General features: G+C 41.2%; 1 protein-coding gene across 1 annotated transcript; it reads left to right on the top strand.

Annotated features, from left to right (window-relative positions):
- Positions 1-25,669: 25,669 nt before the first annotated feature.
- Positions 25,670-91,776, top strand: LOC126271911 (neuferricin). Its single transcript, XM_049974301.1, has 4 exons — positions 25,670-26,226; positions 66,945-67,085; positions 67,167-67,353; positions 91,313-91,776. The coding sequence occupies exons 1-4, from the start codon at positions 25,878-25,880 to the stop codon at positions 91,488-91,490; spliced, it is 855 nt and encodes a 284-aa protein (XP_049830258.1). The 5' UTR covers positions 25,670-25,877; the 3' UTR covers positions 91,491-91,776.
- Positions 91,777-144,179: the final 52,403 nt, after the last annotated feature.

Below are 144,179 nucleotides of genomic sequence, written 5' to 3'. Positions count from 1 at the left end.
GCTGAGCAGGCTGCCTCTCACTGGACTGAAATCTCATATGAGTGCAGTGCCTGTCGCTAAAGTTGGTAGATGAGGGTGTACTAGACAAGACCTGCACCTGAATAAGAGAGGGAAAGATTGTTTGACTGAGCTTCTTGGAGAAAATGTATTTGGGGAGGAAGGGGGGACATAGTTGAATAAAGCAATATCTCTGTGGCTACTGGTGTCAGTGAGCTACCTTTTTTAGATTTGAATCAGGATTCGAGCATTCTATAATAAAGAGGTTAAAATAATAGCATAGAATTACAAAATACCTAAGAATGCACAGAAAAATAAAGTTACCTTATTTCATCAGAATATTAGGCGGCTGAGCAATAAAGGAAAAGAGCTTCGTGTTTGTTTGGAAAAAGTAGAGAGCTCTGAAAAGATGACATGCTGTGCGTATATAAGCACGACATAACTACAGGACTAGAAAAGATAAATATAAGAAATTACGCTCTAGCATGTTACTAATGTAGAACTAATGTAGGATAGAGATAAGTTGTTACCTTTATTAAGACAGAATACATTTAGATCTTGTAGTATCAGCACATAAAGTGTCTGCTTGTGAATTAATATTGAAAAAAACCTTACTTTTAAGTTTAACTGCATATAGATCCCCAATCGGAAATTTTGAACTGTTCATGAGGCATATGGAGTCATTATAATGGTATGCCAGACAACAGCAACCAGTCAATAATCTCTGGTGGTTTCAAAGTGGTTTCTCTGAAAGTTACCCACGGGAAAAATGATCTGGAACCATTATTTGGCTCCTATGATTTGATCTCAGTAATTACCTTTCCAATATGGGTGGACAAAGACTATAGGACTATAACTGATTATACGATATCGCAGTGTCTGCATTATTCTGAAATATGGTGCAGTGTTCCTTTAGACACGCATGCATGTCCACAGGAACTGACACTGCTGTGACTATATCAATTCTAAAATACTCTCCTGGAAATTGAAATAAGAACACATTGAATTCATTGTCCCAGGAAGGGGAAACTTTATTCACACATTCCTGGGGTCAGATACATCACATGATCACACTGACAGAACCACAGGCACATAGACACAGGTAACAGAGCATGCACAATGTCGGCACTAGTACAGTGTATATCCACCTTTCGCAGCAATGCAGGCTGCTATTCTCCCATGGAGACCATCGTAGAGATGCTGAATGTAGTCCTGTGGAACGGCTTGCCATGCCATTTCCACAGGGCGCCTCAGTTTGACCAGCGTTCGTGCCGGACGTGCAGACCGCGTGAGACGACGCTTCATCCAGTCCCAAACATGCTCAATGGGGGACAGATCCGGAGATCTTGCTGGCCAGGGTAGTTGACTTACACCTTCTAGAGCACATTGGGTGGCACGGGATACATGCGGACGTGCATTGTCCTGTTGGAACAGCAAGTTCCCTTGCCGGTCTAGGAATGGTAGAACGATGGGTTCGATGACGGTTTGGATGTACCGTGCACTATTCAGTGTCCCCTAGACGATCACCAGAGGCGTACGGCCAGTGTAGGAGATCGCTCCCCACACCATGATGCCGGGTGTTGGCCCTGTGTGCCTCGGTCTTATGCAGTCCTGATTGTGGCGCTCACCTGCACGGCGCCAAACACGCATACGACCATCATTGGCACCGAGGCAGAAGCGACTCTCATCGCTGAAGACGACACGTCTCCATTCGTCCCTCCATTCACGCCTGTCGCGACACCACTGGAGGCGGGCTGCACGATGTTGGGGCGTGAGCGGAAGACGGCCTAACGGTGTGCGGGACCGTAGCCCAGCTTCATGGAGACGGTTGCGAATGGTCCTCGCCGATACCCCAGGAGCAACAGTGTCCCTAATTTGCTGGGAAGTGGCGGTGCGGTCCCCTACGGCACTGCGTAGGATCCTACGGTCTCGGCGTGCATCCGCGCGTCGCTGCGGTCCGGTCCCTGGTCGACGGGCACGTGCACTTTCCGCCGACCACTGGCGACAACATCGATGTACTGTGGAGACCTCACGCCCCACGTGTTGAGCAATTCGGCGGTACGTCCACCCGGCCTCCCGCATGCCCACTATACGCCCTCGCTCAAAGTCCGTCAACTGCACATACGGTTCACGTCCACGCTATCGCGGCATGCTACCAGTGTTAAAGACAGCGATGGAGCTCCGTATGCCACGGCAAGCTGGCTAACACTGACGGCGGCGGTGCACAAATGCTGCGCAGCTAGCGCCATTCGACGGCCAACACCGCGGTTCTGGTGTGTCCGCTGTGCCGTGCGTGTGATCATTGCTTGTACAGCCCTCTCGCAGTGTCCGGAGCAATTATGGTGGGTCTGACACACCGGTGTCAATGTGTTCTTTTTTTCATTTCCAGGAGTGTACATTCGCAGTTGCGAAATGGATAACTATCAGCTGCATAATGGAATGACGACAATGAAAATTTGTGCTGAACCGGCACACAAACCAGGATTTCCAGCTTTTTTTGCAAGCAGTTGCCTTAACATTCGGCTATCTGAGCATAACTCATGGCCAGACGGAAACTTCCATATGTCGTCAAACTACGTGTCTACAACCTGTACTTGTTGTTGTAGTGGTCTTCAGTCCCAAGACTGGTTTGATGCAGCTCTCCATGCTAATCTATCCTGTGCAAGCTTCTTCATCTCCCAGTACCTACTGCAACCTACATCCTTCTGAATCTGCTTAGTGTATTCATCTCTTGGTCTCCCACTACGATTTTTACCCTCCACGCTGCCCTCCAATACTGAATTAGTGATCCCTTGATGCCTCAGAACATGTCCTACCAACTGATCACTTCTTCTAGTCAAGTTATGCGATCTACCCATCTAATCTTCAGCATTCTTCTGTAGCACCACATTTCGAAAGCTTCTATTCTCTTCTTGTCTACACTATTTATCGTCCATGTTTCACTTCCATACATGGCTACACTCTTTCAGAAACGACTTCCTGACACTTAAATCTATACTCGACGTTAACAAATTTCTCTTCTTCAGAAACACTTTCCTTCCCATTGCCAGTCTACATTTTATATCCTCTCTACTTTGACCATCATCAGTTATTTTGCTCCCCAAATAGCAAAACTCCTTTACTACTTTAAGTGTCTCATTTCCTAATCTAATTCCCTCAGCATCACACGACTTAATTCGACTACATTCTATTATTCGCGTTATGCTTTTATTGGTGTTAATCTTATATCCTCCTTTCAAGACACTGTCCATTCCGTTCAACTGCTCTTCCAAGTCCTTTGCTGTCTCTGACAGAATTACGATGTCATCGGCGAACCTCAACATTTTGATTTCTTCTCCATGGATTTTAATACCTACTCCAAATTTTTCTTTTGTTTCCTTCACTGCTTGCTCAATATACAGATTGAATAACATCGGTGAGAGGCTACAACCCTGTCTTACTCTCTTCCCAACCACTGCTTCCCTTTCATGTCCCTCGACTCTTATAACTGCCATCTGGTTTCTGTACAAACTGTAAATAGCCTTTGGCTCCCTGTATTTTAACCCTGCCCCCTTTAGAATTTGAAAGACAGTATTCCAGTCAACATTGTCAAAGGCTATCTCTAAGTCTACAAATGCTAGAAACATACGTTCACCTGTCCTTGCCTCACGTCTTCCAGTGTTTCCACGGAATCCAAACTGATCTTCCCCGAGGTCGGCTTCTACTAGTTTTTCCATTCGTCTGTAAAGAATTCGTGTTAGTATTTTGCAGCTGTGGCTTATTAAACTGATTGTTCGGTAATTTTCACATCTGTCAACACCCGAATTCTTTGGGATTGGAATTATTATATTCTTCTTGAAGTCTGAGGGTATTTCGCCTATTTCATACATCTTGCTCACCAGATGGTAGAGTTTTGTCAGGACTGGCTCTCCCAAGGCTGTCAGTAGATCCAATGGAATGTTGTCTGCCCCGGGGGCCTTGTTTCGACTCAGGTCTTTCAGTGCTCTGTCAAACTCTTCCCGCAGTATCGTATCACCCATTTCATCTTCGTCTACATCTTCTTCCATTTCCATAATATTGTCCTCAAGTACATCGCCCTTGTATAGACCCTCTATATACTCCTACCACCTTTCTGCTTTCCCTTCTTTGCCTAGAACTGGGTTTCCATCTGAGCTCTCGATGTTCATACAAGTGCTTCTCTTATCTCCAAAGGTCTCTTTAATTTTCCTGTAGGCAGTCTCTATCTTACCCCTAGTGAGATAAGACTCTACATCCTTGCATTTGTCCTCTAGCCATCCCTGCTTAGCCATTTTGCACTTCCTGTCAATCTCATTTTTGAGACGTTTGTATTCCTTTTTGCCTGCTTCATTTACTGCATTTTTATATTTTCTCCTTTCATCAATTAAATTCAATATTTCTTCTGTTACCCAAGGATTTCTACTAGCCCTCGTCTTTTTACCTACTTGATCCTCTGCTGCCTTCACTACTTCATCCCTCAGAGCTACCCATTCTTCTTCCACCGTATTTCTTTCCCCCCATTCCTGTCAGTTGCTCCCTTATGTGCTCCCTCTGAAACTTTGTACAACGTCTGGTTCTTTTAGTTTATCCAGGTCCCATCTCCTTAAATTCCCACCTTTTTGCAGTTTCTTTAGTTTTAATCTACAGGTCATAACCAAAAGATTGTGGTCAGAGTCCACATCTCCCGCTGGAAATGTCTTACGATTTAAAACCTGGTTCCTAAATCTCTGTCTTACCATTATTTAATCTATCTGAAACCTGTCAGTATCTCCAGGCTTCTTCCATGTATACAGCCTTCTTTTATGATTCTTGAGCCAAGTGTTAGCTATTATTAAGTTGTGCTCTGTGCAAAAGTCTACCAGGCGGCTTCCTCTTTCATTTCTTTGCCCCAGTCCATATTCACCTACTGCGTTTCCTTCTCTCCCTTTTCCTACTACCGAATTCCAGTCACCCATGACTATTAAATTTTTGTCTCCCTTCACTACCTGAATAATTTCTTTTATCTCATTATACATTTGTTCAATTTCTGCGTCGTCTGCAGAGTTAGTTGGCATATAAACTTGTACTACCGTAGTAGGCATCAGCTTCATGTCTATCTTGGCCACAATAATGCATTCACTATGCTGTTTGTAGTAGCTTACCCACACTCCTATTTTCCTCCTATTATTAAACCTACTCTCGCATTACCCCCATTTGATTTTGTATTTATACCCCTGTATTCACCTGACCAGAAGTCTTGTTCCTCCTGCCACCGAACTTCACTAATTCCCACTATTTCTAACTGTAACCTATCCATTTCCCTTTTTAAATTTTCTAACCTACCTGCCTGACTAAGGGATCTGACATTCCACGCTCCGATCTGTAGAATGGCAGTTTTCTTTCTCCTGATAACGACGTCCTCTTGAGTACTCCCTGCCCGGAGATCCGAATGGAGGACTATTTTACCTCCGGAATATTTTACCCAAGAGGACGCCATCATCATTTAATCATACAGTAAAGCTGCATGCCCTCGGGAAAAATTACGGCTGTAGTTTCCCCTTGTTTTCAGCCGTTCGCAGTACCACAACAGCAAGGCCGTTTTGGTTATCGTTACAAGGCCATATCAGTCAATCATCCAGACTGTTGCCCCTGCAACTACTGAAAAGGCTGCTGCTCCTCTTCAGGAACCACATGTTTGTCTGGCCTCTCAACAGATACCCCTCCATTGTGGTTGTACCTACGGTATGGCTATCTGTATCACTGAGGCATGCAAGCCTCCCCATCAACGGCAAGGTCCATGGTTTATGTACTTACACATCCATTACGTATGTTCTCATACAGGGAAGACATTTTACTTTAAAGTCGCTTGCCCAGTGTCAGCAGATACATATGGTATTACAGTGTCTGCAGTATTCGAAGCTATGAAGCTGCTGCACCTCGAATAAGTACAGACATGGGTTTGAGGAATTCTTATAAATCTCGTGCAGATATAGCCGGAAGGCAGTAGGTAAGGGACCGATTGGTACACTGCATGGCAGGTGCAGGCGAAGTTGATATTTTGCAAACGAGTATGCGAAGCAGGTTTATGACACTGGTCACAGGCTAGAAGGCATAGCCTGGTGGGGACTGTATACAAATGTGAAGAAATCAGGGCAGCACACGGCACTGACGTGCTGTGAAGAACCCATACATTGCAATTATAACAGCGCCTAGTGGCCAGTGTGTAAGAGCCGAAGCAGCCTGAGGAAAGCTGGTGTTGTAATTATCGAAGAGCACTCAACTCGTCCCTTCCAGAGGAAATTTGTCAGAGGTGTAGATAAAGGACATGTAAATTAGCGAGCCTGGAGGCTCACATGGGCAGTTGTGTCGCAATTTGTTTCATGTCTATAACAGGAGAAAATGACGATTGTTTAAGTTGCAGTACAACCATTACGACCTTTTGGTGATGGATATCTGAGAGCAACCAGCCCATTGTAGCTACCGCCAACATCTGTGATGGCATGTCACATCGGCATGGAGAGTGAGGAGGCTGCTAGCCTCTGCACTCTGAGTGGCAACGTCCAGCAGACTCCAAGCTGCCATCCACAAGGTTAGGGGTGCACCTTATGGGTTGAGAGCTGTCTGGAGGCACTAAATGAGTTGCCCTGGGTGGTTGGCCAGAGCTGCTGTGGCTTACTACAACAACGGAGGTTGGCTGTTTCCCTTCGGCGCTCTTCTTGGGGTCCACGAGTCGCACTTGAGGGAGCAGTCAGTCATGTCCCGGGCCATGGGCACAGTTAACACACGCAGTGGTCACTTAGCCGTGGCATGAGCAGGATTGCTACGTCCTCAAGCCTGGGCAACTGGCACTGATACTGCAGATACCAGCATTTGTGTTGGCGATAATGTAAGCACAGTGCATGTCACCATCGCAGAGTTCAGCAGACTGCCTATCGTGTATCTTCGATGTAACAAAAGTCAACGACACACTTGTCTGTGTTCCTCTGCACGCTATGGCGTGAGTCATCCCTCTCTCCCACACCATACTGTGAGCTCGGGGGGTTGTAACAATTTGGCGTCAAGAAGTGGTCATTTCGCTTTCCAACACAATAAAGTGCATCGGAAAGTGTCTGTTCATGTTCAGCACTACATTTTGATGAGAGTGTTGGTTTTGGAGAGTAGTGAGTGAGGCAGTGGCACTTGACATCAGCATCTACTCAGCACAATGTGGTGCGATGAGTCTAAGTTTTATTTGTATTACTTTTATGTTAGCTCTCGTCGATAGAGTTATTTGTGTGAGCTAGGGTACAAGAGTTTAGATTTACTTTTGTGAACTCACAGGGCCCGTCGACTTGTCTATGTTTAGAGGTAATGGTGTACGTGGTAATTTGGTGCCATCGAGATGTCCATTTTGCAATTTGTCTGGACACGAGTTGCAGTGTACCAGAGCTGTAGCAGCTCTTTGTTCTGTATGTAGGCGCACTTGTCATTTGTCTCGTAGTTGTGCTGAGTGTAGATGAGCGATGATTAATTTGTGTTGAATTTTTTTGTGTAGAGTTGAATGGAAATTTGCATTTCGTCTCGTTTGAAAAAAAATATGTTGCATTAGAGTGGAATTAGAGTATACAGAACGGTGAACATGTGTGCTCCACTACAGATGCAATTGCTGCTTTAACTCGGCAAGTGAAAGTGTTAACAGAGCAGTCTGAGAGCATGAAGGAGAGAAATTTCGAACTTAATCGTATGTTAGAGGCTCATGGAGAGAGTCATGATCAGTCACAATCAGAGTCTCGGAAAAGTAAATCTGTATTGAGACTGCCTTCTGTGCCATATGATCCGGCAACGGTCGCACTGATCAATCCCTTCTCGGGCAAGGCAACAGAGGACGTGACAATTTTCGTCAAGAATATTAGGTACGCTGGGGAAGCACATGGGTGGTCAGATGAAGTAACCCTGTATGTTGCTAATATGCGTTTGGCCTGGGACCGGAAAACATATGTTGTCTACCACAAGACATTGAACAAAACACTTACGTTCCAGGAGTGGGCCGCGGGATTTCGGGAGAAATTTAGTACGTTATCTATGAAGCACAACGAGTCTGTGGAAGCGTTCTTGGGTATAATTCGTAAAAGCAAACACATGTGTACAGATCCAGAAAACAGAAGCTAACAGAGTACTGAAGCAAGAGGCAGAAAATAGAGCGGTGGATGCTTTTTTTGCGTGGTATCCTTTCTGAAATGTCATGGGGGGTACAGATGGAGAACTCGGAGTACTTAGAGTCAACTCTTAGGATCGCAACACTTGAAGAGGAGGTGGATATGGTCACAAAGCAGAGTGTGGACCATCGCATGTTCGCTTCTGAGGCCAAGTGTTAGAGATGTGGTCGGAAGGGGCATGCAAGGAAGCGCTGTAAGCAACCAGAGTGCTATACATATGGTGTAGTTGGCCACTGGGCATTTTCGTCTGCAGGTAGTAAGAGCAGAAAGCACTGGAAGGGAAAGCAGCCGTTAAAAGCAAATGGGATTGCTTCAATCGTCATAAGGCAGTTCTGATCGACTGTAAGACGGCACACGTTAGTGCACAGACGGAATGTAGCTTGGTGGATGGCAAGAAACAGAGATTTCTATTGGACTCAGGTGCGAATGTGTTTGTTATCAGTCTGGACCTCTTGGGAAAGAGGAGACTGGGGCCACTACGGTATAGGTTACGTGGGAGTGGCGATAATAAAGTGTAATCATTGGTTAATTGTGATAACTATGTTCAGTGAACGCATAGAGGTGTTCCCATGCATTAGCGAAGGTTATTCAGTGATTCTCGAGCTAGTCTTTCTGTACAAACATCAGCTGGAGATTGATCTTTTGCAACACACAGTGCAACTCAGTGGTGCTTTTCTCAGCTAGGGGGAAACAGCCGCAAATGAGGCAATAGTGCAAGGTTCACCTGTCATGGAGTTAAGACCAACTAAACTGCGTAAGTTGTCAGTAAAGATCGATCAGCAGCATGAAATACCAGCAGGCATAGGATTTTCAGTTTTAGTGGCTACTCCCTGCCGCCGGTGGTTTGAGTCCTCCCTCGGACATTGGTGTGAGTGTTGTTCTTAGCATAAGTTAGTTTAAGTAATGTGTAGGTCTAGGGACCGATAACCTAAGCAGTTTGGTCCCTTAGGAATTCACACACATTTGAACATTTTTGTCAGTGGATACTGATTTGCCGTGGGAAAACATTATATGTGCTTGAATTGCTCTTAAGCCATGCAGAGTTGGATAGTTCGCATCGTTTTATTCGCAGGAATTTAATGTACGTGAGTGACATTAACAGGGAGCAGATGATTTCAGTTAGTGTGGATAACTTTGGCGGAGTGGAGGTGACTCTGTCATAGGGTGCAATAATAGACACTCTGGAACGTCCCTGGCGCGCAAACATTACCATCATGCCAAAAAAGTCAGCGGACGGGACTCGGAAATACAGATTTTACTATGACTACAGATATTTAAACCAGGACTCGGAAATACAGATTTTGCTATGACTACAGATATCTAAACGCACAAACCATTTTGGATGCTTATCCAATTTCAAATATCACGGAAACTTTGGATAATCTGTGTCAGTGTCAGTTCTTTACAACTATGGACCTCAGGACAGGATACCATCAATTGGAGGCGTCGCCTGAAGATAGCCCGAAAAGAGCGTTTACCATCGCAACGGGACTTTTTCATTTGCAAACGCTTGCCATTTGGACTTAAGAACACACCGGCAACTTAGCAGCGGTTATTAATGGGGTACTGAGATACTTAAAGCCAAAAACTTGTTTAGTCTACCTCGATGACGTAATTGTCTATTCAAAGGATCTATCAGGGCATGTGAGACGTTTGGAGGATGTCTTTAGTAGATTACGATCTGCAGGTTTGGCGTTAAGTTTGGACAAGTGCCATTTCGTGCAAACTCAAGTAAACTACCTGGGGCACGTGATCAGTGAGCGTTGTGTAGAAACTGACACTCATCTTACAAGTTCAGTTCAAAATTATCCGATACCACAAACAACTAAGCAGGTACAGTCGCCCATTTACCTCTGTAATTATTATAGACGCTACGTGAAAGAGTTTGTGAAAATAGTTGGACCCTTAAATAAGCTAATGAAGAAGGGGACGAAATTCCAATTGTCTAAGGAAAGCCAGGAAGCATTTGGAAAATGGAAAGAAATATTAGTTTCAGATCCAGTACTGTTTTTTTCGAATTTCGAGGAAGAGTTCATCCATTTGCGCGATGCTTCAAATGAGGCAGTCGCTTGTGTTTAGCGACACCTGGCAGAAAGTCAAGAACTTCTGGTAGCTTACGCTTCAAAGCAGTTGAAGAAGACAGAGCATAACTGCTCAGCAACAGAGAAAGAGATGTTGGCGGTCTTATATGGTATTACATATTTTGGTGTTATCTGTGTGGTAGGAAGTTTTAGGTCGTGACAAATCATGCTTTTGAGTATGAGGTAATCCATAAGCCAAGGAGATCACACGCAAATGCAGATTTGTTAAGTCGTGGGGTAGCAACTTTAAGTACACCAGAGAAGAGCATTGAAGAGTGGAAGCAGGCACAGTCGAGAGATAAGGAGCGCCAGGCATTAAGTCACAGCTACATTTCGATATGCAGGAGGGTTTAATGTGTAGAACAATGAGGTGTGGACCACGTGTGGTGGGTCCAGAGGGTTTTTGGAAGGATGTTTTGCAGCAAGCTCACGACCACATGTCGTCAGGTCATGGTGAGCGTAGTGCGACAGACAGACGTGTAACAGAGTAGTTTTGGTGGAGGAACAGGAAGTGTGATGTGGAGCAGAATGCTAAGAACTGTGTGCCATGTGTGCAGAGCTGACATTAGGCATCATAAAGTGCCGTTTCAAGAGTTACCAGAGGCATCCAGTCCATTTTATATGTTGGTATTGGATGTCCTCGGGCCATTTAACAAACCACCTGCAGGAAATAGATATGTTCTTACGATCACCGACCATTTTCCTCGATTTTTGGCAATGGTACCGATGTCCAGGTGTTAGTAAACAACTGAGACCATAATAATTATGCACCAAGGTACGAACTTTGTTTTGGTTTTAGTGAAACATCTCTTTCTCTGTTGTTGAGCACTTATGCTGTGCCTTGTTCAACTGCCTTGACGCGTAAGCTACTGGAAGTTCTTGACCTTCTGCCAGGTGTCGCTAAACACAGCCGACTGCCTCATTTGAAGCATCACACAAGTGGATGAACTCTTCCTCGAAATCCGAAAAACCCGGTACTGGATTTGAAACTAATATTTCTTTCCATTTTTCAAATGCTTCCTGGCTTTCATGTGACCATTGGAATTTCGTCCTCTTCTTCATTAGCTTATTTAAGGGTCCAACTATTTTCAACAACTCTTTCTCGAACCGTCTATAATAATTACAGAGGCAAATGAGCGACTGTACCCGCTTAGTTGTTTGTAGTATCGGATAATTTTGAACTGCGCTTGTAAGATGAGTGTCAGTCTGTACACAACGCCCACTGATCATGTGCCCCAAAGAGTTTACTTGAGTCAGGATAGGATCACTGTTGTGTTGCCCTTGTCTGCAGGTAATATTACTATGTCTGGATCTTCTCTTAGCTCCCTATCCCGACAGGATTATGCTGAGAAGATGCGGGGCCTACGTGGTGACAGCGCAAACCGCAAGATTGACAATGATCCTACCAAGAGGGTCGAGAGGAAGACTCTGGCGCTTCTCAAGGCGTCCGGCTGACGAGATTACCAAGAAGCTACGCCCAAGGGCTGCTGTTCCTCCTAGACTTTACGGACTGCCGAAGGTGCACAAGGAATCGATTCTGTTACGTCCCATTGTCAGCAATATTGGTGTCCCAACGTACCTTCTCGCCAAGCACCTCAAACTACTGCTTAGCCCTTACGTTGGGAGATGTACACACCATATCTGTAACTCCGTGGATTTCTGGGACGCATCAACAATCTTGTGCTTAAGGTATCTGACATGCTGGTGAGCTTCGGCATGGTATCTCTATTCACTAAAGTTCCGTTACAAGAACCCTTGGAACTCATCCAACAGAAATTTGACAAAGAGACGACCAACCTTTTTAGAAGTGTTCTGACATCAACTTACTTCTTATTTGACGCTGAATACTACGAGCAGACGGAAGGAGTAGCCATGGTGAGTCCACTCTCACCTGTTGTCGCAAATATGTACATGGAACATTTCGAGGAGGAAGCTTTTGAATCAGCACATCTAAAACCCATCAGTTTCTTTAGATATGTGGATGATGCCTTTGTTATCTGGCCACATGGAAGAGATAAACTGGCAGACATCCTCACACATCTCAACTCCAGACATGAGAATATTAAGTTCACCATGGAGATCGAAACGGATGGGATGCTCCCTTGCCTAGATGTTTTGATTAGAAGACGAGCTGATGGCACTTTGGGCCACAGCGTGTATAGGGAGAAGATGCTCACCGATTTGTACCTGCATGCGGATAGCTGTCACCACCTGGCGCAAAAGAATGGTGCACTCAAAACTCTTGTACACAGAGCTCACACCATCTCTGACAGGGATAGTCTCCAACAAGAATTGGACCATCTGAAGACCGTGTTTCAGACGAACGGTTACAAGGAAGGGCAAATCCGGAAGGCTCTATATCCCACACCTGCAGCACAGGCTGAAACTGAGGATGAACCTCAGGAGGGGGCGGCCTTGGCAATTATTCCGTTTTGTGGGGCCTTATCCGGAAAAATTGGACGCATTTCACGTAAACACCAAGCGAAAACCATTTTACATCCTCCAAGCAAAACTAAGAGCCTTATTGGTAGTGTCAAGGAGAACCTTGGTCTACGTAAATCAGGGGTTTATCAGATACCTTGCTAATGCGGTACCAAAGCGGTAGTGTATACATTGGCCAAACCATTCGTACCATTGAGGACCGATGCCGAGAACACTAGACTGCAACAGCCCAGTAAGTCGGCAATCGCTGAGCACTGCCTGACGGAACTCCGGAGCATGGATTATCACCAAACCAAAGTCCTGACACAGACTTCCAAATACTGGGACTGTGTCATCAAAGAAGCCATAGAGATCAGAGTAAGGGTGCCACAACTATATCATGACAGCGGCTACATCCTTAGCAAGGCGTGGGAACCTGCGGGCACCCGGATTAAGAAGAAAAAGGATATTTCCCAGAGTGTAACGACTTCGGGGGAGGAGGGAAGAATAACGAGAGCGGTGTTGGTAGACCCTCCTGAACGAGAAAACCTAGTACGCAGCGCCTAGACAGCGAGAGAACGGACGCTGTACCTGGACCACACATGGGGCGTGGACCACACTGACTCATAGAAAGTGCCTGAGGGAGGACCAGGAGGGGGATTGTCCTATATATACCTGGCGCCGGCCCACCGCCGGTCGGTACATCAGCGCACCTGGCGATGGCAACATGGTCGATTGCCGAAATATTGTGTCCTATGCACACTGATGCCAGGCTGTTCACCCAAGATTTATTTCGTAGTAACCAAATACTTGTAACTATGGAAATAGGAAATGGCACAATAGGATACCTGTTTCTTGTTGTAGAAAACCTGTTCATAAATTACCCGATTGGTCCAGATTTATTAAGAGAGAAGCACAGTATAATTGACTTCTCACAAGGTAAATGTTTTATGAAGAGCAGTGGCACTCAGAATGATATTAATCTGGGTGAGCAGGCACTGGACCACAATAAACACTGTTCGAGATACTACAAGATCCAGTTATTATGTGAACAACATGACGCTACTAGCAATGAACCTGTATTTGATCATGAGATGGAGGACCAACAATACCTAATTAGTGATAAAATAAATAAAACTACAGCTATAAACAAGCAACAAGAAGAAACTCTAAACCAACTGTTGTTCAGCTACATATACCTATTTACAAATAAACCATGTGTGATATATATATATAAAGTCGAAGTTAATCCTCACGAAATCTTTTGCTATAAAACATATAAGATTCGTCTGTCGAAGCAGCCTGCGGTGTGTGAAGAAGTAATGCAAATCCTTAAGTGGAATACCATAGTACCATCAATATTTCTGTACTGCAGTCCATTATTAACTTTAATCAAACCAAACGGAAATATATGCTTAGTTTTGGATGCACATGCGATCAACAAAATCATCATGCCAGTTCACACAAAACTGGCAAATCTCGAAGGACAATTGCAGAAATTTTTAGGGTTACAATACTTATCAATCATGGATTTATAAAATCCGTTTTGGCAAGTAACACTGAGCAAAGAGTCAAGGAAGTATACTGCTTTTATTTTTGGTGGCCACAGTTACAAATTTTGAGTATTACCATTTGGACTCATTGTAAGTTCAGGTGTTTTCATTACAGCTGTAGACTCAGATCTAGCACAGAATTACTGGAAAAGGTAACGTTGTACGTTGATGACATCCTTATAGCCACACAGACGTTTATGTTTTCGAAAACAGATGTAAATTCGCACAAGAAGCTGTTCCAGCAAATTTACAGAAGTCAAAGTTAGTTCAAAATGAGTATAAGTAGTTGGCACACATAATCAGTTCTGAAGACAGTAGACCAAATCCAAGTAAATTAGATGCAATTAAGAATTTTCCTTAACTACATATCAGAAAACAATTCAAATTTTTCCTGGGTTTAGTGCCATTTGTAGGCGCTTCATGCCATACACTTTCTGGCTCTTTTAAAGAAGAATCATGTTTGGATTTGAATGGAACAATGTACATGATATTTTAACAGAATAAAGGAAGCATTGGTAAACTCAAATATTTTGTCATCCTGATCTTAATGAAGATGTGTGTATTGCAAGTCATACATCACGCACAGTCTTAAATCAGTCTTTTTCAGGTAATAGAAACTGAGGACAACCAAGAGGCTAAAGTTATTGGTTTTGCTAATCGAATTCTAAATGAGTGAGAACGTACTTATTCAGCCACAGAGTTGAAAACATTGGGAATGTTGGTATTTTAAGACATCTATTATATTTTCGGAAGACGTGTGAAGGTATACACTAACCAACAAGTGTTAAGCTTTTCAGTGACATGCAAACTCATACATCCACGATCATTGTGATGGGCAATTAATTTGCAGAACTACTCATTCGAAACAGTATACATTAAAGGTAAAAATAACATAATTGTAGATGCGTTGTCTCGTCAACCTCAGGGACTATCTCATGATGTAGATGATATGGAACACATGAACGATTATCGCCTCAGGACAAACACTACCATCAATATTGTCTAGACTTATGTAGGAGTATGTCAACACTGCAGAGGGTTGACAATAGATGGAGCAAAGTAAAACCGACCACAGCAACCAATCCTGACCATCCTATTGGAAAACATTATAAACTATATCAGGGCATCTTATTTTACCGTCGACGTTCAGACAGTAATCAATAATGCATCTGTATTCCACAAGAATCACAAGTAAATCTAATCTGGCATACACGTTTTATTTGGGGACATTATGGCACAAAGAAATGTATGCAGAAACTGAACACTTACTATAACTGCATAGCTTCTGCAGCCAGAGTCAGTCGACATAAAAGTTTTGTGGGTATGGTACCATGTCATAATATACAAAACTACTGCAGAAGGGAAACACTGTTATTGCACGAACATGTGGATGAAAATTCACAAACTTATCACAACATGTACTATTTGTCAAAAGGCGATGCATGAGAGTCTAGGTTGTACAGTGGAATTGCATTCAATTATTCCCAATAAACCTAAGGCAATTGTAGTGACTAACATAAGTGGGCCATATCTTAGAAGCAGAGGCGGAGTCAAGTATGTACTCGTCCTGTATGATCTTTTCTCAAAATATGTGAAACTATATGCCACATAATGCGTGACAGCCAACAAATAATTAAACGGCTAAGTGGACACTATATACCTAGTGTTGGCAAACCTGTCGCCAACCTTTTGGACAATGCATCTCATTAGACAAGCTATAAATGGAGGAAGTTTTTGAAATATAATGACATCAAAATTATTCTTATCTCAAGATTTAGCCCTCAATCCAATCCGTGTGAAAGGGTGTTCAGGGAATTAAACCGTTTTATGAGAATGTACATTTCAGGGAATCATTTCGAGTGTGTGAACTATTTATCTCTTTTCGAGGGCGTTTACAATAATTTGCCAATATATGACTCTAATTATACACCTATAGAAATTATGTTAAATGTAAAGGAAAGTAACGAATGGTGTGATCCCCTTCTGAAGATTGCTGGACAACTGGAATACTATGACAACAGGATATGAGATGTATTAATTACCATAGCAAATAACGCCAGAATTAGAAAAGACGAATTTTACAAAACTATAAAACGAACTCAGGAATTTACAATAGGCATGCAAGAGCTTTTAGTACTCATCCAAAATCTTGTGCATTGAAGCGACGTAAACCTAAGTGGGTGCCTCTTTATGAAGGTCCATACATCATTGCTCACAATCCAAATGCTGGGTCGTACCTGTTACAAAATACTAGAAAAAAACAAAACCATCATAGAGATTTGGGTAAGCATAAACAAAGTCATTAAGCGAAAGCTCAAACCAGGAATATAAAGTACTTCACTGTGTGTGTCTACAGCTTACAAATACAGAAAATCGTTTAAGGTATTTTATTTCAAATCAGCAGATAAGATAAAAGAACAGATGGCGAGGAGGAAAACTTTATGATTTAAATGATCTTCATTTGATAAATTATTTATTTAATTTATTATGCTGCATAATAAAGATTATGGCAATGACTCCGGAATTTTCTATGCAACAGTAATGACAGAACACTGAGCATTTATGAACCTAACACAAATGGAAATCATTCGTAGAAACGAACTACTTTTCAAAACACAAAATGAAACCACATACTTTCAGAATATAATGGAAAATGCCAAAGTAAGCAGACAAATGATGTAGATGAACGAAGTCATTACTCATCATTGGAAAATGGATTAGGGTCCACAAACACATCAAGTGCTGTATCTTGTAGCGTGACTCAGAGCAGTTTTAATTTTTACTTTAACTGTAGTTTTTAACTCATAGATATGCACTTTAGCTCATGGGTTGTTGCATAGCTTGTGCTGGGCCTAATCCTTTCTGTGAGTTTTCAGTAGTAATTTCAGAATTCCTATGGTGACATAAAAGAAAGATATAACTGCTGCATGAACAAATGCACAGTAGAATGTTTAGAATGACAGCAGTATTTAAAGACACATTTGCAGGATGGGCCTGGATATTTTGCAAAAATGTATATATAAGTTCAGAATATAAATAAAGAATTACTTACAATATTAATTAGTAAAGTGGTTGTATAGATTGTAGCATGCAACTGCTGAAACATTAGAATAATTATGCAGTTCAGCTGTCTTGCTGAGAAGATGGCACCTTTTGCATTCATTAAGCTGAACAGATAGGACGTATATTTGTCATCGCTGCAGATAGTTATTTGGCACATCGCCATTATTCTATTTTATCAAGACACAATCAAATTGGCGCATTCATAGTTACACACAGCAACAGAATTAATATGAGTGTCTGTGTAATTTAATTTAATATAATATTTTGTGAATACAGTGAAATATTTAACCTTGTGTTTCAGTTATCTTACAAGATATTGTTCAAATTAAATGACGTCTTTCCATGGTTAAAAGTTCCATGTTACAAACTCTGTGAATGGTCCAGCACGAACCAACACTTTGGAATTATTCAGTCCATGAAGTCTGGTAAAGAAATATTTTCAGAAAAATCACTCACAGTCAAACTTGGAACAAATGGACCTTATGCCAAAAGCCATTGTCAAGCGCCCAATGTTTGTAATAACATACTCTGATCACATACTGTTATCAGTATCTATTATTATTTGACTGTTGGTTGATATTCACAAACGAGACTGGAAAAGCCACAATAAATCAAACTGGCGACTTCGTGACTGGACCTTTTATTGTATTTGCTACATTGTTTTTCTTTGTTGCATGGATAATGGGACCATACCTGATGAGCCATTGCCATTGAATATTTGAAAAGACCAAACAAAAAGATGAACCACTGAAATTGTTGATGAAAGCAGGAATCTACACTGTATATTTGGGTCCATGGTAAGACATCGCATTTTTACATTAGCACACTTGTACAGGCGCTTTCAGTAATTAAAGCTTGCTTCCTAGCTTTGTGAAAATTTTCTGTGACCATAGCAGCCATTTTTGCACAAGATAAAGGATTCCAAATTATTTTTATCATACAGTTTATTGCAACAATACATTCATACCATTCCATAAAAAAAGGCGAATTGTGTCATGTGCAAATTAAAATGACTAATAGCCATTAATGTTAATTATTTCATCATTTATTGCAATTCTTGCTCAGTTAAGCCAACATTGTAGCTATACGGAATTAATTTTATGAATTCATTCTCAAACGAGCTTAAAGGTTTTTCTTCCACTATAGATTACATGTAGTATGTTGGTAACACGTAAACAATTAGCAAAAATGAAATATGACAGACAACAGACACAAACCGAATCCGACTTGGACACTGAACTACTCAGTGACAATGACTCCAGAGTTAACCCCAATGGTAACGAATGCCTAGTGACGGAAATTTCGTAAATATGCCATCCACTAGTCAAATAGCTATATACAGCTCAGAGCCCAATCTTGTTTGTGACGTCATGTCAAACGATGTGGCAGGGGCAAAGTAGTTTCAGATGACAAACATTGCCAGTATGTTTGATGTTATTATCAAGCAAATGACTGAAAACAACATTCACATGACATTAATCTTACTCAGATAACTGAAAATAAAAAAGACATTGATGAACACATGACAGTTTTAAAAATGCGACATGACGAAATTAAGGCAGAATTAAGGCCGCTAAAAACTTGTGATGACACTTTGTTTGAGAGAGAGCTACGAAACAAACATACAGACACTCGCACCTGATACAGAATATGATGATTTTAAAACAATGATTAACCATAAGTTAAGTGAAACCACTGCTATTACTGGTGATGAACGCAATGAGCTTTATCAAATACTATCTCAGTATACATACGTATTTACTAAACGACCAGGTGTCATTAAGACATATGTTTATAAAATGGAAGTCAAACCTCACCAAATTTTCTATCATAAAAACTATAAAGTACCACAATCTCAACGACCTGCGGTGTGGCAAGAACTTAAACAGATATTAGAGTGGAAGATCATCGAACCATCGACATCTCCCTATTGTAGTCCGTTACTTGTCCAGAAACCTAAAGGAAATATTAGAGTGATGTTGGATGCCGTGCCATAAATGAAATTATACTACCAGTACACACTAAGCCAGAAAATTTATAGGAACAATTACAGAAATTTTTAGATGGTAAGTACTTTTCCACGATCGACTTGCCAAATTCGTTTTGGCAAGTGGCAATCGCTCCCGACTCCAGAACATATACTTTTTTCATATTGAGGGGGGTGAACATATCAATTCTGTGTTCTTCCTTTAGGATTGAGAGTCAGTTCGGGCATGTTTATTACTGCATTGGATACTGTGCTTGGTGAAGAGTTAGTTGAGACTGTTAATCATTATGACGATGATCGTTTGGTAGCCACTAAAACTTGGAACGGACATCTTGACACCCTTGAAAAAATTCTGGATAAATTTGCACAAGCTGGTGTTACGGCTAAGCTAAAGAAGTCAAAATTTGTTTGTAGTGAGATTAGATATCTTGGACACACAATTAATGTATAAGGTATAGGCCCTGATCCAGGTAAGTTGGACGTTATTAGGTTTTTTCCTAGTTCTTGTACTAAAAAACAACTGAAGTCATTTCTAGGTTTCTGTTCTTTCTTATGACGTTTTCTGTCACAGCAACTATTGAACACATCTCCTAGATTTACTGAAGAAGAATGAGATATGGATCTCCTCTGAGCAGTGGCAGCAAGATTTTGATAACATTAAGCACACATTGGTGAATTTTTTGTATGACATGTGACACGTCACTGGATTTGCAAGCCATACTTTAAGTGAATGTGAACATACTTATTCAGCCACTGAACTTGAGACTCTTTCTATTGTCTGGGGTTTCAGAAAGTTTGACTATTATTTGTATGGTAAACACACGAAAATTTATACTGATCACCAAGCTCTGGTATTTTTGTTATCGTGTAAGTTAGTTCATCCTAGATTATCACACTGGGCTACATCTCTACAGAATTACTCATTCGAATATTGTATACATTAAAGGTAAGGACAACATAACTGTTGATGCCTTGTCTCGTCTTCCACAAGGTATGAATGATGGTAACACTGAACCTGAAAATGAGAACGATTATAGAATACTCCTAATGCAGTATAAACAATATTACCAATATTACATTGATTTTTGACGAAATATGGCAGCTTTACAAAGATCTAATCCACACTGGAATAAGGCAAGAGAAGTACTAACCAACTGACGCAGCGTGCTAATGCAAGAAACAGATACTACACTAGTATTATTAAGGGAAAGCAGGAATTCAAGGCAGGATTACAAGTACTATTGCGTACTTACCACAAATCGTGTGCACTTAAGTGGAGCAATGCGAAGTGGCGTCTGCTGTACGATGGTCCTTATGTAATTGCCAACATACTGCATCCTGGTGCATACCTGTTGCAGAACCCAAAAACAAATAGAATCATTGGGCTTTATGCTCATTGAGACTTTCTAATCAGTAAACATATATCTATAAGTAATGAGTAAGTAAACTGTATATTTATAAAACACATGTGCCTCTCAGTCCCACTGTAAGGAAATTAGGCAGGATAAGAAATTTTATTTTAGCTGATCCAGTCAGTAGCAGAAGAAGAACGAAGAGATTTTGACTTCGCCGTATGTACATAAATAACATCAGCCTAAATTTTAATGCAAATGTTATGACGACATGCACGTAAGTGTGATAAAATAATTCTGAGACAACATAATTGACTAACTGTACCGTCGCTCATGGACTATTCATGGCTGGCTGATGTGTACACAAAACCAAATGACGATAAAACACTATCACCTAGGAACAGATTATATGCACTTCATACTGCATAACACTTGTTTATGTGAAGTCAATGCCATGTATACACTCTGTACAGTCATATCGCGAGAATTCTGTAGGTTTGATTTTAGTGTGTTGCTTTAGACGTTTGTCCATTAGTATATGTGTGCTTGGGATTGTTTTCTGATATACAGATGTTGTGTCTAACCTTTCCAATTTCAGGTGACACCATTAGCGAATGCAAAATTTGGTTAAAAAATCTGTAATCTTTGTAAGATTATGTAAATACTTGTCTTCCATATGAAGCCAAAATGTACACATCTATGGGTAATTATCTATATTGATGTAATGCAAAATGTAACATTTTGGTACGTAAATGTGACCATAATTTATAATATGTATCAAAATGAGTAAAACCACGAGATTAATGCGAAAGATATTGCTTTAAATACATTCTACATATATAGCAATGCCTGTAACCGCGATGAAGTATGTGTGCTAAATGGTTAAAACTGTTCTTCATGTGTCGCTATGAAAATGATTGCGAAGCAATATTTATGAAAAAACTTGTTAACAAACATTCTTTGTACATCGCCAGATAAACTGTGAGCATGATGGAACTGTGCATGTGAAGTGCAATAACATTTGTAGTGCATCGCCTAATGACATTTATGGCGATGCAACTGTGCAAAATAAGGAACTGGTAAACCACTGGAACCACGGTCGCGATGCACAAAAGCATTGAAGACATCGCCATGGGTGGAGGAAATTTGAATGGGACTTCAGGATATGTAATGTTCTCGGAATACGACGGCGACTCTCATCTGGGCAAATCGAGGATCGATGCCAGCATTTTGACGACCGCAGTCTTGCATTCATGCCTTAGTGGGACTTATACTGTGCAATGGAAATCAACTGGTTTTGAATCACGCAAAGCATGACCTAGATGTTAGTGCATATTTTTCGTAAAAAATTCGTGGAATGTCCTGCCACAGTGATGTCTTGCCCATACGCACATACGAGCTATACATAAACAGTGATCACTGTGTCACGAGTTCAACTAACTGAAATACAGGTAACTGCGCATGCGAGGCAGCCGCAATATCAACATTCACGCACCTCGTTCTAATGTTATATACCATGACCTGTATTTGAGTGTGTATGTAAATATTGTACCGAATGTGCGTTAGGGCGAATTGCTCGCCTGCAGGTGCGTCCTTTCGCATCCCAGTCCAGGGGATAATTTAAAGGCACATTTGCAGGTTGGGCGTGGATATTTTGCAAAAACGTAGATATAAGTTCAGAATGTAAATAAAGAATTACTTAAGATGTTAATTAGTGTAAGGGGTTGTATCTATTGTGGCGTGCAACGGCTAAAACATTAGAATAATTATGCAGTTCAGTTGTCTTGCCAAGAAGACAGCACCTTTTTCGTTCTTGAAGCTGTCCAGATTGGATGTATATCTGCCTTTGCTGCAGATAATTATTTGGCGCATCGCCATTTTTCTATTTTGTTGGGACACAATCTCACCTGGCATACTCATGGTTACACACATCAACAGAATTAATATAAGTGTCTATGTAATGTAATTTAGTATAATATTTTGTGAATTCAGTGACATTATTTGACCTTGTGTTTCATTTATGTTGCCAGCTATTGTTCAAATTAAATGGTGTCTTTCCATGGCTAAAAGTACCATGTTACAAATTCTGTGAATGGTCCAGTACGAACCAACACTTTGGAATTATTCAGTCTATGAAGTCTGATAAATAAATATTTTCAGAAAAATGACTCACAGTCAAACTTCCAATAAATGGACCTTATGCCAAAAGCCATTGTCAAGCGCCCAAAGTTTGTATTAACATACTCTAATCTCATACTATTATCATTATCTATTACTATTTGTCTGTTGACTGTTTTGTGTGTAAAAGTCAAATTGTATTTATTGTTGTATCTGATATATATTTCCCTAAATATTTCTGTATTAAAATGCATGATTTCCCCTTCCATTGATTTTGATGTAAGAAACCAAATATTTAACCACTTGTGACAAGTATTACGCCATTGCACACTGTATTGTGAAAAGACTGGCATACAAGGAACTACTGCACATATCATAGACTTTCGAAATATTAATGTTGTGTGATGTCAGCTGTGACGTATTCAGCTTGCACTGAGACTACAATAATTCACCAACAAGTGTGGCGTGAGAATTTAAATTTTATTATTGTATGTAAAGGTAAAAGAGAACTGGTAGATGTATGTTTTTGAAGAATATTGTAAACAAACCTTAAAAGTAAATAGTTTGACTGTAGTTTGGCACTCAGTGTCAATATTTAAGGGACTGTGTAATAGATCTTTTAAGAGAAAAGAAAAATTACATAAGGAACAAATACGCCGAATAGCGTCAAAGAATTAATTTATTTAGGTGTGATAGGCGTAGGAAAGAACTACTCAGATAGTTTTTATTTCTTAAAACAAAAGACAAAAACTTTTATTTATTATTCTTCTGTTCTGTCCCTTAGAGTCTGGAGAGGAACGTCCTAGCGTCACCTATCAGACGTTGTACAACTATTTAGTTGATAAAATAGGTCATCATAAGTATTGGTGTTTTATTTAAAATGACAGTATACCGACCTTCTGTCATTAACAATTTGCATTTGCATAGTAATATTTCGAGCAATCAGTGTGAAGATAATTGATGAAACACAATGGCCATTAACTATCATTTTATTATAGGTCTCATATCATGCCGGCCGCGGTAGCCGTGCGGTTCTGGCGCTGCAGTCCGGAACCGCGGGACTGCTATGGTCGCAGGTTCGAATCCTGCCTCGGGCATGGGTGTGTGTGATGTCCTTAGGTTAGTTAGGTTTAAGTAGTTCTAAGTTCTAGGGGACTGATGACCACAGATGTTGAGTCCCATAGTGCTCAGAGCCATTTTTTTCTCATATCATAACATGTGCCCTATCAGACCAGAAAACTGTATCTATTAAATATCAAAGTCTGTTGTTTTCTTGTCCAGTGGCAGTAGAAATATAATTTGAGAGACCGTGATTCAAACCTGTAATAAGAATATTTATGTCATTATGTAACTAAGACAAGTTTAAAACTGAATACAAGATGCAAAAATAAATGTTTAAGGGAAAGGTACTGGGGAAGATATTCTCTTTACACAAAAATTTCCATTGGATTGGCAATTAAAATTAACTTTAAATAAACCAAATATTCACAAGATGTGATGACAGGACATAACGCTGTGTTTCTTTTAATAGTTTTGTGTACAGTTAAATGCAAAAATGAAAATATGAAAAAATGGTTCACATAGTTTCTAATATTTATAAAATGCAAATTCCTTTTCCTCGAGCTCCTTGTAGAGCGTGTGAAATTCCCTTTCTGTATGATATAAAGACATTTTTCGTTCCACGCTTCTGTCTCCATTCTCTTATACAAAAGCTGCCGCTGAAAGCTGAAAATCATTTGAGCCTGGTACAAATTCCCCCCCCCCCCCCCCCCCCCAAAAAAAAAACAGTTGGGGTCAGCAATGGGATTTGAGATCATGCGGCATGAGGTGACTTGTCGTGATGGACTGTGTGAATATAACATGACGTGACAATGTTGTGATGGTTACTGTGAATTGGCGTTGACGCAAATAGGAAACTCAATAATGAAATGAAGGCTAAGAAGATTCGGAAGCAGATAATGCAGTACTGTAACATCAGTGAGCTCTGCGAAAATAGATTAACTTCCGATGTTAGGAGTAAACGACACTGTAAAACTTTCTTCCTCGGGAAACCTTGACGTGACGAGACAGTCAGTTGATGGCCTGTGTGAATGCCGCCGCAATGTATTGTGGAATGTAAAAAGTTTTCGATGGCGTTGAGCTACTGTCATGCAATCTTCTTTAAAAGAGTAAACTGCCATTTGCTTGTGTATTACTTAATTACTGCCATACCTTTTACGGCAGTCCAACATAGATATACGAGACCAATACATGACTTTAAGATGTAACAGACAAAGAATGTCTATCTTTGGCAGGTACTTCTTCAAGACATGTGTTAATTTTATTTGTCTTGGACTGCCTTAACAAATATGACATAATAATGATCTCACAACTTTTAGCATTGTACTTGATAATACCATAAAAGCCTAATTGTAGATAGTACAGAAGATGGATATGGTAATGCCTAGTCAAATCGTGATTACTCTTTTTTTCTTTTCTTTAAAAAAAATGTGGAATGTTTTGTCGTGAAGTTCCGTTTCTTCCCTTTTTAATTATTAATCGGCCTCCACCGCGGTGGTTGTAGGATGTGTATATAATTTCTCGTTGTCTCTGGAACGAGATATAAATTCCTTTTTGGATGAATGAGAATGGTATCGGTTTCCAGTGGTAGGAATAAGCATGTTCACTGCACATTACATTACATTAATACTTGATCCATAGATCATGAATACAGCATTTCGTAATGATGAGGAACTGGGTGGTTTAACGTAGGCTTTCATTACACTTTTTTTTTATCTCATTCGCGTGGACGAATGGCTGGCGTCTCACACACACACACACACACACACACACACACACACACACAAAAGGGTGGTATTTATGGTCGATATAGTCTCTCGACATTCGAAAATATCGATCGGTCGATTGTATCCCGTGTTTTGACTTTTGTTGCATATTGAGGCTTGAGGCCTGTGCGTCGTGTTTGTGTTTGTGTTAGCCGGTAACATAATTGATGTCCTGTAACACACGTATTGAGAGTTGATCAAGAAATAACCAAACCTTTGACTTTTATTACTTGTTAATAATAAGAATTGTCCAGAACACAATTTGTTTTGCGTGTGTAGTGAAAACAGTGCCTATCTTAGTGTCTGATAATGAACGCGAAAAATATGTTTCTAGTTTCCTTCTTAATCACTGCAGTAGCATTTTATTTACACGAGTACCATTTATCTACATTAGTCAGTGTTTTCAAGTTTTCGCCTTATTTGAATAGCGTCATGATAAGTGTTCATAATGTGTTACTAACTTGGTTTGGGAATGTTAGGAGTCAAGAAGATTTAGGCGTCAAAAACAACCTGAAATCTACGACGTTATTTACTCCTGAGGATCTGAAGAAATTTAATGGTGAACGTGGTTTATATTTATCAATTATGGGCAAAGTTTATGATGTAGGAAAAGAGAACAAGCATTATAAGGCCGGTGCAGACTATCACTTTTTCACAGGTAAATGTTCAGTGTGTAATTATTCCAGTCGGTGTCGAGAAGGTAAGGGCAGCAGTAAGGTCCATATTGCAGTTTCTTGTATCGATGTACAAACATGCTACAGTACTAGTCTTACCCTAAGTATTTTTGTGATTGTCAACAATGTAATATACCAACAGCTGTCTTCCATTGCCTGTTCGGATGTGATGGCAAAAAATGTAAAATGTTATTGTTATAAAATAGCAATTTTGCCAGCATTGGTTTTTGTTTAATATTATTATATCATTAGTCTTCACCCTGCAGCATAGTTCACGTATGTGTTAGACACATATCTTCAATACACCTCCTCCTACCATTAAACCACCTTCTGCCTCTGCCTCACCCTCCATCTGCCCTGCTACATTGTCCAACCACCTCTTCTCTGTATCTCCACCCTCCCTCTCCCCCAGTCTCTTCATTTCCTCCACCCCCTTGCTCTGATCGTATCTTCTCCTTGTATCCTCTGTTGATGACCTTCTCCCCCTCTCTGTTTCCACCTCTATCTCCCCATCTTCTTTTTCCACGTGCCCTCTGCCCCTCTACACCTTCCATCTCCTCATGCATTCCCCTCCCCTCTCACTCTCCGTTCATTTCAGCCTCCCTTCTGCTGTGTTCGTCCCCTCCTCTGCCTTTCTCAACCTGTTCACAGCCATGCTCATCAACACATGTAGTCCCTGGAATACAGTTCAATAAAGTAGGCCGATACTATTCCCACAATAAGTTTGTTGCAGTGACATGAAAATAATTTATTTTGGCTCTGATGTACAGGCCGCCATATAAGCTGGTTGATAAAGCAGGCTGTAATAATACAATTCAACATTCATGTCGTATTGGGCAGCTTACATGTTGAAGCCCCTTACTTGTAGGTTGCCCTGCAAAGCAAGTTGGCTGACAGACCGATGATGTTCCCACACAGCAGGCTGGTCAGGCAAGGTAGCCTTTGCCAGGGGTTTGGAAAAACATGGTTTTGCCCATATCTCAGCTGCTATTGGAACTAGGAGGTTTTAAACCCAACAGTGCTGATCCTCTGAGGCCTACAGTTTCTGTGCTAAACTTGTTTGAAACCAATCTAGGGGTTTGGGAGAAGATACTTTACATACACATGTGCACTCTGCTTTTTTAAAATTGCTCTAAGATCTTTGGACACAACTTTATAGAAAAAACAGGAACCAGCATAGGCCTAATTTTCTTAAATATTTGTGTTTGTGTGTATTAACAAAGAGAAATGAGTGTCTGTCTAAACATTTGAAACTACTTTTAATTCTCTATGTTAAAGTTGCTGTAATAGACGGCACAAAATTACTTTATTGTCTGTGTTGTATGAAAAGTCTCAGACCTTTAGCAGTTATGTGGTTAGTTATGAGGAAGTAGGAAAAATAGCAAGTTTTTACTTGATAAGATATCAGATGTGTGCCAAAACTGGCAAGTGCACAAATATTAAGTTTTGAAACTTTACAAAATGTAAAAAGGTAGCTACCTCCACCTGCACAGGTAATTCACAACTGTTGTAAGACATGCTGTACTATTCCAATCGTATAACTAGCCTATGTGCCACTATGCATAAGAACTGAAATGATAATCTGCACAAGTTTAGTAAAGTGAAAGGCAGGGTTCAGCCAATTAGTTTGAGTTGTAAGAGAAAGTTACAGGAACACAATAAAACCTTCTGCACTCTATATCGCGAATGTTGCTTAGAAAATTCTAAAAACTGGCTTTCAGGGGGAAAAAATTATATTTTTTGGCTCCTGATCCTCCAGTACTACACCCTTTTTATTAAGACCATGAAGAAAATATCTGGGGCAACGGAAGCGTTCAATTCCACCCGTCGGCGTTGACCCGTGACGTAAGACTGTTGTGGTGTGTGACATTACGATGGCACAGAATTTAGTTTGTGAGAGTGGCGTGTTTGTAGGTGTCACTTTGATGTAATCGGTGGTGCTCTCTGGTGGTTTGTTTATTTGTTGTGTGTTAGGCGATGTTTTTGGTTTACTTTGCGTGTGTGGTGTGTTTATAGGTGGCATATTGTTGTGGTTGGTGGTTCTATCTGGTGGTGTGTTTATGGGTAGCGTGTTATGTGGCGTATGGGGTTCATTTGCATGTTAGCATTTCACATGTGTGGTATCAGTAGTGACTGTGCTTTCAGCGGAATATTTTTCAGTGAGTTAACGATTTTGGTTTTGTTATGTCAACATTATGTAGTTTTTTTCTGTTTGTCGTGTGTGAATTTTGGTAAATTGCATTGTTTATGTCTTTGGACTGACAAGGTCAACAGTTTTCGGTTGTCGGTGATGGTGGAAGACAGTGCCTTGTCTCTAAAAAAATTTTGTCAACTATTCGAATATTTGGATGAAGTCGTGCAGTGTTCAGTGTGTCACGAAGAAATGAGGCTTACTAAAGTTCCGGCCTCTCAGACCAGGGACAACTGTATGTGGAGATGTTGTAAGGATAACAGGTCAAATGAAGATGTCAGTCCATGGGTGAATAGTTTGTAGTATTCTAGACCTAACTAGGTATATTGAAAGTAACGATACTGTTGTTCAGTTTTGACAACTTGTGTCACCATCGGTAATTTTTTTCTTAATGGAGGTATGGTGAAAAACTGATCTGTAGCATAGTGCAAGTTCTGGGTTAAGTTGGGAGGTGAGATAAGTAGTATTGTTGTGGGTTAGTGAAGCCAGAGTATTCTTCATCGTAACAATTAGGATTACTAATAATCCCACACACAACCTTATCATATGAGTACTGTTGGTTTACTAGTTTCTGTTTTGGTAATAGTTTCGTGCTGTTGCTGATATCATTCATGACTTATTGCATCTTTGATACTGTGAAACACATCTCTTCTACTGCAAGCTCCTTGATTTCCATATTTTGGGAGGAGGTAGTATAGACCAAAACATGAAAAAACTATCTCGTCAACATAGGCTCTAGTAGCACACTTTTAATAATGAGCACTGACTCATCTTTGCCACTATGAAACACACCAAATCTCATAGCTCATAAGGTATGCATTTTAGAGCCCACATTTACTAGCCTTTTTTTGTTTTGGTGTAAAGAATGTGTTCTGAAAGTCTGTCAAGGGAAATTAATTTTTTTTTTTTTTTTTTTACCAGTAGGCCTATGTTACAAGTTGGAACACAAGAGTTTACCTTAACATGAAAGTGGCTGAATTATAACACAAGATATTACCATTTACCAGCTGGAAGCAGATCTCTTTCACTAGTTCGGAATGTAACACTTCTTGCAGTGCAAGAGAGGGTTAGGTTGGAGGAAACAGCACACAAGAAAATTCTTCCAAACACCAGGCTAAGGGTAGCTCCAGCCAGGATGAAACATAATGCATTATGTGTCATTGTCATTTGCGTGACCCTTGTTCTTAGATGGCATTTTTGTCTTGTCCTTCAAAGGTCCCATTATTTCCAAGCTTCCTCCAATTAGTTAACTGGATTTAAACTTTGAAAATAAGCTAGTGAATCGTGGAAATTTTTCCCTGTCCATCATCTTGCTGCTGCACACAGTGGTGGGAGGGTCAAAAATGTCTACCACAATGAAGCAAATAGTACAACATGAAAATTAAGGGAAGTGTTTGAAAAGAAACCACATGTTAACTTCTGCATGACAACATTTAAAAAAGGCGCAGTATGAGTCTCAGAAATTGATGTTTTTATTAATATTGAGTGTTCAGATGGAATACATTTCACATATAATTGGCTACACGTGAATGACTAATGACTGAGGGTAAATGAAAAACACAAGTTTCGAATTTGTATTGTAGCAATCACAGTGAAAGGAACACGGAGTAATCAAAAATAAATAAAATAGTGTGGGAGTTTCTATGAGAACTAGGCACAACAGCAGTGCACTAAGCGTGAGATGCAGCTTCCAGCAACCAACATGTGCTTTTGTAAGCAGCACACAGTATCAAAGAAACTTCAGATCACATTGCAGAAGAGTTGAAGACCCACAAGAATAAAGAAAACACCGGCTTCCAGATTTAATTATATTTGGCAAACTCGAAGAAGACCTGTCAGTCTTGACCCCTGAAGCCATCAAGATGGTGGACACCCCAGTTGCAAGCTTCTACAATTTGGTGACCATGACGTCACTCATCACACACAGGTATAGACATAAATAATACAAAAAAACATTTAATTGTATAAATAACATGAAATTAATAGGGCAGTGTGGAATTACATGGTTTTGGACAGAGGCAGAATAAATATGCTGTAGTCTCAATAATGAAGAAATAGCAAAACAGTATTAACACTAAAATAAAGTACACAAAATCCTTAGTAATCAACAAAACAACAATACAGGATATTCCATTTATCGGATAACTGCACATGCAGAGTTCTGTTTGCCAACTGCCAGAGACATGCAGGCCAGTCGTATGACCCACCTGTCTCCCTGTTAATAGCATACTATGCACCTTTTTGGGCAGTGTTATTCGAACAGTGAAATAGACATCATGAGTGTAACAGTTAAGTCTGTGAATACAACAATGCTAAAACCAGATTATTCAATTTGAAAATGAGTGTTTATTTGTGATTTGTATGCGCATACAGAGCCCATATTTTGTTGTTATTGTGATCTTCAGTCCTGAGACTGGTTTGATGCAGCTCTCCATGCTACTCTATCTTGTGCAAGCTTCTTCATCTCCCAGTACCTACTGCAACCTACATCCTTCAGAATCTGCTTAGTGTAGTTATCTCTTGGTCTCCCTCTACGATTTTTACCCTCCATGCTGCCCTCCAATACTAAATTGGTGATCCCTTGATGCCTCAGAACATGTCATACCAACCAATCCCTTCTTCTGGTCCAGTTGTGCCACAAACTTCTCTTCTCCTCAATCCTGTTCAATAATTCCTCATTAGTTATGTGATCTACCCATCTAATCTTCAGCATTCTTCTGTAGCACCACATTTCGAAAGCTTCTATTCTCTTCTTGTCCAAACTATTTATCGTACATGTTTCACTTCCATACATGGCTGCACTCCATACAAATACTTTCAGAAATGACTTCCTGACACTTAAATCTATACTCGATGTTAACAAATTTCTCTTCTTCCAAAACGCTTTCCTTGCCATTGCCAGTCTACATTTTGTATCCTCTCTACATCGACCATCATCAGTTATTTTGCTCCCCAAATAGCAAAACTCCTTTACTACTTTAAGTGTCTCATTTCCTAAGATAATTCCCTCAGCAGCACCCGACTTAATTCGACTACATTCCATTATCCTCGTTTTGCTTTTATTGATGTTCATCTTATATCCTCCTTTCAAGACACTGTCCATTCCGTTCAACTGCTCTTCCAAGTCCTTTGCTGTCTCTGACAGAATTACGATGTCATCGGCGAACCTCAACATTTTGATTTCTTCTCCATGGATTTTAATACCTACTCCAAATTTTTCTTTTGTTTCCTTCACTGCTTGCTCAATATACAGATTGAATAACATTGGGGAGAGACTACAACCCTGTCTCACTCCCTTCCCAACCACTGCTTCCCTCTCATGTCCCTCGACTGTTATAACTGCCATCTGGTTTCTGTATAAATTGTAAATAGCCTTTCGCTCCCTGTATTTTACCCGTGCTACCTTCAGGGTAAAGAGAATATTCCAATCAACATTGTCAAAAGCTTTCTCTAAGTCTACAAATGCTAGAAACGTAGGTTTGCCCTTCCTTAATCTAGCTTCTAAGATAAGTCATAAGATCAGTATTGCCTCACGTGTCCCAGTTTTTCTACGGAATCCAAACTGATCTTCCCCGAGGTTGGCTTCTACTAGTTTTTCCATTCGTCTGTAAATAATTCGTGTTAGTATTTTGCAGATGTGGCTTATTATACTGATTGTTCGGTAATTTTCACATCCGTCAACAACTGCTTTCTTTGGGATTGGAATTATTATATTCTTCTTGAAGTCTGGGGGCATTTCACCTGTCTCATACATCTTGCTCACCAGATGGTAGAGTTTTGTTAGGACTGGCTCTCCCAAGGCTGTCAGTAGTTCTTATGGGATGTTGTGTACTCCGGGGGCGTCAAACTCTTCACGCAGTATTGTATCACCCATTTCATCTTCATCTATATCCTCTTCCATTTCCATAATATTGTCCTCAAGTACATCGCCCTTGTATAGACCCTCTATATACTCCTTCCACCTTTATGCTTTCCCTTCTTTGCTTAGAACTGGGTTTCCATCTGAGCTCTTGATGTTCATACAAGTGGTTCTCTTATCTCCAAAGGTCTCTCTAATTTTCCTGTAGGCAGCCTCTGTCTTACCCCTAGTGAGATAAGCCTCTACATCCTTACATTTGTCCTCTAGCCATCCCTGCTTAGCCATTTTGCACTTCCTGTCAATCTCATTTTTGAGACGTTTGTATTCCTTTTTTCCTGCTTCATTTACTGCATTTTTATATTTTCTCCTTTCATCAATTAAATTCAATATTTCTTCTGTTACCCAAGGATTTCTACTAGCCCTCGTCTTTTTACCTACTTGATCCTCTGCTGCCTTCACTACTTCATCCCTCAGAGCTACCCATTCTTCTTCCACCGTATTTCTTTCCCCCCATTCCTGTCAGTTGCTCCCTTATGCTCTCTCTGAAACTCTGTACAACGTCTGGTTCTTTTAGTTTATCCAGGTCCCATCTCCTTAAATTCCCACCTTTTTGCAGTTTCTTTAGTTTTAATCTACAGGTCATAACCAATAGATTGTGGTCAGAGTCCACATCTGCCGCTGGAAATGTCTTACGATTTAAAACCTGGTTCCTAAATCTCTGTCTTACCATTATATAATCTATCTGAAACCTGTCAGTATCTCCAGGCTTCTTCCATGTATACAGCCTTCTTTTATGATTCTTGAGCCAAGTGTTAGCTATTATTAAGTTGTGCTCTGTGCAAAATTCTACCAGGCAGCTTCCTCTTTCATTTCTTTGCCCCAGTCCATATTTACCTACTGCGTTTCCTTCTCTCCCTTTTCCTACTACCGAATTCCAGTCACCCATGACTATTAAATTTTCGTCACCTTTCACTATCTGAATCATTTCTTTTATTTGATCATACATTTCTTCAATTTCTTTGTCATCTGCAGAGCTAGTTGGCATATAAACTTGTACTAGTGTAGTAGGTGTGGGCTTCGTATCTATCTTGGCCACAATAATGCGTTCACTATGCTGTTTGTAGTAGCTTACCCGCATTACTATTTTCCTATTGATTATTAAACCTACTCCTGCATTACCCCTATTTGAATTTGTGTTTATAACCCTGTAGTCACCTGACCAAAAGTCTTGTTCCTCCTGCCACCGAACTTCACTAATTCCCACTACATCTAACTTTAACCTATCCATTTCCCTTTTTAAATTTTCTAACCTACCTGCCTGATTAAGGGATCTGACATTCCACGCGCCGATTCATAGAATGCCAGTTTTCTTTCTCCTGATAACGACATCCTCTTGAGTAGTCCCCGCCCGGAGATCCGAATGGGGGACTATTTTGCCTCCGGAATATTTTACCCAAGAGGACGCCATCATCATTTAATCATACAGTAAAGCTGCATGCCCTTGGGAAAAATTACGGCCATAGTTTCCCCTTGCTTTCAGCCGTTCGCAGTACCAGCACAGCAAGGCCGTTTTGGTTATTGTTACAAGGCCAGATCAGTCAATCAACCAGACTGTTGCCCCTGCAACTACTGAAAAGGCTGCTGCCCTTCTTCAGGAACCACACGTTTGTCTGGCCTCTCAACAGATACCCGTCCATTGTGGTTGCACCTATGTATTGTCCAGAAATTGAACAGAAGTTTCCACATGTACAAATCCTGAGTCTTGTTGCAATTCACAAACTAGTGAATAAAATTTAATGAAATGGTTTGTGTTCATGAGAAGGAGCATTGCAAATTTCTTGTACCTCTGTATAAAGAGCTGCTGAGTTACTGGACTGAGAACCTATAAAGTAAGAGCAATGCAAGAACTTAAAGCTGGTGATCCCACACACAGGGCTAGGTTTTGCTAATAGATTTTGCAACAAGTGCTTCATGATAAAATGGATCCTTTTCTAATTCTATTTTCAGATGATGTTTGGTTCTATTCACACAGGCATATTAATTCCCAAAACTGTTGATGTTGGAGTGCCGATAGACCTCTACTGTTTCAAGAGGAACCCCTTCCTGATCAGAAAATAGGAGTGTGGTGTACAGAAAAAGAAGCTCAATTTGTTTTGATAACACTGTTAAACAGTGAAAGATGTGTGCAAAACATTTTGCAATCACTTTTTAGTTAATTAATTGAACGAGAGAGACCTAACCTTTGCATTTATTCAACAGTATTTGGCAAAGACTCATGTGACCAATGTTTATTTGCATGCAATTCATGATGTGTTCTATGACAGAGTTAACCTGATGCAATTTCCATTTGAAAAAGGGTAAAGTGTATGTAACAAACTCGCAGATGTTGCAGGATCTTAAGGATAATATCTGCAAGTCAGTTATTTCAATTCCTACAAGACAATTACATCATGTCATGAATTTCCTGAATAGAGTTCAGAAATTCATGAAAAATAATGACAGGTTACAGTATCTCTTTGCTTGACATGGGTGAGTATAAAAATTTATTTACATTTATTTTAAATTTCATACTTTGGTAGTACGCAGACAGCGCAGCATTTGATTTGTGAGGCAATGGAGCACTCGCTGCCCACTATCTATGATCCAATGCATATGGTCATCAGATAAATGGAGGAAAAAATCAGGCATTTCATTCAACCTGTATAGTTCAAACAGAATCCCCAATATTGCAAAACCACACACAATTAAAAAATTCCAGTGTCTAAAATTTCCCTCTATCTATATGACATTTTTTATCCGACTTCTTTCTTTTGCGAACACCTAATGGATTTTAATCTATAGTGCTTGCATGAGTTGACCTTAGGCATGGTGCATGAATTTTTTCCTGTCTGTTGATAGCACCAATACTGGCAAGCAACAGTTGAGTGATTTAGTGTGTAATTCTCATTGGTTCTTCATCGCTATGGGAATGATGGAATGATTGGTGCAGCACTACTGCATCAAATTTTGTCAGAAACTGGCCAACAACCAGGTGGAAACCATTCGGAAGATTCAGACGGCTTTCAGTGATGATGCTATGGACACCACTCAGATTAAGGAGTGATACAGCTGATTTAAAGACAGCTTCATATTGGTGGAGAGGGAACCATGCTCTGGTCTGCCACCAACATACCAAAATGACCAGGTCATTGCCGATGAGATTGTTGTGGTGATGCAGGACAGTTGTGTAACTATCAGAGAAATTGTGGAAGAGGTGGGCATCATAACTTTTTCGACACATTCCATTGTGACCAAAGTTTAAGCTATGAAGAGAGTGTCAGCGCAATTTGTGCCGAAGCTGTTGACAGCAGAGCAAAAGAAACTTAGTATTGAAGTCTCACAGGACTTGCTGGACTCCACAAAAAGTGGCCTCGACTTTGTGAACATCATAATTACTGATGACGAACCCTGGGTATACGAACATGACCTGGAAAACAAATCTCAGTCATCACAGGGAAAGCATTCGTCGTCGCCAAGACCAAAGAAGGCCCGCCAAGTGCACAGCAATGTCAAAATGATGCTGACTGCTTTCTTTGACACCCTTGGTGTGGTACACCACGAGTACACACAATAGGGCCAAAAAGTCACCAAAGATTGGCACAGGGATGTCTTCTGTCACCTGTGTGACCCTGTGCGACACAAGAGACAACTTGTGGCCAACAGGAAATTGGCGCTTCCATTACGATAATGCTCCAGCACATTCCTCACATATGATTCAGACTTTTTTGGTGAAAAACCAGTTCCCTGTGCTTCAGCAGGCTGTTTACTCTTCTGATATAGCCCCCTGTGACTTCTGGCTGTTCTACAAGCTTAAGAGACCATTGAAAGGAATGCAATTTTAGACAAGAGAGGACATTATTGCAACAATGACAACCGAGCTAAACTGTGTTCTAAAAGAGGTTTTTTTGGCATGCTTCCAACAATGGTTGTACTGGGAGAAGTGTGTGGAGTCCAAAATAAATTACTTTGAGGGTGATTAGGTGTCCAACACTCCAGGCATTCCAGTTTTTTCCTGGCCATAGGTCAAATACTTTTGTAAAAAAAAAAAAAATGAATTCTGCAGTACCACAAAACCAAAACTTGTCCATATAACTAATATTGAAAACCTAACCTCACCAATGTAGGTAAAACAAACTCTGCAATACCTACCAATCAGTGTAGAACGTAATTACCAACAATGAGCAACACAACTAAAAAAATCATAAATTTTGTTATACAAGAAATAAAGAATTATACACATAAACAGACATACTATGCATGCTACAATAAAAGGCAATAAAAACCTACTTACCAATCAAAGTTAGTGGACACATAAATCTAGCAATCTAAATGATAGAAAAACTAGTGTGTAATCAGCACCACCTCTACACCACTCAGGGGACTCACAACGCTTTTGTGTATGTGTGTGACAAGCACAAGACCCCAAGGAATTGAAGCGCTTTCTTTCTTTCTTATGCTGGAGTCTTCCATCTCCAACTATCCTTACTACTATTTCTTTCTCTTGTGGCAGCTTCCCTAGGTATTGCCTTCTTTCATCAACATCTTCATTTATTTGCCTTACACAATTTTTCAGCAGAAGTAATTTTGGTCTCTGTTTGGGTTTGACTTACATTTGCAAAATTTTTTCTATGGTGTTGACCGACTGGAGAAGAATGTCTTACATAGTGCCTCCTTCGTACAATGTTGAGAAACCTCTATGCACAATAAATGTATGGACTCATATATGCACGCAAAAGCCAATGTGGTAGCCAATCCAACGTAGAACTCCTTGACGACATAGGGATCACACTTCAGATGCCTGAGCTGGCAGCTCCCCACACTTGCCAAGGAGTAGGTGCCCACCTTTCTGGGCTGATGTGTCTGGTGACCTTGGCTGTGGCTGGATGGTGCTCATGGGAAGAGTCCATAATTGTAGTAAGTTTTGCACATGAAACTTATCAAATTCAACCTACACAATGGCCTTCCGGATTCGGCATTCGTAACAGACAGATCTATATATTTCAACATGGGCAGCTACATTCTACTGCTTTCTGCACACTTGCTACCCCATGGGAAGAGGAACAGGCCAGGTATCTGTGAGTGAAACTAGTTACTCAATACCTGGTGTTTACTAGAATAGATAGTGATACTTCTATGGTGACTAAACCATTGTTTTTTGTGGAACACATAGAAGACAAATTTGGAGAATTTGACTAATTGGGAAAATTGTGCAAGGCTTCCTGTGCTCCACATTCTTCAGGCATGTGAATGAGTGGGTGACATACCAGTTACTACTTTACCGTATAAATCTTTGAATATGATGCAAGGAATTGAGCTAATCTTGAACATTGAAATGTATGTTTTGTGTAGCACATACAAAAAAGGCTCCCAGGATTAACATACTGGGGCAGTCATCTTAGCCTATGTGGGAAATATCCTTCCAGATAAAGTTAAATTTATGGTGTGTGTGGGTGTGACATGAAACTTTGCCCTGCCACCCACGTCATTTATGCTTTGGCTGTATGTCATCCCACTGCAAGAAGAGCCAAAGTGCAGAAACTGCGGATGATGACTCCGTGAGGGTCATCCTTGCGAACAGCCTCTTTTGTGTAAGTGTACTTAACTCTATCCTCCACATTCACCGATTTGTCCTGTATGTAAAAAAGCAAATAAAATGCTACACTGTAAATCATTGACTGTCAGTTACACAGCGAGGCAAGGAAAAATTATGAATGCCTGAATTCTCGTGACATGATGACCAATTATGCAAAAGTTACTGCTTTCACCTCACAACCTCAGTTTTTTTTTTTTCACCCCAGATCTACCACTGCCATTTACTCTCATGGTTCACATGACATCACCTTTGTGATCTGCTACTCCTGCCAGTCCAGAGAAATAGCTTCCTCCTCCAGCATCTACAGGTGACAAGGTTCCTTTTGAGGACCCCTCTACTCAGAAACCCACAGATCAGAGGTCCAACAACAGCCAGTGCCTGAAGGAGCTGCAGTCTGTGGGCCCAAGGCTAACTGCTCTTCATCTGTTTCCCTGCCTACAGTGGATAATTCCTTTCAAGAATCCCGGCCACCGGAAGTTGCAAAAGAGGAGGAGGGAGATACTCCAGGGGCTGTGGAGGACGACATCCTGTCAGTTCCATCAGATTCTGAGTCAATGTTCATTGATGTTCCACACTGCTAGCAGGCAATGGTCCTGGGACATGACCGGTCCTCCTGCCCCTTCCATGCCTAATGACAACGTCCTTGATGTGATGAGCTGATAGAACTGGAACAGATACAGCTGCCACCTGCCGGAACTGCAACAGCTAATTTCCTCTTCTTCAGTATCGCCCTCGAACTAACTCACTCCGCTGATTGTTCCCCAACACTTTGTGGTTGCCATGGATTCTGTTGGAATCATGCTGGTCCTGGGTGGGCAACTGGAGAGGTCTGTATGTTGGTTCGTGTGAATGTTCTCAGTTGAACACTACTCGTGACTGTAACATGAGGGAGATAACAAAAGACTGAGCAGTCTAATGGTAAGTAGCTACATGGTGTTAGAAAACAAGTGGCAGTGACATGGATGTATATCATGAGTGAGAAGTATAGAGAAGTCATGTATTCAATAATGTCAAATGTATGATGTCGACAATAATAAATAATAACAATAGTATATGATGATGGGAGATTCTGCATATAATCAGAAAGAAAGCCTACAAATATATTTACTGTAAAACTGCCTGCATTTTTTAATGGGACCACTTTGCCCTGTGTCTGTCATTAATGATTTCCTCATCTATGTCCATTTCACTAGATCACATAATGTAGCATTCTCAAGTTTTTCTTCTGTTGTTTGCACTAACCACAAAAATCAAACTGTTATCTAAACCTCATGTTAAAATTATCATTGGTATATTTAAACAAGGAGTAATATTTTACTCCACTTTGCAAATTATTCTTCATGATAGTGATGTGCAGAATTGTCATACTGCAGTTGATTGCTTAATAATTGTTCATCATAGAAATTCATATTTATGATATTATGCTTTATAATACATGTGTGTTCTAATCTCTTGTGTAAACTGGCACTTCTCTGTTGTTGGTTATTCATAATGCATCTGCCAACATCAGCTTTCACTGACACATTACTCGCTTATTTGAAAAACTGTTTAAGTTTATATGTGGTGTATTTTTAGTAAGTAGTACAACAAGCATGGAAAAACTTCTTGGAAGTTGTATAGAACCATTGTCAGCTGCTATGGTGTGCCAATTTATTTATGTAACTGGTTTCAATTGTAATAGATCATCTTAAGGGAACAAACATGTTTATCATCTCAGCATTTGCATATGGTTACAATTATAATGTCCAAAACACCCTGATTAAAAATGTCTTAAGCCAGTTGTATATGACTAGTGCAATCATTGTACTGAATACAGATATTTACCAGTACCAGCATTATTCATAAAAATTTTGTGTGAAGATCCTCTGAAACTTGGCAGAATTTTAACTTAATTTACACTAAAACAAAAACACAAGAGAGAATAGCTGTGCTTTTTTTAAATTTGAAAATGACATGGGCACACTAGGTATTAAAAGTAAAAAAATAGGCACACAAGTAATATTAATACACATCGATTTCTTTCGTCTATAATAATAAAACACAAGTTTTTGATCTTGCACATAAAAAAGTATACTTGTAAGTGGAGTTCAGGCAGATACAGCACTTTTGACACTTGTTCATTTTTCAAGTAAGTGGCCACAACTTGAATTCAGGAGGAGTGGTTTACAGTATAGATATTAAACACGCATACAAATAAATACAGTACTATTAGCTTTTGGAACAACAGGTTCCTATTTCAGTGCAGAAAAGAGGAAATATTTGGGGGAGTTTGGGGTGAGAGGTAGATCACTCAGAATTCAGATGGGAAAAGGACCCCACCTTCAGGTGGAGGTAGGAAGACAAATATGAAGGAAAAACACATAAAAGAGAGGAGTAAATTATTTAATAGTCGCAAATGAAATGTCAAATCCTTGGGAAGTTAACTGAAATATAGACTCTTGGTGCATTAGCATAGTGTTGAGGCATGTTGTTGTTGTTATTTTTATTTTTATTGTGATTTCCAGTCTGGAGACTGGTTTGATGGACATTTGTTTATCCTGTCCAAACCACTTCATCTCTGCATAACTATTGCAGCTGACATCATCTGGAATATACTTGCTGTTTATTTTATTTATTTAATTGTATAGCTAACCCCCCCTTCCCTCTGTCGGGCAGGCGGTTTGCTGGGTCCTGGTCTTTCAATTTGACATCACTTCGGTGACCTGTAGTCAATGAGTATGATGATTGAGGACAACACAACACCCGGTCCCTGTGCAGAGAAAATTCCGTGACCCCGCCGGAAATCGAACCCGGGTCCAGAGGATTGACGATCTGCCACACTGACCATTCAGCTACTGGGGGCGGACATACTTGCTGTAATCAAGCCTTGATCTCCCACTAGAATTTTTACCTGGCGCACATACCTCGATAACCAAACCTACTATTTCTTGATGTCTTAAGATGTCCCCTATCAGCTGATCCATTTTTTACTTTAACTGTGCCATATATTCCCCAACCCTCTGAGGTTACTGTGCGTTCTGTGAAAACTGTTATGGCCTTGAGAGAGCATGCAGAGTGGTCTATAAGTGGGTCCACATAGATGTTGTCATATGGGAAGTGATAGTAATGCAAATGGTCACTCTCCTGATTGATGATTTCAGTGCATACCAACCTTAAGGGAGAGTATCACATCATCTGTTAGTGCCTTCTGATCGACCAAGTTTCATTTCATCTCAGAGGCACCCCTACCCACTAGTTCCACCCACAATACTATTTTGTGAGTTGCTCTTACAATTTCTTGGCTTAAAACAAATCGCAATCCTTTCAATAGCAATCACTTTCTGATGACCCTGTTTTCCTTGTCACCATCCAATGGACCAGTTGTATACCTCTGCAGTCACCTTCATTGCCTCTGCATGAAATAGTATCAACAAGGTCGTCAGACATGCCTTTGCTGCAGTCACCCACACTGCCGGTACTATGCCCCCCCCCCCCCCCCCCCCCAATCCCGCGCGTCCCCCCTGCCCTTTTTATGGGCCTCTTCACCAGCAGCTGGTACCATAGTGGACCAAAGACATTGCAACTGCTATTCCAGACTGTTGAAGGCCCTGGCAGCATCTCAAGTGACATCTTTCGCAGACCACCCTCATCATTTTTAGGTGTCTCTGTGCAAAGGCTTGCTACTTAATTAAAAGTGGTAAGAAGGAATGCTGGAAGCACTGCCTTCTGCTTGAGAACATTAACTTCTTCTTCCCAGGTGTTGGCTGAGTTCCGTAGTCTGCTTTGTTACCAAAGATTGGCAACGTTTCGGGGACTGCTCCTACTGAACCATCGCTTCTTCCTGAACCCCTTGCTGCCCACTTTGCGGTAATGTTAGTGTCCTCTTCTTACCTGGCTGTCTTCCAAATGCATAAAAGGTTACTTAGAAACTTGCCCTGCTTCCCCCTCCCGCTGCACTACCATAGTCCTGTCTCTTGTAATGAACCTTCCACTGACGGGGAATTGCTTCAGGTTCTTAACATATATCATGATATTGCCCCCTGCACTAATTCAGTTTGTCATCAGATGATGTCACATATGAATGTGCCTAAGATTCCATCTACTCAGGGTCACAAATTGTATTTCCCTAAAAGCTGTTTTCCTGTCACGACAGAGAGAGAGTGTGATCCACCACAATCCTAAAAACCAGCCTAAAACCCAATGCCCATCTAGAGCTACTGACCAATTGGCCTCACAAGTGTATTCTGTAAACTGATTGAAAGAATGGAATCCAATGATTATGCAGGGTTGTCCACATATCAGTAAAGTTTCCCACGAGGGGTGATTTACATCCGACCAGGTTTACTGCTCAGTTGCACCTTTGGCTTTGAAATCATTGAGAGCAGTACATCGTCACTGTGAAGTAAGGATGGTCAGTAGCATCTTCCAGGCTTGTTCTGTACACAGTCTCTGCACTGAAGTTAGTTGGGAACTTCCCTGTCCAGTTGTGACGGTACTGAATCTTGCTCACTTACACAGTCACCATATGACATTTCCTTATCATCTGAATTATCCAATGCTTCTTTCATACAAGGGATGTGGGCCACGTAATGTTTGTCTTCTGGTGGGTTTCCCAATTGGAATGTGCCTCAAAACGCTCTACCAGAACTACTATCTGTTCCCATAGAGTGTGGTGCCTGTACATTCCCATGCACTTCTTCTATATTAGTACTCATACTACAGAAGAGGTCTGATTTATTTCAAAGGCCTAAAGTTTTAGTCTCCATGTCATTTTGGTATTTATAAAATTGTCAAGGCTTTTGTAGCCACTTGTTGAACAACTGCCTGTTGGCTTCTGTGTTGGATTCTTCAGCTGATGTTTATTTGATTTTTCTGAAGTTTCACCAGCACAAGTATCTGGTATTGTCAAAGCTTCGTCTTCCATTGATGGTAGTGGACTGAAATTGAGCTAGTAGCCAGAGATTATTGGTCATTTCCGCTATGGTTCTCCCCTTACTACCTACAACAGTAATTCGCTGCAGCATGGGAATCAGATATACGTTCACCTTGAGGCTTTCTTCTTTCTTGTTGAAGCTTTTGTCATGTTTGTGTATTTCTATAGCTTATCTGAACAAGTGGAGTGATAGCTCCTCTGTTGTTGTTGTCTTCAATCCTGAGACTGGTTTGATGCAGCTCTCCATGCTACCCTATCCTGTGCAAGCTGCTTCATCTCCCAGTACCTACTGCAACCTACATCCCTCTGAATCTGCTTAGTGTATTCATCTCTTGGTCTCCCTCTACGATTTTTACCCTCCACGTTGCCCTCCAATACTAAATTGGTGATCCCTTGATGCCTCAGAACATGTCCTACCAACTGATACCTTCTTCTGGTCAAGTTGTGCAACAAACTTCTCTTCTCCCCAATCCTATTCAATACTTCCTCATTAGTTATGTGATCTACCCATCTAATCTTCAGCATTCTTCTGTAGCACCACATTTCGAAAGCTTCTATTCTCTTCTTGTCCAAACTATTTATCGTCCATGTTTCACTTCCATTCATGGCTGTACTCCATACAAATACTTTCAGAAATGACTTCCTGACACTTAAATCTATACTCGATGTTAACAAATTTCTCTTCTTCAGAAACGCTTTCCTTGCCATTGCCAGTCTACATTTTATATCCTCTCTACTTCGACCATCATCAGTTATTTTGCTCCCCAAATAGCAAAACTCCTTTACTACTTTAAGTGTCTCATTTCCTAATCTAATTCCCTCAGCATCACACGACTTAATTCGACTACATTCCATTATTCGCGTTTTGCTTTTATTGATGTTCATCTTATATCCTCCTTTCAAGACACTGTCCATTCCGTTCAACTGCTTTTCCAAGTCCTTTGCTGTCTCTGACAGAATTACAATGTCATCGGCGAACCTCAAAGTTTTTATTTCTTCTCCATGGATTTTAATACCTACTCCAAATTTTTCTTTTGTTTCCTTTACTGCTTGCTCAATATACAGATTGATAAACATCGGGGAGAGGCTACAACCCTGTCTTACTCCCTGCCCAACCACTGCTTCCCTTTCATGTCCCTCGACTATTATAACTGCCATCTGGTTTCTGTACAAATTATAAATAGCCTTTCGCTCCCTGTATTTTACCCCTGCCACCTTTAGAATTTGAAAGAGAGTATTCCAGTCAACATTGTCGAAAGCTTTCTCTAAATCTACAAATGCTAGAAACGTAGGTTTGCCTTTCCTTAATCTTTCTTCTAAGATAAGTCGTAAGGTCAGTATTGCCTCACGTGTTCCAGTATTTCTACGGAATCCAAACTGATCTTCCCCGAGGTCGGCTTCTACTAGTTTTTCCATTCGTCTGTAAAGAATTCGTGTTAGTATTTTGCAGCTGTGGCTTATTAAACTGATAGCTCGGTAATTTTCACATCTGTCAACACCTGCTTTCTTTGGGATTGGAATTATTATATTCTTCTTGAAGTCTGAGGGTACTCCATACTGCAAAAACTTCCGTGTTGGCGAGTTTTACTTTGTGGTTGGTCTTACACAGTGCATGGTCCACCATGGTTGAATTCTCCAACTGCCCCAACCTGCAGTGCCTCTTGTGTTCAGTCATCCTGATGTTGATTGATAGCCCAGTCATTCCAGCATAGACTTTTCAGCATGTACATGGCATGTGGTATATTCCTGACATTGCAAGTGGGTTTCTTTTTGCCTTTGCTGATCTCAGACACTCTTTGATCTTCTTTTTCAGTTGTCTTTATGCTTTGTTTGTGCAGTATACGGCCAATTCTGCCCATCACTCCGGGAATGTATAGCAGAAAGGCCATACCTGACATTTCTTTTTCCGATGTGTCACTTTACCGAGTGTTTGGTTCTGTGACACTTCTTATATGTAACTGGTGGTGTACCCATGGCTCCTTAGAATGTTTTCCGGGTGTTGCATGTCTTGTCTCAGGTGTTGTGGCTCACATATTCATCTTGTTTACATTTTTATCTTATTTATCATGCATCTTTTCTGGGTCGGGTGGTGATTTGACAGTTTGTGCACGTGGCTGACAGTGTGTGTTGCTTTCCAATGCAGACAGAGTCCCGTGTTTTCACCACACCTAATGACCAGTACAACTAGAAAGAGTAGCTGTTGGTCATTTTCTACCTCCATTGAAAATTTTACATTGGCATTGAAGCTGTTCACGGGTTGTAGGAAGTCATCACACTGTTCCTCACCATGGCTCCACACAATGAAGGTATTGTTGACGTATCTGTACCACACTGTAGGTTCACAAGGTGCCAGTCCAGCACATGTGCTTCAAATGTGCCATGAAGAAGTTGGTCGCCACTGGAATAAGTGGTCTACCCATGGCAATGCCTTCCAACTGTTTGTAGAAGTAGCCATTCCACATGATATAGCTCCTGATGAGACATGCATGAAAGAGCTTGGCAGTGTCTTGCGAGACAATGGAACCAATGTACTCCAAAGAGTCATAGAGTAGCATTTTGGTAAACAAAGAAGTAACATCAAAGCTGGCCAGGATGCCACTTAGTCCAACTTATAGTTTCATCAGTTTCTCAATTAAATGTCCTTAGTTCTTTATGTATATGTCAGTCTTTCCCACAAACGGCTGGCCAAGAGTTTTGCCAGTTTGTGTCATTAAACTAGGAGAGCTAACACTTGGTCGTAATGAAATATTATACTTATGGATCTTTGGTAATTCATACAGCCAAGGTGGTAGGGTATCTTCACTGCACTGGTTCCTCTATGTGTCCGCAGAGAGAGAAGACGCCTTGATTTAACAATTCATATTCCATGTGATCTGTTGCATTAGACCTGCACTTAGTTTTCGGTATGTTGTTAGATTTGATAGGGTTTGGATCTTCTGCTCATAATCTTCGGTCTTCATTAAGATGGTCACATGGGACAGTAACTCACATCTGACTGGGAGTTTTCTCCATGAAATACTTTTCCAGTTAATTGTGTATAACCTTATTAAAATTGTTTCTAGCAGCTTTATGAAGTGGCCTATAAACTTCTGTACTACAAGCTTGTGTATTTCATGGTCCACTGTTGTGGCATAGCATTTATTAAGCTATTCAACAAAATAATGGTTAGTCTGAGGGGCTTGAGACTCAACTGTACTTTTTGCATATATAGCCTCCCTTCCCCTTTCTTTGTATTGGTTGAGCAGTACTACAACATAAGCTTGATCAAACAAGATGAATCCATTCAATTTCAGAGATTTCCATGTGATATTTTGATTTGCACAAGAAGCAGATAGAAATTCCATCTACCTTTCCATTTTCTTGAACGGATATGAGTTGTTCATCTTTTTTATTTATAAGGCTTCTCATGTTTTGATGGAAGGTAGTATATACATTTTCTTTAACATGACGATGCTGGTTTGTACCACCGGTAGCTCATGACAGATCCTCCTATCAGGCAGTGTGTATCACTCAGGGCTCACACTAGCCCTCCCATCAGGTGGCATGTACCACCAGTGGTTCACAGTCGGCTCCACCAACCATGCTACCAACAGTACATTAACATATGATGTATTACCTCTCAGCCAGGTGCAGTTAACAGCTGTGAATCCTCCAGGGGGTCTACAACTCTTTTGTGGATACGTACGTAGCGAGCACAGGACCCCAAGCTAATGTGGCCCTCCTTCCTTTCTGGGCTGCATACCTTCCTTTTCCGCATCCTTCCCTATCCCCCCTCTTTGCCCCCTCTCCCCTCACCTCTGGCTCTTTCCTTCCCTTTCTCCCCCTCTGGGAGTATGGTTTGTGCCTACGTCCGGAGACGGACGCTCGAAAATGTGACACATTCAAGACGGACGCTCGAAAATGTGACACATTCTTTGCCTTCTCTGCTTGCATGTCTTCATCCTTCCTTTGTCCTTCTCTTTTCCTTGCCTCTTCTCTTTATCCTTTTCTCCGCTGCGGCATTTGAGACCTCTCTTCTTCCCTTTCCCCTTCTTTGTTTTTCCCTTTCTCTTTCTTCCTCCCTGTGTGTGTCTGAAGGCCAACCCACGCATTTCCGTGCGTAGCTGGTGACGGGGTAATGCGTAATTCCCTGCCCCGGGTAGACAGGTAGGACACGTACGTACCCCCTGGTAACGGCCAGGCCCAGGGAGGGGGGATTACCCTAGCTGATACCTTCCGAAAGTGCTGATTGGTCCCTCCGTCCGTTTGTTGGGGGGTGTGACCTGAGGTGTGAACAATCACCTAAGGTGGGAGTGCCCTCAGAGAGGGCCCCCATAAGGGAGGAGCGCGCCATCGGAGACGCCGGTAATCATGGGGGATTCTTCCGCAATGGTTTCCTCATCTTCCACTTTGTCTGCTCACAAGCGTAAGTTCACTGAGTCTCAGCCACAGACAGTTCTTCCATCGTTGCCACAGTTCCTTGTTGTTTCTCTGTCTGACAAAGGTCATGACTTCTCCACGGTCAACCCTTTCATTATTCAGAAAGGTGTTGATGCAATTGCAGATCCTGTAAAGTCTTGTTCCAGATTACGGAATGGCACCTTGTTGTTAGAAACAGTCAGTGCCCTCCAGGCACAAAAATTGCTGCGTACTTCACTTCTCCACACCTTCCCTGTCCGGGTTGAAGCACACCGCACTTTAAATTCCTCATATGAAGTCGTTTACACACGCTCCCTCGACGGATTGTCTGACGAGGAAATTCAGCACTACCTGTCTGACCAGGGCGTAACAGTTGTTCATAGAGTTATGAAAAGGGTTGACACAAACATCGTTCCAACTCGTACTGTCTTCTTGACATTTGACAGAGTTCAACTCCCATCGAAAATAAAAGTGGGCTATGAGATAATCTCCGTCCGCCCCTACGTCCCAAACCCTACGCGTTGCTGTCGGTGCCAGCGGTTCAATCACACCAGTGAGTCCTGTTCCAATGCAGCCAAATGTGTTATGTGTGGCAAGGATGCCCATGAGGATGCTTGTCCACCTCCATCCCCTCGTTGCATCAACAGTATGGGTGACCACGCTGCTTCCTCTCGAGATTGCCGCATTTTTAAAGATGAAAAGCTCATTCAGGAAATCAGAGTGAAGGAAAAGGTGTCGACCTTTGCTGCTCAAAAATTATTCGCAAGTTGAAAACCCACTGTGCCTCAGAAAGGAAGATACAGCACTGTGCTTGCCTCTCCTCAGCCAACAACGGAGGCGGCCACACAGACTTGCGATTTCACCTTTAGTGACATGGCCGTCAAATCGGCCAGCGCAAAGATTGCCCGTTCAACCTCCCCACTTTCACCTGCTCTATCAATGGCTCATCCTTCATCGGGTTCTGCTAAATCTCGAACCCAAAAGTCAGACACCAGGACTTCCAAAAAAGAGCATCTCGTGAAGAATTTTTACGTACCCCAACTTCACAACCATCGGTTCCTTCTTCATCTAAACATCATGGTTCCAAGAAAGCTAATAAGAAACCCAGTTCCCCTCCTTCTCCGCCACGGCGTGTCTCATCTACAGCACCACCTGGCAGTAACCACCCTCGGCCGTCTTCTGTGTCGCTGAGGCGCACTGCTGGCCGCCGATCAACTGGCCAATCGCTGGTGGCAGAAGCTGCTCCTTAACAACCCATGGATCAAGATCTTTTGCCTTTGGCTGAGTGCCGTTCCACATTGTCGGTCGCTAGCTCTGAGCAGTCGTTGAGTTGACGGCAACCTTGGCCACATTCTTCCATTTTCTGTCCACCCTATGTCCATTATCCATTGGAATATCCGCGGCATTCGAGCCAATCGGGATGAATTGACTATCCTCCTCCGATCCTACTCGCCGGTCATCTTCTATCTTCAGGAAACAAAGCTGCGTCCCCACGACTGCTTTGTCTTCCCCCATTTTCAGTCAGTCCGACTTGATCTCCCCTCTGTTGAAGGCACTCCAGCACATGGAGGACTCATAATTCTTCTCCATAATACTCTTCCATCATCAGCCAATCCCCTTAAACACTTCCTCCAAGCGGTCGCTGTCCGCCTGTCCCTTTCTGGATACACCCTCTTTGTACTGTATACATTCCATCATCCACACCAATGGCACGAATTGATCTCCTTCATCTTCTCGGTCAGCTTCCACCCACCTAATTGCTGGTTGGGGACTTCAATGCCCACTACCCGCTTTGGGGATCTCCACATCCTTGTCTGCGTGGCTCACTATTGCTAGATGTCTTCCACCAAGCAGATCTTGTTTGCCTCAACACTGGGGAACCTACATTTTCGTCTGCCTCCACAACAAATTTCTCTATTTGGACCTTTTGGTCGGTACTGTTCCGCTAGCTCGGCCCTTCGAATGGTTCGCCCTTGCTGATACACACTCGAGTGACCACTTTCCATGTGTCCTTCGACTGCAGCCACAAGTGCCATATATGTGCCCGAGATGCTGGAAGTTTGCCCAAGCCGATTGGACTCTTTTTTTCTTCTCTAGCGACATTCGATGACCGTCACTTTCATAGCGTCAACGATGAGGTCACTCATATTACAGATGTTATTCTTACAGCTGCGGAATGTTCAATACCACGCACCTCCAAATTGCCCCGGCGCCCCCCATTTCTTTGGTGGAACGAGACATGCCATGACGCAATGCGTGAGAGGCGACGTGCTCTTCGCATTTTCCACCACCATCCTACTTTGGCCAACTGGATCCGCTATAAGCAGTCCCGTCCGCGATGCCGTCGCATCATCCGCGACAAGAAGGCAAGCTGGAAATTCTTTACTAGCTCATTTAACACATTCACTCCCTCCTCGGAAGTTTGGAATAGGATTTGACGGTTATCTGGTGCGCCTAGTTTCTCCCCGGTCTCTGGGCTCACTGTCGCGCATGATTCGTTAGTGGACCCCGTCGCAATTTCTAACTCATTGGGTCAACACTTAGCTGAGATTTCGAGCTCTTCAAATTACCTGCCAGCGATTATCCTGAAGAAACGTGCAGCGGAAGTGCGACCTTTTGCTTTCTCCTCTCAAAATCGCGAAAGCTATAATACTGTTTTTTCTCCATGCAGGAACTCCAACATGCACTCTCTTCTTCTCGCTCCTCCGGCCCAGGACCGGATGTTTTCCACATCCAAATGTTGCTGCATTTACCAACCTATAGTCTGCGTTACCTCCTTTGCCTTTATAATCGAATTTGGACCGACAGTACTTTTCCCAGACGATGGCGGGAAGCTATCGTCATTCCTGTTCCGAAACCTGGAATGGACAAACATCTCCCCTCTAGCTATCGCCCCATTTCTCTCATGAGTAGTGTATGTAAGGTTTTGGAGCGTATGGTTAATTGCCGTTTAGCTTGGTGGCTGGAGTCCCGCAGTCTTTTAACACCTGCCCAATGCGGTTTCCGAAAGCATCGTTCTGCAGTTGACCATCTTGTTGCTCTCTCCACTTATATCATGAACAATTTTCTCCAGAAACGCCAAACAGTAGCAATATTTTTTGATCTGGAGAGAGCATACGATACCTGTTGGAGGACAGGCATCCTCTTCACACTGTTCTCTTGGGGTTTAGAGGTCGGCTGCCTCTTTTTCTTCGCCAATTTATGGCAGAGGGCACATTTAGAGTACGGGTGAACAACACTCTCTCCCGTACTTTCTCCGAAGAAAACTGGGTACCCCAGGGCTCCGTGCTGAGTGTTGTACTGTTTGCCATTGCTATAAATCCAATTATGGACTGTCTCCCTCCCGATGTCTCCGGATCCCTCTTTGTGGACGATTTTGCGATCTATTACAGCTCTCAATGGACCAGCCTTCTTGAACGACATCTTCAAGGCTGTCTCGATCGCCTCCACTCTTGGAGCCTCGAAACAGGCTTCCGCTTTTCTCTCAGTAAGACCGTTAGTGTTAATTTTTGGCGTCCTACGGAGTTTCTTCAACCCTCCTTACATCTAGGACCTGTCAACCTTCCATTTTCAGACGTCGCTAAATTCTTGGGTATTCCCACTTTCCCTATCTTTCGGCTCGCTGTCTGAGATCCCTCAACACCCTCCATGTCCTGAATGGTATCTCCTGGAGACCGGACTGAGTGGTCCTTCTCCGCCTCTATCGCGCGTTAGTGCGCTCGAAATTGGACTATGGAAGCATAGTTTACTCTTCTGCTCGGCCGTCTATTCTTCGGCAGCTCGACTCTATCCACCACCATGGATTACGTTTAGTGTCTGGAGCTTTTTACACCAGCCCTTTGGAAAGCCTTTATGCTGAGACTGCTGAACCTCCGCTGTCCAATCGGTGGGCAGTCCTACTGAGTCGTTATGCTAGCCATCTATCTTCCATGCCTGCTAATCCCGCCCATGACATTTTTTTTGACACCTCCTTGGATGTAAGGTAAGCAGGCCGCCCTTCCTCCCTACTACCACTGTGAGTCCGCTTCCGTCAACTACTCCATTCTCTTTCCTTCCGCTTTCCTAAAACCTTCTTGACAACTTGGGGTACATCACCGCCTTGGCTCCGTCCCCAGATCTGCCTGCTCCATGACCTTTGTCAGTTTCCCAAGGATGGTACCCCTTCACTTGTTTATCATCGGGAATTTGCTGCTCTATGTGCACAAATGAAGGAAGCCACATTTATTTACACTGATGGCTCGAAAACATCGTTAGATGTAGGGAGTGCCTGTATTTTTGGCGACACCCCAAATCGATTTCGGCTTCCCGACCAGCGTTCGGTTTATACTGCGGAGCTATACGCTGTTCTCCAGGCTGTCCACTACATCCGCCGTCATCAGTGGATACAGTATGTTATCTGTTCAGATTCTCTCAGCTCTCTCCTCAGTCTCCAAGCTCTCTATCCTGTCCACCCTCTGGTCCACCGGCTTCAGGACTGCCTGCACTTGCTCCAGTTGGGGGGCATCTCGGTGGCGTTCCTCTGGATACCAGGGGACGTTGGTATCTGTGGAAATGAGGCGGCCGATATAGCGGCCAAGGCTGCAGTTTCTCTCCTTCGGCCAGCTATTCGATCGATTCCCTTCGCCAATCTGCGGACTGTTTTATGTCATCGTGTTCTTCTTTTATGGCATGCACATTAGTTGACACTTCCTCATAATAAATTGTGGAACGTGAAAGCTCTTCCCTGTGGTTGGACCTCTTCCTCCCAAACGCGTCGTCAGGAGGAGGTAATTTTAACCAGACTCCGGATAGGGCATTGTCTTTTTAGCCATCGACATCTTTTAAGTAGCGATCCTCCCCCACTCTGTCCCCACTGCTCTCAGCTGCGGACGGTAAGACACCTATTAATTGAGTGCCCCTATTTTACTCCGTTACGTGCCCGTCTACAGCTATCGCCTGATATATCATCCATTTTAGCAAATGACACGCGCTCGGTCGATCGCTTCTTGATTTTATTAGTGCCAGTAAAATGACATCAGTCATTTGAAGCTCTTTTTGGGGACAACCAACCCCTTTCTGTAGTGGATTTTTAAGCTTTCCTTCTGCTTTTAGTTTCTCCAATTTTTTGAGTTTCGTTCCCATTGCTGCTGGTTTCCATTTTCTTTTTGCCGTTTCGTTTACTAAGTCACAGACCAAGTGCTAATGACCATAGCAGTTTTGCGCAAAAAAAAAAAAAAAGGGCTGTGAACACAATTTTGTCGAACCATTCAACGAGACAGCTTTCTCAACAAATGAGATTTTGTATAATTTGTGATTAATTTAGTGTAAGATTATTTTATATGATCTCTGGTTATTTTAAAATAATGGCCTTACATCACTTTCAGAAAAAAGGTCAGTAATTAAAATAGAAGCCTAGAGCATTCAAATACAACTGCCACCCCATGGCGAGAAACAGGAAAAGTATGGGTATGTTTGCTACCCTACAGGGGAGACAATTCTCAGCAATGGCATGAACATGTTAATGTGCTTGGCTTTGTCCTAGCTGCAATATTTTATTGCATGAGTATCTGTTTGAACTGTGACTATATTTCTTCTGCAGATATGTTTTTTGAATGAATTTAGCCTAAAAAAGGCCAATTGAACTTGGAGCTAACCATTGTTCATCTCTTGTATTCCTTTCCCCTGTTGTAGTCAAATGCTGCCTAATACTTCTTCCTTTGAAACTCTCATCAACCTCTGGTCCTTTCAGTTTATGCAGTGTTCTGCAGTATTCATGGATATCATGCAATGGTTTTTAGCTTACAAGGGCTATCTACAGGCAATAACTGGCTGTCATCACCAAAAATGATAGAATGCTGGTGTATCACTTCACACAGAGCGTATGGTGCAAAAACAGATAACACTTCATCATTTAGTATGCAAAAGTTTAAATTTTTACCTTTCATAAATCGGTACTTCATAAATGATTAGAATTACGCAAGATTGCAGAGATGCTCAAAATTTCAATTACAATGATAAAACAATAAAAAATACATGTCCACTAGAACACTAGAGAATAAGTTTTCGTCGCGGCGAGACCTTCTTACGAAATTTCAGTCACCAACTTTCTCTTCCGAATGCGAAAATATTTTGTTGAGCCCAACCTACATAGGTAGGAATGATCATCAAAATAAAATAAGAGAAATCAGAGCTCGAACAGAAAGGTTTAGGTGTTCGTTTTTCCCGCTCGCTGTTCGGGAGTGGAATAGTAGAGTGATAGTATGATTGTGGTTCGATGAACCCTCTGCCAAGCACTTAAATGTGAATTGCAGAGTAGTCATGTAGATGTAGAAGTTTGAAAAATGTGAGGTGCATCCAGAAAGCGAGTTTCCACATTTTTTAAAAAAATGTAGTTACACGAAAAACTTTGTTGGCAGCATGTATGGCAATGTTTGAGCTATTTTTCGAATGTTTTGTGCATTAGGGAACCTTATCAATGCTCGAACCTCATAGGCATTGGGAGAATGAGTAAGAGACATCGTTTTGGGGCTCTATTGCTGTGGCACTGGCACTAGGCAGGACCTGTCTGACTGGCATTTGATTGTCATGTCGTAGATGTGTGTGTATGTGCAATTTTCCTGGCTGACTAAGCCTACTTTAAAGGAAACAACATTGGGAAAGTTACTTTCTGGATGCACCTCATACATTCCATATGGGAATGATGCAAAAACGAGATAGACGTTATCTCTGACAGTTGCACCGTGGTTGGTATATATAAGATAAACTGTATATTAGTGAGTATGAAAACTTGTGCTTTATTGCATGGAAGTAAGAACACATGATTAAAAAAAAACTATTTGTAATACCTTGACAATCACAATTAAATATATATGAGACAAAAAGGGTTAATTGAATGAAACAATTAGTGCAGGGAGAAAAATGGAGAAATGAGAGGCGCAGCTGAAGTTCAGCAGAGGGGAAATGTTAACAGAGTTTGATCATTTAATATTATATTTGAGCTTTGTTGCAGATATTAGTTAGTTTCCAGGGCTTCCAACAGATTTAGCTGTCTTTCTTAGTTTTGTCAAGTGGAGGAAAAGGGACTGTGGCTGGTGGTTGTGACTGTCACTCAGTGTCTGGGTTTTTCAGTGATAAATATGAAATTATCCTACCAAGTGTGGGTAGAAGACTCCATTGGCATTACTGGAAACATTCTTGATACTGCCCTCCTTTGGCAATATGTGTGCAATGAATTCTGTAATGCATGGTTTTCCTAAGGTGATAAATTTGTTACATCATATCCAATAATGAAATGATATATTGTTTGTGCACTTCGTAAATTAGCAATAATATGCTAGCCAACAAACAGTCATTTTCTCTGATTAGTATCCTACAGTTTTAGTATGTAATTTTGTGATTACTGCTTATGTGATTTTATGTGTGTGATATTGCATTATTTTAATTCAATACATTTCTACAGATCACCCTGATCAATATGTGTTTTGAATTGATTATTAACGTGAAAGGCATACTGTGAAATATGGTTGTCGTCATCCACACCTACTGTTGTTGCTGAACAAATACATTAGTTTTGTTTGAAAGTAAGTCAGCATATATCATATTTTCAAACTTAATGTTGAGTTTGAATTTATGTGACAGTTTAATTGTTATTCATACTGTTTGTAATCTGCTTTTCAGCTTCTGTTTCAAATTATGTCTGCATACTGTTACTGTTTCCTGATGGCATATCCACCTCAGTGTAAATTTTATACTCTCATGAGCAGTATGGAAAAGCACATGTTGGCTAATGAAGAATCCTGTGAACCTGAACAAGTATTCAAGAACTGAATTCTAACAAGTGCTCTATTTGTTGCCCACTAACATGTGTTTAACTTTATTGCCACCCAGCTGCCTTCTGGGAGCAATAACGAAGATACTGTTGTTTTCAGATGCTACACTCATCCCAACGACTGTTTAATATCTGTGACTGAACAATCAACACATTTTCATTAGCAGTTACGGAAATGCATGCTGGCTAAATCAGAACATTGCAAACCTGAGCTAGCCCACTAGAAGCAAAGGGTTTCTGATAACCCAACACAAGCAACAGCATAGAAATGGTCTGTGAATTGTAGCAAAATTCTAGATATTAGGTAATGAGTTTTTTTTTGTGAAAGTGGAAAACAGTGCTTTTTATAAGTTTTCAACATTTTTAATTCAGACACATTTGGAAAGTATAATGTGGAAAATAGAAAGCTTCTAGTATAAACATCTGGCTCCCAGATAATTTCATTGCTGTTACAAGCCAACTTTTCTGGAGGTTACCATATTAAAACTTAGATTTACAACACCCTTAATTTCGGTAAGGAAGTTATTCTGTAAATGTTGGGTGAGTTTAAATGCTTCAAATGGCTCTGAGCACTATGGGACTTAACTTCCGAGGTCATCAGTCCCCTAGAACTTAGAACTACTTAAACCTAACTAACCTAAGGACATCACACACATGCATGCCCGAGGCAGGATTCAAACCTGCGACTGTAGCGGTCGCTCGGTTCCAGACTGAAGCGCCTAGAATTGATGAATTTAAACATCCAGGAATGGAAGGAAGAATTGCAGTGGGAAGATATCATGAATATGAATAGTATAAACATAAAATCTTTCCATGTTCATCTTTATTTACATTTTTGGCTAAAATAGTGGTGTAGAACAGATTTATCAACTCACTTGTTAAGTTGAAAGTGGCAAAAATATGAGCCTGCAAGTGCACCTGCAGTGTTGGCCTTACTGTAAAACCCATCATTTCCAGATGATTAAAAACTAGTAGGATTTTAACATCCCTCAGCACTGGCAGAAAAAAAGAAGTCAAAGAATGTAGTCCCAAGCATAAAAACAACCATTTCACCATCACACGTATAACAGATTGTTGAGATCAGAAGGCATAAACATCAGTAAAAGCCATCAGGCCATATGGATTGTATCACAAGTCAGTAGGTTATCCGTTTACGGATCGTGAAAAGCCTATTTTCGAGGAAATAGAAAGAAACATTATTTCTAATAGGTGACTCATTATTTCAAAGCTTGGCCAGTCTTCTTTTTGGCATGTATTTCCCATTTTGGTTGATGCATTTTTGTAGGCAGTGACAGATTTTGTATGCCTACATCATACATATTTGTCAGCATGTTGTTGAGAAGCATTGGACCTCACCTTTCACCTTGTCATTGTTGTTAAAGTGCATTCCTGCCAATATTTCGTGAACCTAGCAAACACAAGGTAATCACTGGATGTCTGGTCCCGACTTCAACTTTAGGATTGATGGGTATTATTTCACCCAAACTGTTTCTAGAGAATGGCAGGTTTGATTGGTGATGGGATGAATGTTTTTGCAGAGAAGGCTTCAATAATTATTCAACATTCTTTTTCTCTGTTTCTGAATTGCCTGTTTGAGCTCTTTAGGTGTCTCAGTCAGCAGATTTTGCATTTCAAGGAGCCATGAAGTTGACTAACAATACATGCTTTCAGTCTCAAAACACAGTTTCTATGGCTTTGCCAGACTGTTTGTATGAATTTTTGAAACTTGAAGGAAGGGAAATGTTACCACTCCCATGATTAGTCTCAAATGTGGAATGGAAGGCCATAATTCCATCACTTGTAACAATCAAATTGAAGTAGTTGTCCTCATCATCTACGTAGCATCACAGTAATTCTAGATAAGAGTCTCAAATTAATTCTAGATAAGAGTATCAAAGTAATTCTAGATAAGAGTCAACACATAGCTGTTGGCGATCTGGTGTGAGCATTAGTAGAACCCATCAGCACAACACCAATATTTTAATTTTTCTTCTTAATTCCTTTGAATTCTGGTCCAAGAAACCGAAGGAACCAAAATGCAGTGATCACTAAGAGGGATCCTCTAATCTTGTTTAATGGTTCATTCAGCCTTTGTGACCTCTAACCAGAAATGGATTGTCTCCTGCTTCTTTCAACATCATTAATTTTAATGTGGCTGTCCATAAACTCCCTATACATGCCATCATTTTTCACATCAATGATCCTGAATGGCTGTCTACCCGATTCCTTGAAGTGACAGTGAATTTTGAATTTAAACACCCTTTGGAAAAAAAAAGCAAGCTGTGCACACTTGCACATGACTGTAACTGGATGTGGAAATTCTATTACAAGTGGCTGCGAAGCTGTAGTACCATCCCAGGGGACCTACCTATTGGGATTATCCTTGTATCAATTGATATCAGTCTGAGGGAACGAACAAGCACTTCTACCATGCTATCGCAAACTCTCACATCATTGGAAAGATGGAATAGAATGAGGAAATCCTCTCCTGCAATACGAATTCCCTGTGCCATTGGATCAGAACGTTATTCAGAATGCATATGGAGTACTTGAACACCTGGCATAGAAAAGACTGAAACATTTCTGATACACCTGCACTAGCGAGTTCTATCATCTGCAGAAAGTATGATCTTAGCAGGGAGAAGTAGGTCAGGTGGGGAATTTATTCTTACCAATAATGTAACTTACCACTGTCCTCCAAGTGGAATCTATCTTTTACACAGTCTGAGGTTTGTGACACATTACTTGTTCTGATATATCATGGGAAGACAAAGAGAAATTATTCTCTTCCTTTTATAGGGTGACAAACAATTTACCACTCCAAAGAGTGATGTCATTTTAGTTTCACTCCTTGAAATTGGGAAGGACAGCACATTTTCACGTAGTAATCAAATTGTTTCTGTAACTAGTTGCATAGGAAAGACCCTGATGTAGCAGTCATCTGCTGCTTTGCCTGAGTGTTAGAATGTAGGGAAGTACTTATGGTAGTTGGTTTCAGCATGAGGCTGGAAAAACTCATCTATCATTAATAACTGGAGTCTCATAAAAAGTAGGTATCTTTTTCAATCTTGATAAGGGCTGGGAAACTACTTGGAACCATAAGAATCTCACACATAATGCATAGGGCTTGAAGGTTTTTGTTTTCTTCCATTTTTATAAGATCCAGTTTCTGACAGTGTCCTAAATAATGATTAAATGATGTGTTGTTGTTGTCTTCAGTCCTGAGACTGGTTTGATGCAGCTCTCCATGCTACTCTATCCTGTGCAAGCTTCTTTACTTTATCTCCCAGTACTTACTGCAACCTACATCCTTCTGAATCTGCTTAGTGTACTCAACTCTTGGTCTTCCTCTACGATTTTTACCCTCCACGCTGCCCTCCAGTACTAAATTGGTGATCCCTTGATGCCTCAGAATATGCCCTACCAATGATGTGTTATCATTTTCAAAAAGAGAATGATGTTTCTCATTGCAGTGTTAGATGTGTGACTATTTAAGTTACTGCATTTAACAGTAGGCTCTAGCGTCTGTCATAAGTAGGCCAGTTCAGTTATCCTTATTTGTGTATAGCTTTTCTGTTTTCAGATCTTCTTCCTGCCTCTCAACTATTAGGAAAGATATGATTACTGGGAGAGGCTGGAACAAACTGGTTTCAAATGCTTGTCCTCCAAGAAGCACGCACATGTGTGTGAATATGATACCAAGTCATAATGTAAGAAGCTGTACTGGAGAAACCACCATTTCAGTGGTCCTTCTCTGAGTTTTCAGGTTTCTTGAGCAAAGTTTTTTACATTACGATCTGATATGATACACAGAAAATTTGTATGTCAGCTGTCTTCAATACTTTCTGCATTTTACACAAGGCCATCTTTAAGGGAAGAAATTTCTCAGTTGCGTCCCAAATGCCCGTTAACAACAGTGGAAAATCCTGGGTGTATCTGCTTCCATTACAGTAGATATTTCAAGTAGAGGAAAGGCATAGAGAAATACCACAAATCTGTTGCTACTAAAGAGGTGGCCTTATCGATCATTCCGCTTAGTGGATGGTTGTGTTGAAATACAGAGAAATGAACAAGCTAATACAGTAGCTGAGCATTCCTGTGAGGAAGACGATATAATACTTAATGCCATTAACACAGGCTATATCTTGTTGTTAAGTCAGGGTGTTATGTGCAAGATGAGAGGCCCGGAATGAGGAAACTAATGAAAAATGTATTATTTTTTAAAAGTTTGGCCTTTTAAATTACAGTTATTGTGTAAAATTTTAGTACAATTGCAATGAACCCACAGTCAGGTGCCTTAATAAGTTTATTGTCATCACAGAAGATGACTTTATCAGTATTACTGATTTAACAGTTATCTGTGAATCTTAGGTCTAAATTATCTTCTTATGTTACTCTGTCACACATGAGAAGTATTTACCCAAACAACAGAGAAGAAATTTTACTTATGAGCTAAGACAATGGTAGCTTGCAGTTGATTTTCTTATTGTTGCATGGAATGATGGTTATTCACGTGAAAGTCCTTCTAATCAGTTGTGTGTGTTACTTCAATGTTTCCACTTGAAATTCATTGACACTCTTGCAGCACTGAGATCTGCCTCTCTCTTGATGGTTTCTTTCTCCATTTCTTGGTTCATACCCTCTGACAACTTCCATGGCAACAAGTCAGTGAACAGTGCCAATTCATACGCCATGTCACATTCTTTATAGTGAAAACCACTATGAAACATGATGTCAGTGGATTCAGTTGTTGCTTATCTCTGCAATATGAAGAATAGATTAACACACACACACACACACACACACACACACACACACACACACACACACACACCTGATCACCAATGTGTCTGGGCACTAAGGCCCGACTGTCATGAGCAGTGATTTCGGTTGGTGTGGATAGTGGCGATACAGGTATGGAGGGTGAGGGGAAGCAGAATAGGTCTGAGGGAAAATGCTGTAGTGCTGCTTGTGGGAGTGTGCAGTGATATGGTGGGGACAGGACGGTGAGTTGCTAGGTGCATTGTTGGATGGCTGTGCTGGTTGAGGGTGGAGAGGAGAAAAACAGAGAAGGTGAAAAGAAGATCCAGGTGCAGTGGGAGGGATAGCAGGTATGTGTTAGGCTGGAGTAGAAGCATGAAAGGGCATGGAGACAACTGGGGACAGGGCCTGGTGAAAGGCCAGGGGGTTATGGGAATGAAGGCTATGTTGTAGAGAGAATTCCCACATATGTAGCTTAGCAAAGCTGGTTTTGGAGAGAAGAATCCAGATGGCATTGGCTGTGAAGCAGCCACTGAAGTCAAGCACACTGTGATGGGTGGAATGTGCTCGGCAGCTGTGTGGTTGCGCTGTCTCTTGCTCACAAATGGATAGACAGCTTGTTAGTCATCATGCTCACGTATAGTACTGCTCAATGGTTGCAGCTGAGTAGACAGACAACATCTCTGCTATCACAGTTAACCCTGACTTTGATGGGGTAGGAGATGCCTTGACACAACTGAATTAGGCAGTGAAGTGAGGGTGTAGGGCACAGGTCATGTATCTGGGTCTATTAATTGAATTGAGCCATGGGGCATGGAGTTGGGTATAGGGATGAAATAGTGATGGACATGTATATTGAATAGGTAGTGTGAGCTGCAAAATACGATTGTGGCGATGGTGGGGAGAACATGTCTCATTTCAGGTAGGTTTGATGTGGACAGAGGTACTGATGGGGTCGTCAGTGAGGTGGAGGTCAACATGAAGGTAGGTGGCTTGTTGGGCTGAGGCGGCCAGATGAGGCCAGTAGGGAGGAGAGATATTGAGGTACGGTCTTCACCTTTATTCCAGAGCATGAAGATGTCATCATTGACTCTGAAGCAGGTGATGAGATTTGAGATTCTGGATGACTAAAAGTATACCTCTAAATACCTCACAAGTAGGATAGCATAGGATGTGCCATGTGGATGCCCATGGTTGTACCACATACTTGTTTGTATGTGACACATTCAAAGGAGGACTTGTGGGTGCGGATACAGTTGGTCATGTTGACCAGGAATGGGTTGTAAGTTTGGAGACAGTCTGCTGATGGGCAGCAAGGTCATAGGGTATAATGATGCTAGTGAAGGTGACTGCAGTAGCCACCAGAAAGATCGCAGGAGGTGCACATTGGCACTGCGCGTCATGGACGGTAGTTGCCGCAAGTAGAGTCCCGTCCACCAGAGGAAAGCATGGGCCGTGCTCAGTCACTTCACATCGGGCATGCCTACGAGACAGTTCCTGGTCTACACTATATGAAGTGCGACGGAAAACGTTAACCGTGTTACTTCAGTGACAATGCAAATGACAAGCAAGGCACTGGATGCTAATACCTGTAATGCTGCCTACATCACCTAAGTGTTGAAAACATACTATAGAGCAGCAGTTGTCCATTAATACTCTTAAGGAGAAGCTACTTACCAGGAATCATTGGATTCACTAGGCACAATGTAGTGGGCACTTCCTTCAGTACAAAAAATTATGATTTCATAACTACCTTGCAGCTAAGGATGATAAAATGTATATTTTCTGTGCGTGAGCATGGTACGTGTTCCAACTACACCCATCAAAAAAAGGTTTGCATCACCTCGGTTCTGTGAGTTCCGGAACCTGTACAGAAAGTTGGAACAGAGATCAACATAAACATCATTTCCAGCCTTTTTATTGCTCATGAAAAACACAGACTGCATGTTGTACCACCATACAGCGAGACCTTCAGAGGTCGTGGCCCAGATTGCTGTACGCACCAGTACCCCTAATACCCAGTAGCATGTTCTTTTGCATTGATGCATGCCTGTATTCATTGTGGCATACAATCCACAAGTCCAAGAAGGCACTGTTGGTCCAGATTGTCCCACTCAATGGCGATTCAGCATACATCCCTCGGACTGGATGGTGGGTCACATCATCCATAAACAGCCCCTTTCAATCTATCCCAGGCGTGTTTGATTGTGTTCATGCCTGGAGAATGTGCTGGCTACTCTAGTTGAGCAATATAGTTCTCCTGGAGGAAGTCATTCACAAGATGTGCACTATGGGGGTGTGAATTGTCATCCATGAAGACAAAGCCTCACCAATATCCTGTCGATATGGTTGCACTATCAGTCAGAGGATGGCATTCATGTATCATACAGCCGTTACAGCACCTTCTATGACCACCAGCGGCATACATCAGCCCCACATAATGCCACCTCTAAAAGGCAGGGAACCTCCACCTTGATGCACTCGCTGGATAGTGAGTCTAAGATGTTCAGACTGACCGGACTGTCTCCAAACATGTTTCTGACGATTGTCTGGTTGAAGGCGTATGTGACACTCATCGGTGAAGAGAAAGTGATGCCAATCCTGAGAGATCCATTTGGCATTTGGGCCCATCTGTACTGTGCTGTATGGTGTCATAGTTGCAAAGCTGGACATCGTCATGGATGCCGGAAGTGAAGTTGTGCATCATGCAGCCTATTGCACACGGTATGAGCCATAACATGATGTCTTGTGGCTGCACGAAAAGCATTATTCAACAGGGTGGTGTTGCTGTCAGGGTTCCTCCGAGCCATAATCCGTAGGTAGCAGTCATCCACTACAGTAGTAGCCCATGGGTGGCCTGAACGAGGCATGTCATCGACAGTTTCTGTCTCTCTGTATCTCCTCCATGTCCGAACAACATTGCTTTGGTTGTCTCCGAGACGCCTGGACACTTCCCTTTTTGAGAACCCTTCCTGGCACAAAGTAACAATTCAGATGCGATTGAACTGTGGTGCTGACTGTCTACTACAGACATCATGAGCCATGTACCTCCTACCTGGTGGAATTACTGGAACTGGTTGGCTGTCGGACTCCCTCTGTCTAATAGGCACAGCTCATGCATGTTTGTTTATATCTTTGGATGGGTTTAGTGACATCTCTAAACAGTCAAAAGGACTGTTTTACAATACTCACAGTCAACATATATCTTCAGGAGTTCTGGGAACCAGGGTGATGAAAAACTTTTTTTTGATGTGTTTATTAACCAAATAGGGACTGTCCCCCATCTCACAGGTAATAGAGTCTCAATATAATTGTGTATGCAGTTGGTATCGCTCTGCATCCACTGTCTTCTGTATAGTGCATTTCCATGTCTCTGCACTTTTATAGCCCCATTTCTTGTGTTTCACATGAAGTAATGCAGTGTTTAAGACACTGATCTCATTTTTGTGTAGAATTTTGATCAAATCGGTGTCTCATATTCTTGATTTGTGTTTTCTGTGATTTCGCTGCCATACCTTATGTGAACAAAGACGCGATTCCTTGAGTAATGTCACACAATATAACGAGAGCGATAGAAAAGTAAAATATAAGTTGTTGTAGGTTACATCATTACTGGCCTCAACCTTCGTTAGTCACTGTTTTCACCCATCCCACCCCCTTCCCTGTTCCCATTCCAGCAGTACGCAGTTGTCATTCCACCACTACACACAGCCTTTTTGTTTCTCTCCTTTCCGCTACTTCTCCCCCCCTCCCCCCACCTCTCCACTTCCCTCCATCTAACCTGCAACTCTTCATACTATACTATCCCACCCCAGCCCCAGCCTCCTACAGCTTCAATTGTGAGTGTCCTTTTGTTGTGCCTGTCTGCGACTCAGTATCTCCACTATATGGTGAGTAGCAACTTCCCTTCTCATAATATTGTTACATTCCATCCTGGATTTTCCATTGTCTGAGAAATTTCCAGCTATTTTTGAGAAATTGTGATTCATTATTGAGCAGTGTGTACCTGCCAGACAAGAAGAAATAGCTTCTGAAGATTTCAGTGTAGATTTTTTAATTTTCTGACAGAAAAATGTTGAAACATTATTTGGCTGCTTTAATCTGATTCCAGTAGTACACTTTTCACCTTGCACAATCTTTGCACTTAAAAGACTTACGTATACCCCAGTGTTAAAGCACTGCTTGACCCTGATTAACAACTAATGAAAATGAACAGTGTAGCATAATATACCTCTGAAACCTCTTCATACAAAACTATGACATTCAAGTGCTTAACATAGGTCAGAGTTACTCTTCATAGGTAACATAAATGTTAGAACAACAGCATCAGAAGGATATTATTGGTGATGGTTTGCAATACATTATTGTTTATTGCAAAAGGACTCTTTCTTAATTTTAGGAGAAATGATAAGTTAAAAAATAAATGCAGAATATCCAGTTCTGTACAAGGAAAATGAAAACATTGATAAATGTAGTAAGTGGAGTGATCGGGAACCACTCGTAAAAATCTGAACAGTTTGAAATGTAGTCTATCTTTTCACATATATTAAGTTCAGCAACTTCTATTCCCTGTACAATTGCTATTTTTAAAAACAGGCAAAAAATATCTTAACATATTTTTTATGTTACCTTTCTTTCATGTTTCACAGCATAATTTTTGGGCAACTCTTAAAAAGAAAATATTAATTATACAAAAATTTGAATAATATTTAGTGTTTGCACAACCATTTTATTGATGTGTCTTCAAGGAGTTAGGCTTTTCTAGCTTGTATGGTAGGCTATATGAAGAAATAATTAACTACAAGCTAAACGGAGACAATCAGGCACAGACCCAACATAACAGGAGACTGCAACAAGCAAATCACAAAATACAAGTTGAGACTAGCATGCAAGCCCATCACTAGCAGAAATGGATAACTCATAAAAAGAGAATCCATAACAGAGGCGAGTCAAAGTGAGTCACACACCTGATAGTCCCAGTAGATGTTAATACACTACTGGCCATTAAAATTGCTACACCAAGAAGAAATGCAGATGATAAACGGGTATTCATTGGACAAATATATTATACTAGAACTGATATGTGATTACATTTTCATGCAATTTGGGTGCATAGATCCTGAGAAATCAGTACCTAGAACAGCCACCTCTGGCGTAATAATGGCCTTGATACGCCTGAGCATTGAGTCAAACAGAGCTTGGACGATGTGTACAGGTACAGCTGCCCATGCAGCTTCAACACGATACCACAGTTCATCAAGAGTAGTGACTGATACCACAGTTCATCAAGAGTAGTGACTGTGATGCAGCGTCAAGAGTAACCACAGCCATGGTCTTCGAGCTGATAGTCCATGCTGCTGAACTGTTTGTGCAGATGGTTGTTGTCTTGCAAACGTCCCCATCTGTTGACTCAGGGATTGAGATGTGGCTGCACGATCCGTTACAGCCAAGCAGATAAGATGCCTGTCATCTTGACTGCTAGTGATACGAGGCCGTTGGGATCCAGCACGGCATTCCGTATTACACTCCTGAACCCACCAATTCCATATTCTGCTAACAGTCATTGGATCTCGACCAATGCCAGTGGCAACGTCGCGATACGATAAACAGCAATCACGATAGGCTACAATCCAACCTTTATCAAAGTCGGAAATGTGATGGTACACATTTCTCCTCTTTACATGAGGCATCACAACAACGTTTGACCAGGCAAGCATCACAACAACGTCTGACCAGGAAACGCCGGTCAACTGCTGTTTGTGTATGAGAAATTGGTTGGAAACTTTCCTCATGTCAGCACGTTGTAGGTGTCGCCACCAGTGCCAATCTTGTGTGAATGGCGCCAATCTTGTGTGAATGCTCTGAAAAGCTAATCATTTGCATATCAAAGCTTCTTCTTCCTGTCGGTTAAATTTCGCGTCTGTAGCACGCCATCTTTTGGCCAGTAGTGTACTATTGAGACATAAGTGAAATAGCTGACTAACATAGTTTGTTGACTATAAGAAATCCATACTCCCCACCACAGCTGGTAGTAGTGGTACCAGTGACAAGACTGCATGTTTAAACCGAAGAGATTTCTCTTTTGATGTGCAGTTTTGATTTTCTGAACTGATCCCTCTCCTCTATAGTTCCTTTGTGGCAGCTACACTCCTGGCATGCATCATTGGTGGTGGTTGGTACTGTCAGGGTACACCACTGCATATGATGGTACAGCAGCACTCCGATGTTAGATGACATTGCTGGAAATAGGGGCAGTTGAGATCATAGTAGAAAAGTGTATTTGCCTCCTGAGTATACTGGTGAAGGTCTGGGCACTGAGATTCCGTGAACAAAACAGTGCCCACTTCCTAACCTGGGCAACACTGTAGAGATTCTGCACTGTTGTTAATAGACCAGCAGCATCTTGACATAGAGTGCCCTTTTTTGCTGCAACAGAAGTGGTAGTAAAAGTGCCCTGCTGCATAGGTCCTAAGATGTGGTGCGGCAATGGCAGCTGCTAGTACTGGAACTGCGTTACTGGCCATTGATGCAATACTACACAATGGCATCCCTGATGTCACCTGTGATGGCAAAAATGACAGCTGCTGCATTGTGATGGAGGTGCTTCCAGTTGCAGAAGAATTTGGCGAAGAGGTGGTGATGGGCAGCTGCACTGTTGTGGTCCACCATCATAATCCGGGCAGCAGTGTTTGTTGCAGTGGAAGGGTTGCAATGTTACCATAATCTGGTGTTCCACAAAGAGATTGGTGGTACTGATACATTTGATAAAAGGATCGAGATGATTAAAATGACCATCCCATTCCTTCCACCAAGGATGAACCCTTGGTAGTATGAGGAAATGAAACTGGGTATTCCACATGTGAGTCAGATATACTGACCATTCAGCTACAGAAGCAGACATTATTCTTACAGCACATAGATAATTGTTACTCTTGATAAATAAAAATGTAGTTATATGATAATAATAATAATAATAATAATAATAATAATAATAATAATAATAATAATAATAATAATAATAATAATAATGGTGTGATAGAATAATCTCAAGGTCAGTAAAACGTGATGAACGAATGAGTGAATGTCACATGACTTCATTGTCACAAATGTTCAATGAAATTTTAATTCTGAATTACTTTCAGGACGAGATGCATCTAGAGCCTTTGTCACTGGAGAGTTCACTGAAAGTGGTTTGATTGATGAAGTACTGGATTTGTCACCAGAAGAATTAAAAAGCTTATCAGACTGGGCAAAATTTTATCAAACACAATACAAGTACAAAGGTGTGATAGGAATAAGTATATTTAATTTATAAGCAGTGTTACATGGAGTTAGTGTTGTTAAACACACTTTTTTTTTTTTAGGTAAACTCCTTGGGCGGTATTATGATGCTGACGGTAAAGCTACACCATACTTACGTGAAGTGCAGAAAAAGATCAAACAAGCAAAAGCCAGAGAAGCTGATACAAATAAACTGAAGCTTATGTTTCCTCCATGCAATGTTGAATGGAGTCATGATACAGGAAGTAGAGTTTGGTGCTCAACAAGAAGGTTAGTTGTGAGCACATAGGTGATTACTGATTCCCACATTTTATTCACACATAATGTTTTCCAGTGATTTGAACTAGAGTGAATTTCATTTCTTGAAATAATGACAAAAAACATAAACTTGTGGCAACCTTCTCTAAAGAAAAAAAATTATTTTTAATTATGTCTAGTCAGTGGATCATGGGAAACACAAGAACAAAATGAAGACAATCCAGAAATATGGTTAATGTTTCATACAGAAAATTCCATTCAAAAGAACTTAAAATTTTAATGAATGGCTAGCACTTAACTTCTTAGATGTTTTTCCTGTAGGGAGGAACAAGGGATTAGTTGAGGTAGCTTGGAAAGGAGTGTGGTGGTGTTGGTGGAGAGGTCATGTGGACTCCAGGCTGAGAGGCATCCACCTGTTGTAGAGGCAAGGGGAGACAAAGATTTAGGAGAAGGTTCCAGGTGAAGGTGAAGGATAAGGTACCAGGTAGTGTTGGAGATCAAAGATTGTACATTGGTAAGCTTCATGTGAGCTATCATTTCACAAATTATAGAAGGAACAGACTAAGATTAAAGAGGAAGAGAAAAGACAAGTAGAATGAAAATTCAAATGAGATATGAGAGGAAACAGGACAAGAGTAGGGAAAAGCCATTTAAAAATGCAAGAAAGAGGACCAGTAAAAATAAATAATTGAATTTTGAAAGAAATTCTACTGATGGTAAAGGGGGGCATGTTGTTAAGAACTACTTTGCTACCAAATCAGTAATCCTGTTTTCTACACAGCAAGTTTACTCATTGATTCCAAGTCGATTACTAGACAAGAATATGGTTGGGAACATGTGTAATAATTTTTCACAGTTTTTGTTTGTAATGCATTTATTCTTCTGGTGGACGCCTTCACTAGATCTTGAGCATCAGACTGTTTTCTGGGAAATATGAAACATAAGAAAAATTGCAGTATTCATGTATGAACATTAGAAATATAATCACCTCCCTCTGGACTTGACATCTATTTATGAGGCATACTATTTATAAACAGCCAAATCATTTTATAAATATGTACTTTTAAATAATTAGTGAGATTAATCTGCAAAAGTGCTGTTCTCTGTAAGTGAATAAGTTATGCCAATCACAAATTTTAATTAATTTGGAACTTATTACTGATTGGAGAAATAATGTTGATCATAATTAATTAGCTGCATTGTAGGTAACCATCTACCACACTAGTACCTGAACATTATACTGTACCATTATCTTAAGAAGAATATTCCTTTAGTATCATTTGTCTGTTTCATAGCATCAAAATTGTAACTTCTAACCATTCTCCCATAGCACTTTACCACAAAGAGTGTTTTATTTTATTCCTACAGTAAGTGTTTATTAATTTTTGTGTGACACCTCCTTCATATTCAGTCTCTTGTATCACTATAGGAACTTAATCTATGCTTAAAAAAAATCTGGAATTACTCTTTATAAAAGAAATTAATTTCTGATTCCTTCTGAACTTACTAAGATAACATCAAATAAATAAATACTCTTCTGTTATTCGCAACTTTTTATTGTAGTTCCATACAATATGCTTCTCTGTAACAGCATCATCAGATCTGTGGGACAAAGAACTTGCATTACAATGAATAGAACAAACATTTATAAAATAACAATGCTTAGAGTAATTGTGGTAAGAGGTAAGTTTTTTACTTATCTTGTGGACACATAGTATCTTGTCAGTATTTAACATCTTACTCAACACGAGAGGCCAATCGGGCTGTCACCTTGTGGTGCATTACGAAGTAAACATTTTCAGTCGCAAAGTGGCTGAAGTGACTGCTTTTATCAGATTTGATCTCCTATATAATTGTAATATGAAAAGGTTTTCGCCTCTTTAAGTATTATAATTACGGCCTAAACATGTGGCGCTATAAAGCTCATTACCACTTTACAGTAGATGTTATTGTGCAGCCAAAATGTGTAACTTGACTCACCATTACAATACAGTTTTATATAAATCAAAACTACAGTTGATACATGTACAGAAGAAACATGACTGCATTATTAATAACATAAGCCATAGCTAATAGTGTTATGCATCTGTAGAGAAGAAAGGAACTATATATCCAAAGTGACATCAATTTCCCCTTTCACGTTAACAGGATTACCGGATTGAACTAAACATTCGTAACCAATATCCACAGTAGATCGACTAAGAACAATTTAAGGGGAGGGTTGAAGAAAGTACTAATCCATGAGGACATAGTTTTGCATTATTGTGCATTATATTTTTGGTTAAATCTGTGAATCATGTATCAAAATCAACTTCTTTGTGATTTTTTATGCAAATTATTACATTATTTTTTAGATATTTAATGTGCCATGCAGGTTAAAAATTGTTAATAATCCCACAAAATCCTTTACTTGTAACATTGTCTCCACTATTGTAGGTCATTATCTTGATCAAAAAGTACCTAGAAAAAAACCCTAGGGGGCTCACCACTATGTGGTGAGTTTGTGCTTGGCTACCACTGGGCTCCAGCCTTTGCAGCATCTTTTTCTTTCCATGCTGCATGTCTGTCCTTCTGCTATTCTTTTTCTCCTCCCTTGGGGAACATATCTGGAATATTTTCAGAAATGTGTTCTGAACTTTCAGTATCCTGACAGTAGCCTGACATCATAACATCCCTTCACTGTTTCTTCTTTCTCTTTTTCTTTGTTCTCCATCTCCTAATCTCTCTCTGCTTCAGCATTTGAGGTTCCTCTTTGTTTTTTCTTCCTCCCTGTGCACCCTGAAGGCCAGCCAATGCATCTGGTGCGTAACTAGTTATTGGGTAACACGTAATTCCCAGCCCGAGGTTGAGAGGTAGGTTCTGCATGTATCCCTGATACAGGCCAGACCCAGGGAGGGGTGATTGCTTGAGCTGTTACCTTCCCAAATTGCCATTTGGTCCCTCTGTCAGGAGTTCACGCCAACAGAGATGCTGGCAATCACAGGGGATTTTCTCGCAATGAGCCAATCACCATCTAAATTTACGTCTATTAAACATAAATGGAATGAGGATAAAGATTCCAAGACTTACCCAGCTGCTGCACCTTGATTCCTCACTGTATCATGCACTGAAGAATATCAATCCTTTGCTACGGTTAATCTATTTGTTGTTCAGCGAGGTGTCGATTCAGTTGGTGACCCTGTGAAATCTTGCTCTCGTTTATGCTATGACACTTTGCTTTTGGAGACTAATTGTGATTCTCAAGCACAACAATTGCTTGCAGCTTCGTTTCTCCATGGCTATCCTGTTCATGTCGAGGCCCATTGAACACTGAATTTTTCGTGTGGTGTTATGTACACTAGGCTGCTTGATGGTCTGACCGAGGGAGACATTCAAACTTACCTCTCTGATTAGGGTGTTACTGCAGCCCATTGGGTCATGAACAAGAGTGATGCATCCTTAGTGCCTACATGCATTCCTTTTTATAACATTTGATAGAATAGTGTTTCCATCAGAGATCAAAGGCTATGAAGTCGTCATGGTCTGACCATACATTCCAAACTCGATGTGCTGGTGCCAGTGCTGACATTACACACACACTCCAATGTCCTGTCAAAACACAGCCAAATGCAGTAGGGTTGCTCATGAGGGCAATTGTCCGTCTCTTTATCCTCACTGTATCAGTTGCAATGGCAACCATGCAGCCTCATTTCGAGAATGTCCCTTGTATCTTGATGAACGGACCATCCAGGAGATCTGGGTGAAGGAAAAAGTGCCTTACCATGTGTCTCATAAGTTATTGGCTAATTGAAAGCCCTGTGTTTTACTATCTGGCACTTACAGTATAATTCTTGCTACACCTCACTCCACAAAGCACATGTCCATGCAGACTTGCTACCTCAAATTAAGCACCACAGTTGTAAAATTGCCCAGTGTCACAGTAGCATCGCCATCTCCTTCTGCTTCAGATGTGCAACAAGCCCCCAAATTTTTGCCTCTGGAAGCAAAATCACCTGCTACACAACTGGGAGGCCAGAAAACATGTAAGGAATACTCCCCCAAAGACTTTTTGTGTCCCTCCAGCCAACAAACATCTGAGTCTTTATCTGCCAACTGCAAAGGTTCTAAGAAATCAAAGGCAAATGGTCTTTTCCTTGGCCAACTTGTAGATCCTCTTCAGTGGAATCCACACACCAACCCAGTGAGAATGCTGAAGCCTTTGTAGATATCATGGAGTACGAATCTCCAGCCTCTGCGTCCTGTAGCAGTGAGTCTTCAAAGGCTGGCACTTGACAGCTGCTGAGTTGACAACCCTTCATTTTTTCCCTAGTTCCATTTCCATTTCATGAATCCTCCAGTGGAATTTCACGGCATTAGACCCAACAAGAATGAATTGCAGCTGGTCTTGGAATTGCAGTGTTCACTTGTTTTCTGCCTCCAGGAAACATAATTGAAACCTTGTGACCACCTTGACATTTCTTTCCAGTCCACTTCGGCCTTCCTATGATGACAAACTTCATTCATTATAAATAGTTGTGTGCGCAATGTCATCACATTATTCAGTATAGCAAAAATGCTAGCTGGATTTTATTTTCTAGTTCTTTTAAGAACTAACAACCCTACCAAGACAAAGGTCAGCATTTGATAACGATTGTGGTGTTGCTCACGCTGCTAAATACTGCATTTTCGAGCAACAACAGTCATATTATGTGGCAGGTGTCATTAGAGCACAGTTAATAAAGTCATTTCATGTAATAATCAAAAAACTAGGCACTCATCTTTTTGTGTTTCCCACATTGGTCTCGTCGTAAAATCATGGCTCAATCGTTGAAAATGTAGGTGGTTATGATTCCGAGCTCAGATGCAAAGAGGCCTAGGTTTTATTCTGCTATATTCAAAAGTTTTGTAGACGCACTTCACAAACCATTCTTGGAGATTAAACCTTTCAAAGTTGGCACAATAGTGATGCAAAAAAATAATCAGCACTCTGAATTTAAGTTACACTTCTTTTTAATTGCAATATCACTACATGGAAGAACCCTGGAGATACTAAAAGGTATCAGATAGATTATATAATGGTAAGACAGAGATTTAGGAACCAGTTATTAAGTTGTAAGACATTTCCAGGGGCAGATGTGGACTCTGACCACAATCTATTAGTTGGGAAATTAAGGAGATGGGACCTGGATAAACTGAAAGAACCAGAGGTTGTACAGAGTTTCAGGGAGTGCGTAAGGGAACAATTGACAGGAATGGGGGAAAGAAATACTGTAGAAGAAGAATGGGTAGCTCTGAGGGATGAAGTAGTGAAGGCAGCAGAGGATAAAGTAGGTAAAAAGACGAGGGCTGCTAGAAATCCTTGGGTAACAGAAGAAATATTGAATTTAATTGATGAAAGGAGAAAATATAAAAATGCAGTAAATGAAGCAGGCAAAAAGGAATACAAACGTCTCAAAAATGAGATCGACAGGAAGTGCAAAATGGCTAAACAGGGTTGGATAGAGGACAAATGTAAGAATGTAGAAGCTTATCTCACTAGGGGTAAGATAGATACTGCCTACAGGAAAATTAAAGAGACCTTTGGAGAGAAGAGAACCACGTGTATGAATATCAAGAGCTCAGATGGCAACCCAGTTCTAAGCAAAGAAGGGAAGGCAGAAAGGTGGAAGGAGTATATAGAAGTTTTATACAAGGGCGATGTACTTGAGGACAATATTATGGAAATGGATGAGGATGTAGATGAAGACGAAATGGGAGATACGATACTGCGTGAAGAGTTTGACAGAGCACTGAAAGACCTGAGTCGAAACAAGGCCCCCGGAGTAGACAACATTGCATTAGAACTACTGACGGCCTTGGGAGAGCCAGTCATGACAAAACTCTACCAGCTGGTGAGCAAGATGTATGAGACAGGCGAAATACCCTCAGACTTCAAGAAGAATATAATAATTCCAATCCCAAACAAAGCAGGTGCTGACAGATGTGAAAATTACCGAACTATCAGTTTAATAAGCCACAGCTGCAAAATACTAACGCGAATTCTTTACAGACGAATGTAAAAACTGGTAGATGCGGACCTTGGGGAGGATCAGTTTGGATTTCGTAGAAATATTGGAACACGTGAGGCAATACTTACCCTACGACTTATCTTAGAAGAAAGATTAAGAAAAGGCAAACCTACGTTTCTAGCATTTGTAGACTTAGAGAAAGCTTTTGACAATGTTGACTGGAATACTCTTTTATCAGATTCTAAAGGTGGCAGGGGTAAAATACAGGGAGCGAAAGACTATTTACAATTTGTACAGAAACCAGATGGCAGTCATAAGAGTCGAGGGGCATGAAAGGGAAGCAGTGGTTGGGAAAGGAGTGAGACAGGGTTGTAGCCTCTCCCCGATGTTATTCAATCTGTATATTGAGCAAGCTGTAAAGGAAACAAAAGAAAAATTTGGAGTTGGTATTAAAATTCATGGAGAAGAAGTAAAAACATTGAGGTTTGCCGATGACATTGTAATTCTGTCAGAGACGGCAAAGGACTTGGAAGAGCAGTTGAACGGAATGGACAGTGTCTTGAAAGGAGGATATAAGATGAACATCAACAAAAGCAAAACGAGGATAATGGAATGTAGTCAAATTAAATCGGGTGATGCTGAGGGAATTAGATTAGGAAATGAGACACTTAAAGTAGTAAAGGAGTTTTGCTATTTAGAAAGTAAAATAACTGATGATGGTCGAAGTAGAGAGGATATAAAATGTAGACTGGCAATGGCAAGGAAAGCGTTTATGAAGAAGAGAAATTTGTTAACACCGAATATAGATTTATGTATCAGGAAGTCGTTTCTGAAAGTATTTGTTTGGAGTGTAGCCATGTATGGAAGTGAAACATGGACGATAACTAGTTTGGACAAGAAGAGAATAGAAGCTTTCGAAATGTGGTGCTACAGAAGAATACTGAAGATAAGGTGGATAGATCACGTAACTAATGAGGAGGTATTGAATAGGATTGGGGAGAAGAGAAGTTTGTGGCACAACTTGACTAGAAGAAGGGATCGGTTGGTAGGACATGTTTTGAGGCATCAAGGGATCACAAATTTAGCATTGGAGGGCAGTGTGGAGGGTAAAAATCGTAGAGGGAGACCGAGAGATGAGTACACTAAGCAGATTCAGAAGGATGTAGGTTGCAGTAGGTATTGGGAGATGAAGCAGCTTGCACAGGATAGAGTAGCATGGAGAGCTGCATCAAACCAGTCTCAGGACTGAAGACAACAACAACAACATCACGTAAACACACAAAACATCACTTCACAACACAAAACATACTTGAAAACATCTACCTCACATTTTATAAGCCAACTATGTTATGCGTCTTTCCAACATGACGTCCAATACTTGACTTTCTCAACGTCCGACTCTCTAACAAGTTAACAACTAACTAACTATCGCTCACGTGCCCAAAAATCAGAGTTACAAGTATGTCAAAGATCATAGTGACAAAAGAAAGAATACACATAAGAATAATATCATTGCAATATAAACATATCGCTATATCACAAAATGAAATCAAATCTGAATGTTGTCTCAGAAATATGTCAGAAACATAGTAGAATATGGCTGGTATCGAGAGGTTCAAGTGAGGTGCCGTAATGGTTGCGTAATTCAAGTACCATTACAACCCCCTCTTCCATCATGTGGGTCAACCCCTGACAGCTCTCTGGGACCAAGTCCATTACCCAGTTTCTGGCCTGACTGGAGCAGATGGTGTCATTGTGGACCCCTTTGCTATATCCAACACTTTGGGCCACTACTTTGCAGAGATTTTGAGCTCCACCCACTATCGCCCTGCCTACATCAGAAATCAGTGGAGGAGACTCCTTTCAGAATTGGGAATGCTACAATGCTGCCTTTACAATGTGGGAGCTAGATCGTGCTCTCACTCAATCCTGATCTTCTGCCTCAGGGGCGGAAAATGTTCACATTCAGATGTTGCAGCCCCTTTCTCTTGTGGGCAAGCTCTTTCTCCTTCATACTTACAATCATATCTGGGCAGATGGCACATATCCCAGATGCTGGCATGAAACAAGTGTTGTACCCATACCTAACCCCGGTAAGGATAAACATCTTCTGTCTAGCTACTGCCCCATTTCTCTCCCAGCTTTGTTTGCAAGGTGATGGAACATATGATTCGTGCCCGTCTGGCACAGTGGCTGGAGTCTCACAATTTATCAACCTCTGCACAGTGTGGATTTCAAGCCTGCCATTCTGCAGCTGACCATCTCGTCACTTTGTCATGAATGGTTTTCTGTGGAAATTTCTGACTGTGGCTATGTTTTTTTTTACTTGGAGAAAGCCTGCTATACATGCTGGACGACTGGTATCCTCCGTACTTTCTACAAGTGGGGTTTCTGAGGCCACCTGCCCCATTTCCTTTGGGAATTTTTAGAAGACAAAGTTTTCAAGGTACATTTGGGTTTGGCCTCGTGGGACACCTTCATCCAGGAAAACAGAGTACCTGCTGGCTCCTTACTGAGCATCTGTTGCCAACAACCATATTATAGCCTGTCTCCCACTGGGCATCTCTGACTCCCTTTTCATTGAAGATTTTGCAATCTATTGGAGTTCCCCGTGGACTTGTCTCCTTGAGTGGCGTCCTCAGCAGTGTCTCAATCGTCTTTACTCGTGGTGCATTGACAATGATTCTTGCTTTTCCACTGACAAAACCATTTGTATGAGTTTCTGGCAGCACAGTGGCTTTCTTATACCATCTTTACATCTTGTGTGTGTTGCTCTTCTGCTAGCTGGAACTACAAAATCCCTAGGGCTCATGCTTGATAGGAAACTACCTTGGTCCTTTACCTGGCAGCCCACTATACCCGGTTCCTCATCATCCTGTGCGTCCTCAGCAGTACTTGCTGGGGAACAAATTGGAGCACCCTCCTAAGTTTGTACCAATCGCTTGTCCGTTCGAAACCAGAATGTGCGTGTTTTGTTTATGCGTCTGCATGTCCGTTAATCTTACGCCATCCAAATTATAATCCACGATCGTGGAAACTGTTGGCCAGTGGTGCCTATTACACTAGCTTGGTTAAGTGTCTGTATGCAGAAGCTGCTGAACTACCCCTGTCTTACCAAGGTGATGTTTGTCTGCCATGCCTGGCCACCCATCCTATGCTCCCTTCTTCAATGACTCCTTTGACTGCCAGTATGGGGCATGTCCCTCTTCTCTGTTACCTCTTGGGGGTCACCTTCGCTATTGCTCTGGCAGCTTAACTTCACACTACCGGCTACTTTCCCAATGAGTGTGAACCCTTCTCCACCTTGGTTTTGTGTGGTAGCCTTGTTTACCTTTGACTTCAGTCACTTCCTAAGGAAACTACTCTAAGTTTCTTGACCTTTGCACAGAACTTAGCGATAGTACCTTCGTGTACACTGATGGATCTCGGACTGACGTGATGTCAGGTTTGCCTTCATCATTAGCACCGACCATTTTTGGTATTGGCTTCTGGAACACTGCTCAGTATCTGCAACAGAGCTCTTTACCCTGTATCAGGCTGCACAGTACATCCGTTAACACAAGCATTTCAGTTGTGTCATTGGCTTCGATTCTCTCACTGCCCTTCAGAGCTTCTGTGTGATGAACACAGTCCATCCCTTAATGCAATGGGTCCAAGAAAGCTTCCAGTTGTTCACTGTTGATGGAGCCACTGTGATGTTTATGTTGATTCTTGGTCACATCGGTCTGACAGGAAACAAGGCCGCCAATGCTGCAGTCCTCCTACCTCAGCCCACTAATACTCCTATTCCTTCTGATGACTTCTGTGATGCCGTCTGTCAGCAGGTGGTGTCATTTTGGCATCACAACTGGTCATCCCTTCATGGGAACAAGCTCCAGGGAATTAAACCTTTCCCTGCTGCCTGGCCGACCTCATCTCGGTCCTCTCACCATGAGATCATTTTAGCTAGGCTGCATATTGGGCACTGTTATTTTAGCTGTCACCATTTGTTATGTGGTGATCTCCCACCACTTTGTGCTCATTCACCAACCTTTGTTGGTTCGCCTTTTCCTCACCGAACACCCTTTCTTTTTAACCACTTATATTCTACTGTATGTTTGCCATCTGAGTTATTGGCCGTTTTAGTGAACAACGTGTGGGTTGTCAACTGCATTTTAGTTTTTATCTGTTATAACAATATGGTGAAGGACATTTAATTTTAAACAAAACAATACCTAGAAATGTTTTGAGAGGAAATATGTGATTTTTACTATCTGACATCAGAGATTAGTACACTAGAGAAGCTAAACATAAGAAAATAGAATACAGTGAAACCCCTATTTTAAATTTTCTTGCTGTCCAGACTTAAAAAACACAAAATTGATGAAAATGCAGAATCGAGGAAAACGTTAAAACCCCACAATATACGAGCAAAAACACATGTAATTGGCATGTATAATTAAAAATTGCAGTCCTCTCCAATAATTTTTATAAAACCTGTCTAAGGAAGGAAATTAAATGTGCAATAGAATGTTTATACAATAATTTGTGGTAATGACTTTCATCAGTTCTTAAAAAATCATAGATGTATAACAGCAAGTAAAAATCCATCAAAAAATTGAATTTGGTCTGAGTACAAGGTAATCGAGCTGTTTTCTGACATACTATGGCTACAAATTGTATTTTCAAAACATATGTTTTTCAGCAATCATCCTTTGTCCTCACCCAGAAAAATGTAAAAATTGATGAATATGTTGTTCAAACCAGAACATTAGAGCAACTAAATGGTTAAACCATAAGCATAAATGCAAACATCTACTTAATGACATACTTTGTCATCATTGCTGTTATTGTTTACTGCTTTTCTCATGAGCTGCACTTCATATGCTCACCACCATTGAAGTGTTATTTTAGGCTTGATGAGAGAAACAGGGAAATGAAAAAACAAGTTTACTTTCCCAATTGACATTGCAAGCTGATTAGTAGTGGGCTCCATGAATTTCTGTGCATTGTGTAAAATGTAAATTTGAAAGGAAGTTCAGGTGCTACAGTTTCGATTCATACCCTCTGTCACTGCTACCAGTGTGTACGATCTACAGTGTGTGTTGTGTGTGATGTAAAGTATATACACTACATACATGGTTAGTGTATGTAGTTGTTGCAACTGTATCATGTCAAATTTGAACACGAAAGTCATTAAAATATGCTATTGCAAAACATTTGTTCTATTTCCATGTGACATCTCTGCCACAGCACGTCACCTGCATGAAAAGTGGATTTTCAACACTTCACAAGATGCTTTCACGCTATCTGCATGCCCATCACTGAAGAGCCACTCCCCCTTTCCACACATCCAGTAGATGAGCTCATTTCATATGTGTTAGTGTGGTGTGGTGGCTGTGCTGGCTATTGTATGACTTAACAGGTCACAAGCCAGTAAGAGTTCACTAGCCGGAAATGGGCAACGTTTCTCCAGTTATGATCGAGCATATTTTTCAAGACTCAGTGTCTGAATTTAAAAGATTGATGATTGATATTGTTGCTGAATGCAGTAAATCAGAAATACATGCAAAAAGTCTGCCTGCTTATCTGAGTGATAACATGCTTGCCTCCCATGCAAGCGGGCCTGGGTTCGATGCCTTTCTGGGTTTGAGATTTTCTCCGCTCGTGGGCCGGGTATTGTGTTGTCCTCAACATCATTTCATCCTCATCACCGGCGCCAAGCCTCCCAATGTGGCATCAAATGAAATAAGACTTGCACATGACGGCCGAACTTCCCCGAATAGGGGCCTCCTGGCCAACGATGTCATACGCTCATGTCATTTTTTTTTCATGCGTTGGCTCGGTCCAGAACACATCGCGTCAACTGTCTTGTTTTTCCATTACCACTGCAACCTAGCAGTAGTTGTATCATAATTGTACAGTGAAACTAAATGTTGCAAGTTGCGCTGGCAACACCAATCATGGGTTATGTCAGCTTTTTATCTCTCACATCTCCCCTCTCCCCAATGGCCTAAAATATTCTCTTAATTCTGCCACCACTTGTGGTGCGAATCATATGTCAATAGGAAGAAAATGAGATGAAGTCAAGTGAGATGTTGAGTAAGAACTTAGACTTGAGGTAAACTTTACCAGGAATAAATGTAAAATCGGGGAATTTTTAGCATTGATGTTATGGGTATGAATTTATGATGAAGAGTTCCAGAAAACTCAAAAGTAAAACACAGGAAGAAACCATGTGAGTTTTTGTTAAGTGCAGTTGCAGCACTATGAAAGCAATTTTAGGTTTTAGTTTTCTTCATTATTCACTTGAAGGTTTTCAGCATAGTAGCAAATAACTCTCTCTCTCTCTCTCCCTCTCTCTCTCTCTCTCTCTCTCTCTCTCTCTCTCTCTCTCTCTCTCTCTCTCTCTCTCTCTCTTTTCCCCCCCCTGCCCCTCCCTCTCCCCCCCCTCCCTTTCCTATTAATAGAATGTGGTCCATCATATTTTCTTGCTGGGAATTGCCTCTCTGTCTCTTTTTTTAGAGTGAAATAGTTAAAAAGTCTGCATTCACTTGATATTTTTCATTCACCCCTCTGAAATTTACATTTGCTGCCTACCTCTATTTCAGTGAATCAAGACTGTACTCCTTCCTAAAAATAAAAGCACAAACATTCGTAAAGAAATAAAACAGAATAAAAAATAGTGCTAACTCACAGTGTTTAACATTAGGGCCGGAACAGTGCTAACCCCTAAACAAATTCATTACTGGTTATTTTTATTGTTACAAGGTAAAATGAACCAGGGACTGTAACAACATTACATGCATTCATTGGTATACAATACATTAAATTTATATATTGCTAACATTAAAGAATTCTCCAAAATGTAAACAAGTGCTATGTATATCTAAACCTTTTGAGGTTGGACTGGTGGCAATATAATGCTAAGCCACACTTACAATATTTTCAACATTAAATGAATTTCATGGTGTGTAAACAGGATCTGCATCACGATTACATCCATCTGTTTACTCAATTACAAGATTTCGATGTCACTGCCATCGTGACTCTGTGGCATGCCACAGTTTTCATCCAAAGAAAAGAACATAAATATAGTAAGGCAAAACAATGTATGTAGACAGCAAATGCTTTCTAACTTTTGAAATGGAACGACTTGTCAGCTGGATGCAGTGAAGCTTATACCATGGCAGATGTATGATGAGACTGCTTATTATTAATTTGAAGGTTATAACAATGAAAATAATCAATTTTTGACAATATAATGTAATTGGATAGATATCCAATTAAATTAATTTGAAGGTTAGCACTTTCTTCCACCAATCTTGTCAGTTATAAGAGGCAAGCTATCAAAATTCTTGGCTATTCAGGAGGCACTTGTGATTATTTTCCACTTATCCCTAAACTGAAAGTATTTGTATGGAGTGTAGCCATGTATGGAAGTGAAACGTGGACGATAAATAGTTTAGACAAAAAGAGAATCGGAGCTTTCGAAATGTGGTGCTACAGAAGAATGCTGAAGGTTAGATGGGTAGATCACATAACTAATGAGGAGGTATTGAATAGAATTGGGGAGAAGAGAAATTTGTGGCACAACTTGACTAGAAGAAGGGATCGGTTGGTAGGACATATTCTGAGGCATCAAGGGATCACCAATTTAGTAATGAGGGCAGCATGGAGGGTAAAAATCGTAGAGGGAGACCAAGAGATGAATACTCTAAACAGATTCAGAAGGATGTAGGTTGTGGTAGGTACTGGGAGATGAAGAAGCTTGCGCAGGATAGAGTAGCATGGAGAGCTGCATGTGGACTGAAGACAACAACAACAACAACAACAACAACAACAACAACAACAACAACGCTAAGCTTAAGTGTGTGATGTTTGTTTTTACAGTGCCAAAAATATTCCCTCACTGTGGGAAATGCACTACTGTAACAGCATTCTCCTCCACTCTTGCTTGGACATTGTATCACTAGTCCCTCCCTCCACTATCATAATTGAGTTATATTTCAGATATTAATTGAACTACATATAATTTTTAAGTTATTTAAATATGTTTGGTAGATGGTTCAGTTAGATCCATGCCTAGTTGTAACTCAGTAATTCAGTACTAACCATGCTTTCGGTCATTCAATGCCAATTTCTAATGTCTCTCCATCAAAACTATAACCACCTTTCCTTTAAGAAGATGAAGAAGAAGAAGAAGAAGATAGTAATAATAATAAACATAAATATAGCCTACAAACTTCTCTGCAAAATTTGCAACCCCCAACATGAAAAGGAATCAGTGATCAAGAAGGAAATGAGACAGGGTCATAGCCCATCCCCGTTGTTAATTATTCAGTCTGTACGTTGAGCAAGTAGTAAAGGCAACCAAGAAGAACTTTGAAGAAGGAATTAAAGTTCAGTTAGAAGAAATAAAATCTTTGAAGAGACAGCAAAGGACTTGGATGAGCAGTTGATGAGAAGTGTCTTGAAAAGAGCTCATAGTATTAATATCAGCAAAAGTAAAACAAGGGTAATGGAGTGTAGTAGAGTCAGATCAGGTGATACTGAAGGAATTTTACAAGGAAACAAGACATTAAAAGTTGTAGATGAGTTAAGCTGTTTGGACAATAACTGACGATTTTCGAAGTAGACAGAATACAAAGTGGAGATTGATTACTGCACGAAAAGTATTTCTGCAAAATAGAGATTTGTTGGCATCTAATGAAAATTTAAGTAAGTCTTTTCTGAAGCTATTTATGCAGAGTGTAGTCTTGCACTGAAGTGAAAAGTGGATGATAAGGAATTCCTAAAAGAAGAAAATAAAAGTGTCTGAAGAGTGATGTTAGTGAAGAATGCTGAAGATTGTATGGATGTATTGAGTAACTAATGAGGAGGTGGTGGATTGAATTGAAGAAAAAAGGAATTTATGGCACAATTTAACTAAAGGAAGGGATCCATTATAGGACACATCCAGAGTCATGAAGGAATAGTCAGCTTGGTAATGAAGGAAAAATTGTAGAGGTAGTCCAAGAGATGAATACAGTAAACAGGTTCAAATGGGTGTAGGTTGCAGTCATTTATTGGAGATGAAGATGCCTGCACAGAATAGAGTAGTGTGGAGAGTTGCATCAAACCAGTTTTCGGACTGAAGACAGCAACAAAAACAACATCAGCAGCAACTATCAGACAAGGTTATTCAAGGATTCACCTACAATCTACTGTAATTTACAAGTACATTACTACACTCATGGAACAATCTTCTGTTATGACTCTTCACAGAACACACATACTTATCCACAACCACTCCTGGGGCAAGTAATATATGAGGTGCACCTATTATTGGTCTCTCACTATTAGTTTCATACACACATAAAAAAAAGTTTTGCATCACCCCGGTTCCCAGAACTCCTGAAGATAGACGTTTACTGTGGGTATTGTATCAACGGACACAGTCCCTTTGACTGTTCATAGATGTCACTAAACCCACCCAAAGATGTAAACAACCATGCATGAGCAGCACCTCTTAGATGGAGGGTGTCCGACAGCCGACCAGTTCCAACCACTCCACCAGGAAGGAGGTACATGACACGTATGGTCTCTAGTTCAACCATGCCTGGATGGTCAATACCATGTTTTGATCTCGTCTGCATTGTTACTTTGTGCCAGGAAGGGCTCTCAACAAGTGAAGAGTCCAGGTGGCTCAGAGTGAACCAAAGCAATGTTGTTCGGACCTGGAGGAAATATAGAGAGAGGAACTATCAATGACATGCCTCGCTAAGGCCACCCAAGGGCTACAACTGCAGTGGATGACCGCTACCTATGGATTATGGCTCAGAAGAACCCTAACAGCAATGCCACCATGTTGAATAATGCTTTTCGTGAAGCCACAAGTGGTTGTGTTATGACTCAAACTGTGCACAGTAAGCTGCATGATGCGCAACTTCCCTTCTGAAGTCCATGGTGAGGTCCATCTTTGCAACCACGACACCGTACAGCACAGTATAGATGGGCCCAACAATGTGCAGAATGGACCGCAGGATTGGCATCATGTACTCTTCACCGATGAGTGTGACATATGCCTTCAACCAGACAGAGACGTGTTTGGAGGCAACTCGGTCAAGTTGGACGCCTTAGACACACTGTCGAGTGAGTGTAGCAAGGTGGAGGTTCCCTGTTGTTTTGGGGTGGCATTATGTGGGGCCGACATATGCTCCTGATCATGGAAGGCGCCATAATGGTTGCATGATACATGAATGCCATCCTCCGACCGATAGTGCAACTATATCACCAGCATATTGACAAGGCATTCGTCTTCATGGACGACAATTCACGTCCCCCATCGTCCACATCTTGTGAATGACTTCATTCAGGATAATGACATCGCTCGACTAGAGTGGCCAGCATGTTCTCCAGATATGAACCCTATTGAACATGCTTGTGATAAATTGAAAAGGGCTGTTTATGGACAACGAGACCCACTAACCACTGAGGGATCTACGCCGAATCACTGTTGAAGAGTGGGACAATCTGGATCAAGAGTGCCTTGATGAACTTGTGGATAGTATGCCACGACAAATACAGGCATGCATCAATGCAAGAAGACGTGCTGCTGGGCACTAGACGTACCGGCATGTACAGCAATCTGGACCACCAGCTCTGAAGGTCTTGCTGTATGGTGGTACAACAGGAAATGTGTGGTTTTCATGAGCAATAGAAAGGGTGGAAATGATGTGTATGTTGATCTCTATTCCAGTTTTCTGTACAGGTGCCAGAACTCTCAGAACCAAGGTGAAGCAAAACTTTTTTCAATGTGTGTAGTAGTTCCTGCCACTCCTAACCTGAGCTCCATTGTTTGAAGATTCCAAGTGCCACTTAATCATAATTTGCACCTTACATTCTAATTTGTTCCTCCCTATATTGACTTGAAGAGCAGTTGAACAGAATGGACAGTGTCCTGAAAGGAGGATGTAAGATGAACATCAACAAAAGCAAAACGAGGATAATGGAATGTAGTCGAATTAAGTTGGGTGATGCTGAGGGAATTAGATTAGTAAATGAGATTGAGATTAGGAAATGAGTAAGAAAGGAGTTTTGCTATTTGGGGAGCAAAATAACTGATGATGGTCAAAGTAGAGAGGATATAAAATGTAGACTGGCAATGGCAAGGAAAGTGTTTCCGAAGAAGAGAAATTTGCTATCATTAAGTACAGATTTAAGTGTCAGGAAGTCATTTCTGAAAGTATTTGTATGGAGTGTAGCCATATATGGAAGTGAAACATGGACGATAAAAAGTTTGGACAAGAAGAGAATAGAAGCTTTCGAAATGTGGTGCTACAGAAGAATGCTGAAGATTAGATGGGTAGATCACATAACTAATGAGGAGGTATTGAACAGAATTGGGGAGAAGAGGAGTTTGTGGCACTACTTGACAAGAAGAAGGGACCGGTTGGTAGTATATGTTCTGAGGCATCAAGGGATCACAAATTTAGCATTGTAGGGCAGTGTGAAGGGTAAAAATTGTAGAGGGAGACCAAGAGATGAATACACTAAGCAGATTCAGAAGGATGTAGGTTGCAGTAAGTACGGGGAGATAAGAAGCTTGCACAGGGTATAGTAGCATGGAGAGCTGCATCAAACCAGTCTCAGGACTGAAGACCACAACAACAACAACATATACCAAAAGAACCACTTCTCACACCAGTGGGCTTATTCCGAACCTTCTTCTTATTCTGCAGTCATACCAAACCAACATTCCAGAAAGAACCTTCCTTTGTCTTACCATTTTTCACTCACACACCTTTCTCAGTACATCTGAAACAGAATTTTAAATCATACTAACCTGTTGGTAGATTTTCTTCTCCATGAATACCTTGATGTTCCATAGATTTTTCGTGTCATTTCTGTTGCTCTGATGTCATGAAACTTCCCTTTTGAGTAAAAATTGTTTTTTACCAAATTATTTATCCTCCTGTGTCTATTCACTCCATGAGTTACCCCAGCTGGAATGACTTCTATCAAGAACTTCAAATTAATATATAAGTGTTAAACAGCAAAGTATTATTCTTGCCTACTGGAGCCCACAATCCTTCTAGTCCAACTACATTATGAAAATATGAACTGTAAACCTGGGCGAAATTGCTTCTCATGTGATTGAAGTCAAAATTTGGACTGTGGGAAAGCACCATAAAATCAGATTAAAAACTTTTCTGTTGTTTGAACTATTGATTACTTAGTTTGAAGATATTTCGTAATATTTAGGGTAATAAAAACAAGCCTTTAATGCCAGTGTAGGTATAGTAGTTATACAGGGTGATTCAAAAAGAACAACTTTAGGAAATTAAAACTCTGCAACGACAAAAGGCAGAGGTAAGCACTATCTGTCGGCGAATTAAGGGAGCTATAAAGTTTCATTTAGTTGTACATTTGTTCGCTTGAGGCACTGTTGACTACCCCAGGCGATGGATCGGCCGCCAGGCAGCCTGTGACAGAGCACTTCATCACTGGCCTCCAAGAAGCCCTGATCTTACCCCCTGCGATTTTTTCTTATGGGGGTATGTTAAGGATATGGTGTTTCAGCCACCTCTCCCAGCCACCATTGATGATTTGAAACGAGAAATAACAGCAGCTATCCAAACTGTTACGCCTGATATGCTACAGAGAGTGTGGAAAGAGTTGGAGTATCGGGTTGATATTGCTCGAGTGTCTGGAGGGGGCCATATTGAACATCTCTGAACTTGTTTTTGAGTGAAAAAAAAACTGTTTTAAATACTCTTTGTAATGATGTATAACAGAAGGTTATATTATGTTTCTTTCATTAAATACACATTTTTAAAGTTGTGGTATTCTTTTTGAATCACCCTGTATTTAAATAACAGATCTTTTTTTAAAGAACATAAAAATAATTTTAATTTTTAGTGATAAGTATAAATAATTTTTGTTCATAATAGACAGATATGAACAAATTCCTTAACAATTAAATAAGTGATATCGCAAAAACTATGCACCTGAATCTGGACAATTGCTCCTCGTCATTAGGTTCAAGGTAAGTGCATGTCTTTAGGAAGTTTACTTCTTGTTGTTTGTTGATTGGGCAACCTTGTTTCTGCTTCTTTGAGAAATGTTTGATACGTGCATATTCTAGATGAATATATTTCACACTACGAAAGTTTGCAGAATATATGGTAGATGCAGTTGGGAGCATGCAGATCTGAAAGAAAATATTCTGTGTGTAATTTTATCACATAAGACCGTTCATGACAGAGTTCCTCACAGCATTTTTTGAAGTTTTAAGCAAATATGAACATTCATAATTTAACTTGATCTAATTTCAGTTTGTATTTTGAAGGGAAAAAAAAATCAAAAATAATCCACATTATTTCAACAAAACAAGCAGTCAGTTGGGGCAAAAAATGGTCCTTCAGCTAAATGGACACTTGTCTTTTAAATACATGTAGGTATTACTGGGCAATTGTTGTTTATTCAGTATGTCTCTGCTTTTCTTACCAGTGTGAGTTTTTCGAGATGACACATGCACACTGTTTCCAGCACTTACTAAGACGTCACTTCCCTGGTATTTCCTGGTTGCATTTATGCTATCGCCAGCCTGCAACGTTAGTGTGACTGCCTCTTGACCACCTTTGAAATATTTTTTTGCAAATACTACAATACGGGGTGTACATGAAGTCCGGAAACACTTTCCATTATTTATGGCACAAGAACTAAATGTTGTACAGATGTCATACTTATTGCATTTTGAAGAGAAACTCTGAAAGTTTTTTTTAAAAACATTCGATATGCAAACCATGAGTGACCCTGCAGATGTCAATATGGTAATCGAATTCTTGCCATACCCTTTCCAGCATGGCATTGTCGACTGTGGCAGTCGCTTCCCGTATTCTCTCATGGAGCTCTGCTACTTGACTTGGTTGAGGCGGTACATACACCAGATCTTTATTGTGTTCCCACAGAAAAAAGTTACACGGAGTGAGATCTGGTGATCGGGGAGGCTATTACATGAACTCCAACACACAGAAAGCTCGCTCTGCACCTGAACTTGCCATGTTTGCGACTAGCGCTGACCATCGGCAAATTACCAAATTACGCTTGGCAGTATACATGGAAAAAACAAAAAAAAAAAGTTTCATGGTTTCTGTTTAAAATGACACATATATGATAACTGTACAATGTTTGGTTCTTGTGCAATAAATAATTGAAAGTGTTCCCAGACTTTATGTGCACTCTGTACTGTCAAGCAGCAACCATATTTAGTAGACTTTACCTGAAACGAGAAAGTGTTACTCAAATATTACAGCCACTAAAATAACACATTAAAACATTTAATTTTATACTAACAAAATTATTTTGAAAAGAGGCCGCCATTTTGAGTTTGATTTTTAGGTGTTTGTCATGGACCAATTTTGTCTGATACTGAATGTGTTAAAAAGTAATAATTGTTGAGTTGAATACCAATTCAGTTGTTTGTAAAGCAATTTTGCCCAGGTCAAATCATAGTTTGACAAGGCTATTCTGCTACATCCTGTTTTCTTCACAATATACTTTTATTACAATTTGTGACAGAATGTTATGTAATTGTAAGGATTCACATTATCTATCACCACAACCAAACAATTCCTCCGAGCAACATACCTGCATCAGAGACTCACCCCTGCGAACTCTCAGTAAACCTACACTCATTGGAACTGTGTCCACCACAGAAACTGCTTGAAAATGTATTACACTGCCTTCTTATCTGATATGTGAGTGGGTGTAGATTCAAGGGGTGCATTGAATGAAACAATAAGCCTTGTAAACAAAAGACTTTAATGAAAAATAAAAACAAAACACTAACCAAAATAAAGGTAGTCAGTTGAAAAGTACAAATGAGTGAAATTAAAATATGCTGTTGATTAACATTCAGTACCATGTTGGCCCATCCTATGTATTGTAATATGCTAAGATCCTCCAAGATATGCTGTCTTCTGGGTGGTAGGTGGTCAAGACATAGCTGCTCAAGCTTGTCCCAAAGGTCAGTGAAGATGCTTCATGCAATGATACACTACAGTTCTTAAGTACACTTCTACATCTACATCTACATCCATACTCCGAAAACCACCTGACGGTGTGTGGTGGAGGGTATCTTGAGTACCTCTATCGGTCCTCACTTCTATTCCAGTCTTGTATTGTTCGTGGAAAGAGAGAGAGTGTCGGTATGCTTCTGTGTGAGCTCTAATCTCTTTGATTTTATCCTCATGGTCTCTTCATGAGATATATGTAGGAGGGAGCAATATACTGCTTGACTCCTCGGTGAAGGTATGTTCTCGAAACTTTAACAAAAGCCCGTACCGAGCTACTGAGCGTCTCTCTTGCAGAGTCTTCCACTGGAGTTTATCTATCATCTCCGTAACGCTTTCGCGATTACTAAATGATCCTGTAATGAAGCGCACTGCTCTCCGTTGGATCTTCTCTATCCCTTCTATCAGCCCCATCTAGTACGGATCCCACACCGGTGAGCAATACTCAAGCAGTGGGCGAACAAGTGCGCTGTAACCTACGTCCTTTGTTTTCGGATTGCATTTCCTTAGGATTTTTCCAATGAATCTCAGTCTGGCATCTGCTTTACCGACGATTAATTTTATATGGTCATTCCATTTTAAATCCCTCCTAATGCCTACTCCCAGATAATTTATGGATTAACTGCTTCCAGTTGATGACCTGCTATATTGTAGCTATATGATAAAGAATCTTTCTTTCTATTTATTTTCAGTACATTACACTTGTCTACATTGAGATTCAATTGCCATTCCCTGCACCATGCGTCAATTCGTTGCAGATCCACCTGCACTTCAGTACAACTTTCCATTGTTACAACCTGTCGATATACTACAGCATCATCCACAAAAAGCCTCAGTGAACTTCCAATGTTATCCACAAGGTCATTTATGTATATTGTGAATAGCAACAGTCCTACGACACTCCCCTGCGGCACACCTGAAATCACTCTTACTTTGGAAGATTTCTCTCCATTCAGAATGACATGCTTCATTCTGTTATCTAGGAACTCTTCAATCCAATCACACAATTGGTCTGATAGTCCATATGGTCTTACTTGTTCGTTAAACGACTGTGGGGAACTGTTTCAAATGCCTTGCAGAAGTCAAGAAACATGGCATCTACCTCGGAACCCATGTCTATGGCCCTCTGAGTCTCCTGGACGAATAGTCTGAGTCATGTGAACAGACACTTAAAAAATTCCATTTGGCTGAGTCCTGCCTGCTGGAGGAAGGTGTCAACAAGTTTGACGAAGTCTGTGTCTGCATAATTGTCTTGATGGATGAACTCTGTACTGTAGGACTGAACTGTAGGTTGTAGGATCATGTCTCAATACTGCTCAGCCCTGAAATTGCCCTCAATAGTACCCCATCTATCTGATGATCCTGTAGGAGTATATGTCTGAGATGTGTATTGGTATCTAGCTGCTGCCACACTTTTCTACAACAGTCGTCAAGCATCTTGTTAGTCAAGAGGACTCAGTGCCCAGAGGCCACATTGATCATGGGAAGACAATTGCATTCTGTTGGGTTGACATAGCCCACCCAGCTGTCTCCAAAAGTCAATCGACATTTCTATTGCACACTTATCAGTGTACCAAAGAAGTGGTCATAAGCTGATGTTGACTGCAGGCTATCAATATGAGACAGATGTTCCATGCTTTGTGTCTCCCGAATAGATAAGTGAATGTTTTAATGATGTTACTGTGGTGTATATCAACTCAGTGCTCTACTGAACTGCACTGAGAATGCAGGTTCATATTTATGAGCATAAAGGCTGAATATCAATTAGGTGATTACATTAAATGCCTGGGAAATGTGAAAGTCATTTTCATAATTCCATGTAATTTATGCAGTGCCTCAGAAAGATCTTTGTCAGTTTAAGTTTAATTTTTCTTTATGCCAGAGCATTTCTACAGGAAACCTCGATTGTCATTGCTCAGAAATTCTTCATATTTTCTTTTTGACAAGATGTACTGTGAACTGGCTGGTGGAGTGTCCATGAGCAGTTCACCCTACCCGTTGAGACCAATATGTGTATGAAACACATCAACGAAGCATCCCTGGAAACATACTGAGAAACTGACACTCTGATCTGTTACATTGGTGACATGTTTCTTCTATGGTCACATGGAAGACACAAGCTGAAAGATTTATTTTGATACCTCAATTTAATACGTTTGAGATTGTCATCACACAAGTCGAACTGAATCAAAGTCTCTGCTTTCTCCATGGTCTAGTTAAAAGGGTAGCTGATGAAATGCCGGGTACGGTGTGAACTGGTAAAAGATGCACACCAACTTTTATTTGCATGGCGACATATACTGTCTGGCACAGAGGAAGCGAGTGCTCAGAACAGTTCAACAGGAGTCACATCATTTCTGACAGTGTGTCTCACCAACCAACTAGAATACCTGGAGACTGTTTTCCATAATAGTATCTGCACAGAATGGCAAATTTGGAAAGTTCCAAACACAACAATGACAACACATCTGGAGGAACCCAAGAAGACTGTAGCCATTAATTTGCTGTAAGTGCTGTGTAATAAATGAGCAGACTTTGTGAGGTTTAATCGAAAGCAATACATTTCATATGTTCCTGTGGGACTCCAAGTCTGTTATTTTTGTGTATCTTTTCCTTTGATCTGTCATCCTGTTTTATTTTGGAGGAGTGTGATAAAAGGAATGACTGAACTGTCCGCAGATTAAGTGATACACTTTAGCTGGAATCTGTTCATGGCATCATGTACGTTTCTTTAATGCGTCTGATGTTCTGCCACGTTCCATGTTATCCTTGAATGCCTTCTCCACCTTTATTAATATTTCCTACAGAGCACCAAGCCTTTGATTCCAAATACTGGAAAAGTTAAGGGTTATTTTACAGATATTCTGGTTTCACCACATTTGTAATCATCTAAGTTTGTTCTAGGACAATTTGTAAAATGTTATGATATTGCCCTTTTTGTTCCAGTGGTGGCATTGAAAGGGACTGGGTTGGTTCGCCAAGACAGTTTTATGAACCTGGATCCTCGGCTTACAGATGTGCTTGCATAAATATGCAGGCGGCAGAAACATTGCCAATGTTAGGCAATATTCGAGAATATGAGGACTGTGATCCACATGCTACTAGTTGTCATATAAAGAGTTGATGTATGTTACTTGTGACGAATAACATTCCAAACATGTTTTTGTATAAACTATCCCTTTAGATGAACTTTCTTACGGATTTCAGTGGTCAAATATTTTATTGTGATATTTACAACTATGCCCGTCAGTGGACTTGGAAAGCTGGGTCTTGGTACAATGCATCTATAGATTGTTTTTGCCCGCGAAGAGCTATTTATTTTTCGAGTATGGTGGTGAAAGTGTTCAAAATTGGTGTATTATCTTTGGGAACAACAACAATAAGAAAATTAATTACTTTTACATTTTAAATTATATTATTTTCTTAACATCAGTTCAAAATTAATTGTCTTAAGAACTAATTACTAACAAAGAGATAGAGGGGCTGGCCAGTACTTACCTCAGCTCAGTACAGCCGATAGAAACACAAAAAACAACTGAAAATTTAAGTTTCTAGCTTCCGGAATAAATGTTCCTTCATCAGGGAGGAGAGAGGGGAAAGAAAGGGAAGAAGGGAAAGTGGATTTAGTTACTCACAACCCAGGTTATGAAGCATTGCTGTTGCTTCATAACCTGGGTTGTGAGTAACTAAATCCACTTTCCCTTCTTCCCTTTCTTTCCCCTCTCTCCTCCCTGATGAAGGAACATTTATTCCGGAAGCTAGAAACTTAAATTTTCGGTTGTTTTTTGTGTTTCTATCGGCTGTACTGAGCTGAGGTAAGTACTGGCCAGCCCCTCTATCTCTTTGTTAGTAATTGTTTCACATCTTTATAAGAGATTTTCCATTAATTAGTTGTCTTAAGAACTATTTGCTATGTGAACAGTTGGCTCTCCATTTTAAATCTGCAGGTCATTATACTAATGTATGAGCTCTGCAGGTACAGCCTGAAGCTTGTGTTACTACACATCGTCTTTACTGAATTTAGTACAGTACATTATGACGCTTCCAAACTAAGTCAAAAGAAAACCTCCTAGAATTTTTTTATGACAAAAAGACAGGCAGGTTGATTTCCCAACTTGTGGAGAGAAATTATTTTGGTTTGTAAACTAAAAACAGAAGTACCAGACATGCCTCTGTTTTGACATGAATTTTCCTTAACGAGTGGCCTCAGAAATAACCTTTAAGAAAATAGTCATCTATGACATGGTCTGGTTACTAGAAACCAGCAAGCTCTTTGACTACTCACTGTTTGAGTGGCTGTACAACAGGATTTTATACATTAATAGTATTGTAAAATACTGTGTCTTTTTATAGAAAAGATGTACAACACTACTTGAAGAATCAACTTTTTAAGACAGCTATGTCAATGTAATCATGTATCATTGTGAAATACTGTGAATGCTTTTCACTTTGCCATTGCCATACTGTGTCTTTTTATAGAAAAGATGTACAACACTACTTGAAGAATCAACTTTTTAAGACAGCTATGTCAATGTAATCATGTATCATTGTGAAATACTGTGAATGCTTTTCACTTTGCCATTGCCATTATAGTATAATTTCCACAGTAGGAGGTCCGGCACAGCACTCTTTATTTCCATTTCAGCTCAACAGATGCATCATGCAGTTTGAAGCTGGAAGAAAAGGCAAGTTTTAAATTTTTTTACTGGTGTGTGTGTGTGTGTGTGTGTGTGTGTGTGTGTGTGTGTGTGTGTGTGCACGCGTGTGCGCGCGCGCATGTGTGTGTGTGTGTGTGTGTGTGTGTGTGTGTGTGTGTGTGTGTATTTTAACCAGACTTGTCAGGTTTTTAATTTAACTGGTTTGCAAATGAGGAGTACTTGTTGTTGTTGTTGTTGTTGTTGTTGTTGTGGTCCTGGTCCTCAGTCCAGAGACTGGTTTGATGCAGCTCTCCAGACTACTCTATCCTGTGCGAGCTTCTTCACCTCCAAGTAAATGCTGCAACCTACATCCTTCGGAATCTGCTTACTGTATCCATCTTTTGGTCTCCCTCTATGATTTTTACCCTCCGCACTTCCCTCCAATACTAAGTTGGTGATCCATTGATGCCTCAGAACTGGTCCTACCAACAGATCCTTTCTTTTAGTCAGGTTATGGAACAAATTCCTCTTCTCCCCAATTCCATTAAGTACCTTCTCATTAGTTACGCGAGATCGACCCATCTAATCTTCAGCATTCTTCTGTAGCACCCCATTTCGACGGTTCTATTCTCTTCGTGTCTAAATTATTTATTGTCCCTGTTTCACTTCCACACATAGCTATATTCCATACAAATACTTTCAGAAAAGACTTCCTGACACCTAGATCTGTACTTGATGATAACAAATATCTCTTCTTCAGAAACTCTTTCTATGCTATAGCCAGTCTACATTTTATATCCTCTCTACTTTGACCATCATCAGTTATTTTGCTTCTCAGATATCAAAACTCATCTACTACCTAATACCTCATTTCCTAATCTAATTCCCTCAGCATCACCTGATATAATTTGACTACATTCCATTATCCTTGTTTTGCTTCTGTTGATATTCATCTTATATCCTACTTTCAAGACACTGTCCATTCCGTTCAAAAGCTCTTCCTGGTCCTTTGCTGTCTCCGACAGAATTACAATGTCATTGGCAAACCTAAAAGTTTTTATTGCTTCACCATGGATATTAATTCCTACTCCAAATTCTCCTTTTGTTTCCTTTACTGCTTCTTCAATATACAGATTGAATAGCATCGGGGACGTGCTGCAACCCTGTCTCACTCCCTTCCCAACCACTGCTTCTGTTTCACGCCCCTCGACTCATATAACTGCCATCTGGTTTCTGTACAAATTGTAAATAACCTTTCACTCCATGTATTTGACCCTGCCACCTTCAGAATTTGAAAGAGAGTATTCCAGTCAACATTGTCGAAAGCTTTCTGTAAATCTACAAATGCTAGAAACATAGGTTTGCCTTTCCTTAACCTATCTTGTAAGGTAAGTCATAGGGTCAGTATAGCGTCGCATGTTCCAAAATTTCTACGGAATCCAAACTGGACTTCCCCGAGGTCTGTTTCCACCAGTTTTTCCATTCATCTGTAAAGAATTCGCTTTATTATTTTGCAGCGGTGACTTATTAAACTGATGGTTTGGTAGTTTTCACACCTGTCAACACCCACTTTCTTAGGGATTGGAATTATTATATTCTTCTTGAAGTCTGAGTGTATTTCACCTGTCCCATACATATTGCTTACCAGATGGTAGAGTTTTGTCATGGCTGGCTCTCCCAAGGCTAACAGTAGTTCTAAAGGAATGTTGTATACTGCTGGGGCCTTGTTTCGACTTCGGTCTTTCAGTGCTCTGTCAAATTCCTCACACAGTATCATATCTCCCATTTCATCTTCATCTACGTTCTCTACCATTTCCATAATATTGCCCTCAAGTACATCGCCCTCATATAGCCCCTCTATATACTCCTTCCCCCTTTCTACTTTTCCTTCTTTGCATAGAACTGGTTTTCCATCTGAGCTCTTGATATTCATACAGGTGGTTCACTTTTCTCCAAAGGTCTCTTTAATTTTCCTGTAGGCAGCATCTATCTTACCTCTAGCAATATATGCTTCTACATCCTTGCATTTGTCCTCTTGCCATCCCTGCTTAGCCATTTTGCACTTCCTGTTGATCTCATTTTTGAGATGTTCCTGTTCCTTATTGTGTGCTTCATTTACTGCCTTTTTATATTTTCTCCTTCCATCAATTAAATTCAATATCTCTTCTGTCACCCTAGGATTTCTACCAGCTTCTGCCTTCACTATTTTCTCTCTCAAAGCTACACATTCTTCTTCTCCTGCATTTCTTTCAACCATTCTTGTCAGTCATTCCCTAATGCTCTCTCTGAAACTCTGTACAACCTCTGGTTCTTTCAGTTTATCCAGGTCCCATCTTTTTAAAATTTCCACCTTTTAGCAATTTCTTCAGTTTTAATCTACAATTCATAACCTATAAACTGTGACACTGTGCAAAATTCTACCAGGCAGCTTCCTCTTTCATACCTTACACTCATTCCATATTCACCTACTACTTTTCCTTTTCTTCTTTTTCCTACAGTCGGATTCCAGGCCCCCGTGACTATTAAATTTTTGTTTGCCTTCACTGTCTGAATAATTTCTTTTATTGCATATTACATTTCTTCAAGTTCTTCATCATCTATACAAGGAGCTAGGTGGCATATAAACCTGTACTACTATGGTAGGCATGGGCTTCGTGTCCATCTTGGCTACAATAATGCATTCAGTGTTCATAGTAGCTTACCCGCACTCCTATTTTTTTATTCATTATTAAACCTACTCCTGCATTACCCCTATTTGATTTTTTATTTATAACACTTTATTCACCTGACCAGAAGTCTAGTTCCTCCTGCCACCGAACTTCACTAATTCCCTCAATATCTAACTGTAGCCTATCCATTTCTCTTTTTAAATTTTCTAACCTACCTGCCTGATTAAGGGATCCAACAGTCCACACTCAGTCCAGTCTGTTCTGTATCTCTTGATAATGACGTCCTCCTGAGTAGTCCTTGCCCAGAGATCTGAATGGGGGACTATTTTACCTCTGAAATATTTTGTCCAAGAGGATGCCTTAATCATTTAACCATAGAATAAAGCTGCATGCCTTCGGTAAAAATTATGGATGTAGTTTCCCCTTGCTTTCAACCGTTCACAGTACCAGCACAGCAAGGCCGTTTTGGTTAATGTTACAAGGCCAGATCATTCAACATCGAGACTGTTGCCCCTGCAACTACTGAAAAGGCTGCTCCTATTCAGGAACTACACGTTTGTTTGGCCTCTCAACAGATACCCCACCATTGTGGTTGCACCTGGTTGCTATCTGTATTGCTGAAGAACGCAACCCTCTCATACATTTTAAATATTCACATATTTGATTCAGGCTTTACATGAGAGACCTAAAGGGCCTTAGCCAACCCAGTACTGCCACAGAAATCTATAAAAGGCTGTTGAAAGATGTGAATGAGAGCCAGTGAAAAATGGCTGTGTATCAGAAATTAAATTTTACGCTGGGAAGATTGGGAGAACACCATGGAAAAATATAGGAGAAAGTTCAGTGGAGAACCATACACAGGAGCTCATCAACAAATATAATTTCTTGTAAAATGGGTTCACAGCCTACATAAATTATGAAAGAATGTCATATTGGCTTTGAATGCTTTTATTTTTGCTATTGAATCTACATCCACATCTCCATCTCCATGACTACAGTTCATGCTTAAGCGCTTGACAGAGGGTTTACCGAATCACCTCCAGACTATTCCCCTACTGTTCCACTCTAGAACTGCATGGAAAAAAACGAACATTTAAATCTTTCCTTGCAAGCCTTGACTTCTCTTATTTTACTACGATGATTGTTTCTCCCTCAGTATGTTGGTGTTAACAAAATATTTTTGCATTTGGAGGAGAAAAGTGAGTATTGAAATTTCATAAAAAGATCTCACCGCAACGAAAAATGTCAGTGTTTCTATGAGTGTCTCCCCCAGGGGCTCAGCATTCACTTGCTGAGTACGGGCTTGGCGACCCCGGGGTCCTGAGCTGGGGACTGGTCTGCGCCGCCAGTGTCCTGTCACCGTAACCCCCGGACATGCTTCAGCGACCACCGTACGGCGCGGCGGTGAAACGTTGTGTGCTGCGGGGAATGGTAATCTTGGCTTGACCGCCTGGATTGCGAGGAAGGCCAACCTCTATAAAAACCCCTCAATCTTTCGGTGTGCTCCGCGCCTAGAAGATGCATGGCTGTTGGGATGGAACAGTCGCAAGCGGGCAACCTCTGGGGCACCTGCCGCACCCCAGTTGTATAAGGCTTACTCAGGCACGCGGGGCTCTGTCTGAGCGGACTTTTAGTTCCCTAGCTGCTCGTGGGACCACAATGGACCCTTCGACCTCTACTTTTCCCCCTACCAGTGGCTTGGGTGGGCCGCTGGTAGGAAAACACACCCAATCGAAAAAGCGGCTACGCGCTGTGAGTCCTCCAGCGCCTGGTGTTGCTAGAGATTTAACAGAATGTAGTAACGGAGCACATGCTGATAATCAGAATGTGTTTTTGATTATTAAAAGGAAGGAGGGTAGCTTTGAGAGGGTTTCTCCCTTTTACATCCACAAGGGTCTTGAGGGAATTGCAGGAACACTGAAATCTGTAAAGCGACTGCGCAATGGGACTGTGTTAGTTGAAACTTCTAGTTCCCGTCAAGTCGCTGCCCTTCGGAAAGCAAATTGTCTAGGAGAGTACGCTGTCGAGACCGAGCTCCACTCCACTTTGAACTATAGTAAGGGTGTTGTGACGTGTAGGGACTTGGTGGATATCCCCATAGACGTCCTAAAATCTGAGTGGGCTGACGAAGGAATTGTTGACGTGCAGCACATTATGAAATGAGTCAATGGGGACCTCGTCAAATCTGACTCGTTTATTATCACATTCAGTTGCCCGAGACTCCCGGAGCATGTTAAAGCGGGGTTCTTACGTTTGTCCGTACGGCCATATTTCCCCAACCCAATGCGCTGTTTTAAATGTCAGCGCTTTGGGCATACTACGTTGGGGTGCAATGGAATAGCCACGTGTGGTAAATGTGGTCAGCCTGCCCATGACGGAGCCGATTGTTCATCGCCTGTGAAGTGCGTGAATTGCTCTGGGAGTCACCCTGTCTGGAGCCGGATCTGCCCCATCTATCTCGAAGAGCGGAAGGTACAGGAGATTAAAACATCTAAGCGCATCCCCTATGGTGAGGCCAAGAAGATCTTTAAGGCCATGCAACCTCCTGTGTTTTCCACATCTTTCGCTTCCGCTCTCAAAAAACCGGTACAACTGGCCACTGTTGCTACACAAACGGAGGTTGCTAGTGTTAGCACTAAAACCTGCGCTTGCCAGTGCACTTGTGCTGCTGCGGTTGTTTTGCAATCTGCGGCTCTCCCCGCTACATCGGACAAGGCCGTGGTTGCTGACATTGAGGTACTTCCAGCCTCCCCCCATATGGCGCCTTCTGCCCAGGCGAGTCAACCTCCAACTGTTGACAAGGCTCTGCATTCCAAGCCCCCCAAGACAAAGCCTCAGAAGATGAAGGTTCTGCCACCTGAGGAGACTAGTCAGCGTCGGTCCGATGATGATGCCATCGTACTGTCTGACATCTCCCGTGGGTCGTCATCGGATCTTATGGACATTGATGTCGACCGGGGGCGATCTTCTCGCCCCAGGAATAAATCTCCGGCCAGTACGGTCTCTCCTCCAAAGCACAGAGGCAGGGTGAAAGTTCAGCCACCCTGATCACTGGCTCCCATATTACAGTGGAACCTGAATGGTTTCAGGACGCATGTGGCCGAATTACAACTCCTCATACGAGAGTGCCCCTTGTGCTTATGTCTCCAAGAGACACATTTTCGGGCCACTGATTCTCCTTCTTTACGCGGCTATACCGCATATCGAAAAGATGATCTGACGGGGCAAAGGGCAAAGGGTGGTGTTGCAGTTTTTGTCCGTGATGTGCACCCCTCATCTGAGCTCCCTCTCGTCACCGACTTGCAAGCAGTTGCAGTTGACATTCTTGTGGGTCGGAGGCTCACAGTCTGTTCTGTTTATTTACCACCTCCGGATGCGATAGACACTGAGGCTCTCACGGACCTTATTAGCCAACTCCCTCGCCCATTTCTTCTTCTGGGGGGACTTCAACGCTCATAATGTCTTATGGGGCTCTCCGACTACTTGCCCCAGGGGTCGCATTCTGGAAAGCGTCATGATGTCTGAAGAACTGTGCCTCCTCAACTCTGGTGCTCCCACTCATTTCTGTACTGCTTCCGGATCGTCATCGGCTATTGACCTTTCCTTTTGCTCTCCAGCACTCGCGGATTCTGCTCTGTGGGAGGCTGCAGCTGACCTCCATTCTAGTGACCACTTCCCCCTCTGGATTCGCCTCCTGGATGAGGCTGTGGCATTACCAGTGCCGCCCCGGTGGCACCTTTGCAGAGCTGACTGGACACTTTTCAGCCAACTGGCTGTTTTGGAACACCGTGCCAGCGTCCACGAATGGGTAGACCATGTTGCAGCCGTGATCTCTCATGCTGCTGAATTGTCCATCCCACGGTCATCCGGTCATCCCAAGAGGCGTCCTGTCCCTTGGTGGACCACTGAGTGCCACTCAGCCATCCGCGCCCGCCGTGCAGCACTGCGCCGCTTCAAGTGCCGTCCCTCAGCTGACAATCTTGCGGCCTTTCGAGTGGCAAGGGCCAGAGCGCGGCGGGTGATTAAAGAGAGCAAACGACGGTCATGGCAATCGTTCTTGAATTCCATCTCTCGCTCCACTAGTTCTACGAAAGTATGGGAAGCCATCAGGAGGATTTCCGGGAAACTCAGCCAGCTACCTGTCACGGCATTGCTGCATCAGGGATGTCTCCTCACGGCGCCGAGAGACATTGCCCAGACACTGGCCATGCATTTTGCGGAATCTACCGCCACTATTAACTGTGATCCAGATTTCTGCCGCTACCGCACTGCCGTCGAAAGGGGTCACTTGGACTTCCGGTCTCTAAATTCTGAACCCTGTAACTGCCCCTTCACAATGTGGGAACTGGATTCTGCGCTGTCTGTGGCTCATGATACTGCGCCTGGTCATGATCAAATCCGGTACAGCATGCTGCGGCACCTGTCGCTGCCATCCAAGGAAGTTCTCCTGAACTGTTTCAATATGATATGGTTATCTGGCACGTACCCTGACTCGTGGAGGGAGGCAATTTTGATTCCCCTCCTCAAACCAGGGAAGGACCGAACGCATCCCAGTAGTTATCGGAGTATTGCCTTGACGAGCTGTGTTGGGAAGACGTTGGAACGCATGGTCAACCGCCGCCTGGTTTGGCTGCTCGAGACCAGGCAGCTCCTTAGCCCCTCTCAGTGTGGCTTTCGGAGATGTCGTTCCACTATAGACAACTTGACCCTGCTTGAGGCCGCCATCCAGCAGGCCTTTCTACGTAACCAGCATTGTCTAGGGGTCTTCTTTGACATTAATAAGGCATATGACACTACTTGGCGCCGCCTTATCCTCAATCAACTCCATGAGTGGGGCTTTCGTGGCCGTCTCCCCATCTTCATTCGGTCCTTTCTTTCTCACCGCCTCTTTCGGTATCGGGTTGGTAATGTGCTATCGGATTTGTACGTGCAGGAGAATGGTGTTCCTCAGGGCAGCGTTTTAAGTGTCACCCTCTTTGCCGTTGCTATTAACAGTATCACGTCCACTATCCGGAGTCCTGCCCAATGCTCCTTGTTTGTGGACGATTTTGCTGTTTTCTGTTCTTCCTCCAGTCTTGTCAGTGCTAGTCGGCAGTTACAGCTTACGATAAAGCGCTTAGAGGCATGGACTGCAAAGACGGGTTTTACCTTTTCTGCAGACAAATCTGTGTGTGTTCATTTTAATCGTTCTCGGCGTCTTTTTACCTCCCCTGAATTGCGTCTGAGGGACACCGTTCTTCCTTTTAGGGACACTGTGAGGTTCCTGGGCCTCACTTTTGATTGCCTCACCTTAAAGACCTCAAGGTGCGGGCCCTGAAGGCACTGAATATTTTGAAGTGTCTGAGCCATCGGTCCTGGGGAGCAGATCGGGCGCGTCTGCTGCAGTTTTATAGGGCTTTCGTCCGATCGCGTCTTGACTATGCTTGCACCGTGTATGGGTCAGCAAGGCCTTCGTATCTGAAGATCCTTGACGCAGTACACCATGGGGTATCAGGCTGGCCACTGGTGCCTTCCGTACCAGTCCCATCCCCAGCCTGTGTGCTGAGGCAGGGGAACCACCGCTCGCCATCCGGCGGAAACTCCTCATGGTGCGACGGGTGTGTCATTTCCTTGCCTGTCCTACCTCCCCTGCGTACCCTACCATTGCCCGACCGCCTATGGAACGTCTCTTTTCCAGTCGTCCCAGGGCAACAAAACCATTTGGGATTCGTGCCAAGCATTTGCTTGAGTCCCTTGGTGTGGAGCGTGTGGCCCCCCAACGACAAGGTTTTACTCGCCTGCCTCCCTGGTTGCTCCAGAGGCCCAGCATCCTTTTAGACTTGTCGGAGAACCGGAGGAACTGCACTCCGGCGTTTGTTTTTACCTCCTTATTTTACGATATTTTAAACCAGCATCCGGACCATGTACCTGTATTCACAGATGGCTCTAAACAGGGGGACACTGTTGGTTGTGCTGTTGTTTCCCTGATCGAGTCATCAAGTTACGGCTTCCTGCGGTGTTTACCATCCTCGATGCCGAATTGTTTGCAATACTGCGGGCATTGGAGCAGATGAGATGTGTTCCCAGTATTAAGTTCCTCATCTGTTCTGACTCCCTGAGTGCCCTTCAGACCATTCAACACTTGTACCCAGCGGATACGGTCGTCCAGAACATCCATGATGCCCTACTCCACCTGCAACGGCAAGGGAAGGAGGTTTCTTTCTGCTGGGTGCCGGGGCACGTGGGTATTAGGGGCAACGAACTGGCGGATGTGGCTGCCAAAGATGCATGTTCCCTCCCTCACGTTGTTGAATGTGCCGTCCCCCTCCATGCTGTAACCTCCCTTTTGCGTTTTCGTGTTATGCATCAATGGGAAGAGGAGTGGTTGGCAGTTTCTGACAATAAGCTGCGTCTGGTAAAGGCCACTACGCGACCATGGCGTACGTCCTACCAGTCATACAGGCGGGATGAGGTTCTCCTCACTCGCCTCCGCATTGGACACAGTCCCTTCACGCATGGTTTTTTACTCCGGCGGGAGGACCCCCCAATCTGCAGTGCTTGTGGCGTCCAGATTACTGTCCGCCACATTTTACTTGACTGTCTTTTATTCTCTGACCAGAGGGCGGTGGTTTCCTTGCCATCGGATTTGCCCTCTATTTTGCAAGACGACGCAGCGACTGTGGTTAAGGTTTTACGGTTTTGTGTCCTGTCCAATCTGTTGCCTCGGATTTTAGGGAGAAGGTTTTAATGTGCTGCTGGGTGACTGGCTCACCCAGTTTTTAGGTAAGAGGTCCGCCAGTCACGATTACCTCCTTGTTTCACTTCGGTATCTGTTCTCTTTTCCTTGTGTTTCCTTTCCTTTTTTAGTGTGTTTCTTCTCCTCTTGTTTTGCCTCTGTATGTGCACATTTGGAACTGCGTCAGGCCTGTGTCTTTTAGCCGTTCTCCTTGTTCGGCGTCCGTCTTCGTCCCTTCACCGCCTGTGTTCCTGTTTCTATGCGCTTGGGCGCTGATGACCACGCTGTTTAGCGCCCGTAAACCTCAAACACACACACACACACACACACACACCTCTATGAGTGTCACCACAACTTGTATACCATATCCATGACACTCTCTCTTCCCTATTTCATGATAATACAAGACAGCTGCCCTTCTTTGAACTTGTTGATGTCCTCCATCAGTCCTATTTGATACAGAGCCTTTACCATGTAGAAATACTACAGGATGGACAAGCGCAGTGTAGGCAGTAGATCTGTAGCATCTTCTAAGTATTCTGGCAATAAAACACAGACTTTGGTTTGCCTTCCCTACAACATTAATAATGTGACTATTCAAATTTAAGTTGTTCATAACTGTAATCATCATTTAGTTGGACTGACAGCTTTTATATATGCATAATTTTTTATATAACTTAAATTTAATGGATTCCTCTTAGAGTGGATGGTTCAACACACTGGTCACAGAACCTACCAGTAATAGAGTGTCTGAACTCAGCGAGGTTTCTGGTGGAGACATGCACATCCGTCGTGTCTTCTTCTAGGTATCTGAAATACACTTACCTGCATCATTTAAATGATGATGTCCCCTCTACACAGTAGAAGCACTGGTTGTGAATTTGCTTAAATCAGTATCCGGATGAATGGCTGTAATGGTGTAGAATGATGTCAAGTCTGACAGCACATTTTTTGAAGTTATGCCATTTTTAATTCTAGTTACAGTATTTCCTTTGTGATAGTTTACAAATGTGCAGATTACAATGGTCTTACACTCAAATATTACACCAAAACAATGACAGTTACATTTATAAAACACTAAACAATACCAGAGTTTAACTGATAAAGCATGTCCTTCCATGATCAATGGGATCTATGCCCGACGTGCGACAGCTCATCTCCGCTTTCCCTTCCTGACTGCTGCTTTGTTATCTTGACAGAGGGTAGGAAAGTGCTTCCTTCTGTTTTGGGCCAATCGGTGCCCTCCATTTTGTTACCTATTTATATGTTGCCTATATATATGTTTCCTTCCGGGGTTGGCAAATGACAATCTTACGTTGCTAATGTAATGCCAAGTCTCAACGGATGCTGTGCTAAATGCTCTTTGTCCCTATCTTTATGTAACCTCTCTCTCACTCTCAAAATCCAGTGGCATCATATTGCTCAACACAGTGGAATCTTAGGTATCACTCACTGCATACTACCCATTAATATAATCATTATAATGTTTTTGCACATTTTATTAAGTCAATTGCAACTTTTCACTCTATACAGATACCTTGTCTAAATAATTTTGCAGTGGTTTTGATCTTGTGACGACTTTAGAATATGGTAAGTGATAGCATCATCTGGAAAAACAAACAGACAAACACACACACACACACACACACACACACACACACACACATTTTCTGACAGGAAATCATGAATCCCATCACATATAGCAAAAATCAAACTCTTTAACAACTGCAAGTAACATATGGTGTCCTTTCAAAACTAAGATGCATTTCACTAACATTCCTCTACCAAAGAGTCTTTATGATGTGGTTTATGTAATTGTGGTATAATAAAGAAAGGGTAAATAGGCATTATGGGATTGTAGTCTTAAAAATACATTTTTCAGGTATCTCAGTTCATTGTCACCTCCATAATAGACGCATAATGTATGCTACAAAAGAAGAAACAGCAAGACAGTACATCTAGCCTGAACATTAACAGTTTCACTAGAATTTATTAAACAAAATGAGGATAATGATCTAGGATTGTAATGGTAAAAACAGTTTATGACGTAACAGTTCATGTATTCTTCAGCAGAATGCACCAGGTCATACTTGGAACTACTCAATATAAAATCTATCAAAATTTTAACAGCTCATCCGTTGAATAATGAAAAATAGTAAAAGATCATAAAATGATTGCTCACTTTAAAACACACACACACCCTCAAATACACAAGGTGCTTTAATGCTGCCACACACTTTTATAAAACAGAATGGAATGCACATGAAAATGTTCAGAGTTCCACAGATGAACATATGCTCCCATGAAAGCTAAAGTTAACTGGTACAGTTAACATCACAGAATTACTCTCCAGGAACAGAGTCTGAAACTTGCTTTAAAATTTTTGATGTACTTCGGCTACAAGTCACTTCTTGGCTGAAAATAGGCTATGTCCATAACTTTATAACTTCTATAGATCAGAGAATGGAGAAGCAGGGGCTCAGTGTAATATGACTGCTGTTTAACACCTATGCTCAAATTCGTGAACCTTTTGTATAATGGGTGAGGATGACATGCAAAATGGTTGTTGATTCTTGGACTAGCATAGACCTTAGTAATGGTCAAATATTTTTTTGGTGAAGCATTCAATTTGGGCATGTACCAAATTCCTAAATTTTTCCTGAAATGCACTTGCAAGTGCTTTCATATGAGACGACACTTCCACACCAATGTCTGACCGCCCCACACCTACAAATGAGGGATACTGATGTTAGCACCCCTAGTAATGAAAAACAATGAAAACTATTCAAAAGGAACTAGGCACCAGGCCACGACAGAATTGCAGTTAGATTCTACACCGAATACACCACGGTATTAACAACTTGCTTAACTCATATGTGTTGAGAATTGCTTGTGCAGCAAATAGTGTTGGTGAATGGAAAAGAGCAGAAGTCCTGTTCATGAAAAGGACAATAGATTGGATGTACAGGATTGTAGACCACTCTCACTGACAGCCATGTATTGCAGGATTCTAACAGCATATTCTAAGCTATAAGTGTGTGACATTTCTAGAGGAAAACAAGTTTCTCTTTAAGAATCAGCACAGATTCATAAAAAAACCACTCTTGTAATACACTGCTTGTTCTGTTTATGCATGACATCTTGCAAACGACAGATGCAGGTGACTAAATAGGCCTCATTTTGCGATCCTAGATTTCTGTACAATGTACGACACTGTACCACATTGTTGACTAATGTCCAGGATATAATCATATGGAGCATCTTTGCAAATATCTGATGGGCTCGAGGGGTAATAGACTAACAAAACTCAGTAGAGCTTGTTAAGCCGGGTTTCAACAGGCTCTACCCACCACTAACCTTACATGCAAGTTAGTGTTTCTGTGTGTTGAAGTTATAAATGCTACTTACATGACTTTCAAGGCCATGGCAAGTGAAGTAATTTGTAGGGAGAAGCCAGTGTCGCCCAGAACTTAGTGGTGTGTAAAATTAGTTTCTCCCTGTTTGGGAGTTAATAGTGTTGCAGCTTTTAGCCAAAGCACTCATTTTGACATCGACGAAGAAGAAACAGACCCACAAATGTTGGGTAGACACCAGTATGCTACTAAGGGCTAAAATCATTTGAATGTAATATCAATTTTGAATTTGCTTTGAGCCACATTAATGACTTTACACAAAAATATAATTCACATATGCGAGATGCCGTGGCAGCTTGTATTAAATTGCAAGAAACATTGCAAAATTTGGGAAATAGAAACACTTAGCATTGCTGCAATACACATAGCCCACTCTGTAAAGCACTATTTCTAAAATTTTATGTTAAGTACTGGGAAGCTATTTACAATACAACAAAATGTAAGGTTTTTGTTTGGACGGTTATGTTTTGTTTTTATTTTTTGAATTAATCAAATTAGTTAGCTATTTGTTCCATCTATGAGATTCACAATAAACATTATGATGCGGATCTGTTAACAGAACAAGATTCTGATATGTACTTAATTTGTTACTCCTGCGCAGAACAGTAATTACTCAGTGATTCACATAGGATTTTAATTTGGCTGCAGAGTAGCTTTAAATCTCTAAAGGTACAAACAAATCTTACATTTCCACTTCAGTGCAATATTTACACTTGATAACTATAGCAAAAAATAATTATCATTAATGTATGTACGTTCCATATCTCCTCCTAAACCACAGGATTGATTTCAACAACTTTGTACTCATATTTCTCAGTCTCAGGCAGCAATCATTGTGGGGGTAACCTACCTATGATTGTTCAGGATGTGATCCACAAGAAAAACAGACCGCAGTGGCTAAGTCACAGCATGTGACACTGCAGGTCTTATGAGTGCCAGCAACCACCTTCGGAAGGGAGTGAGTAACTATTTTAGATGAGTTCAATAATTTAGAGTTGCGTGTTTAAATGCATGAAAGCTCTCGATAGCTCACAACAAAGTTAAGACCTTTAGTGGGTACCTTCTCTTTGACATACTGATTTCCCATGGGACCCTGCACAGAGCCGACCATTTGCGAACTGTGGCAGACAAGGCGACCAGTCGGATGCCACAACTCCGTTGCAGGGCCTATGGAGGTAAAAAAAGAAGGCAGATGGCTACACTATGTTTACATGCGACAGATATTCTGAAAGATGAATACCAGATTTCGGAAACCATTTTTTGCTGTCATGTTAATTTGTCCAGGTTTGAAGCGGAATTACTAGCCCTGTTACATATGGCTGCTGGAAGGAAGGTGATACAGTTTATGATTTATTTGGCACAATCGCTATTTCTCTTCAGTTAGACGGGGTGTGAACATCTTCAATCTAATATTTCCTCTAATCCTTTACTGTACAAAAACCATTCTGTCCATATTAGCAGAAAGTTAAAAAAAAAAAGAAAAGAAAAGACTAGACCTGGCAGCCCAAGCATGTTTCAAAAGTGATTGCGTTTATGTAAGAGCGAAATTCGATTTTGAAACTGGTAACCAGAAAGGATTTCTGGAATCGTTTTTGAAGTGTTCACATAAACAGAAGCGGTATTGGGAAATAGGTTTACAAAATCCGGCTTAGCGAGCTGCTCGTAAATGGGGTGACTTATGCTGCATTGTTTTGAAACCCGAGTGGGCAGGGCCTTCCGCCATTTTAAGTAGCCCACAACATTAGCAGACTACTATTTACGATTGATTCTTGCTCATTATTTCTGTTGTGTGCATGCAAGAACTGTTTTAAATAGTACAAATTACAGTGTGTTGCTCTAGTAATACCACACATTTGGCCTCATTAATGTAACTTGTTTTTGTTGATGTTTTCAAAAAGCCAAGAAGAGATGGAAGTGATGTGGAAAACATGATTTCGTAATCCATTTAATTCCCCTTTTACTCTATTTGTGTTGATTGCAAATTATGCTGGAATTCCAAAACCAATGCTTGTTCTCTTACTGGTATTGCTTTTTGTTTGTTACACTGTCAGATTTCAACTCATATACACAACATTTTTAATGTTCACGTTTGCAAAAAACAGCAAGGGGTACTATCATAACTTATGCACGTCAACAAAGTGAACAATTATTGAAATGTCAAAGAAACAAATCTGCATGGATGTTGATGGTTTGTGGCACACTGAACAGTGCAGTTATCAGCGCCTGTACAAATTCCCAATCCTTACACTTTCCAGTCTCGCCAGTTTTCCAAATGATGATGAAGTAATGATGACAAACCCAGTCCCTGGGCAGAGAAAAACCCCAATCGGACTGGGAATAGAACCCAGGACCCCATGATTTGGAGGCAGCAATGCTAAACACTAGACCACGAGCAGAATTCTATAGAGGTATACCTCCGTGCAGAATATTCTTATTTTATTAGACAGTCAATGCATTAATCTCACTGCAGTTTACATATCTTCTCACTTTGAAATCTTATTTATAATGATCCATTCAATGTGTGGTCAATAACAACAATTTACAGGGTTAAGAAAAGATAATTTTTAAACATTTGCCAGCTTTGTGGAATGCTATAAATGTGATTACGGGAACGGCCTCAAACGCTTAAGACCCCATAAAATGGATATCTTTCTTTACCATGTAAGTAATTGGTTTTTAATAACAATAGCCTAACCTGTGTAAGATGCAGGCCTAGCTTTCCAACAATAGCCTATTTGCTTCTTTTCCTGGAATATTTATAGTTTTTCAGGAATAATCAGATGTAGAACAATTGGAATGTAAGTCTATTTTGCCCATTTGATTGATTTTACTTTTGAATTTCATTTTGAGGCTTTCAAAGAATGTAAGCCTATACCATGCTTTTCGATATACCAGTAGCTAGTTAATTTCATACTGCTTGCATCATGCTAAAATGTGATGATGTGGTGTGACTCAGTATACAACTGAGTTGTCAAAGAGAGACCTTTTTCAGGTTGGTTCAAATTTTACTTTGCTGTTTGTCAGGCATTTTATATGAATGGGTAAGTGATCAAAACTTTTGATTGGCACATTGTGAACTCCAGTTTGTGCAACAGACAATGTTAATGTGGAGTAATGAATGTCATTTTTTTCGTCTGGAGGGTAAGGAGTCATTCCAATCCCGGGAGCGGAAATACTTACCTTAGGGGGGAAAAAAGAATACACACACACACGATCGCTGTTTCAAACTGTTCTAGCCAGAATCTTTTTTTAAAAGTGGAGGAAATGTGAACAATGAATAATTATTGGGAGGAGAAATTTAGGGCATGAGATGATGCCCCAACAATCAGCACAGTTAGCCATGTGTTGTGCGGGTACGAAACTGTTGATACGGGTGGCTCAGATGTTAGAGTGTTTGCAATTTGGAAGGCAGTGAAAAACACTGGAAAGAAGAGGAAAAAAACTGACATTCGAGGAAAGTAAAGCAAATGTAAATTCAAATGACAGAAATAAGACCACTACAATAAAATTAATGAGTGTAGCCTTAATTAATATATATACAAAAGAAAATATTACTTGAACGGCTCCACTTACATGAGATGTGATTTCTTTAAAGTTTAGATTACGATCGGATCGGGTTGTATACCAGTAAACAACGCCAGCTGGCATTTTTGATGAAAAAGGTTCATTTCCACGCATTCAAAGTGCCAAACACACGTGACGTTGCGAGGAAGTATTGCTTTGGTGAAACTCATGCTCGAGTATTTAAGTTGGCGGATGTTGACTTCAAGTTTGTGATGTAATGACAACTCCTTTCTTTTTTTTACCTCAATGACGGGGCCTGTATTTTTCGTGCGCCCAGATTCTGGGGATGATGATGCCACAAACAGTGAGATGCGAGAAAAACTGCCTCATAATACATGACATTGAAGTGTATTACATTTTTGCTACTAACACTATTCGCAACATATGTCGCATACAGTGGTTACATATTCTAATAAATGTAGCTACACAAATACGTGTTTGTGCGAATCAGAGTTCAGCAGATATGACGTAAGTAACATCGAGATGCGTGAAAAAATGCTGCATCATTCATGAAGTTTTAATACAGTTATTCTTTACTTATAAGACTCCTGCAGTCGGGTCAACTCATGGAAATGCCTGACACTTAGCATCACATTTGACAGCTATTAACTGCGAAGTGCAAACGGCTGTAGGCGAAAACAATTGTCGTGTACGTTAAACAGAAGCATTGGCATAGAGACGTTACAAAATCATGTTATAGACACACAAAGCACCTGCGTCCAGCAACAGAAATAAACATTACAGAGAATTTGCATTTTTTGTACAACTTTTCTTAGTTTGAATACTGTACGTATACATTTGTACATTATACATATTACGTTGTTCGACTGTTTCATAATTTCAAACATTCACAATTTTGCTAATCCGTAGGTCACTTTAAACGATGCTGTATTTCTTTATTACAAATAAATGATCATGAGAAATTTCTGAATGCTAGAATGAAACCTCTATGTACAATTTAAGAAATTATACTATTTATAGAGTATTAGTTTTTTAAACTCATTGTTTTGTTATGACACTAACTATTCACAGACATAAATGAATGATTCAAGGCATGTACTCTTCAACGAATGAGGCCAAAATGAGAGCCGATCCAGTTAGCAGCAGTTGCTGCATCATGGAGGGGATGATGGGGAAAGCAACACCGGGCAAGAAACTTAAATGCCTTTTAACTTTATCGTAATTTACGCATAAGTTGGCATGACGTTGCAATAAGATTTTTTCCACGAGTAAGTTGACTCACGCGAGTGGTGCTGGGTGCATGCACGTATAAGTAATTCTTCGCTGTGCAAACAGCTTTGCACTGGATCATGTGTTCCACGTAAACAAAAACTTCGGGTGTGACCCAAGGAAGCGTAATAGGACCTGTAATGTTTTCGATATACAGTGAAGTAAAAAAAATCGCAACACCAAGAAAAGTTTTATGACATATGACTTCATTTGCATATATGTTAAGAAAGGTACTGTGGCTGCACTTCTTTCAAAGATATACTGTAACCGAAGCACCTACATGAGACCATATTGGATTTTGTCAAGCTCATATTTGGTACACTTAAAAAAAAATAATAATCACATTATAACTTATGTCCTTTAACGAAATGCTGCTCCAAAACACTAGCTCACTGAGGATATCTCGAAAAGATACAATTTATTGATATTAAAAGTAAGATAATCATTGCTAGGGTTGCCATTTCTAGTTGGAATCTCATCGGAACACTAAGATGAGCATGCACAAATGAAGTAAAAAACTATTTAATGTAATTACTTATTATTTAGAACAGAATTACATGGAATGTGTTGTGGCAGAAGTAGTTGGTGCACCATATTTTTGGGAAGATTTCACCTTTTTCAGCAAGTCTTTTTTTTCCTTTTATACATTTATAAAACTCCATGCACGTCAGATTGTAGTTAAACAGCCACTCACAGACTTCGAACGTGATCAGGTGATTGGGTGTCACTTGTGTCATACTTCTGTGCGTGAGATTTCCACACTCCTAAACATTGTTAGGGCCATTGTTTCCGATGTGATAGTGAAGTGGAAATGTGAAGAGGGACACATACAGCACAAAAGCCTACCAGCCAACCTCGTATGTTGACTGACATAGACCACCAACAGTTGAAGAGGATTCTAATGTGTAATAGGCAGACATCTATCCACACCATCACACAGGAATTCCAAACTGCATCAGGATCCACTGCAAGTACTATGACAGTTTAGCAAGAGGTGAGAAAACATGGATTCCATGGTCGAGCAGCTCCTCATAAGCCACGCATCATGTCGGTAAATGCCAAACGACGTGATCACTTGTTAGGAGCGTAAACATTGGACGATTGAACAGTGGAAATACGTTATGTGGAGTGACGAATCATTGTACACAATGTGGCGATCCGATGGCAGGGTGTGAGTATGGCAAATGCCTGGTGAACGTCATCTGCCAGTGTGTATAGTGGCAACAGTAAAATTCGGAGGTGGTGGTGTTATGGTGTGGTCGTGTTTTTCATAGAGGAAGCTTGCAGCCCTTGCTGTTTTACGTGGCACTGCCACAGCACAGGCCTACATTGATATTTTAAGCATCTTCTTGCTTCCCACTGTCAAAGAGCAATTCGGGGATGGCGACTGCATCTTTCAACACGATCGAGCACCTGTTAATTATGCACAGCATGTGGCGGAGTTGTTACATGACAATAACATCCCTGTAATGGACTGGCCTGCACAGAGTCCTGACCGGAATCTCATATAACCCCTTTGGGATGTTTTGGAACGCCGGCTTCGTGCCAGGCCTCACTGACTTACATCAGTGTATCCCCTCAGCGCAGCACTCTGTGAAGAATGGGTTGCCATTCCCCAAGAAACCTTCCAGCACCTGTTTGAACGTATGCATGTGAGATTGGGAGCTGTCATCAAGGCTAAGGTGGGCCAACACCATATTGAATTCCAACATTACCGATGGATGGCGCCACAAAGTTGTAAGTAATTTTCAGCCATGTGTCTGGATACTTTTAATCACATAGTGTATAATCTTGAAAACAATTGTCACCTGAAATCTTTACACCATTTTTAGTCAGGTATAGAATAGTGTTTTAAATCATCACCCAGTCTGGGATTTCATACAGTGTAATCCAATCAAATACTTGATTGTTATTAGAAGAAATAGCCCATTTCTCGAAGTAATTAAATGCTGTGGTATAGAAAGCCATTGTCTCTTCCTCAAATTTTGAAATCGAATTAATTATTTCTTGGTTAGTGTTCTCATTCCTTAATTTGTTCAAATTCATCTTGGTTCGTGTGCCAACAAAATTGGCAGCCTTCCTCTCAGTCAGACATCTTTGAGCGTCGAGCATCGATTTATAGATTTATTATTTCAATTATCAAAACTTTATTCTTCTCCACTCTTTTTGTATTTTTTTCAAACAGAGCCAAGTGTGACTGCAGAAGCACGAAGTAAATTTCACTGATCGGACTACTGAAAAAATATGAAATTATTTTAGGTGGACTATCCTTGGTGTCAAAAAATGATTTTAATAAAATCAGAAACTTAAGAAATTCTCTCAGCTTTGGGCAAAAACGAGACCCATCTTGGTATTGAGTGAGATAGAAGAGTCTGACGATTGTTTAATGTATAAGCAGAACTCTTTTCAGCTTTCCTGTCCTTACCTTGCATAGTGAAAAATTATCAAATATTTTCGTGAATTATTTCAGTGTCATCAGTTAAGACCCCAGCAACATCTGATATAGTATTGTGGAGAATATGGGCAGGGCGTACAGTTCCTTCTACATTTTTTCCTAGTTCTTCTTTGATTTGGTGAAACACATTCCGCTGGCCATGTCGATGAAGCCCTCCGAAGTTGGTATTGATACTGCATCCACAAAAAGCGATTAATTTATCTAATGGAATTTGCAGTTGCTTTAAAGTATCTAGACAAAACTTTGCAACTGTCTCCAATGTTTCGTTATTCAGCGAATCAAACTTCAACAAAATTCAAATGGCTCTGAGCACTATGGGATTTAACATATGGGGTCATCAGTCCCCTAGACCTAGAACTACTTAAACCTAACAAACATAAGGGCATCACACACATCCATGCCCGAGACAGGAGTCTAACCTGCGACCGCAGCAGCCACGTGGTTCCGGACTGACGCGCCTAGTACCGCCCGGCCATCGCGGCCGGCCAAACTTAAACAGCTTCTGTTGGATTTCGTCAGTTTCAGTGAAGTATTGAGCAACGAAAGGAAACTACTTTTCAGCCTTGTGTTTCGATGGTCGGTGCCTATGGCGTAAAATGAAACTAATTGCGTTTTTTATTATTATTTTTATTCATTCGGCCACGAAGTGTAGTGCGAGAACATTTTTAACAATCGCTGTAGCTTTGGTCCTGGCTGTAGACTATGGAGTCAGGGTACATTGCAGCATTCAGTTTTATGGCACAGTCAAGTGAACTGAAGGACTGACCAGACCAGTATTCAAAAGAAAAGTGCCCAATTCTTCCGCGTGGCGCAACTTATTAGTTCCAGCCCAGTACTGCTGGAGAAATATGGTATTTTCTCAAACGATGGCGCTAGAGCTAGAATCTATTCGAGTCCTGCCATCCGCAGAAAATTTATTATTCATCTTCACGGTGCTGAGAGCTTCTGGAACATGCCATTGTAAAAAATGTAGAAAATAAAGATGAAACAAAAATGCAAGTCAGTATTCAAAACACATTGACTCTATCTGCTAAAAACGAAATTTCAGTCATCATCAGAACAAAAAACATAAGAAAGACTGATACGTCCACCTAAGAAATATTAAGGGTAGTTCAGAAGTTTGTTATTTCAGGAGACTTGTTTTCCACAAAAGAACCTCTTCAAATTAAGCAAATATGCAGACGAAATATATTCTTGTACTGGTCCAGACATATTTGTGCTCGTGTTTCAGTTACGTTGCAGAGAAACGAATAAATTTACTAAACTGCAATTTTCCGCACAAATTAGAACATACTTCACACAACCAGCAAAGTTATGTAGCCGTGGGGGAGATCCTTGAGTACTTTTCGTACAATACGCAGCTCATTATTTATAACGAGTAAAAAGTGGGTAATTTTAACTTTCCAAGAAAGATATAACTGTAAGAGTTTCCAAATTTGCAATAAATCAACCAGCTGAACATTAAAAAGAGCTTCAAATGAAAGATGGCGGCTCGCACAGAAGATGTAGTAAATGACTCCGTGAAAAACGCCTATATTACGAATATAAAGCGCATTGTATGTAGTGAAAGACTTTTAAATGTTGTTAGACTATGTTCAGTGTGACAAAAATGGATTCATTCGAAGTGCATCTCGTGTTTAGACGAAGAAAAAACAAAATGGGCCGGTGGTGTAATTGACTGCTGCTCGCGAATGGCGTATTTATAAAAACATGTTACTGTACATGAATGAAACGTAGTTTCTGCATTGGAACAGGACTTATTGTGTGCAAAACAACATAGAAGTAATCTAGGAACAGTGTTAAATGAACTCAAACAAGAACAAAAAGTGGAAAATGAGCCTTTTTAGGCCTAAAAGAAGCTGGCGTGTGAAACAAAACGAAAAATGTTTCGAAGTGAAACAAAGAACAAATATGATCTGCTAGATAAAAAATGAAGATATAGTCTACAAGGGAAATAAGAAAAATGATTTCACATCTCCAAGAAGTGCCCGGAAGACGCGAGAAATTACTGGTATTAGTGCAGTTTTGCTTGCTGACAGCCACGATAGAGGGCTTGCGCAAATTCTTCATTATCCGCAAGATTTAAATGTTAGAAGCGTTGTGAAACCTGGAGCAGGTTTGCAAGAAGTTCTAAAAGACTATAAAATCAGTAGTTGTGTGTCGCAGAATCAATGTATTGTAATTTTAGGTTCTCAAATGACGTACATAAAAAAGTACTAAAAGTAGCAAACAGAATCTTAAGAGATGCACTATGTACATTTGGTGATCAAAACGCGATTGTGATTGGTATACTTCACAGTCATGACCTTAAATATAGAATCTCATGCAAATAAAGAGATTCAAAACGCAAACAGGAGTTACAGAAGGATCTGCAAGGCCACTTCAAATGCTTTTTTTTCCTCTGTTGATGATTTAGAAAGAAAGCATTTAATAATACATGGAATGCATATAAATAAATGAGGCAAATCACAACTCAGCCAGAAAATCAAAGCCTCAGCGAAAATTGTTTTTTATGACAGTCAGAAATGTGACAAAATTTCACTGCCAACTGTAAAGAAGATATGCAAAATATCTTCCCTACAAATAAATCCTACTGCAGCAGTACTAGAACAAAACGGATCGATTATATTGGGAAGTGTTGAGAAAGAAGTTATAAGAACAGTGGTAGCAGGTAAAATAACACAGGCAGGACCAGAGAACAAGGAAACAGCAAGAGTGACAACATATTCAGCTACAGAAACAACTACATCATCAGATACAACAGTGAAAATACCCAAAAGGACACAACCTGCGAGAGCAAGATAACCACCATCAAGAAGTGAGGATTTTTACTGGCCACAGATGAAGACAGTACCTCCCAGAACTGTTCTTCAGATTAAAACGAAAGGAAGGCAGAGACAGATAAAGCTAAGTGATAATCAGATATGCCAAGCAGAAACCCCAAGTTTATAATTTTCCATCAAAATGTGCAGTCATTGTGCAACAAAATTAATGAGCTAGAAGTATTACTGTCAGATCAATTAAAAGAAGTATCTGTAATGTGTTTTAGTGAACAATGGCTAACTGATGACATGTCAGCAATCACAAGTATACAGGGTTATGTTCTGACATATCGTTTCTGTAGAAAAATATCTACACATGGAGGAACATGTATATTTGTGAAAGACAGTATCAACTGTTGCTACTAAAATCTCTCGAAAAGTTTTGAAAAGAAAGTGATTTTGAAATTTCTGCTGTAGAACTAACCTCAATAAAAACAATCATCATTTACCTGTATCGAACTCCAAACACAAACACAAAAATATTCTTTAAATAACTTGAAGGTAGTTTTGACGGTATCAGCGACTTAGACAAACCAGTTATAATACATAGAGACTTTAACATTGACTTTAACAAAGTTTCAAAAGACAGCGATGATCTTATGGATATTTGTGCAACATACAAGCTGTTCCCAATTATAAATTCCCCTACTGGAGTTACAAGTGTATCTAGCACCACTATTGACATGATACTGATAAACAAGGAAACCCATGCTAGAAACTTTAACACAGGTTTCAGCAGCCACTATGCACAGCTTCTTGAAATACCTTCAATGATGTACTTAATTAAACAAACAGAAACAATAAAAATAGGAAGAAGCTTCAGCTATCAAATCAATGAATACCTTAGGAATTTACTAAAGAAGGACACATGGACTGAAATGTATACATACAAAAAAACTGATGAGAAATTCAACATATTTATGGATATATTTACACATTATTTTAATATGTCAGTTCCAGTAAAAAACCAGAAAAAAGTGTAGTGCCATAAAAAAGTCATGCTGAAAAACGAAGATTGTATGAGATATCCACGTCTTTTAGTATCCAATGAATTCATTGCGTATTTCAAGAATTATAAAATACTTGAAAAAGTAATCAAAGAAGCTAAAGTAATGGCAAATGATTGTCATATAAATAACTCCAATAACAAAATGAAAGCTGCATAGGGTATAGTGAAACATCAAATTGACAATGTTTCTCCTCAAAATTCCAATATTAAATTGAATTGCAATGGCAAAGAAATTAATGATCATAAAGAAATAGCAAATGTCTTCAATACTTATTTTAGCAATATAAGTGAGCAATTAATTGCTGAAATCAAACCTTGCAATACAAACCATGCAGTGTCATCTGTAAATAACAACATAAATTCTACTTCACTGTTTCCTTTTCCAGCAACCCAGAAAGATGTCCCGTCAGTTATGAGAACTTTAAAAGTGAATCATTCCACTGGAATATATGGCATCCCAGACAGCCTTATTTAAAAATGTGGAGATTCATTATTGAACCATTAGTTCACCTTTATAATAGTTCCTTTCAAACCGGAATTTCCCCATCGTGCCTAAAAACAGCTAAGCTCAAGCCACTGTTCAGAAAAGGTAAAAAGGATGACGAGGCTAACTACAGGCCCATTGCTCTACTATCTGTATTCTCAAAAATCATAGAAAAAATCTTTCAAAGAAGAGTAGTAGATTTTTTTGGAAGAGCACAAAATACTATCCACAGCATGACATGGTTGAGAAAAGACCGATCAACTGATACAGCAATTTTTGAACTATTAAATGAAGTACTTCAGAAACTAGGTAATGGCGAAAATGTCATTGGATATATATCTAGATCTCTCTAAGGCTTTTGATATTATAGATCACACAAAACTATTGCCTAAGCTTGACAGCATGGGGATTTGAGCAATATCCAACAACTGGATAAAGTCATATCTAAGCGATTGAAAACAAGTGGTTGAAGTGCAACATCAAAATTTCACCAAACTCGCTCAACACTATTCAAACAATGAAACCATTAAATGTGGAGTGTCACAAGGTTCAATTCTAGGATCTTTACTATTTCTGTTATATGTGAATGACCTAAACAAGTTCTGCAAGAACATCATCCAGTTTGCTGACGATACAAATGTGCTAGTGAGTGGGAAAGAAATAGAAATTTTTCAGAAGTCTACAAAAGAGACACTGAATAATATTGACAACTGGTAAATGCAAGTAAGACAGTGGCACTAAATTTCTATAATATGAAAAAAAGGCGAGAAAAATGTTCAGATTCAGTTATCTGCTGAAGACCTTCAGTATGTAGACAATATTAAGTATGACTCCAAGATAATTTAAATTGGGGTGCATATTGAAAAAGTCTGTAAGAAATTAAGTACTACATGCTGCTTGATGAGAATATTAGAGCGATGCTGCAAAAAAAGATTCCCTGACCCTGAAAACTGTGTATTGTGCCTATATATACTCACAACTGGAATATGGAATTATTTTCTGGGGTAACTCTTCTCTTAGCCAAAAGCTCTTTAGGCTACAAAAAGAATGACAAGAATAATGTAAGGTGCAAAATGGAACAAAACCTGTAGACCACCCTTTAAAAAGCAAGAAATCCTCCCATTTCCATGTATATATGTGTACGATATAATTGTGTTTGTAAAAAAATATTGAATGGAAAATCCCACTCTCTTTCAGAAAAATGAAAGTATCCATTCCTATAACACCAGGCAAAAAGTAAACTTCATTTAGAGCCCACCAACACCAGCCTGAATAAAAAAGGAACTCTGGGAAGTTATTTAAAATCACTTCCCCCACAAATTAAATCAATAAATGATCTGGCAAATTTCAAGTCAACTGCTAAGGCATATTTGATTCATCACTGCTTCTATAGCCTCCAGAACTTCATTCAGGAAGCTCACTAGCGATTTGTGTCTTTGCCTTAGTGATATATCATATAAACGTTACTAGAACTGTAATGATTTACCATGTAAATGTTGCTTTAATAGACATATTAATCTGCCGGTACAGTACATGCTCTTTCTGCTTTAAAATATCTACTCTTCATTTTTGTACAATATTTTCTCTGTATATTGTAACTCAGGTATCATGTAATACAGAAATAATGAAATTAATCCAAATTTAACATTATATTTTGTTACACATTGACTTGTCTTACAACAGAATGTACTATTTGTGTACTGTATAATTACCATGACCAATAAAACTCTATTCTACACTACTGTACTCTAGTTCGTGTGCTAGAGTAGCCGCCACAGTCATGACGATACCTTGACAACAGAGACATCTATAGATGCTTTCGAGAAAGCCAACGTATATCTTTGAAAGAATTGCAGTCAGATTACCTCCCGAGACGCAGATACAAGTAAAGGCACGTTTGTGAGACGTGAAAGAAAGTTGGTAGTTGGGTTTGTACATCTGAAAGATGATGTTTATTCACATTTCAAGCCAGTCGCATAAGAGAGGCGTTAGTAGCGCCACTATGAGGATGCAAATCAGGTTTGCTTCAAATACACACTGTAACCGTAGTGTAACATAAGAGTCGCGACACTTCTTCTCGTTTTTGCTACCCCAGTGACAGCAGCGCCCCAAGCAGCTAGTAAGTGACTTTCCTGAATACGATATCGGATGAGTACGAATACTAAGGTTTATATTGATCTGTAAAATAGTTTTTACAATATGTGGTGTATGTAGTGCCATTAAAATCGAAAATAACTAAAAAGTTACACCAAATTTGTGATTATTTAGTTTCCTAAGGGACCTTGGGAGATACGAAAGTGTGCGTTACAGGGAAGTTTATTTATGATTCTCTTGTAACGTTCAGACGTTTACTGAATAACGTCGTTTTCCTTTAATAACAGACAATCACTAGTAAACCCCAGAAGACATGACCTTTTATGGAAAGATGTCGTACATCTATCCAACAAAGCAAAGTGTTGTTCACTTCACTTTCAGCCAAATCAGTCAATGCGGAATGTAGGAAACCTATAAGGAAAGTATTACCTACGTTATTCTACGTATCAAATAGGTCATCAGAACAGTAGCTTAAGAGAAAACCATACAAATACGACAATAAATCGTGAAACGGAATAAAAATGTTTCCCAACAGAGGTGACACCAGTTCCGCAAGTGTTGCTAAGTCTGAGTCACAGACAGCAAGAGCTTCGACACATTACTTTTGAAGCAAAAGTAATTATATTTACAAAAGTATTTGTGCATTAGAAAGTCGAGTGAGGAGTAAGAAAGGGCGAATCATTGGATTTCATAAAAAAATTTAAGTGTCAAGGAAAGATCCTGTGATAGGAACAACAAATAACAACAGAAATATGTGCTTCTCATGCATGAAATGTATATTATCGTGCTTTCAGTGGAGTAAGTTGCAAATATAGACATATTCGAAAGTACTCCTTACTTTTAGTTTTTGCTATTGAATCAGTGTGAGGCAGCTGCTTTTACATTTACTCCACAATAATTTAAGTCTCTTGGTAACTTAATAACGCATGGAACGCAAAAAATATAACTACTATTCCGTTAATTAAATAGAAAATTATTAAGCACGAAGATTATCCTTACGACAAATGTATCTGCTTTCTCACTGCTTGGAGAGCTAGTGTCGCTCCAGTTGTCAAACCAGAGAGTGCCATGACTTTATTTATTGGACTGTGCTGTAACGGTCATGAGCGTTAGCTATCTTTGAGACTGTACGTGGTGAGTTGATATTAGCCAAGAACGTCTTTCAGGCGACAAAGATGCCATTACCAACAACTTACTGAGTTTGAATGAGGTAGTATATTAGGGCCATGAGAAGCTGACTATTTCTTCTGCGACACTGCAGAAAGTCTTGGCAGGAATGTAGCCACTGTGTGTGATTCCTGCACCGGTGGTCACGAGAATGTATGGTCGCAAGAAGATCGGTCTCCGGACAGCCACATGGCGTGGGGGGGGGGGGGGGGGGGGAGACCATCGTGTTTGGCGCGTATGCCTCTGGCACATCATACTGCATCTGCAGCAGCAAGAGCAGCAGTTGGCACTACTGTGTGATAACTGTAAGACGACAGAGTTGTGAGGGGAGTGCAGGGACGGGGGAAGCAAGCATTGGCTGGCGAGGGGAGAGGAGCCGTTTGGGGGGAAGGGGGAGGGACAAGGCAGGCCTACCAGTTGCAGTGCGTGCACTACAAATTGCACGTCATGCTTACACGAAAGCAGACGAAAGGCTTGGAAGGAAAACTCGCTTTAAATGTTGTTCGTAAACGAAACTGAAATCGTCATTATTTATTAAAAACAAAGATTCCAAGACTTACCAAGCGGGAAAGCGCCAGTAGATAGGCACAATGAATAAAACACAAACACACACACAGAATTTGAGCTTTCGCAACTGGAGGCTGCTTCGTCAGGAAAGAGGGAAGGAAAAGGAAAGATGAAAGGATGTGGGTTTTAAGGGAGAGGGTAAGGAGTCATTCCAATCCCAGGAGCGGAAAGACTTACCTTAGGGGGAAAAAAGGATAGGTATATGCTCGCGCGCGCACACACACAGGGTGTCCCAGCTATGTTGTCCACCCAAAATATCTCTGGAACAATAACAGCAATTGGAAAACGACTTTCACCCGTATCAATGTAGGGCTGGGGCCCATGAATGTACATACTTTGAAACATTCTAAAACGAATGCGTATGTGTTTTTTAACACAAACTTAGGTTTTTTAAAATGGACCTCCTATATTTGTTCTTCAGAAATCCATAGCATGACAGAGCACATTCACAATGGCGTTGATTCCATCGCAATATCCCCATTACATCCCGACATAAATATACACTCCTGGAAATTGAAGTAAGAACACCGTGAATTCATTGTCCCAGGAAGGGGAAACTTTATTGACACATTCCTGGGGTCAGATACATCACATGATCACACTGACAGAACCACAGGCACATAGACACAGGCAATAGAGCATGCACAATGTCGGCACTTGTACAGTGTATATCCACCTTTCGCAGCAATGCAGGCTGCTATTCCCCCATGGAGACGATCGTAGAGATGCTGGATGTAGTCGTGTGGAACGGCTTGCCATGCCATTTCCACCTGGCGCCTCAGTTGGACCAGCGTTCGTGCTGGACATGCAGACCGCGTGAGACGACACTTCATCCAGTCCCAAACATGCTCAATGGGGGACAGATCCGGAGATCTTGCTGGCCAGGGTAGTTGACTTACACCTTCTAGAGCACGTTGGGTGGCACGGGATACATGCGGACGTGCATTGTCCTGTTGGAACAGCAAGTTCCCTTGCCGGTCTTGGTATGGTAGAACGATGGGTTCGATGACGGTTTGGATGTACCGTGCACTATTCAGTGTCCCCTCGACGATCACCAGAGGTGTACGGCCAGTGTAGGAGATCGCTCCCCTCACCATGATGCCGGGTGTTGGCCCTGTGTGCCTCGGTCGTATGCAGTCCTGATTGTGGCGCTCACCTGCACGGCGCCAAACACGCATACGACCATCATTGGCACCAAGGCAGAAGCGACTCTCATCGCTGAAGACGACACGTCTCCATTCGTCCCTCCATTCACGCCTGTCGCGACACCACTGGAGGCGGACTGCACGATGTTGGGGCGTGAGCGGAAGACGGCCTAACGGTGTGCGGGACCGTAGCCCAGCTTCATGGGAGACGGTTGCGAATGGTCCTCGCCGATACCCCAGGAGCAACAGTGTCCCTAATGTGCTGGGAAGTGGCGGTGCGGTCCCCTACGGCACTGCGTAGGATCCTACGGTCTTGGCGTGCATCCGTGCGTCGCTGCGGTCCAGTCCTAGGTCGACGGGCACGTGCACCTTTCGCCGACCACTGGCGATAACATCGATGTACTGTGGAGACCTCACGCCCCACGTGTTGAGCAATTCGGCGGTACGTCCACCCGGCCTCCCGCATGCCCACTATACGCCCTCGCTCAAAGTCCGTCAACTGCACATACGGTTCACGTCCACGCTGTCGCGGCATGCTACCAGTGTTAAAGACTGCGATGGAGCTCCGTATGCCACGGCAAACTGGCTGACACTGACGGCGGCGGTGCACAAATGTTGCGCAGATAGCGCCATTCGACGGCCAACACTGCGGTTCCTGGTGTGTCTGCTGTGCCATGCGTGTGATCATTGCTTGTACAGCCCTCTCGCAGTGTCCGGAGCAAGTATGGTGGGTCTGACACACCGGTGTCAATGTGTTCTTTTTTCCATTTCCAGGAGTGTATGTGTGTGTGTGTGTGTGTGTGTGTGTGTGTTTGTCTACTCTGCGCTCACAAACCATTCATCTGATCGCAAAGTACTGTAATATGAATGTGTTTCGAAAATAATACAGTAACCAGTGGTGTTTCCATACAAAGCAATAGGGTAGCAAGGAAAAATGAAATATAAGGTAATCCGGACGAAATAGGGGGCTCCTTCAAAGTGATCGCGAACAAAATATCTGAAATGGAAACTCACCTTTTCTTGCCAGGCGTTTGTGGTGATACGCCAGGATGATTCTTGGAAAACTGTTTGAATCTTCCAATGCTACACATGCTTTGTCCTGTGTATGTAGCAGCTCTCACTGAAGATTTGTAAATGGGGTGAAGCAATTTTTTCTGCTCTCTTTCCCTTTCGCAACATTCAATCACAGCCAATATAATTTTGCGAGCATCGCTACGTAATACTGGTTTCCTTCTAACCGTAGGCCTACCGGCAGGGGTTGTTGGCGACTCCCGAGATGGGCCACCAACTGCCTCTTCACTCATTTTGAAAATGTTTAGCACAACTGCACAATAAAAACACGCAGAACAGTAAAGCGCAAAACAATAACGAAGCAGACGACAATGGCTACCTTGTACAACACAGCAGCTACGTAATGTTGGCAACAGTCGAAACTGCGTGCCTACCGAAGCCTCCCGACGTTTACCGACTTCTACCGATTCAGGACTAGGGAGAGGTCTGCCATCTAAAAGTTTACACACTGTACAGTGATGAAAAGAACTGTTAAAAATCGGTTACTTCAAGGACAGCCCCTAGCCGGCCCCCTTGTGGCGTGCTTTCCACTGACCGCAAATCTCTGCCATCTGCAACTTGGTGACGTCAAGCGGAGCTCATTAGAGGGCAGAACAGAGGTCTGTTGTGCTCTGGCTTTGCCTCGGTGCCAGTGATGGCCGTTTGTTAGCTAGAAGGAGGCAGGTTGAGGGCCTGTGTGCTCAACACAGTTTCTACATCTGGACTTACACAGCCTGGGGTACGATTTCGTATGACAGCAGGAGCGCTCTCGTGATTGTCCCACGCACCCTGACCTGCAAATTTGTTCGTCGTTCTGGTGATTCGACCTGTTGTGCTGCCATTGGTTCAAATGGCTCTGAGCACTATGGGACTTAACTTCTGAGGTCATCAGTCCCCTAGAACTTAGAACTACTTAAACCTAACTAACCTAAGGACATCACACACATCCATGCCAGAGGCAGGATTCGAACCAGTGACCGTAGCGGACGCTTGGTTCCAGACAGTAGCGCCTAGAACCGCTCGGCCACCCCGGCCGGCGAGCTGGCATTCATGAACAGTATTCCACGGGGTATTTGTCAACAGGATAATGCTCGCCCACATGCGCTGTTGCTCTACAGAGTGTAGATATGTTGCCTTGGCCTGCTACATCGCCATATCGGTCCACAATCGAGAGCACGTGGGACATCATTAGACGGCAACTGCAGCATCATCCATTACCAGCATTAAGTGCTCCTGTATTGACCGATCAAGTGCAACAGGCATGCAACTCTATCTCACAAACTGATATCAGGCACCTGTACAACCCAATGCATGCATGTTTGCATGCTTGAATTCAACACTCTGGCGTTTACAATGGTTATTAATTTCCAAGCATTTCACATTTGCAGTGGCTTATCTTGCGCTTAGTGATCTTGCAGTTTTAATCACTTAAATGTTACATAGACACATGTATTCCCGAAATTTCATTACTCTACATTAATTATTATTAGCTGTTGCATTTTTTCTGTCAGTGTATATAAATGATTTACCAGGTAGAATCAGAAGCACTATAATATTATTTAGTGACAATGTGGGGATGCACAGGAAAGTAACATTTCTGAGCGATCGTAAGGATTTTAAGAAATAATTGGACGTTCCGAGTTGCTCTCATTAAATGTGGATAAATGTAAGAGAATATATATAAAAAAAGAGAAAGAACAGTATAGTATCCGATTACACGATTAATGGTGAAGTACTTTAGCACGTCAAATTGTACAAGTCCATTCTAAGAAAGATATATTAATAAATAAAAATTAAAAAAAAATTCTCAACGAATGAATTATCCAAATGAGGCGGAAATTGGTAGATATGATGTACGCGTACAGACAAAGAAATGATTCGGAAAAATTAGACAATTTATTCAAGAGAAAGAGCTTCATAAATTGAGCGAGTCTGTCACGCACTGGTCTACCTCTAGCCCCTATGCAAGCAGGTATTTGGCTTTACACTGTTTGATAGAGTTGTTGGATGTCATCCTAATGTATATCGTGCCAAATTCTGTCCAACTGGCGCGTTAAATGCTCAGAATCTCGATTTTGTTGGAGGGCCCTGCGCATAATGCTCCGAATGTTCTCAATTGGAGAGAGATCCGCCGACCTTATTGGTCAAGGTAGGGTTTGGCAAGCATGAAGACAAGCAGTAGATTCTCTCGCCATATGCGGCTGGGCATTATCTTGCTGAAATGTGAGCCCAGGATGGCTTACCATGAAGGGTAACAAAACGGGGCATAGAATATCGTCGACGTATCACCGTATCACGACCAAATAGGTTCCGCTATGAAAAGAAATTGCACCCCAGACCATCACTCCTGGTTGTCAGACCGTACGGAGGGCAAAAGTTAGGTTGTTATCCTATTGCTGTCTATGGCATCTGCAGCCACGTTCCGCTGGACACCGGGGCTCAGTGACAAGCAGGACGCATCACTGCAGACAAATAACTTCAGTCAATGAGATTAAAGGTCCCGATGACCAGTGAAAACATGTCTGGAGACGCCTCGGACAGTGGTGGGATACGAATCTGACTGTCGCCCGCAAAACTGTCCAGCAACCAGGTATGATGGTCTGGGGTGCTGTTTCTTTTCGTAGCAGGGCCCTTTTGGTTGTCATCCACGGCATCCCTTACAGCACAGCACTACGTCGACGACATTCATCTCCCCGTTTTGTTGACCTTCATGGCAAACCATTCTGGGCTTACATTTCAGCAAGATAATGTTCGCCCGCAAACGGCGAGAGTTTCTACTGCTTTTCTTCGCGCTTGGCAGCAATGTCGACGGATATCTCCCAAATCGAGAACGTTTGAAGCATTGTGGGCAGCGCCCTCTAACCAGCTCGTCATTCAGACGAACTAATGCGTCGATTGGACAGAATGTGGCACTATATAACTCAGGAGGACATCCATCACTTGTCAATCAATGCCAAGCTGAAAAACTTCTTGCATAAGGGCCAGAGGCGGACCAACCTGGTATTGGCTTGCTGAATTTGCGAAGCTCTTTCTCTTGAGCCTTGAGCAGCCGCTGGTGAAGTATCAGTGCAGCAGCAGTGCAGTAGCGAGTCGCATATTTAGCTTTCATATTTGTTTTGTAGTTTGATTCTTAATTTCTTTCCGAGTGTTTGTGCGCTTGCATATTTAATTACATAAAATCCTTGCGTATTCTCGTATTTGAGAGGAGTAATATTGCTTATTGATAGCAGTAGAGTATAAATGCGCGGAATCGTTAGATATAAGCAGTAGGATGGATAGGGTGTATGTGTGCTGTATGCGGGCGCAGGAAGAACTGGCTGCGGTTCGTGAGCAGCTGAGCGTGCTGTTGGCCACGGTCAGCCGCCTTCAGGCTGCCGCCTCGAGGTGCAGCGGAGTGCCAATGTGGAGGCTGGCCGGCTGGCCTCGCCCGTTCGTCCTGTCAGTGGGCAGGTGGCCACTCCTTCAGCAGGGTCCGAGTAGGCACACGGGGGCAAATGCTTGCTGGTTATTGGGAGCTCCAGTGTTAGGCGGGTGATGGAGCCCCTTAGGGAAATAACGTACAAGGCTGGAAAGAAATCCAACGTGCACCCGGTGTGTCTGTCTCATCCAAGACGTGGAGGCGATCTTGCCTGCGGCTATCGAGCGTACGGGGTGCAGTCGTCTGCAAGTAGTTGCTCACGTTGGCACCAATGATGCCTGTCGCTTGGCTTCCGAGGTGATCCTCAGTTCGTACAGGCGGCTGGCGGATTGGGTGAAGACCGCTGGCCTCGCAAGCGGGGTGCTAGCAGAGCTCTCTATTTGCAGCATCGTTCCCATAGTAGGTCGGGGTCCTTTGGTATGGAGCCGAGTGGAGGGTCTCAACCAGAGGCTTCGTCGACTCTGTGACGGTCTTGGCTGCAGATTTCTAGACTTGCGCTAGTGGGTGGGGAATTGTAGGACACCCCTATATAGGTCAGGGGTGCACTAAACAAAGAAAGCGGCTACTCGGGTAGCAGAGTATTTGTGGCGTGCACATGGGGGATTTTTAGGCTAGGCAGTAGTGAGAGGTGTCCTGATGAACACTCACCAGTCAACGTGCAGGCAGGGAAATTAGGACGCGCTCAGTATAAAGACACTTCAGCTATCAAGATATTAGCAGCAAATTTTCAGTGTGTTCGGAATAACTGCCCTCCAGGAAGCGTGTGCCGCGCAAATTATTCTCGGGACTGAGACCTAGCTGAACCCTAAGATAGGAAGTTCTGAAATATTCAGTGAGGGTTGGAATGTTTATCAGAAAGACAGATTAGACACCGTAAGAGGTGGTGTCTTCATTGCAGTTGACAAAAATATTGTTCTACAGAGGTCGAAGTAGAGTGTGATTATGAAGTTATCTGGGCATGTTTAACAGGGCTAGGGGAATAAAGTTAATTGTGGGGTGTTATTTCCGGCCACCAGGTTACACCGTGACAGTTCTAGAATCATTCAAAGGAAGTCTACATTCTGTATCGCAGAAGTACCCGGATCATGCTATATTAGTCGGAGGCGACTTCAACATACCTAGTGTAGACTGGGATGTCTATGGATTCATTACAGGTGGTACAGACAAGCCGTCGCGTGAATTACTTTTGAACACGTTATCCGAAAACTGTATTGAGCAGCTAAATCGGCAGCCAACGCGTAATGGAAATATTTTAGATCTGGTAGCCACCTCATCGACGGTGTCAGTGTTGAGAGACGGATTAGTGATCATGATGTTGTCATTACGAATATGGTTATGTCATTACGACTATGGTTACGAAAGTTAAAAAGACAGTCAAGAAGGCTAGGAGAGTATTCTTACTAGAAAGTGCAGATAAGCAGTTGTTAGCATCCCACTTAGTAAATGAATCGACTTCATTTACTTCCTGTACGATGTACGTGGAAAAATTATGGGCAAATTTTAAACACATTGTAAATCACGCATTAGACAAGTATGTGCCGAAAAAGTGGGTTACGGACGAAAAAGACCCACCGTGGTTTAACAGCGCAATTCGGAGAAAGCTCAGGAAGCAAAGGCAGTTGCCCTCGCGGTACAAGAAAGATTGGGAGATTCAACCACTACCACCGTCATATCTTAATAAAAGATCTTGCTGAAAACCCAAGGAAATTCTGGTCTTGTGTAAAATCGGTAAGCGGGTCGAAGGCTTCCATCCAGTCACTCACTGATCAGTCTGGCCTGGCAACGGAAGACAGCAAACCGAAAGCTGAAATTTTAAATTAAGCATTTGAGAAAGCGGGTCGAAGGCTTCCATCCAGTCACTCACTGATCAGTCTGGCCTGGCAACGGAAGACAGCAAAACGAAAGCTGAAATTTTAAATTAAGCATTTGAGAAACTGGATCGAAGGCTTCCATTCAGTCACTCACTGATCAGTCTGGCCTGGCAACGGAAGACAGCAAAACGAAAGCTGAAATTGTAAATTAAGCATTTGAGAAATCTTTCACACAGGAGGATCGTACAAACATACCGCCGTTTGAGCCTCGTACACATTCCCGTATGCAGGGCATAGTGATAGACATCCGTGGGGTTGTGAAGCAGCTGAATGGGTTGAAAATAAATAAATCGCCATGTCCTGATGGGATTCCAATTCGGTTCTACAGAGAGTACTCTGCTGCATTGGCTCCTTATTTAGCTTGCATTTATCGCGAATCTCTTGCCCAACGTAAAGTCCCGAGCGACTGGAAAAAAGCGCAGGTGACGCCTGCATATAAGAAGGGTAGAAGGACGAATCCTCAAAATTACAGACCAATATCCTTAACATCGGTTTGTTGCAGTATTCTCGAACATATTCTCAGTTTGAATATAATGAATTTCCTTGAGACAGAGAAGTTGCTGTCCATGCATCAGCAGGGCTTTAAAAAGCACCGCTCCTGCGAAACGCAACTCGCCCTTTTTCAGATGAAATCTTGCGAACCATGGATGAAGGGTATCAGACGGATGTCATATTCCTTGACTTCCGGAAAGCGTTTGACTCGGTGCCCCACTGCAGACTCCTAACTAAGGAACGAGCATGTGGGATTGGTTCCCAAGTATCTGAGTGGCACGAAGACTTCTTAAGTAATAGAACCCAACACGTTGTCCTCGATGGTGGGTGTTCATCGGAGGTGAGGGTATCATCTGGTGTGCCCCAGGGAAGTGTGGTAGGTCCGCTGTTGTTTTCTATCTACATAAATGATCTTTTGGATAGGGTGGATAGCAGTGTGCGGCTGTTTGCTGATGATGCTGTGGTGTACGGGAAGGTGTCGTCGTTGAGTGACTGTAGGAGGATACAAGATGACTTGGACAGGATTTGTGATTGGTGTAAAGAATGACAGCTAATTCTAAATATAGATAAATGTAAAGTAATGCAGATGAATAGGAAAAAGAATCCTGTAATGTTTGAATACTCCATTAGTAGTGAAGCGCTTGACACAGTCACGTCGATTAAATATTTGGGCGTAACATTGCAGAGCGATATGAAGTGGGACAAGCATGTAATGGCAATTGTGGGGAAGGCGTATAGTCGTCTTCGGTTCATTGGTAGAATTTTTGGAAGATGTGGTTCATCTGTATAGGAGACTGCTTATAAAACACTAATACGACCTATTCTTGAGTACTGCTCGAGCGTTTGGGATCCCTATCAGGGCGGATTGAGGGAGGACATAGAAGCAATTCAGAGGCGGGCTGCTAGATTTGTTACTGGTAGGTATGATCATCACCCGAGAGTTACGGAAATGCTTCAGGAACTCGGGTGGGAGTCTTTAGAGGAAAGGAAGCGTTCTTTTCGTGAATCGCTACTGAAGAAATTTAGAGAACCAGCATTTGAGGCTGACTGCAGTACAATTTTACTGCCGCCAACTTACATTTCGCGGAAAGACCACAAAGATAAGATAAGAGAGATTAGGGCTCGTACAGAGGCATATAGGCAGTTATTTTTCCCTCGTTCTGTTTGGGAGTGGAACAGGGAGAGTAGATGGTAGTTGTGGTACGAGGTATCCTCCGCCACGCACCGTATGGTGGATTGCGGAGTATGTATGTAGATGTAGATGTAGAAGAAATCACCAAATTTTTTCTGAAACTGTCTGTAGATGTACATCACATCTACCAAATTCCGTCCCATTAGGATAATTCCTTCGTGGTGCGCGGATTTTTTTGTCTTAGAGTGTTTTTAGGAGTAATATTAAGAAATGATATGAAATGAAATGAGATTATCGCGTAAAATAAAAAGTTAGCGAGAACAATGAAAGAGTTGTTCGAATATTTGAGGGAGATTACGGTGGGTCTGTAAAGGAAATCGTTTACTAGACACTAGTGAGACCAATTCTGGAATACGACTATTATTCCAGTGTTTGGTACCCTTATTAATTAGGCGTGGCAGCAGACATCAAACGAATTCAAAGACGCGGTGTTAAGATCGTGAAAGGTCAATATAGCTCACACGAAAATATAACAGAAATGCTCGCGAAATGTAAACTGGAATACTTGGAAGAAAGACGACGTAGTTCTTGCGAAATCCTGTTGGGTAAATCTGGGGAACCCGTATTCGAAGATGACTGTGCTATCATTTTGCTGCTTTCAACTTGTATCCTATGTAGGAGGGGGGAGGGGGGGGGATCCTAAGAGTAAGATAAGAGAGATTAGGGAGCATACAGGGACATTTAGGCAGTAATTTTTCCCTCTCTCAGTATGTGACTGTATTAGAAAAGAAAACTGTTAATACTGGTGTGATGTACCATGCTCCAGGTATTGTACAGTGGCTTACGCAGTATTTATGTAGACGTCGATAAATCACGCAGATCTGTGCCTTAAATGCAAGTGAAATCTGTGGACCTGAATGTGTCATGTACAAGATATCCACGGAAATTATCACCCACTCCATAGGAAAGTCATTGTATTTCGACCAAGCAAAGAAACGGTTGTAGTTCAATGCACCACTAAAAAATCGAGATCGAAAGAAAAGAACAGCGCAGTGAACATAAATTACTACTTCATTTGGGTCTGTGAGGCCTCTGACTCAGTAATTACAAAATTTTTATTGTCTTAAGTGGCAGTAATTCATTCGACCTCAAAAATACTTATATCAAACCTATAGCGTCCATTACATTTCACGAATCTAGGGTAGTGAGGAATTCAGTGTTGATAGCTGACTCAAGCGAGGAGATTCTTCTGTATTATCAAAACTATTCTCAACATTCCTAGTCGAAGTTTTCAGAACCCAGGTCTTAGTAAATGAAGAAGGAACACATGTTAATGGAATATATCTATTTAGACCCCCCTCCATTTTAATGATGACATTACACTGATTGCTTCTAGTGCGGATGGACTTTAACAGCTAATATAAGGACTTCACACAGAAAGTCTGAAAATAGCTCCGGAAATCTCTTAAAATAAGACTAAAATAAAATATAATCAACAATGAAGTCATATCAACAATTGATAGGTTTCATTATACAGAGAATTTGAAAAAGGCGATTAGATTGACAACAAAAGAAGTAAGTAGAAGAGTAAACTTGGCCTACAGTGCTTTTGGTCAATTAATTATAATTTTCTAAATTAAGTTTCCAGATTACCAGAATCAGATCATTGTGAATTACCGGTACCACTTTTTGACTTACGGTATCCAGTTTCAACTGGCGTAATAGTTTGTATCTTCTGCATTTTAAACGCTGCACTGTCTGGTCAAAATCACAATTTGTTTAACCGCCTTGTTTTCAGAGTTGTATACTTACGTTTAACTAATTGTTAGGTGCACTTCCTTTTATTCTGTAACTTCTAGCTCATTTTTTCGCCATTATATGCGTGGCACTAACTCTGCAGGCGAAGAAGCGACTAGAGATTGCAGAATAAAGGTAATACACGTAATTAAATGTAAATGTACTATTCGGGAAACGTAGTTGCTAAACACATTGTTCTACTGACGAAGATCTAAATGTATTGCGCCAGTCGAACGTGAGTGAACGCCGAAAACACATCTTGACATAAATAAAGCTGTGTAGTGAAGTGACTGGGCGCTGTATTTATTCAAGAACTGCTACTGTTGATGATTCAAAAGGCTCTGAGCACTATGGGACTTAACTTCTGAGGTCATCAGTCCCCTAGAACTTAGAACTAATTAAACCTAACTAACCTAAGGACATCACACACATCCATGCCCGAGGCAGGTTTCGAACCTGCGACCGTAGCGGTCGCGCGGTTCCAGACTGTAGCGTCTGGAACTGCTCGGCCACCCCGGACGGCGCGACTGTTGAAACAATATCATTTGGGTAAACGAGCAGCAGACCGTACAGCTGTTCTTTCAGCCTTTAGAGTTGCTAGATTGATTCCGATCAGGTAACTATGTTTTGTTGTTGTTGTTGTGGTCTTCAGTCCTGAAACTGGTTGATGCAGCTCTCCATGCTACTCTATCCTGTGCAAGCTTCTTCATCTCCCAATACCTACTGCAACCTACATCCTTCTGAATCTGCTTAGTGTAGTCATCTCTTGGTCTCCCTCTACGATTTTTACCCTCCACGTTGCCCTCCAATACTAAATTGGTGATCCCTTGATGCCTCAGAACATGTCCTACCAACCGATCCCTTCTTCTGGTCAAGTTGTGCCACAAACTTCTCTTCTCCCCAATCCGATTCAATACTTCCTCATTAGTTATGTGATCTACCCACCTAATCTTCAGCATTCTTCTGTAGCACCACATTTCGAAACCTTCTATTCTCTTCTTGTCCAAACCATTTATCGTCCATGATTAACTTCCATACATGGCTACACTCCATACAAATACTTTCAGAAATGACTTCCTGACACTTAAATCTATACTCGATGTTAACAAACTTCTCTTCTTCAGAAACGCTTTTCTTGCCATTGTCAGTCTACATTTTATATCCTCTCTACTTCGACCATCATCAGTTATTTTGCTCCCCAAATAGCAAAACTCCTTTACTACTTTAAGTGTCTCACTTCCTAATATAATTCCCTCAGCATCACCCGACTTAATTTGACTACATTCCATTATCCTCGTTTTGCTTTTGTTGATGGTCATCTTATATCCTCCTTTCAAGACACTATCCATTCCGTTCAACTGCTCTTCCAAGTCCTTTGCTGTCTCTGACAGAATTACGATGTCATCGGCGAACCTCAAAGTTTTTATTTCTTCTCCATGGACTTTAATACCTACTCCGAATTTTTCTTTTGTTTCCTTCACTGCTTGCTCAATATACAGATTGAATAACATCGGGGATAGACTACAGCCCTGTCTTACTCCCTTCCCCACCACTGCTTCCCTTTCATGTCCCTCGACTCTTATAACTGCCATCTGGTTTCTGTACAAATTGTAAATAGCCTTTCGCGACCTGTATTTTACCCCTGCCACCTTCAGAATTTGAAAGAGAGTATTCCAGTCAAAGTTGTCAAAAGCTTTCTCTAAGTCTACAAATGCTAGAAACGTAGGTTTGCCCTTCCTTAATCCAGCTTCTAAGATAAGTCGTAGGGTCAGTATTGCCTCACGTGTTCCAACATTTCTACGGAATCCAAACTGATCTTCCCCGAGGTCGGCTTCTACCAGTTTTTCCATTCGTCTGTAAAGAACTCGCGTTAGTATTTTGCAGCTGTAACTTATTAAACTGATAGTTCGGTAATTTTCACATCTGTCAACACCTGCTTTCCTTGGGATTGGAATTATTATATTCTTCTTGAAGTCTGAGGGTATTTCGCCTGTCTCATACATCTTGCTCACCAGATGGTACAGTTTTGTCAGGACTGGCTCTCCCAAGGCCGTCAGTATTTCCATTGGAATGTTGTCGACTCCGATGGCCTTGTTTCGACTCAGGTCTTTCAGTGCTCTGTCAAACTCTTAACGCAGTATCGTATCTCCCATTTCATCTTCATCTACATCCTCTTCCATTTCCATAATATTGTCCTCAAGTACATCGCCCTTGTATAGACCCTCTATATACTCCTTCCACCTTTCTGCTTTCCCTTCTTTGGTTAGAACTGGGTTTCCATCTGAGCTCTTAATATTCATACAAGTGGTCCTCTTTTCTCCAAAGGTCTCTTTAATTTTCCTGTAGGCAGTATCTATCTTACCCCTAGTGAGATAAGCCTCTACATCCTTACATTTGTCCTCTAGCCATCCCTGCTTAGCCATTTTGCACTTTCTGTCGATGTCAGTTTTGAGACGTTTGTATTCCTTTTTGCCTGCTTCATTTACTGTATTTTTATATTTTCTCCTTTCATCAACTAAATTCAATATTTCTTCTGTTACCCAAGGATTTCTACTAGCCCTCGTCTTTTTACCTACTTGATTCTCTGCTGCCTTCACTACTTCATCCCTCAAAGCTACCCATTCTTCTTCTATTGTATTTCTTTCCCCCATTCCTGTCAATCGCTCCCTTATGCTCTCCTTGAAACTCCGTACAACCTCTGGTTCTTTTAGTTTATACATGTCCAGTCTCCTTAAATTCCCACCTTTTTGCAGTTTCTTCAGTTTTAATCTACAGGTCATAACCAATAGATTGTGGTCAGAGTCCACATCTGCCCCTGGAAATGTCTTATAATTTAAAACCTGGTTCCTAAATCTCTGTCGTACCATTATATAATCTATCTGAAACCTGTCAGTATCTCCAGGCTTCTTCCATGTATACAGCCTTCTTTTATGATTCTTGAACCAAGTGTTACCTATGATTAAGTTGTGCTCTGTGCAAAATTCTACCAGGCGGCTTCCTCTTTCATTTCTTATCCCCAATCCATATTCACCTACTACATTTCCTTCTCTCCCTTTTCCTACACTCGAATTCCAGTCACCCATGACTATTAAATTTTCGTCACCCTTCACTATCTGAATAATTTCTTTTATTTGATCATACATTTCTTCGTCATCTGCAGAGCTAGTTGGCATATAAACTTGTACTACTGTAGTAGGTGTGGGCTTCGTATCTATCTTGGCCACAATAATGCGTTCACTATGTTGTTTGTAGTAGCTTACCTGCATTCCTATTTTCCTACTCATTATTAAACCTACTCCTGCATTACTCCTATTTGATTTTGTGTTTATAACCCTGTAGTCACCTGACCAGAAGTCTTATTCCTCCTGCCACCGAACTTCACTAATTCCCACTATATGTAACTTTAACCTATCGATTTCCCTTTTTAAATTTTCTAACCTACCTGCCCGATTAAGGGATCCGACATTCCATGCTCCGACCCGTAGAACGCCAGTTTTATTTCTCCTGATAACGACATCCTCTTGAGTAGTCCCCGCCCGGAGATCCGAATGGGGGACTATTTTACCTCCAGAATATTTTACCCAAGAGGATGCCATCATCATTTAATCATACAGTAAAGTTGCATGCCCTCGGGAAAAATTACGGCTGTAGTTTCCCCTTGCTTTCAGCCGTTCGCAGTACCAGCACAGCAAGGCTGTTTTGGTTATTGTTACAAGGCCAGATCAGTCAATCATCCAGACTGTTGCCCCTGCTACTACTGAAAAGGCTGCTGCCCCTCTTCAGGAACCACCCATCCGTTGTGGTTGCACCTGCGGTACGGCTATCTGTATCGCTGAGGCACGCAAGCCTCCCCACCAGTGGCAAGGTCCATGGTTCATGGGGGGGGGAGGGGGGGCAGGTAACTGTACCGAACTGAAAAGTGGAAGCCAGGAAAGGTATTCATTCATACGTGCCTTGTGAACTGCCTCTCTTATAAGGATCCCACAACTCGCAAAATCCAGTCAACATCTGCAGGGCCCTATCTGCGTACCCAATCTATGTTGTCTGAATGTAACTGTGCTATATAACCTGTGCCTCGCTAAGGGTTTGGGCTCAGGCGGACGAACAGTAGTATGTAGTGAAGGTGAAAACCAACGTTGAGGTTGATAATTCTGATTATCTCTGACCCTGTTTAGAACAACCGTATGTGGTACGACAAAACAGGCTAAGGGGTAAACAGTGTAGAGCGGGGCCCCCTGTCGCAGACTAGATGGGCACGTGTCGTTAGGAGGAGTGAGGCGGCGGCAGTGGTGTGGGCTCTCTGGCCGTTTGTCCGCCGAGTATTTATGCTGGGTGTCAGCTGCAAGAGCGGAGCTGTTGCTGCTGTTAGCGTTGCCGCTTGCGCTGTGTAAGCCCGCGGCCGGCAGGCGGAGATCTACATAGCAGAGGAGCGCGAGGATAAACACAAGGCAGCCCGGGCGAGCCCGCTTCCCACAACTGCTGCGTCTGGGGAACAGGACGGACCAGTGGGTCCTTTTGGTCATACCCACTGCTGTGGACCGCCTGTACAAATGACAACCACAACCGCTTTATTTACGCATTTTATTTATTTACTGGCTTAGCGCCCGCTGCTTCGCTAGCGTTGACTGTATGATCTGCACAGATTTTTATTTTTTTTTTAATTTTTCTTTAATCGAGTTTTTGTGATGTTCCCAGATTGCAACACCATCGTTCCTGCTAAATAAGGCCACAGAAGCATGATCTTTTTCGAATTTACTTCTGACCAAAAAGTGATCCAGTAATTCAAAACCAAAGTTTTTGTTAATGATGCCTTTTCTTTCCTTTGATGACATTTCCATAGAGACTTCCATCCACTATCACATATTTCTTTAAATCTTACCGAGAAGTCCACCTGTTTCCATAGAAGCAGCCTTAAAATATTTTAGTAATTCTTTAATAGGGGTTTATTTTCAAAAAAAACTTTGACCTATTATTTCACTCCCACAGGGGTCAAATTTCCAAAAACGCTGAAACGCGTATGTCTTCATTTCTGATCTTGAAACCAAATACCAGTTTTCGTCCGTCTAACTTCAAAATTACCTTAATAGCGGCATTTTTCATAAAAACTTTCATCCCCTATTTCATCCCATTAGGGTCGAAAAATCCCTTCCTCAACGGGGCCTACAGTATAAGATCAACATCCTCTGCAAATTTCAAATATCTATCCTTAGTGTTCTGGGCTAGGCGATGACGAGTCACTGACTGATGACTGGGATTTGTTTTTGTGTTAATTCAAGTTAACATTCATACAATATGTACACAATTATGATGATAATATTAATATGACTACAGTTTAATGTGCTCAGGTATTGTTAATTCAAATTAATATTGTTAATGCAAAGTAAAATTCATGGAATTTGTAATAATTAAGGTAGTAATATTAATGTTACTACATTTAATTTATGTTATAGTTCAATACTATCCCTTATTAAACTTAGTATCCCTATGACTGTACTTCCATTAGGCTTTCCTGCTTTTTCAGTACAATGTTCCATTCCACAAAATGTTCAATTTCACAAAATTAGAAAAATTGACTTACACCATTACGCCATAAACCTCATCATATATAGAGACTAGCTGACAAATCAGGCATTGCCTGGGTATCCATTTTGCCAACTTCATGTCTGAAACAAAAACAAAAAATGTACCGCGTTTGTAGTTTAATACATCAAAAACATTTCATCTCCATGTATTCACGAAAACACCTTTGAAATTATGAAACAGTTTTGTTGTTGTTGTTGTTGTTGTTGTGGTATTCAGTCCAGAGATTGGTTTCATACAGCTCTCCATGCTACTCTATCCTGTGCAAGGTTCTTCATCTCTCAGTACCTACTGCAACTTACATCCTTCTGAATCTGTTTAGTGTATTCATCTCTTGGTCTCCCTCTACGATTTTTACCCTTCATGCTGCCCTCAGTACTAAATTGGTGATCCCTTGATGCCTCAGAATATGTCCTACCAACCGATCCCTTCTTCTAGTCAAGTTGTGCCACAAATTTCTCTTCTCCCTAATTCTATCCAATACCTCCTCATTAGTTATGTGATCTACCCATCTAACCATCAGCATTCTTCTGTAGCACCACATTCCGAAACCTTCTATTCTCTTCTTGTCTCAACTATTTATCGTCCATGTGATCTACCCATCTAACCTTCAGCATTCTTCTGTAGCACCACATTCCGAAACCTTCTATTCTCTTCTTGTCTTTACTATTTATCGTCCATGCTTCACTTCCATATATGGCTGCACTCCATACAAATACTTTCAGAAACGACTTCCTGTCACTTAAATCTATACTCGATGTTAACAAATTTCGCTTCTTCAGAAACACTTTACTTGCCATTGCTAGTCTACATTTTATATCCTCTCTACTTCGACTATCATCAGTTATTTTGCTCCCCAAATAGCAAAACTCACTTACTACTTTAAGCGTCTCTTTTCCTAACCTAATTCCCGCAGCATCAACCTATTTAATTCGACTACATTCCAATAGTCTCGTTTTGCTTTTGTTGATGTTCATCTTATATCCTCCTTTCATGCGACGGTCCATTCTGTTCAGTTGCTCTTTCAGGTCCTTTGCTGTCTCTGACAGAATTACAATGTCATCGGCAAATCTCAAAGTTTTTATTTCTTCTCCATGGATTTTAATTCCAACACCGAATTTTACTTTTGTTTCCATTACTGCTTGCTCAATATACAGATTGAATAATATTGGGGATGGGCTACAACCCTGTCTCACTCCCTTCCCAACCACTGCTTCCCTTTCGTGCCCCTCGACTCTTATCACTGCCATCTGGTATCTGTACAAATTGAAATAGCCTTTCGCTCCTTGTGTTTTACCCCTGCCACCTTCAGAATTTGAAAGAGCGTATTCCAGTCAACATTGTCAAAAGCTTTCACTAAGTCTACAAATGCTAGAAACGTAAGTTTGCCTTTCTTTAATCTATTTTCTAACATAAGTTGTACGGTCAGTATTGCCTCACGTGTTCCAAAATTTCTTCGGAATCCTAACTGGTCTTCCCCAAGGTCGGCTTCTATCAGTTTTTCCATTCGTCTGTATAGAATTCGTGTTAGTATTTTGCAGCCATGGCTTATTAAACTGATAGTTCGGTAATTTTCACATCTGTCAACACCTGCTTTCTTTGCAATTGGAATTATTATATTCTTCTTGAAATCTGAGGATATTTCGCCTGTCTCATACCTCTTGCTCACTAGGTGGTAGAGTTTTGTTAGGCCTGGCCTTCGCAAGGATGTCTGTAGTTCGAAGAGAATGTTGTCTACTGCTGGGGCCTTGTTTCGACTTTGGTCTTTCAGTGCTCTGTCAAACTCTTTACGCAGAATCATATCTCCCATTTCATCTTCATCTACATCCTCTTCCATTTCCATAATATTGTCCTCAAGAACATCGTCCTTATATAGACCCTCTATATACTTCTTCCACCTTTCTGCTTTCCCTTCTTCGCTTAGAACTGGGTTTACATCTGAGCTCTTGATATTCATACAAGTGGATCGCTTTTCTCCAAAGGTCTCTTTAATTTTCCTGTAGGCAGTATCTATCTTACCCCTAGTGATATGTGCCTCTACATCCTCAAATTTGTCCTATAGCCATCCCTACTTAGCCATTTTGCACTTCCTGTCGATATCATTTTTGAGACGTTTGTATCCCTTTTTGCCTGCTTCATTTACGGCACTTTTATATTTTCTCCTTTCATCAATGAAATTCAATACATCTTCTGTTACCCAAGGATTTCTATTAGCCTCGTCTTTTTACCTACTTGATCCTCTGCTACCTTCACTATTTCGTCTCTCATAGCTACTCATTCTTCTTCTACTGTATATCTTTCCCCCATTCTTGTCAATCGTTCCCTAATGCTCTCCCTGTAGCTCTCTACAACCTCTGGTTCTTTCAGTTTATCCAGGTCCCATCTCCTCAAATTCTCACCGTTTTGCAGTTTCTTCAGTTTCAATCTACCGTTCATAAGCAATAGATTGTGGTTAGTGTCTACATCTGCCCTGGAAATGTCTTACAATTTAAAACCTGGTTCTTCAATGTCTGTCTTACCATTATATAATCTATCTGATAGCTTCTAGTATCTTCAGGGTTCTTCCATGTCATCTTCTTTCATGACTCTTGAACCAAGTGTTAGCTGTGATCAAGTTGTGCTCTGTACAAAATTCTACCAGGCGGCTTCCTATTTCATTTCTTCCCCCAATCCTTATTCACATATTACGTTTCCTTCTCTCCCTTTTCCTACTATCGAATTCCAGTCACACATGACTATTAAATTTTCGTCTCCCTTCACTATCTGAATTATTTCTTTTATCTCATCATGCATTTCATGAATATCTTCGTCATCTGCGGAGATAGTTGGCATATAAACTTGTACTACTGTGGTAGGCGTGGGCTTCGTATCTATCTTGGCCACAATAATGCGTTCACTATGCTGTTTGTAGTAGCTTACCCGCATTCCTATTTTCCTATTCATTATTAAACCTACTCCTGCGTTACCCCTATTTGATTTTGTATTTATAACCCTATATTCACCTGACCAGAAGTCTTGTTCCTCCTGCCACCGTACTTCACTTATTCCCACTATATCTTACTTTAACATATCCATTTCCCTTTTCAAATTTTGTAATCTGCCTGCCAGATTAAGGGATCTGACATTCCACGCTCCGATCCGTAGAACGCGAGTTTTCTTTCTCCTGATAACAACGTCCTCCTGACTAGGCCTCGCCCCGAGGTCCGAATGGGGGACTATTTTACATCTGTAATATTTTACCCAAGAGGACGCCATCATCATTTAACCATACAGTAAAGCTGCATGCTGTCGGGAAAAATTAAGGTTGTTGTTTCCCCTTGCTTTCAGCTGTTCGCAGTACCAGCACAGCAAGGCTGTTTTGGTTAGTGTTACAAGGCCAGATCAGCCAATCATCCAGACTGTTGCCCCTGCAACTACTGGAAAGGCTGCTGGCCCTGTTCAGGAACCACACGTTTGTCTGGCCTCTCAACAGATACCCCTCCGTTGTGGTGCACCTACGGTAAGGCTATCTATATCGCTGAGGCACGCAAGCCTCCCCACTAACGGCAAGGTACACGGTTCATGGGGGTGGTGAAACAGTCTTACAAAGAAATATTTTTAATGTATAAGTACAGTATTCCGGACAGTTTCCGAATGCTGAGCACAGCTGCTTCGCGGGTCTACAACGCGGTTTTGTAAATGTGTCTATGGCAACGCCTCTTCATGGCTCTATAGACACCTATTGTTTTTTTCTACAGCCATCTACACGTCGAAGTTGTATACTATCAAAAGCGCTACTAGGTGTCAGGGATTTCCTTAAGTTGACTCGACTGTATGAGTGTTTGGTAGTAAAGAATAATTGGATTAGAACTACAAGCATGATACGTCATTTTTTCCACAAATCTCTGTGTTTACGTGGTCTTATTTGTTGAAATATATGTTGTTCAATGATTATTTGTGTGGGCACATTCAGTGGCATATGTGGATACTGCCTGCAAAATCTTTTGCTAATAGAATAAGTAAGAAAGAATGGTAAATTTAAACATCATGCACCCTCAGTATTTATAACGTCATATATCCTGAACTATGTGTAGTAGCGTGATATAATTCTGTAGGTGCACCGGCAGATGTGGATACCATCTGTGAAATTTATTGCGAATAGGTTTAGTGGCAAAGAGATAATAAATCTGATCGTCATGCATGATGCGGCAGTTTTTCACGAATGTCTTGATGTCTTATCTCCTGAAGTATGATAGGCAGCTGGTTTGCGAATCTTTTAATTTTATGCATGAGCACAGCTGGGATACTAGAGAAGTGAGACATTGTCTTTCGATCATGATGAGATAATAAGTATTTAATCTCTACTGCAAGGTACTAGGATGCTTACACATTGGGGAACCGATGAAATGGATGTAACATATGGTAGCGACGAAAATTTTCAAGTTACAGTGGACCTGACAGGGCGTAGGTAGCACTGACATGGTCAAAAGCACGAATGTTGCAGATTTAACGCACACAAGCCCTACTCATGCCATGTTGGGTTACACGGCAAGAGTGGAGGTTTGGTAGAACAAGTTATTGCACGAGTTTACATTTCACATGCCGTATAAATGTGTTCCGAAACTATTCGAGGACAAAGAGACAAGTGAAGATTTTCCTGCAAGCAGCGACGTATTTTCTACCCTGCTGAGACGCTCGTCCAAAGTTACATCCAAGTTCTTCACTGTTTTATTATGTGGTACTGGAATACTGTCGACGCAATTATTCACAGATTTATGAACTTTTTAATTTCAGATTTGATACTAGCACGGAATCCCTTGAGTGCCAGGTAGCGAAAGACCAATGATGTTTATGGCATTCGACACCCTCGATATTGTGTACCATGCAACCACAATACGGCTACTAATGGCAACAGGGGCGGGACGAAAGGACCCAGTGGTGAACACAGCATGAGGCTATGGAGCTTAGTTGAACTGCTACGTCGACGAGTAACTCACTATTGCACGCTACATAGATTACAGTGATTTGAAAGAAAACAGTGGATGGTTCCGTAACTTAAAAAAGTGCTACAGGATTGGAAGTCGTAAAGTAACTAAATTTCAAACAAACCGTCAACTTGACGATGCACAGCAAACTTCAGAATCAGTACTAAAATTTGTAGATGAGATACACTTACCCCACCCTTTAGTAAGGAATTTGTTTTCAGCTGCGACCAATCGCGATTTGAAGAGGAAGTGCATACCAAAGGAACCCTGCAAATTAGAGGTACCAAGATAGTTGTATTAAGATCAACTAACATCAATGCCATAACCATTTGTATATAATTGAATGTGACATTGCAGAAAGGTACATAAGTAACTTTTTTTTTGAAGCAAAGCCATTATTCTGGAAAATAACTGATGATGGTCGAAGTAGAGAGGATATAAAATGTAGACTGGCAATGGCAAGGAAAGCGTTTCTGAAGAAGAGAAATTTGTTAACATCGAGTTTAGGTTTAAGTGTCAGGAAGTCATTTTTGAAAGTATTTGTATGAAGTGTAGCCATGTATGGAAGTGAAACAGGGACGATAAATAATTTGGACAAGAAGAGAATAGAAGCTTTCGAAATGTTGTGCTACAGAAGAATGTTGAAGATTGGATGGGTAGATCACATAACTAATGAGGAAGTAATGAATAGGATTGGGGAGAAGAGAAGTTTGTGGCACAACTTGACCAGAAGATGGGATCGGGTGGTAGGACATGTTCTGAGGCATGAAGGGATCACCAATTTAGTATTGGAGGGCAGCGTAGAGGGTAAAAATCGTAGAGGGAGACCAAGAGATGAATACACTAAGCAGATTCAGAAGGATGTAGGCTGCAGTAGGTACTGGGAGATGAAGAAGCTTGCACAGGATAGAGTAGCGTGGAGAGCTGCATCAAACCAGTCTCAGGGCTGAAGACCACAACAACAACAACATGAAACATACAGTATTATCACACTATTTGCAGCTATGCCTTAAAGGATAGCTGGTTTCACGATAAGCTCCACAAGAGATTGTTTCACATTCAGTTCCATGCCATCACGTTCCATCAGTTCTCATCACCTCGTTATATCAGTATGATTCTGTATCTTTAAGACTGGATACCTAGCTGAACATCCTACACATTTTGTAACTCCCACGGAGTTTGCCTTTGATCTTGATGGTGCCAACCTGTGTGATAACTGTGGCGCGCCATTTTTCATTCGTTGTTCGTGGGGCAAGTTGATGATTTGTTTTGAACAGTCCTTGAATGTCGACGATGTCCATTTTGTGAAGTGTAATGCAGGGTGATTATAATCAAAGTAAAACTTTCAAAACCCTGTAAGAGTAACACCACTGGTCAGAATGACGTCAAATTATAAAGGAATATTGTCAGAGAAGGGGGAAAACTATTGACAGAAGAAAAAATGGTGTGAAATTGATCAGTAAATGGCGCTGTATGTGTCAGACTACGTAAATGAAAACACCTGTCATGCGCAAGACCCACTGAAGTTGGTATAAACA

The sequence above is a fragment of the Schistocerca gregaria genome, chromosome 5, assembly GCF_023897955.1.
Source record: "Schistocerca gregaria isolate iqSchGreg1 chromosome 5, iqSchGreg1.2, whole genome shotgun sequence".
Taxonomy (NCBI): Eukaryota; Metazoa; Arthropoda; class Insecta; order Orthoptera; family Acrididae; genus Schistocerca; species Schistocerca gregaria.
The sequence above is the reverse complement of the archived record's forward strand: the minus strand, read 5'-3'. Positions and strand labels throughout refer to the sequence as shown.

Coding starts and splice junctions, on each gene's coding strand:
- LOC126271911 (XM_049974301.1), top strand. CDS start 25,878: ATGAACGCGAAAAATATGTTTCTAGTTTCCTTCTTAATCACTGCAGTA. Junction 26,227..66,944: donor AGACTATCACTTTTTCACAG/GTAAATGTTCAG, acceptor AATTACTTTCAG/GACGAGATGCATCTAGAGCC. Junction 67,086..67,166: donor AACACAATACAAGTACAAAG/GTGTGATAGGAA, acceptor TTTTTTTTTTAG/GTAAACTCCTTGGGCGGTAT.